Source organism: Muscardinus avellanarius (assembly GCF_963383645.1).
Source record: "Muscardinus avellanarius genome assembly, chromosome: 4".
Taxonomy (NCBI): Eukaryota; Metazoa; Chordata; class Mammalia; order Rodentia; family Gliridae; genus Muscardinus; species Muscardinus avellanarius.
The window spans coordinates 70,368,861-70,494,398 of NC_137789.1; the positions used below are offsets into that span (position 1 = coordinate 70,368,861).

The window sequence follows — 125,538 nt, forward strand, 5'->3', positions numbered from 1 at the left end:
ATAACAAGTGTGCTTAAATAACATTCTAATCAACACTTGGGAGATGCTTCACAATATCACCAACTGAAGACCAGGAGCCTCAAATGTCCTTAGAGTAGGTACTCCAATAAAATGTTTATTGAAATAGTGAATAATGAGATTCCTATGTAGGTACTGCTTAAAAATGATAATAAAAATTGTTTCATAAATCCAACCTAAAAAAAACTCAATTACATCATTTTCAGGGAAATGGATGGAACTGGAGGATACTATGCTAAGTGAGATTAGTCAGATAAGAAATCAGATGCTTTCCCTAATATGTGAGAGTTAGGGAGAAATGGGTCATAGGAGTAACTCTAGATGAAAAAGGAATTCCTATAGAGGAGCAAACAAGACAACCTAAAGGAGGAGAAAGGAGGTGGGGAAGAGGAAAATTTCTAAAACACACAATGTACTTAAACGTATCGAAGTCAACCACTAAGCCAAGCAAGGGAAAGATGGATGGGGAGGGAATGGGGTGGGAATTGGGTAGGGGTTAAATCAGTGATGTGTACATGTATGTACACACAAGTTTTTTTTTTTTACCCCAATATGATGTATGAATATAATACACCAATACAAAATTTTAAAAAATCCAACCTAAGTAACCAAAGATCATAGAAGCCAGGAGTGGTGGTGCATGTCTTTAATCCCAGTACATCGGAGCCTGAGACAGGGATATCAAAGGCTTAAGGACAGCCCTCAGCAATTTGGTGAGATTCTTAGCAACCTTGCAACACCATTTCAAAACAATGCAAACAAAAAAAAAGTTTTTAAATGGATGGGGTATAGCTCAGAAGTAAAATGCACTTGGGTTAAATCTCCAGTATCAAGATAAATAAATATTGGTTTTTTGTTTTTTGTTTTTTGTTTTTGTTGGTGGTGGTGGTATGGGGTTCCTGGAAGCCCTTCTACCTCCAGGCTATACTCCCAGACCTATTTTACACTTTTTTAAAAAAAATTTGGAAACAGGGTCTCTTAAGCCAGCACGGCTGGCTTCAAACCTGCGCCATCCTCCTATTTCCGCCTCCCAAGTGCAGGGATTACAAGCGTGTTCCACTACACCCGGCAATAAATAAATATTAATAGAATGAGTAATAACTTGGGAAGTCTGAGAAATAAGATTCTTAACCCAGCATTGGTTGTTATGGGAAAGTCATCTGACCTCTGTTGCTGAGTATCTTTATCTGTAGGATAATGAAGGGGTTGTATTAGATGATTAAGATCTTTCCCAGTTTTTTGTTTTGTTTTGTTTTTTGTTTTTTTTTTGTTTTTTTTTTTTGTTTTTGGTGGTACTGGGGTTCCTGGAAGCCCTTCTACCTCCAGGCTACACTCCCAGACCTATTTTTTATACTTTTTTTATTTGGAAACAGGGTCTCATAAGCCAGCGCGCGCGGCTAGCTTCGAACCTGTGCGATCCTCCTGTCTCTGCCTCCCAAGCGCGGGGATTACAAGCATGCGCCACCACGCCCGGCCAAGATCTTTCCCAGTTTTAAATCTCATGTCATCTGGGCGTGGTGGCACACAGCTTGTGATCCCAGTGTTTGGGAGGCTGAGACAGGAGGATCGAGGTTTGCGGACAGCCTCAGCTAGTGAGGCCCTCAGCAACTTAGTAAGACCCTGTTGCAAAATAAAGAATAAAAAATAGGGCAGGGGGTGTAGCTTGGAGGTCAAATGTCCCTGGGTTCCACCCTCAGACCTGCAAAAATAAATAAATAAATAAATAAATAAATAAATAAATAAATAAATAAGGCTGGGAATGTAGCTTGGAAGTAGAATGTCCCTGAGTTCCATCCCCAGTACCCCCACCCACCCCCACACACACAAGTATTAGGAATATAATGATTAAGATTGGATCCTGCTTTCAAGGAGCTACCAATTTAGAGAAATCAGAAATGACTAACATTTATTAATTTTTAATTTATTTGGCATTGACTTTTATTGGTTAACCTCACTGTCCTGAGCACTAGGAATTCAAAGATGAGGAAAATGTTCTTTCCTTCAGAAAGAGTACAATGAAGGGAGAGAAGTGGAAATAATAACAATGATTTAAGTGCTGTAACAGAAATATTCAGCACTTAAATTATATACTAGTGTGCATGGAAAGATAATTATGTATGGTCACAAAGTTTGGGATCATCTTTGTGCATGGGTTGTAATACTTTTCTATTGTTTTAGGACATTTTGATTGAAGACAGCGGGGTCACAGAGAAGCTATAAATACTACTTTAAAAGTGACATTTTGCCAGGCATGGTGGCGAACGCTTGAAATCTCCACGCTTGGGAGGCAGAGACAGAAGGATCACGCAGGTTCGAAGCCAGCCTTGCTGGTTTAAGAGACCCTGTTTCCAAATAAAATATAAAAAAATAAGTCTTGGAGTGTAGCCCGGAGGTAGAAAGGTTCCATCCCCAGTACCGCCCCCCCCCCAAAAAAAAAGTGACATTTGGTAGACAAATCACAGGTGAGGAGTTTTCAGAGATAGGAGTTGACACTCTCTATGAATCCTACACTATTGGATTCATACTCTGACTACCTGGAGTTCAGGCTACTTTCCAAAGTTTGTGTTGTGTTGTGGAAATCACATCTCTGCTCCATTAGAACATTGTTTTCTGAAGTTGAATGGAGAGTATTGATAATTAAAATGGCTGGATGAGGCCAGAATATGAACGTTTTTGAGGTCCACGATGATTATATTGGCAAAGGGAAGCCTACAAAAGAGTTTAAAATGGGAGGATTATCCTCAGATTGTTGCTTTGGAAATAAACTCCTGCTGTCAGTAAGGAAAATGGGTTGGAATAGTGAAGAGTTATCACTTTTTATCTACTGCAATATTTTTAAGTGTTGTATGGACCAATCTAGGGCATTAAGAACAAAATGGAAAAGAGATGAAGTCTAGAATTTTTTCCGTACTGGGGATGGAACCCTTGGGCATTCTACCTCCGAGTACATTCCCAGCCCTATTTATTTAAAATATATTTTTTATTTTTTTTATTTTTTGTGGGTCTGGGGATGGAACCCAGGGGCAATCGACTTCTGAGCTACACCCTCAGCCCTATTTTTTTATTTTTTATTTTGAAACAGGGTCTCACTGAGTTGCAAAGAACCTCACTAAATAGCTAAAGCTATCCGGGAAACTTGAGCCTCAGGCCTCAGCTTCCCTAATGCTGGGATTACAAGCATGAGCCACCACTCTCCACATTGAAGTCTAGAATTTTAAAGATTCTATGTAGTCAGGCATGGTAGTGCACTCCTGTAATTCCAGTACTTGTGAGGCTGAAACAGGTGCTCAGAAATTTAGAGAGGCTATTTCAAATACAATGGTAGAGGTGTAGTTTGGAGGTAGACTACTCCTGGATTCAATCTCCAGTACAAAGAAGAGAAAAATTGATTGCTGGTGAGCCAGGCCCATGCATGACTGTTATCGTAGTTAGTACTTGGGAGGCTGAAAGGAGGATCATAGGTTTGAGGCCAACCTCAGCAATTTAGTGAGAATGGGTGGGAGGTAACTCAGAGGCAGAATGCCCCGGGTTCAATTCCTAGTATCAAAAACCTGAAAACAAACAAAACAAAAAAAGATTCCGTGCTTAATGACCAGTCTGAACAACATAAGGAAGAAAATGTCAAAAGGTAAGTGGTGCCAGGCTTCGTGGCGTACTCCTGTAACCCCAGTATTTGGGAGGCTGAGACTGGAGGATTGCGGGTTCACAGACAGCCTCAGCAATTTAGTGATACCCTATTTCAATATAAAATATACATTAGGACTGGGGATGTGGCTCGGAGGGAGAATGCCTCTGGATTCAACCTTCAATACCAAAAAAAAAAAAAAAAAAGGAAGTGGGGTTTGAATTGGGGGTAAGCGAATGCATATGCTTTCATGGAAACAGCTGGGCATGGTGGTGTACGCTTGTAATCCCAGCATTTGGAAAGCTGAGGTGGGAGGATCACATTTTTGCAGACAGCCTCAGCTGCTTAGCGAGGCCCTTTGCAACTCAATGAGACTGTTTCGTAATAATGAATAAAAAATAGGGCTGAGGGTGTAGCTCAGAGGTAGAATGCCCCTGGGTTCTATTAAAAAAAAAATAGGAAACTAGGAAGAAGCGTAGATAAATGATAAGGTCACTTAAGATGTGACTGACAGGCTCCGGGGACGCCTGCGTAGAAGCAGGAGGGTGGCAGGAATCAAGGTCTGGAGTCCAGAAGCCTCAAGAGGGGAGCTCAGGCCTGGGTGTCCCGTGAGCCTGGGACCTGGGGTCCAAAGCCTTCCCGAGGAAGGGGTGGGGGAGGGAGGCCTGAAAACTAGCTGAAGCATTAGGTGGGCGGACAGGGACACAATTCCAACTGTGCTCTGAAAAGCTCTGATTCACTTGAATAGGCGCAGATCACGTATTCATTCCTGTCCAGTCAGCGCCATGGAGGAACAGCGAGAGGACAATGACAGGACGGAATGTCTCAAACAACCGAAGCAGAGGAAAGCAAACCTGGCTCACACGCACGCGGGTCTCCGGGACCCTCCGCCCACCGAGGAAACCTTTCCCACCCCGCCACCCACCGAGCGTGGCGCGTGGCGTCGAGCGCGGGCGGCGTCGGGCCGTTGGCGCGCGGCTCGGGCCTGGCGCGCACGTGCGCACTGCGTCGGCCGTTGGCGCGCGGGGGCTGCCGGGACCACGCCCTCCCGGTGTCTGAAGTAGTCCTCCCGGTGTCCACAGCTCGCTTTTCACTGCCCCAGCTCCCTCCCTGACCCGCAGAGGAGAGAGAGGGCTGCCTTTGTTTTTTGCTGGGAAGGAGGGGAAGGGGGTGCCTGTTAAAAAAAAGAAAAACTTAAATTCTGCTGTTGCGAATGCAAAACGGCAGTCACTTTAGAAAATATGAGCCGGGCGTGGTGGTGCACGCTTGTAATCCCCGCGCTTGGGAGGCGGAGACAGGAGGATCGCGCAGGCTGGCTTAAGAGACCCTGTTTCAAAAATATAAAATAGGTCTGGGAGTGGAGCCCGGAGGTAGAAGGGCTTCCAGGAACCCCAGTACCACCAAAAAAGAAAAAAGAAAAAAAGAAAATAGTCCAGTTGGCTGTCAAAGTTACCTTGTTACCTAGAAACTCCATTTCTAGGGATGTGTACGTAAACAGGTCCTGAAGAGAATAAAAAGACATGTTCACACAAAAACCTATACATGGATGCTCATAGTATATTAATTTAAACCCCAAAGTGGATAGCTGAATAAATGTTCGTCATATTATCAGTGGGTCAATATGGTGTGTAATAGCAATACAGTGGGATAATATTTGGATATGAAAGGGAAAGAAAGCTGGATGTGGTGGCGCACACCTGTAATCCCAGTAATTGAGAGACTGAGACAGGAGGATTGTAGGTTTGAGGTCAGCAGTTTATGATAATAAAACTGTTATGGTTTTGGTAGGTCCTTTTCCTCAGCTATTAGAGAAATAAAAAGCTGAGAAACTTACCAGTGCAAGCAGCAGAATTTTTTATGACAAAAGGAAAGAGGGAGAAGAAGAGGGAGAGGGAGAATGCAAAAGAGAAAGAAAGAAAGCAGCACCATGCCTCCAGGAGAAAGTGAGGGAGCGTGGGAGCAGAACGCCCCTCCCCATCTCCAATTTCAAATAGGGTCTTGACTATCTTATCTTTTTTTTTTTTTTTTTTTGGTACTGGGGGGTGAAACCCAGAGGTTTCTACCTTTGGGCTATACTCTCAGACCTATTTTATTTGGAAACAGAGTTTCACTAAGTTGCTGAGAGCCTCACTAAGTATCTGAGGCTGGCTTAGAAACTGTGCTGATCCTCCTGTCTCAGCCTCCCAAGTGCGGGGATTACAAGCCTGTGCCACCCCGTCGCACCTATCTTTTTAGCCCGGTTGTCATGCCAACAGATCTTGGCCCACTCTTATCTTTGTTCTGCCCACTGAATGCAGGTGCTGCTGGCCTGTGTCGTATGCCTGCTTTGTAATAGCATCTATGTGGAGGGACACATGATGCTTAAGTCCCCTTTTAGTCTTTTATCTTGACAAGGACAGCCAGTCTGGCCTGAAATCACCTAGCTTAGTAACTTTCTAAGTCTCAGTGTCTGGGTATCTTATCTAATTGCAATGGTGACCTAGCATGATTCTGCTTGTCTTCTTGCAGCAGAGCAAGTCATCATTTTTATCTTTGTAGTCATGGTAACAGCCTATCAGCAGCCCATCCTGCCTGTGTAGGAACAGTGCAAGAAATCACTTACCCTTAATCCGGGTCATCCCCACCCCTTTATCAACTTGCATACACCCATAGGGAAAGTAATGTAGCTTACTTCTGGATGGGGCTCTAACCTTAGGGTGCATGCAAGCGACTTGTCCTGGGGGAATTAGGTTGGCTGATGTCCCAAGTCAACACAGCCGTCCAAGGGGCTAGTAGATGTTTATCTGAGGTTCTGTTTGCAGCACCATCTGGAGCTTGATAGCTTCAAACCTGTTGGAGACAAATCTGATTACAGGGATTAGCAGGCATGATCCAAAGAGTAGGATGAAGAGAAAAATAATTAAAGGAGTCAGAAGGGGTAGGAGCCATGCTATCTAGGAGGAACCATATCCAAGTATTTCTTTAGATTGGTGAATATTGTCTATTTTTTTTTACATATCAGATATTAAACTAGTTATCTTTTTTGAATTATCATTAATATTAAAGCAACACATTCCGGGAAAGTCCTAACATCCCAAATGATGGAGTAAAAGTAGGTAATTAATTGTTGCTCTATTTTCAATAGTTGCCTGAAATACCTGACTTTTTTTTTGTGGTACTGGGGGTGGAACCCAGAGGCTTTTCTACCTCTGGGCTATACTTCCAGACCTATTTTATATTTTTTTATTTGGAAACAGTCTCACTAAGTTGCTGAGAGCCTCACTAAGTAGCTGAGGCTGGCTTCGAACCTGTGCGATCCTCCTGTCTCAGACTTCCGAGTGCTGGGATTGCAAGTGTGCGTCACCATGCCTGGCCTCCTCACTTAGTTCTTTATTGATTAGCTATCAAGGCTAAGGCTATGTCATTAACAATTTTGGTGATTAGGCTCACCTCCGTTATTGGGATTGGGTTATTTATAGTGTGATTATATTTAAGGTTACATGACATTGGTTCTATACTCAGTCTCCTGGAACAATCACTGAGGTTGGAATGGGATTTTCCTGAAACTTGTGTCTTAGTGTGAATATTATGAGTATAGCCATTGAAACCCAAAAGGGTTGTTAGATTAAAATTTGTCTGTTTTTGCATTCTTTATTCTGTTAGGCCTAGATCAATTAAATTTGAGGTTAGGACATGATTAACTGACTTGGGCTTGAGTATACAAAAGGAAGATGTGTTTAGTACATTTTCCTCAATATAAGCCCAGAAAATAATACCGTGAAGACAGAAATAGGCTTTGGGTGACTTTTTTTAAAATTAATTTATTTTTTAAATTGGTGCATTGTAGTCATATATCAATCACATTGGAGTACAAGACTTGAGAGGATATACAAGCACACATCATCCAATTAGCCCTCCTCCAGCCCCCATCCCATTCCCTCCCCCTCCCTCCATCCCACACTTCTTTGGTGATTTACTTTGATACATTTGTTTATGTACCTCCTGCGTTTTAAAGAGGCTCCGTCCTCCAGTATTACATACCCTCTGATTGGTCACATTAGTTGCTTCACTATAGGGCCCTTTCTATAGCGCAACCTCTTCCTGTTGCCCTTTTCCTCCTAGTTATTGCTGATTAAGAGAAGCGTCTGATTTATATTTTCTGCGATATTTCTCTGTGCATGCTGCGTTGCAAGTACCAATCCCACTCTTGATGGTCCCAGTAGTGGCCTGGCTACTCAGTGGACTGATCCAGACTTCGCTGGCTCAAGCAGCGGCCTTGCCTCATGGGAGGCCCCAGTTCTGGTCTCACTGGCCCCTGCACCCGTCTAACCCCTAAGCTGGCTTTGGTCCCGGCCTTGGAGGCCGCAGGAGTGAACTTGCCTCACGCCAGGCTCCGATGCTGGCCATTGGCCCCTGCACCGGTCTAACCCCTTGGCAGGATTCCAATCCCGGCCTCAGAGGCCCCAGCACTGGTCATGCCTCAAGGCAGGCTCCGATGCCGGCCTCGCTGGCTCCAGCACCGGCCTAACCCCTCGGCAGGCTCTTATCCTGGCCTCAAGGCCCCAGTACCGGCTTTGCCTCACGGCAGGCTCCTATGCCGGCCTCACTGGCCCCAGCACCGGCCTAACCCCTTGGCAGGCTCCGATCCCTGATTTGGAGGCCCCAGCACTGGTCATGCATCAAGGCAGGCTCCGATGCCGGCCTCGCTGGCCCCAGCACCGGCCTAACCCCTCGGCAGGCTCTTATCCTGGCCTCGGAGGCCCCAGTACCGGCCTTGCCTCACGGCAGGCTCCGATGCCGGCCTCACTGGCCCCAGCACCGGCCTAACCCCTTGGCAGGCTCCGATCCCGGCCTCGGAGGCCCCAGCACTGGTCATGCCTCAAGGCAGGCTCCGATGCCGGCCTCGCTGGCTCCAGCACCGGCCTAACCCCTCGGCAGGCTCTTATCCTGGCCTCAAGGCCCCAGTACCGGCTTTGCCTCACGGCAGGCTCCTATGCCGGCCTCACTGGCCCCAGCACCGGCCTAACCCCTCGGCAGGCTCTTATCCTGGCCTTGAGGCCCCAGTACCGGCCTAACCCCTCGGCAGGCTCTTATCCTGGCTTCAGAGGCCCCAGTACTGGCCTTGCCTCAAGGCAGGCTCCGATGCCGGCCTCACTGGCTCCAGCACCGGCCTAACCCCTCGGCAGGCTCCGATCCCGGCCTCGGAGGCCCCAGCACTGGTCATGCCTCAAGGCAGGCTCCGATGCCGGCCTCACCGGCCCCAGCACCGGCCTAACCCCTCGGCAGGCTCTTATCCTGGCTTCGGAGGCCCCAGTACCGGCCTTGCCTCATGGCAGGCTCTGATGCCAGCCTCACTGGCCCCAGCACCGGCCTAACCCCTCAGCAGGCTCCGGTCCCGTCCTCGGGGGCCCCAACACTGGCCTTGCCTCACGGCAGGCTCCGATGCCAGCCTCGCTGATCCCAGCACCGGCCTAACCCCTCAGCAAGTTCCAGACCCGACCTCGGAGGCCCTAGCACAAGCCTTGCCTCATGGCAGGCTCCAATGCCATCCTCGCTGGCCCCAGCATCGGTCTAACCCCTCTGCAGGTTCCAATCCCAGCCACAGAGGCCTCAGTAGTGGCCTTGCCTCACAGCAAGCTCCGATGTTGGCCACTGGCCCCGGCGCCCGCCTAACCCCTCAGCAGGTTCCGATCACTGTCTCTGTGGTTATTATTTCAAAGGTTCCAGTTGTAATGCATCAGATCTCTGCCTCCCCCGAATATTGGCCACTGGCATTGCCACTGCCTCCACCGTTTCAAATCCTTCCCAGGCTCTTTTTCCACTCTGAATGTTGTCCAGTGTTCCTAAGCATGTGTGATGGTAGCATTCGACATTTGATGTAATTTCTCCAAAAAAATAAAGCTGGTAAGATCCGGTTTCTGCTTCTCCTGAATACAAGTCTCCACCACCATCGTGGAGAACTCTTTTAACACCACATTTCTCCTTGGTCTCCGCTAAACTCTCTCCTTATATGTGATGTCTGAGATTCTTAACAATATAGAGAAATAGCAGTCCTCTTTCACGGCGAATTTTTCCATAAGTTCCAGTGCATTTAGATAAGTTTTGTCTGCATCTCCAGTGTCCTGGCATCCATAACGGCTTTCTTACCTCCTCTCCGATATTTTTCTTTATCTTTTTCTGTTCTGGGCCCGGTTTCTCCAGGGGTCTGGCGTGCTACTCGCAGTTCGGCCGGGACCCAGAGTCCCGCGACCCGGGCCCCAGATGGCGTGCCCTGCGCTCGACCCCCGCCCAGTACCCAGCGTCTTACTGGGCCTGGTTTCTCCAGGGGTCTGGCATGCTATGCGCAGTTCGGCCGGGGCCCAGAGTCCCGCAACCCGGGCCCCAGCTGGCGTGCCCCGCGCGCGACACCTGCCCAGAACCCAGCATCTTACTGGGCCTGGTTTCTCCAGGGGTCTGGCATGCTATGCGCAGTTCGGCCGGGCCCCAGAGTCCCGCGACCCGGGCCCCAGATGGCGTGCCCTGCACTCGACCCCCGCCCAGAACCCAGCGTCTTACTGGGCCTCAGGCTTTGGATGACTTTGACAAAGATCTTTGTTGATACTTTATATCATGCTTCTCATCTTAGGGGTCCTACATGGAATCTTGAAGTGGAACTATCTGTTCCCCCTGTTAGAACCTGTTGGTCCATCTTCAGGGAGGGCCTTTGGACAGCATAATAATTATCACCCACTGCCCTAGCTTTTTCATATACTCAATCTCTTTGTAGTGAAGTCAGGGTCTGATATAGGAGCAGCTTAATATTTTTCCACATGAGGTCATATGAAGAGTTGAATAACTCAAATTCCTACACATATTGGTCAGGGTCAGTGGTATAACTACCGACGTTCTTTTTTATTTCTTTAAGCTTGGTCAGTGAAAACAGCTTATGAACAATTTGGGGTCCAAACTCTCCTCCTATTGCCCCAGGGGGAAACATTCCTTCTTGTCCACTTTGTAGTAGCCCTGACTTTTTAACTTTGGGTGCCTCTTATGTCCACTTGTTGTGAGAGATAGTATCGTGACATGGAGGGGGCACATTTAAGCACAACATCATGGGTAGTAAGGGAGATGCTATATGTACTGTGAGAACATAATTAGATCTTTTCTGTCAAAGGACTAGCTTGATTTGTGCTCCATTTTGTAAAACTGCCATTGTGCAACTTTATATATGCTTGTATTTTGATAGAGCATTTCCTGGAAATTGTGCGTGCTAGCACCTCCCTCAGCATCTCCTATCGCGTCCCTAAGGCTCTGACCAGCAGAGCCTAGGGAAAGAAACAAACGAACGCCGACTCTGTTGATGAAGCTACTTCCTCTTTTAATGCTCCTTCTCAATAATAATGCTGCTGCCGCTGCTGCTGCTGCTGCTGCTGCCGCTGCCAATGCGCACAGCAGGCAAATATATATCAGTCTCATAACCCCTCCCTCATCACTCCACCAACCCCAAGCTTCCCACAGCTAGGGCATGCGCATTTCTAACCCTCTCATAGGCAGGCTGGTGGTAGCACGAGGCGCTGCGTCACTGATCATCCGTTGGACGCCTGATAGGGCTCACTGCGCAGGCTCAGGGCACCGCCAGCCTCCTGAGCCTCGTGACTTGGCTGCAAGCCTAGGCGCCATCTTGAGTCCACACTGGCAACAAGCCTGGGTGCCATCTCGGTCCAGCCATGTGGGCCCCGACAATCTCCTTCAGCCAATAGGGTAAATATTGTGATGCTATGTTCCCACCAATAGGAGCACACCATAGAAGCTCCCACTGAAAATAAAATGTTCAGCAAGTTTCTTCTATGTTGTTCTTGTATAACTGACTTTTCTGGTGGCAGGATCTTTTTGCAAAAATTAAAATTCATGTTGCTGAGCTGCTTAAAAAAAGTATTTTGTGTGTGTGTGCAGTACTGGGGATGGAACCTTGAGGCATTCTACCTCCGAGTTACACCCCTAGCCCTATTTTTTATTCTGTTTTTTTTCCAAGCTTAAGCAATTTTTATTATTACAAAGGTAGAAGGAAAGGACAGACCATCAAAGCATTTTGTTAGAGAGACAGTGCAGTGCCTTGAAAACAAGATACTAAAGTTTTTGAACATAGAACAGTTTTTATAAGGATTCATTATCTCCCATCCTGCTTAACCAATAGTCCATCTGCCCCTGACCTGATTATCTGCAGTGCAAGCCTTTGTTGTGCCCTCTTTGTACCATCTTCCCATATCCTTAGGAGTTTTGGCCTATCTGCTAGAAGTTATTTATTATGTAAACTTGTCTTTTTTTTTTTTTTTTTTTTGGTGGTACTGGGGTTCCTGGAAGCCCTTCTACCTCCGGGATACACTCCCACGGGATACACTCCCAGACCTATTTTTTAAACTTTTTTATGTGGAAACAGGGTCTCTTAAGCCAGCTTCGAACCAGCGCGATCCTCCTGTCTCCACCTCCCAAGAGCGGGGATTACAAGCCTGCGCCAACACGCCTGGCGTAAACTTGTCTTTAAAATATGAAGGCCCGTGGGGGTGGCGCACGCTTGTAATCCCTGTGCTTGGGAGGCAGAGACAGGAGGATCATGCAGGTTCGAAGCCAGCCGCGCTGGCTTAAGAGAACCTGTTTCCAAAAATAAAATAGGTCTGGGGGTGTAGCCCCGAAGTAGAAGGGCTTCCAGGAACCCCAGTACCACCACCAAAAAAAAAAAAAAAAAAAAAAGAAGGCCCTGGGCTACAACTTTTTTGTGTACTTGATAATCACTTTTGGTGAGGGGAACTCTGCATTGTAACAGCTGCCTCCCCTCCCTCCCTGAGTGCCTGCACAGCACCCAGGCCCTGACTACTTTTTACATCTTTGAAATTAATACCAAAGCAATTTTCCAATGCCGGCATATTCGCCCCTCTTTCTATTAACTTCCTGACACTTGTCAGGCCAAAGGGAATGGGGACAAAGAAAGTCAATTGCTGAGAGAGGATGTAGAGGGGCGCCCCACCCTTGAGGGTGTGAGGAAGTCACATAGATCAGCTGATGTTTGAGGTGTCCATGGCTTTCCAAGGGGCTCCAGCAGATGTTCATCTGGGATACTATCTGGAGTGTCATCTGGAGCTTGATGGCTTTAAGTCTGTTGAAGACAAACTTAACCGCACAATTTTGTAACCAAAGGCCAAATATAAGTATGAATAGAATGACCTCCAGAGGTCTCAAAAGAGGTAGACTTAATAGAAACTTACTGTAATTCTTTTAACTAAGTTTTATATAAACTATTTTTATCACATATATAATATTTTTTGTAAACTTTATTCCTTTACAAACATTTCACAAATGCTTTGTGACGTGCCTCAACCCTTTGACTTTTATCCTAGTCCTTTCTTTTTCCATTTGGGACAATCTTAGGATAAACTTTCCTTTATACAAAATGCTTTCTTAGTTTTACAAAATTTTCTTCCTTTCTATCTTTCTCCACCAAAAACTTTTTACACCCACACACTTTCCACATATGTTTCTTTCTTTCTTTCTTTTTTTTTTTTTACATACAGACTGATCCTAAAACAGCATCATTTTACAGTGTTGTTTTTACACCAACAATTCAGAAACCCATTTAATAGGCTCAAGTATTACTTTAGATGTTATGAAGTTAAGAGCATTTTAAAGCATTATTCACATTTTACATTTATTTAACTTAATTATTGAATTATAGATTACCACAGAAAATTAAGACGTCAGGTAAGCATTATTAGTGTCTTAAGACTTTTTTTTCTGCCAAAGGGGGGGGGGCCTTTAAAAGCAATGAATAGTGTATTTGATTTAACTTATATCTCCCCCCACCTTTTCTTTTTTTGCTGAACTGAGGATGGAAACCAGGATCCTTATATATCTGAGCTACACCCCCCATCCTATTTTTTAGTCTTTTTTATTTTTTGAAACAAGGTCTCACTGAGTTACGAAGGGCCTTGCTAAGTAGCTGAGGCTGTCCACAAACTGCAATCTTCTGGTCTCTGCCTCCTAAATGCTGGGATTACAAGCGCGCACCGCCATGCTCAGCTTATATCTCCCTTTTAACAAAGGAATCTCTGGCATAATTGAGAATGTGAGAAGTGGAGGTCACCCCAGGAGCAGGCTAGATCTTGAGTAAAGAAACATTCCAGGGGCTGGCCTGATATGCCCCTGACTATAGCTATATATCTGGACTTTGGGCCAGGAGAGAAGGATAACACCATAAACCTGGCCCTGGTCTCTACAAGCAACCAGACAGTCTGAGACCTCACTGTAAGAATTACCCAAGGCTCTTCGATCTTAACCCAGGTGGTGGGAGCCTGGAGGAATGGCCGTGGGATCCATCACTCAGATTTCCAGTGGTCTCCCTTTCACCGTTGCCAGGGCCCTGCAGGATGTCTCTGGCCTCTTGTTTGAGGGCATTTGCATTGGAGATGCCCTGGCTCTCCACACTTAAAATAGACTCAAACCCAGGCTTTTGTGGGATTAGTGCTCATATGCATGGTAGTCAGAATTTTTCTGTGGCATTGAACCTTCTGTTTTTCCCTTTCCAAGTTCCTATTATTATAAACTGAATTAACTGCCTGAAGTAGTGATTCCAGCTTAAATTTGTCTGACTCCAACACCAGTTTTTATAGTTTTATTTTTATATCAGGTACAGACTGAGCAATTTGTCTCTGAGGATGGCCTCCCCTTCTACTCAGTCTGGAGTCAGGTTGGTGAATTTTATCATGGCTTTCTTTAGACTCTCAAGGAAGGCCATTGGAGATTCCTCTGCATTTTGATGAGTGGCAGCCAATAAGCCATAGTTGAGGGGTTTGATCGTAGCTCTTTTTAGTCCCTCAATTATGCAGTATAAAAAATGGGTTCTTTCCCAATCATGTCTTGTATTGTTATGGTCCCATAGGGGATTGTCTGATGGGACAACCTGTTCTCTCATTGGGACCATTCGTTCTATTCTCACAGAGGGCTGTTGGGAATTACAATAATCATCACCTACTTCCCTAGCCAACTTATATACTTGTGTATGTGGACTTGATGAGAGTGGTCTCACTGCCCACCTGGGAGGGTCTCTATGGGCTTGAGGATTTACCACTCTTGTCCCTGCCCTGCCTCACCCCTCCCTGCCAGCTGCATGGCCCCTTTCTGGATGAGGTTCCCTATAGCCTTATTTGAACCATAGATATTGTTGATATTTTAAATTAGGAAAACACTACAGTTTCCAAAACACTCTCATTATCCACAGACAGATCGTGGCCATTAAAGCCAAAGTCTCGAGTGTGGGAGGATCCTGTCTCTCATTAATTTGCCTGTCTCTCATTAATTAATTTGCCTCCATGAGAATGTGCCACAACTTGGGTGGGGATAAAAGTCCAAAGCTGACAAGAGGTCTGAAATGGCCACCCACGGGTGCTCTTCCTTTCCAGTTTTTATCCTGAGGGTTTTTCTTTGCATACAGGGGCAGTGTCTAGTTAGATGACAGTGGAGGGGAGCCCACGAATCAGAGAACAGATGTCTCTATAATCTTTAATACAAAGTCTGTGTATAGTAGGGACATGGATTTTTCTAAGGATGTAGACTGCATATGAAAAGGTGAGTAGCCTCCCTAAATTCTATTTCCCAGAGGTCTTTTTTTTTGGTGGTACTGGGGTTCCTGGAAGCCCTTCTACTTCCGGGCTACACTCCCAGACTTATTTTATATTTTTATTTGGAAACAGGGTCTCCTAAGTCAGCGTGCGCGGCTGGCTTCGAACCTGCGCGATCCTCCTGTCTCTGCCTCCCAAGCGCGGGGATTAGAAGCGTGCGCCACCACGCCCGGCTTCCCAGAGGTCTTTTTTAACGATTGTTCCATCTTTGATGGGGGCAGAATGGATGGACACTCATTGGGCCTTACAAGACAGTAGTGGATTTCCCCAGAACCCCAATACAGATCTTGACACAGATCTAGCCTCACTTACGAGAACATAAGGCAACATGAGCCATTACCTCGAGAGGCATGAGGCTCCCAAGTCACTGATTGGTTGCCTATGAGTTCATATAGTAAGCTTAAGGCGGTCCTGGAGTCCCTTCTTGTCTCCTACTCTAATTAAAGGGGAATTTTCCCTCCCCTGGAGAGTCTGCTGTAGCTAAGTGGTGGCATGAGTTTCTCCACAATCACTGAAAGCCCATTGGTGCCTATTATCCAGTCATCTGCCAGGATCTGATCACATTTTGAGGAGGGTTACTAACCTTCAAGATGGTTAACACCACCATTGGCTGGAGCCCCACCATTGGGCGCCAAAACTGTAATGGTGTAAGATGTCAACATGGGTTCTTGTTATTAGCTGTTTAGAAAAAATAGCTAGAACTATATACTGCTGCAAGGTTAAGCAATTTTTATTATTACAAAGGTAAAAGGAAGGAACAGACCTTCAAAGCAGTGTGTTAGAGATGCAGCAGAGTGCTTTGAAAATAACACATTCTTATTTATTTTGAAGCAGGGTCTCACTGAGTTGCAAAGGGCCTTACTAAGTAGCTGAGGCTGTCTGTGAACCGCTATCCTGTCTCAGCTTCCCAAATGCTGGGATTACCATGCCTGGTTGTCTTTTTTAATAATCCCATAAAAATTTACTTCTGACAGTGCCATGGCTCCTATAATGCTAACATCCTGTGTCCCTCTGGCCCCAGAGGGCCAGGTGGTTTTTTATTTTCTTTAACTGGGGCTACCAAAATTGTCTCAACTCTGCAATCTTTGAATAAGTCTGGGTGGTTTCAGAGAGAAAAGAACAGCTGAATATATGCCACTTCCCCCCACCTTTTCTCCTTCCTACAAAACAGGTCTAGCTGTAGGATAGTGTTATAGTTTAAGCTTCCCTGCTGTGGTGAGTTCCTTCCATTCCACAGTGAATATTGAGTTCAGAAAAAAATAAAAAAGAGAGCATTCTTCTTTAGGCTCTGGGGGTTGAACTTATGCCAGTGTTAGAGAATGTACACAGGAAAGTTCAAGCTTCCACCTTGGACTGCGAGGCTCTCATCTAAGAGAGAGGGAGTATTGTGCTAGGAAGGTCATTGTCCTTTCTTGAACCCTATGAAAAGAAGATAGAAGCCCAGCTTGGGTTGAGTCTGGCTAGGCATCTTCTGTGGACTTCATGAGGGTGGTCTCACAGTCTACAGGGAAGACCTTTTATCAGTGTGAGGCTTTGAATCACCCTTTCTCTGCCTTGGTTCATCCTCCCCTGCCAAAATTGAGGCCTTCCTTCTCTTTGTCTAGACAAAGTCCTACATATCCTCTTTTTTTTTTTTTTTAAACCCCATCTATCACTAATGTTTCCAGTTAATAAAACACTACAGCCGGGCGTGGTGGCGCATGCTTGTAATCCCCGTGCTTGGGAGGCAAAGACAGGAGGATCACGCAGGTTCAAAGCCAGCCGCGCTGGCTTAAGAGACCCTGTTTCCAAAAAAAAAAAAAAAAAATAGGTCTGGGAGTATAGCCTGGATATAGAAGGGCTTCCAGGAACCCCAGTACCACCACCACCACCACTAATAATAATAATAATAATAATAATAATAATAATAAATAAGTAAAAATAATAAATAAAACACTACAATTCCCAAACCACTTTTATCTTCCAGGGATGGATGGTGGCTACTAAGGTTAAGATATCGAGCACAGGAGGTTCATTAGTCATCAGGGACTCATAAGAATTGGCTTCCCTGGAATCTCAATATAAATCATGATACCAATTTAGTCCCACTTATGTGGCAATTATGGGGCAATAGGCAGTGAGAATTTTACTCCCTAAGGGTGCAGATTCCAGGTCTCAATTGGCTGCCACTTAGCCTCTTAGTAAGCATGAGAGCTAGAGTCCTTCATTACCCTTCACTATTTATGGGGAATTCCTTCATGTATGGGATTCGACTGTAGATTATTTCCATGGTCAGAAGTCCCCACAACTCCTAATTGTCCCTTGGCACCAGAACTCACAGTCATCTACAGGGTTTCATCATCATTTACAGAAAGGAACTAACCTTGGAGCTGCAGTGGCATTAAAACACCCTTGGGTGCCATGTTGATCTCCCCACATTGGGCGCCAAAAATGATTACAAATTTGGTATGTCACTGTAGGTTCTTTTCCTCCTGTTATAGAAATAAAAAGCTGAGAAACTTCCAGGTATGAGTCCCAGAATTTCTTATTACAGAGAAGAGAAAGAGAGAAAGAGAGAAAGAGAAAGAGAGAGAGAGAGAGAGAGAGAGAGAGAGAGAGAGAGAGAGAGAATATATATGAGAGAGAGAAAATGAATATGAGAGAGAGAATATGAGAGAGATCAAGAGAGAACATAGCAGCACCATGATGCCTCTAGGAGAATGTGATGAAGTGTCCAAACTGAATGATCCCCTCACTTTTTTTGGTTTTAAATAGGGTCTTGGATACTATATCCTGTCCTTCTTAGCCCACTTGTCATGCTAACAAACCTTGGCCTACTTCTTAGTTTTGTCCCACTTACTGAATGCAGGTGCTGCTGGCCTGTGTTGTATGCCTGCTTTGTAACAGCATGAGGGGATGCATGATGTTTAACTCCCCATCCAGTCTCTAATCTTTACAAGGACAGCCAGTCTGGCCTCAAATCTAGATCTAGCTTAGTAACTTTCTTGTTAACTTTCTAAATCTCAGCATCTGGGTATCTTATCTAATTGCCATGGTGACCTAGCAGCACTCAGCTTGTCTTCTTGCAGCTGAGCAAGTCAGCATTTTTATCTTTGTAGTCATGGTAACAGTCTGTCAGCAGCCCACCCTGCCTGTGTAGGGATAGGACAAGAAATCACTTACCAAAACCCAGGTCAGAAATCTGGTTTTGAAATAAAAAAATAGGGTTGGGAGTACAGCTCAGAGGTAGAGCCTCCTGGGCCCAATTCCCAGGTATTGAAAAGCAAACAACCAAAGGACAGCAAAGGAATGAAGTACAACATGAATGAATCTTCACAACACTATGAAAAATGAAAAAAGACACAAAAGGCCACATATTATGATTTCATTTCTATGAAATGTCCAGAATAAGCAAACTTATTCACACAAAACAGCAATTAGTAGTTGCCTAGGGCTTGGGAGTGGAGAATAATGAATGATTCCTAATGAGTATGGGATTCTTTTTATCCACATTGTGGTGAAATACATATAAAACATGCCATTTTATTTTATTTTTTGTGTGACTGGGAATGGAACTCAGGGGCATTCTACCTGAGCTGTACCTCCAGTCACATTTTTCTCTGTATTTCAAATCAGAGTCTCATAAGTTGCTCAGGCTAGCAGCAAATCTGCGATCTTCTTGTCTCAGCCTTCCAAATACTAGGATTACAAGTGTGAGTCACCACACCTGGCAAAATGTACCATTGTTACCACTCTTAAGTGCATTTCAGTGGCATTAGTATATCCACAATGTTGCACATCTGTCATGAACAGGAGGGTAACTTCTGTCGGTTCTTGGATTCTGTGGCAAAAAGAATTTCAACACATGCCAGTCAGAGATAAAGTCAGAGATTTTAATTTAAGCAAAGTAAGGATACACATTCAGGGGAAACATGGGCCATCTCAAGAGAGCGTAAGAGTACCCATAGAGAGAGACCAAGAGCTCAAAACATCACCCAGAGTGTCCACAAGTTGTCCAAAATGGCCCAGAGCTCATCAGAGCTATACTAACTTATAGGGCTTACTAGAGAGGGGGGTGGCCAGGTCACATGGAATGGCAGGCTCCTTCTTTGAAGCTTTTCAGTGATTATTCCTTTTGGGCCAGGGCTGAGACAGAAAGTTGGGAGCAGAGATAGGCTTCTGAGGCATGGGGCTCTGTAACAAAAAGCATGACTTTTGGGAAATCTCCCTGGAAGAGAATGAAACTTTGACAAAGGGTGAAGCTCTCAGACTTTAATCTCCTCAGGAATTTCCCAAGCCATCCTTTTTTTTTTTTTTTTTTTGGTGGTACTGGGGTTTCTGGAAGCCCTTCTACCTCCAGGCTACACTCCCAGACCTATTTTATATTTTTATTTGGAAACAGGGTCTCTTAAGCCAGCAAGGCAGGCTTCGAACCAGCGTGATCCTCCTGTCTCTGCCTCCCAAGCGTGGGGATTACAAGAGTCAGCCACTATGCCAGGCTAAGCCATCCTTTTTTAATTTAAAAACATGGGCCTGCCTTCTTAAGAATAATCAAGCTCTTCTAACTGAAGATTTCAGATTTTAAAACTCATCTTTCTTCCCTTCCCAATAAATCTTTCTACCTAATATTTTATTTCTTCTATTCTGCCTTATCAACAGATTCTTCAGCAGCTTAGGCTCTGAGCAATTTATCAAGGCTATTTTCAAGTAAAAAATAAAATAGGACTGAGGTGTAGCCTAGAGGTAGAAGGCCCATGAGTTCCATCCCTAGTACTACATAATAATTACCTTACTATCCATATGGTAACACCTTGTTTTTCTGTAAAATATATAAAAATGTTACCTTGCATTAGTAAGATCCTTTAGCTACTTTACTACTATAAATCACTATCAATTTAGAAGTTTTTTTTTTTCTTCAGTACTGGGGACTGAACCCAGGGTCAATCTACCTCCAAGCTACAACCCCAGCCCTATTTTTTTTTTTTTTTTGGTGGTACTGGGGGTGGAACCCAGAGGCTTTCTACCTCCGGGCTATACTCCCAGACCCCTTTTTAAAAAAAAAATATTTTATTTGGGAACAGGGTCTCACTAAGTTGCTGAAAGCCTCACTACGTAGCTGAGGCTGGCTTCAAACATGTGCGATCTTCCTGTCTCAGCCTCCCAAGTGCGGGGATTACAAGCGTGCGCCACAACACCCGGCCCCAGCCCTATTTTTTATTTTTTATTTGGAAACAGGATCTCACTAAGTTTCAGAGGGTCTCACTAAGTAGCTGAGGCTGGCCATGAACTTGTGATCCTCCTGTCTCAGCCTCCCAAGTACTGGGATTACAAGTGTGCAACACCACGTCCAGCCAAATAATTCATTATATAGTGACTATTGTAACCTTTACCAATTTTAATTTCAAATAATGACAGGCATTAAATGATTACTAATTTTATTATACTAGGTAAATTTGTATTTATTATGATCTGAGAAACATCAAAATTTTATTTTAAATTTGTTAAAAATATATAATATTGCACTTTAATTTTTGGAAGCTTAATTAAGAATTATCTGAATAAAAAATCATACAAGAAACTACATTTTTTATTTTGGTTTATAACAAAGAGCTTTGTGAAAAAGTAGATCTTACAGTAGTGCCAAACAAACCAAATATTTACAGTGTAGATATTAAAGTCTAAACTCTAAATGAAGATTCAGTGTATCGGGTGTAAATACTATTAATTGAACAAAAGCATCCTTCTTTCCCCATTCTGCTGAACACTGAGTCAAGGGTATTGGTGAGAAATACTTTTGTGATTTCTGTCTCAAGAGAATACATGGAAGAAAAGTTTGTTCTTAAAACTGGGTCACTAAATTCTCACAATATTTTTTCCTATGTATTTTTTTTTTTTTTTTTTTTGGTGGTACTGGGGTTCCTGGAAGCCCTTCTGTCTCTGGGCTACACTCCCAGACCTATTTTATACTTTTTTATTTGGAAATAGGGTCTCTTAAGCCAGCACAGCTGGCTTCTAACCTGCGCGATCCTCCTGTCTCCGCCTCCCAGGCACAAGCGTGTGCCACCACGCCCGGCTCCTAGGTAATTTGAAAAACTGCCACTCTTAAGAATCAGAATTCCAAATTAAAGCATTTTTAGTTTTTCTGTAGCTATTCTCTGTCTTCTCTCACTTTTTTTTTTTTTTTTTTGGCAGTACTAAGGATTGAACTCAAGGGCTTTATTTCCAGCTCTGTTTTTGAAACAGGGTCTCACTAAATTGCGGAGGGCCTCACTGAAGTAGGTGAGGCTGGCTTCGAACCTGTGACCCTCCAGTCTCAGCGTTCCAAGTACTGGAATTACAAGCATGCACTACCACGCCCAGTTCTCATTCTCTTTAAAAATTTTTTTTTTTTTTTTAGTACTGGAAATTGAAACCAGGGGCAATTTACCTTTAAGCTGCAATCCCCAGGCCCATTTTATTTTTATTTTAAAACAGGGTCTCACTAAGTTACTAAGGGCTGGCCTGGAATTAGAGGTATGTGCCATCATGTCTGGCTTGTAGCTATTCTCTTTTACTATTACAAATGCACACGTTTTTGATATGTTATAATTTTAAAGTCAGTTTCCTGTACTTTTTCTAAGATACATAAAAATGTTGAGAGGGTTGGAGGCCAACCTCAGTGGTGTAGAGCATGTGCTTGACAGCACAAGGCCCTGGGCCTGATCCTCAGCACCACCACCGATAAACTAACAACCAACCAACCAACCAAAAATACAAGTTATACTGAATATGTATCTGCTTAAATTATTTTTAACTTTTGTTAGAGTATAGTAAAATTATATTCACTTACAATGACTTAGGTTTCCTAAATTTACTTTTTATTTCCCACTAAGGTAATATTCTAGAGAGCTCCACATTTTTTTTACTTCACCAATTAGGAAGGCAATTTTGAAGTAGCTATTTGCAAAAGCAAATACCAAGATTTAAACCTACTTAACAGTATTTGAGTATTCGAAAGACCAAAAGGAACATAAATAGAATAAATTTGTATTATAAATATATGACACAGGCCAGCCATGGTGGCGCAGGCTTGTAATCCCAGTACTTAGAAGGATGAGTAGGAAAACAGCAGGTTCACAGACCACCTCAGCCACTTAGGGAGGCTCTCTTCAACTTAGTGAGATGCTGTTTCAAAATAAAGAATAAAAAATAGGGTTGGGGTGTAGCTCAGAGGTAGAATTCCCCTGGATTTGATCCCCAGTATAGCAATATATATATATTTAAGAAATATATTACTAAACAATACAAATATATGTATATATATATTTGTGACACAGAGACATTCATTTTGGCACCACTTAAATTCTGGCAGTACTTTATTATCCTTCAGCTCTGTGGGAATCCTTAAAAATTCAAACCATTAAATTTTTATTTTCCTCCAGAGGAAAAATAATTCACAAATTTGGACTGATATTTTGAAAGCAAATGATTCCTTTTTGTTACTTGCTATATTATCTGCAAAATGAATGGTTATTCAATGTTAACTAACTAGCAGCCAATATGTTAACTATGCTTTTACATTTTAATCTACCATGAGCTGATTATTTCAAACAGTGATTTATCAAAGAAAGATAAGGTTTCTTAAATAGCCATGTACCAATTGCATAGTTCTGATTTGATAACAAAAGTCATAGCAGAGTTACAAAGGTATTAATATATATATTAACTGAAAAAGACTGTTAAGAAACAGTCTATCTTGGATGTGTTAATGTAAACTTAAGAGGGAAAAAGAACAGTCAATAGCAAAAAAGTTTTCTTTAAAAATAGGTTAATGCTAAGAATAATAGCTTTTAAAGTTTGTTTAAAAATAAGCTTAATAAACAATACAAATTTTAATTCAAAACTTAGCTCTGTGAAATGCCCTATTTTCTTGCATACAGCAGAAAATACATTTTTCATAGTTTTCAACATTACATGTAAAATGAGGCACTGTTATACATATTTGAATATATTCACACAAATAGGAGTTTCAGTCCACCCTCAGGCTTTTATTTGCATGATGGCTTCTGAATAGCAAACTGTTTACAAGAATAAGTCTTCTGAAGGAGGTGCATAAGAGAAACCAAGGAATGCATCGTCAGCCTCCAGCACACTGGCATTCACTATGGAATAGTCGGAAGACACACACACTGAATACGGAACAGTTTCCTCTGTAAAGGCTGTGTCAAAGTTCCTGATGTCATCTGGTCCAGCCTAAAACATCAAAAGCACAGTATATTCACCTTAGCTTTTCATTTACTAAGTCCTTCATCAAAATGTCTTTGTGAATTTGGGTATTTTTTCCTAACAAGTCTTTTCTCTGCTTCCCTCCCTTCCTCTCTTTTCCAGGGGCATTCTACCTCTAAGCTACACACACAGCCCTATTTTTTATTCTTTATTTTGAAAAAGGGTCTAAGTTACAGAGGCCTAAGTAGCTGAGGCTGGCCGTAAACCTGTGATCCTCCTATCTCAGCCTCCCAAGTACTGGGATTCTGGGATTATAGGTATGTGCCACCACACCTGGCTTCCCTTTTTATTTCCTTTTTGTTTGTTTGTTACAAAGTCTGGCTAAACTGCTGAGTTTCACACTAGGTTGCTGAGGCTAGCCTCAAACCTGCAATCCTTCTGTTTCAGCTTCCCAGATGCTGGGATTACAGGTGTGTATCATACTTCATTTATCTGCTTTTCCTTTCCTGACTTTTATTATCTAGGTGAGGTTATCTGTCCTAATAGTTAAGGTTACTGTGGGGTGAGGAACAGAGAGAGAAGGGTAAGGAAGGCTAGCATATCAGAGTCATTATACCTATACTAATCTGAACCTGAGATCCTGTATCAGACCCACCACACGGCTCATGCAGGTTTTCTAGACAGCATTTTGCATGTGAGTGTCCATAAATACCTGGCTCATCCAGTTACTTAATTCCGGATGGAGGAATGAAGGGGTTATAAGTAAAATTGTGAAAGGTGACTGACTGCTACAGAAGAGCTCATAAAGTACTTGGCTAGGGCATTCTTAGCTGTGGAGGCACAAGGGGACCAGAAACATGGAAAATGTGGCTGTTTAGGCACAAAAGCAGTGGTTCTCTCTCTCTCTTTTTTTCTTTTCTGTTATTGCAGGGATTAAACCCAGGGCAGACAGACCGACTGACTGACCTACCTACCTACCTACCTACCTACCTAATTATCTATCATCTATTTAGTGGTACTGGAAATTGAATCCAAGGGCATTTTACCTCTGAGCTATACTCCCAGCCCTATTTTACTTTTTTTTTTTTTTTTTTTTGGTGGTACTGGGGTTCCTGGAAGCCCTTCTACCTCCGGGCTACACTCCCAGACCTATTTTTACATTTTTATTTGGAAACAGGGTCTCCTAAGCCAGCACCGATCCTCCTGTCTCTGCCTCCCAAGCACGGGGATTACAAGCATGAGCCACCATGCCCGGCTCATATTTTGTTTTTGAAACAGGGTCTTACTAAGTTGCAGAGGGACTCATTAAGTTGCTGGTGCTGATTTTGAACCTGCGATCCTCCTGTCTCAGCCTCCCAAGTACTAGGATTACAGGCATGCACCACCATGCCTGGCTATTTAATTATTTTTTATTTTGAATCAAGGTCTTATTAAGTTGATGTGAGTTTCACTAAGTTGCTGAGGTTAGCCTCAAACCTGCAATCCTCTTGTCTCAGCCTTCCAAGGACTGGATTTCAGACATGTGCTACCATGCCCAGATAAGGCAATGGTTTTTATTCTTCCTTTATGAGTCAGATGGAAGTTAATGGACCCTATATTTACAGATAAAAATTGAGATACAAATTCAGGTGATTAATTTTGTTTTTTTGTGGTCCTGGGGATGGAACCCAGGGGCCTCCTACCTCTGAGCTACATTCCCAGCCCTATTTTTTATTCTTTATTTTGAAATAGAGTCTCACTGAGTTGCAAAGGGCCTCACTAAGTAGCTGAGGCTGTCGGTGAACCGCGATCCTCCTGTCTCAGCCTCCTGAATGCTGGGATTACAAGTGTGCATCACCACACCCAGCTTGTGGAGTGATTAATTTATAAAGTCTACCTATGAACATTTGGGTTATTTCTGCTTTACAGTGAAGGGAATCATTGCAATGTCTAAGTCATGAAGTCTGAGGTGAATGAACAGACAGGGATTCAGAGCAGAGCTTATAAACTAAAGATGCTGGAAGCTGGGCATGGTGGCACATGCTTGTAATTCCAACAATTTGGGAGGCCAAGATAGGTCGTCAGTGGTTTGCAGACAGCCTCAGCTACTTAGTGAGGCCCTTTGCAACTCAGTGAGACCCTGTTTCAAAATAATAAAAATAGGGCTGGCTGTGGTAGTGCATGCTTGTAATCCCCGCATTTGGAAGGCTGAGACAAGAGAACCAGGTTCTCTGCCAGCCTCAGCTACTTAGGCCCTTTGCAACTCAGTGAGACTTGGTTTCAAAATAAAGAATAAAAAAAATAGGGTTGGGGGTGTAGCTCGGAGGTAGAATGCCCTTCAGTTCCATTCCCAGTACTGAAAAAAAAAAGGAATAAAAATAGGGCTAGGGTTGTAGCTCAGAGGTAGAATGTCCCTGGGTTTCATCCCCAATACTGCAAAATAAATAAACAAATGAAATTAGTTTCATATGTCAACAAATTAAAGAAACCAGGGAAATTGCTAGTGCTTGATTCTTCCAAATAGAATAATTCCCACAGAGGACAAAGAATTCTAGAAATTATAGAATTAAATAATGTAAGCATTAAAATAAATTCAATTTTAAAAAATTTCCTTCTCACCAAATTCTTACCTATTTCTGGCCATGACCATTTTTAGCTTTAATTATATAAGTTGCCTTATATCTATAAGCTTGTTTCTTCTGTAAAATAAGAATACAGGCTGAGCATCTCTAATACAAAACCCAAATCTGAAATGCATTAAAATCTGAAACTTAGCTGGGTGTGGTGGTGCATGCCTGTAATCCCAGTACTTGGGAGGCTGAGACAGGAGGATTGTGGGTTTGAAACCAGCCCTTACAATTTAGAAAGTCCTTCAGCAACTTAGTGAGAACCTGTTTCAACCTAAAAAAATATTAAATAAGACTGGTGGTATAGCTCAGAGGTAGAAAAACCCTAGGTTCACTCCCCAGTAACCCAACACACATAAAATAAAATCATCTGAAAATTTTTGAGAATCAATATGATGCCACCTGTGGGAAATTCCTCTCCTGCCCTCACAGAATAATGACACTGAAATCGCACATAGATTTGAATCTTGGCTTTGCTACTTTTAATCCAGGTATGTGGCATCTCTCTGCCAGCTTTCATTTCCTCGTTTATAAAACAAATATACTAAAAAGAGCATTAATCACAATAGGTTGGTAGCTCATTTGAGGAGTAAATCATGTAGAAATATTTAAAGTGTATATGCCTTAACAAACAAACCTATCAGTAGTTTCTGATATTATTGGCATACTAATGATTATTAATGATTTCGCTATTCTTACATATTTACTTCCCAAAATTTTCAATACTGTTAAGTTTGTATCTTTAGCCAGGCGTGGTGGCACATGCTTGTAATCCCAGCATTTGGGAGGCTGAGACTGGAGGATTGCGGTTTGCGGACAGCCTCAGCTACTTAGTGAGACCGGTTTCAAAATAAAGAATAAAAAAAAATAGGGCAGGGGGTGTGGCTCGGAGGTCGAATGCCCCTGGGTTCCATCCCCAGACCCGAAAAAAAAAAAAAAAAAAAAAAAAAAGTTTGTATCTATGACACAGAGTTTTGCTTTAAAAAATTATGTTTTAGCTGGGTGTGGTGGTGCACACTTGTAATCCCAGTGCTTTGGAGGCTGAGACAGGAGGATCACAGGTTTTAGGACAGCCTCAGCAACTTAGTGAGACCCTTTGCAACTTATTGAGATCCTGTTTAAAAATTAAATTAACAAAACAGGGTTAGGGGTATAGTTCAGAGGTAGACTGCCCCTGCGTTCCATACCCAGTAACACACACACACACACACACACAAATTTATCTTTAGGTGAAATGTTTCCATTAGTAGATTTAACAAGTCTAACATGAACATTTTTATAATACTCTTACTGTTTTCCAGAAAGGATATGACAACATTACCATTAATATGTTTTTTCTGTATCTGATTTTACATTAGTCTAGGGAAAAACAAACATCATTTGTGTTACTTAAAGTATTTACTGCTGGGCGTGGTGGTGCACGCTTGTAATCCCCGCGCTTGGGAGGTGGAGACAGGAGGATCGCATAGGTTTGAAGCCAGCCTTGCTGGCTTAAGAGACCCTGTTTCCAAATAAAATATAAAATAGGTCTGGGAGTGTAGCCCAAAGGTAGAAGGGTTCAATCCCCAGTACCATACAAAAAAAAATTATTGACTAGGTATCATGTAAAAAAATACCTAATAATAAATTTGTATATCTTTACTTATTGAGGTCATCCCTTTCTTATTATGCATGCTCCAAATAAACACTTCATGGCTACTGTGTGCTGGAAAATATTTTCATCCAGGGCTATTCTACCTTGGAGCTACACCCCAGCCCTATTTTATTTTTTATTTTGAAACAGGGTCTCAGAAGTATCTTCCTGTCTCAGTCTCCCACGTATTAGAGTTACAGCCATGCGCCACCAGGCCCAGCTCTAGTTGAAATCTTATTGGTCATCTTGAAATGATTAGTTATACTAGACAACCCTGTTTGGCATGTGTCACAAATGTTTAAATACTGACTCCATTTCATTTAAGTTAGGTTTTGAGATCTACTTCCGAAACTATAATGAAATATAGTTCTGTTTTATTATTTTAGAAAAAGGATTTGGGGATATACCTACCACATTTGGATTAAATGGTGGTGGAATCTTTTTTTGTACAAGGTCAGTCCAGCTGAGTGATTCAAAAAAGGGATGATTCTGAATTTCAAGCTAGAATATTAAGAAAAAATGCTAATTAATGATGAAGAATATATTATGTACTGGCAAAAGAATTTTATAAGCTCAAACCATTACCATTTTGCCCTTTAATACTAGTTTTAGGCACATGTTTATGTTACTAGTGTCAAAATGGTGAACGACTATTGGAACAGACTTGTGAAAGACAGTTACTTAGAATGACCTACTTAAACTTTAGTCATATCTTCTTTATGGGTACAATTTCTTCACAGGTACAATTGGGTTAACATTTCCGTCCTAAATACTTCAAAGGCTGTTTTAAGGATGAGCATAAAAATATGGAAATAAACTGCTACAAAAAGAATAAAGCACCCACATGTTGTAAGAATTATTATTACCTGAGAAGGGGATACAAAGAAGTCAAACAAAGAGTTCTATCTCGGGAGCAGAAGTAACATCAAAGTGATAAGCTCTACCACCAGATAAAATATTCCATTCTGGGCTAGTATTATCAAATGTTGGCACAGTACTAATTCTGTTTTTTTTTTTCTTTTTCCTTGCAATGTGCTATGGTGGTATATAAAGTAGGATCTAACATGGTGTGCTGAGTTAAAAAGACTTCTTAAAGAAAGTAATGTCTGGTCGGAGGTCTGAAAGATGAGTAAGAATTAACCTGACAAAAGAATAAAGGGAAAATGATCCAGGCAGAGTAGGAAGGCTCTGTGGTAGTGAAGAGGTTAGTTTGGTAAAGAAAATGAGTCCAGTATGGTTCCAGTATTATAGAGGACAGGACTGTCAAATAAGATGAAGACAGCCAGGCGTAGTGGTGCACCCTTGTAATCCCCGCGCTTGGGAGGCGGAGACAGGGGGATTGTGCAGGTTCAAAGCCAGCTGTGCTGGCTTAAGAGACCCTGTTTCCAAATTAAAAAATGTAAAAATAGGTCTGGGAGTGCAGCCCAGAGGTAGAAGGGCTTCCAGGAACCCCAGAACAAAAAAAAAAAAAAAAAGTTGAAGATAGCTGGGCGTGGTGGCACACACTTGTAATCAGTGCACTTGGTAGGCTGAGACAGGAGGATTGCACAGGTTCGAAGCCAGCCTCAGCTACTTAGTGAGGCTCTCAGCAACTTAGTGAGACCCTGTTTCCAAATAAAATATAAAATAGGTCTGGGAGTATAGCCCAGAGGTAGAAAGGATCTGGGTTCCACCTCTAGTACCACCAAAAAGAAAAAAAAAAAAAAGGTGAAGATAAATAGGCTGTATTATATTGAGTCTACATTAAGAATTATGAATTTTACTCCAAGGTTATAAGAATCCATCAATAGTTTTAGGTATGGGAATGCCACAACTGCTTATTTATTATTTATTTTTTACAAAATTTCCCTGGCTATCAAGGGGAAATGGTTTGGATAGTCAAGATCAGATAGAAATAAATGTCTGCTTATGGGAAAGATTTAGGTGGCAAATGCAATAGGACCTGTTTGTTAAATACAGAAGAGAGAAAATAAAAAATGCCTCTCAGATTTCTGACTGAAATAACCAGATGGACAGTGATGTGTGTGTGTGTGTGGGGGGGGGTACTGGGGACGGAACCCAGTGGCATTCTATCTCTGAGCTACACCCCTAGCACTATTTTTTATTCTTTATTTTGAAACAGGGTCTCACTGAGTTGCAGAGTGCCTCACTAAGTAGCTGAGGCTGGCTGCAAACTATGACCCTCCTGTCTCAGCCTCCCAAATTCTGGGATTATAAGGGTGTGCCACACTACGCCCAGCTGACAGTGATGTTCTTTAATATGAAAGGGAGCATAGGAAGATGATCAGGATTGAATTTAGGGTCCTGCACATTCCAGCAAAGCACTCTATCACTGAGCCATTCCAGTCCAAAGATTCTAATTTTGTTTTTTGTTGTTACTGGGAACTGAATCCAGGAGTATCTACTTCTCAGCTATACCCCCATCCATATATATATGACAAAAGAATAAAGAATAAAAATATATATAATATACAAACGGCTGTGGCATGCCTATATCATTCATATATATAAATAAGTATATTTATTTATGGCACTGAGGATTGGACCCAGGGGAATTCTACCTCTGAGCTATATCTCCAGCTTCATATTATGTATATTTTTTTGAAACAGGGTCTTGCTAGGTTAGAGAATCTCACTATTTGTTGAGGCTGTCCTCAAACCTGCAATCCTCCTGTCTTAGCCTCCAAGTACCAGAATTACAAGCATGTACCACCATGCCTGGCTTACTTTTTATTTTGAAATAGGGTCTTGATTAGTAACCCTATCCTGGCCTCAAACTTGTGATCTTTCTGACTCTGCTTCCAAGGATTGCAGGTGTGCATAACCATACTTGGCAAGGATTTCCATTTTGAACATGCTATGACTGAGGTACTCAAGAAAACCAAGTGAGCCGGGCGTGGTGGCGCACCCTTGTAATCCCCGCGCTTGGGAGGCAGAGACAGGAGGATTGCTCAGGTTCGAAGCCAGCTGCGTGCGCTGGTTTAGGAGACCCTGTTTCCAAATAAAAATGTAAAAATAGGTCTGGGAGTGTAGCCCGGAGGTAGAAGGGCTTCCAGGAACCCCAGTACCACAAAAAAAAAAAAGAAAGAAAGAAAGAAAGAAAGAAAGAAAGAAAGAAAGAAAGAAAGAAAGAAAACCAAGTGATGGTGGTGGGTGGACAGATAGTAAGGCTAGATAGAAGAGTCTGGGATGAAGATAGGAATGTATGAGATAAAGTCAGAGAGATCGCTTGAAGCCTTGAGACAGACCAAGAAGGTCTAGAGAGAGAGCACAGGAGCTGGGGTGGGGGCGGGTCTAGAGGGAGATGAAGGGGTTCCAGTGGGAGCCTTGGAAACTGCAAAATGTTGCAAACTTAAAAGTTGCTGGGAGAACAAGCTGAGGAATTGAAGTATCCAGTGATCCTAGTTGCTATTTATGATAGACTGGGAAATGAGAAGAGACCTGGAAAAGGAGACTTAATATAGAAAGCTTTCAACAAGTTTAGCAACAAAGAGAAGCTAAGAGTAGACTCTCACAGGACAGCAAGGGTGAAGGCCTTTTGGTTTAAAAAGCAGGAGACTTGATTGTGTTTAGTTACTAACTGGAAGGAACCAGAACAAGACTGAGCAGTGATGGTGCAGATACAGGTGTGTACAGGGGAATGGGGTCCAGGGTGCAAGTGGAAATGGACCTTTCACTTACAGGAAGAAGGAAGGGCAGATGCAGGTGCTGTATGCAAGTCTGATAGCAGCAAGCTGGGTTAGTTCTGTTCTGATGGTTCTATTTTCGCTATAAAACAGAAGGCAAGCTCATCTGCTATAAGAGATGGGGGGCTACTCCAAATATTTCAAAAAACCTAAAGAAACATGAATTTACTTTGGGTTTCTTTTGGGGGGGGGGGTGCTGGGAACTGAATCCAAGAACTTAAATGCTAAGCATGCACTCTTCCACTGAGCTACACACCCCCAACACACATGCCTCTTATAAAGATATGTAAGCTAATTAAAATACCCACATTGTTTGCTTTGAGTTGGGGCAGTATTAACTCAATGCAGTAACTGGTGTAACTTTCCTCAGTTAATCAGGCTCCTGCTGGCCCTGTGTGTCTTTAGTAAAAACTGGAGAATCAACTGCATAGTAAACATTTTTTCCCTCATGGACTCTTAAGACATGGTATTTTCTAGAAAGGGAACAGAGGGTGATCTCCAGGGATGAGAAAAGCTGAGCACCAGGGTAAATCCTATAAAATAAATCCTATAAGAACAAAATAAAAGGCAAAACCCAAAAGGAATCTGGAAGTTTGGGGAGGATGTTTTGAAACAGTTAACAGAGTAGGAGAGAACAGTCACGGAAAAACACAGGGACAGCAGTGGGCACAGGGAGGGCTTATGACTACGATGCTGCAGTGCTTCTGACATGCCTTGTTGTGTTGCTTTATTCAGCACTGTTCAGCAGCCCAGAATATGTCTGATTTATCCAGGGTCGCAATTTCTGTATTCAATAAAGGACCAAAGGAAGAGGTGTGAATATCAGCATGACTGAGGAAGACAGTGACTGTGCACAGCATTGTCAGATGAATGGAGAGAGACTGAGAAGGGGAAAGAAGCAGCAGAGGCGCCTGCTGCTCAGAGCGCAAGTTCAAGACTGATGTAATAGCCTCTCAGAATTTCTGAGAAAGGACGGAAAAGCTCATGTTCCTCAACAATTTGTAAATTGACTGACACATGAACACTGGCAACTACAATAGCAAATTAACTGTCCTGACTTGTAACAAACCAGCAGATTCCATAACTATCTCTAAGAGGTGCCATCAAAATTTCAAAAGAGAAAAAAAGTGATTTAATAGTAATCCAAGGCAAAAGGCATTATTTTATATACATAGGCTGCAGTTAAAAAATTCTTATTAGAAGCTGGGTGTGGTGGCGCATGCTTGTAATCCCAGTACTTGGGAGGCTGAGACAGGAGGATCACACAGGTTCAAAGCCAGCCTCAGCCACTTAGTGAGGCTCTCAGCAACTTAGTGAGACCCTGTTTCCAAATAAAATATAAAATAGGTTGGGGTTGTAGCCTGGAGGTAGAAGGCCTCTGGGTTTCATACCAGTACCACAAAAAAAAAAAAAAAAAAAAAAAAAATCTTAGAGCTGGGTATGGTGAAGCATGCTTGTAATCCAGCATTTGGTAGGCTGAGACACGAGGATTGCGATTCACAGACAGCCTCAGCTACTTAGTGAGGCCCTTTGCAACTCAGTGAGACCCTGTTTCAAAATAAAGAATAAAAAAGAGGGCTTGAGGTGTAGCCTGGAGGTAGAATTCCCCTGGGTTCCATCCCCAGTACCGCAAAAAAAAAAAAAAAAAAAAAAAAAAAATCTTATTAAAGAAAATGATTTAGCCAGAAGTGGTAGCATACACCTGTAATCCTAGTACTTGACACACGAACAGGAGACAGGAGGACTGTAGTTTCAAAGCCAACCTCAGACACTTAGTGAGGGCCTCAAGCAACTTAGTGAGACCATGTTTCAAAAATTTTTAAAAAATAGGGCTGGAGGTGTAGATCAGAGGTAGAACACCCCTGAAATCAATTGTCAATACTACAAAAAAAAAGAATGACTAAAAAGTTTTATGTAGCCGGGCATGGTGGCGCACGCTTGTAATCCCCGCGCTTGGGAGGCAGAGACAGGAGGATCGCGCAGGTTCGAAGCCAGCCGCGCGCGCTGGCTTAGGAGACCCTGTTTCCAAATAAAAATGTAAAAATAGGTCTGAGAGTGTAGCCCGGAGGTAGAAGGGCTTCCAGGAACCCCAGTACCAGAAAGAAAAAAAAAAGTTTTATGTATCTCTGAACCCTAATAAAAAGCTGGTTTTGCTGGGTGTGGTGGCACATGCTTATAATCCCAGCATTTGGGAGGCCGAGACAGGAGGATTGTGCAAGTTCGAAGCCAGCCTCGGCTACTTAGTAAGGGCCTCTGCAACTCAGTGCGACCCTGTTTTAAAATAAACAATAAAAAATAGGTCTGAGGGTGTTGCTCAGAGGCAGAATGCCCCTGGGTTCCATCCCCAGTACAAAGAAAAAAAAGCTGGTCTTTCTGTTATAGTACATAGAAATGATTGTTTGTTTGGTTGTTTTTTTTGGTGGTACTGGGGTTCCTGGAAACCCTTCTACCTCTGGGCTACACACTCCCAGACCTATTTTTATACTTTTTTATTTGGAAACAGGGTCTCTTTTTTTTAAAATTTTTTTTAAATTTATTTTTTATTGGTGCAATGTATTCATACATCATAGTGGTATAAAGAAAATACTTTTGTAGACATACATGCACATCTCGCCCAGTTAGCCCCAACCATGATCCCCACCCCATTCCCTCCCCATCCCTCCTTCCCACGCTTGGCTTACTGGTTGACATCTAGTATTATAGCAATTTATACAATATTAACATTGATAATCTCACATAACAGTTTCATTTGTCTGGTACCAAACTTCTTTTGATGACTTAAAGATAACATTTCAATATTTCTTTTTGCTTTCTTTCTTACCAGAGAATATTTTTTTCTTTTTTTTTTTTAGGTGAAACTATCATACATTTATTTATTTATTTTTCAGAAAAAATCTATCCTGATATGGAATATGGACTCTAGATACCCAAAACAGTCTCAAAGAAGAACAAAGCTAGAAGATGTATATTTTCTGATTTCAAACCATATAAAGCTACAATAATTGAAACAGTGTATTACTATTCTAAAGGCAGATATATAAACCATTGGAGCTAAATAAAAGCCTAGAGATAAATTCTTCCATACATTGTCAAGTTATTTTTGACAAGGTTTCCATGAACTTTTGGTGGAGGAAATACTAGCCTTTTAACTAAATATTGTTGAAAAATAATAATAAATGAAAAAGAATAAAATTGGACCCTTACCTAACACCTATACAAATATTAACTCAAAATAGATAAAAGACCTAAATATAAATCTTAATACTATAAGCTTTTAGAAGAAAATCTGGGTCATAAAACCTCACAACATTGAAATTGGAAGTGATTTCTTGGATATGATTTCAATGGCACAGGCAACAAAAGAGTAAATAAACTCCCTAAAAAATAAAAAAATATTGTATATCCAAAGACAATGTAAACAGAGTTAAAAGTTACTGATCCTCTTCCAAGAGTTCCTCCTATGACCCATTTCTCCCTAACTCTCACATATTAGGGAAAGCATCTGGAAACAGGGTCTCTTAAGCCAGCACGGCTGGCTTCAAACCTGCACTATCCTCTTGTCTCTGCCTCCCAAGTGCGGGGATTACAAGTGTGCGCCACCATGCCCGGCTTAGAAATGATAGTATTACTTAGCAATAAAAATTTATAATGATAAAATCATTAGGAAGTTAAAAACATGCTTGTTATATATAACATTTTTAACAAAGGAAGGGGTGAAGAAATTGTTATAAATAAAAGTCAAATAAATAACTGGCTGTGAAAGCTGGATGTGAAATACAAAAAGAAGATCAAATTAGAGATGGGTATGGTGTCACACACATGTAATCCCAGCATTTGGGAGGCTGAAACAGGAGTGTGGTTTGTGGACAGTCTCAGCTACATAGTGAGGTCCTTTGCAACTCAGTGAGACCTTGTTTCAAAATAAAAGAATAAAAAGTAGGACTGGGGGTATAGCTTGAAGGTAGACTGTCCCTTGGTTCCATCCCCAGTACTGCAAAAAAAGATCAAATTATTATGAATATCAAATGAAAAAAAATCGAAGTGAAAGTGCTATAAACATTATAGGTCTATAAAATTAAATAATGAACATTTTAGAGACAAGGATGCTTTGTTTCAGTGTGATATTCTTTTTAAATTTTTATTGCTACTGGGGATTGAAGGAGCATTCTACCTCTGAGAGCTACACTCCCAGCTCTATTTTATTTTTTGAAACAGGGTGTGTGTGTGTGTGTGTGTGTGTGTGTGTGTGTGTGTGTGTACTCGAGATTGAACTCAAAGGCATTCTACCTCTGAGCTATGCCCCCAGCCCTATGTATTTATATATTTACTTGTTTTTATTTTTGAATAGGGTCTATGTTGTGAAGAGCCTTGCTAACTGGCTGAGGCTGGCCATGAACCTGCAAACCTCCTGTTTCAGCCTCCCAAAATACTAGGATTACAGGTATGCACCAATTGTGCTTGGCTATCCCCTGAAATTTTAATTTTTATTCTAAAACAGAGTCTCACTAAGTTGTGGAGGGTCTCACTAAATTGCTGAAGCTGGCCTTGAACCTGCAATCTTCCTGTCTCTGCCTCACAAGTACTGAGATTACGGGTGTGTGACAGCATGCCCAGCCAGTTATGATATTCTTTAAAAGCTATATTCACTTCCTTAGATATCACATAAAAGAAGGATCTATCTCCAAATTTTAAATAAGCTTAAATAAAGATGATGCAGGAAAACATGTTACATACAAAGTCTTCTTTGGCCCCAAGTCGATTTTGCCTGTCTTTTTCTAGGAGTTCTTCTAGAATGGACCATGCTGTGAGGCTCACTCCTGGTCTCAAACTTAGGGGCTTGTGAAGAATGTTATCATACATTTCAGCAACATCTCGGCAATAAAAAGGAGGCTGAAAAACAGAAATAAAAAATAAACTTAGTGGTTACTGAATTATCTCACGATGGTTTTAAAATAGTTGGATTTGGCTTTGAGCTGCAGGCACAGCTGAGTGTTGACAGTGGCAGAAATGCAGAGCAGTCTTAGTGGGCTGTGTGTGGTGTGGCCTCCTGATGCAGAGATTCTAAAGCCTAGTATATGGTAAAGTTCTCTGAGTGAATCAGGGTCAGCTTGTTCAATAGCACCTTGTAGACAGTTGTTAAATTGTACACAGCTCATAACTGTGTGTTTTAGAGAAGATTGTGTGTTTTAGATAAAAACACTGGAAATAAGAGTTCAAGAAAGATGAAACATTAGTTTCTTGAAACCTGCGAATAAATGCATCATAACACAGATTTCTAGGAGACTAAGACCTGAATATAAAGCTCTTAAGTATTTGTGACACTGAAGATAAAGCACATATTTGTGACATGACAATTATGAGCAGACTTTGCTGAATTAAAGACGCCAGTGTCCATCAGGGAGATGCAAATCAAAACAACACTGAGATTCCATCTAACTCCAGTCAGAGTAGCAAGCATAAAGAAATCAAACAACAACAAATGCTGGTAAGGATGTGGGGAAAGAGGAACTCTTACACTGTTGGTGGGAATGCAAACTAGTTCAACCACTATGGAGATCTGTGTGGAGATTCCTAAGAAAGGTGGGAATAGATCCACCTTATGACCCAGCTCTACCACTCCTGGGTATCTTTCCAAAGGGGTTGAATTCAGAGAAATACAGCAACATATGCATACCTATGTTCATAGCAGCACAATTCCTAATAGCCAAAATATGGAACCAACCCAGATCACCATCAACAGATGAATGGATAGCAAAACTGTGGGAAATACACACAATGGAATTCTATTCAGCCATAAAGAAGAACAAAATTATATCATTTGCAAGAAGATGGAAAGCCCTGGAGAACATGTTAAGTGAGATCAGCCAAGCACAGAAGGAGAAGGTACATATGTTTCCTCTAATATGCCCAAACTAGGAAACACAAAGGATACCAGTGGGACTCCAGATAATGGAGGGGAAATACCAGCAAAGTTTGAATGGAAAGATAGGAGAGGAGGAAGGCTGATCTTGATTAATGAGGGTCTACATCTGAACATGTGTAAAATTATGAATAAGACATGGTTACCCTGGACAACCATTGGTGGGAGGGGGGAAGGGAAAATGGGGGCGGGGGGGAGAGGGCACCAAATATAGTTTAAATGTATACTATTTATGTTCAATAAAAAAACTGTTAAAAGAAAAAAAAAATAAAGACGCCAGTGTCATAGCCTCTAGTGACAGATTGAAAGGTGTGGCCTCAACCTGGGCATTAGCTAATTAATCATCTAGTGAAACGTTTTAAAGTAAAAATAATTTTTAAGTTAAGTTAAATTTTTAGGCCATCACTTTTCCTTTCTTTTTTATAGGAAATGAAATACTTTATTTTTTACCTTCAAAATACAACTATATTTTAAACTTCCAAAGTCATTTAAAGAAATACAAAGAGTTCAGAAATATCATTTGTCAATATCCAGTGCCTGACGAAAGTAAGATAGAAAGTGACATTCCAAGTCACTAGTATTACCATAAAGTAGTTCTTTAACAAGTCCATTATAGTCCAAAGCAAGACACAGTCCTGGTTTTTCTAAGAATCTATCATTCAAGAGTAGTGATATAAAGCCAGGTGCTGTGGTGCATGCCTGTAATCCCAGTACTTGGAAGGCTCAGACAGGAGGATTGAAAGGTCAAGTTCAGCATCAGCAACTTAGCGAGACTCAGTTTAAAAGTAAAAAGCAAAACAACAACAACAACAAAAACAAAAAGAGCTGATGGTGTAGCTCAGAATGTCCCTAGGCCCAGTTTAAGAAAAGAGTGATATGAAACAAATACTCTAAGATGTTTCTCACTGTGCTAAACTCCATGAGAGCTTCACAGTTTACAGAAAAAGAAAGAAACAAACAAACACATACAAGCTCAGGTCTCAGCTGATGGTAGCATTTATAATCTGGGACTAGTGCATGGTTACCAGCAGGAAGCTTATGAAGGGTATCTCTAGAAACACCCTTCTAAATTCTAGAATATTTAAATATTCTAAATATTAGAATATCTAGAACATCTAAATATTCTAATATAACTAAATTTCTAAATATTTCAAAAAGCCTAAAGCAGTAACTTACTCACATAAAGGTATGTAAACTGCCTAAATTGTTTGCTTTGGGTTGAAGCAATACTCTTTCAATTTAGAAATATAATGTTGCTCATTTTTTTAATTTTTTATTTTTTTGCAGGTCTGGGGATGGGACCCAGAGGCATTTGACCTCCGAGCTATATCCCCTACCCAATTTTTTATTGTTTATTTTGAAACAGGGTCTCACTGAGTTACAGAGAGCCTCACTAAGTAGCTGAGGCTGTCCACGAACTGCGATCCTCCAGTCTCAGCCTCCCAAATGCTGGGATTGCAAGCGTGCGCCACCAAACCCGGCTTAATGTTGCTTATTTTAATCAGAAGTTCTGACTGTCTTTATTGTGTTTTTACTTACTAAAAATAGAGCAAATTAAGATGAGTGTGGTAGCACATGCTTGTAATCTCAGTACTTCAGAGACTGAGACAGGAGGATCCGGGTTCCTGGCCAGCCTCAGCTACTTAGTCTCAGCTACTTAGTCTCACAAATGAGTGAGACCCTGTTTCAAAATAAAAAATAAGCCGGGCATGGTGGCGCACACCTGTAATCCCAGCATTTGGGAGGCGGAGACAGGAGGATTGCAGTTCAGTTTGCTGTTAAACAGCCTTAGCTACTTAGTGAGGCCCTTTGCAACTCAGTGAGACCCTGTTTCAAAATAAAGAATAAAGACTAGGGCTGGGGCTGTAGCTCGGAGGTAGAATGCCCCTGAGTTCCATCTCCAGTACTGCCAGAAATAAAAAGTAAATAAATAAAAGATCAGGCTGGGGGTGTAGCTTGGAGGTAGAATGTTCCTAGGTTCAATCCCTAGCACCACAATAAAAAAAAGAGCAAATTAGTTATATAGTAATATTCCTTTTTTTCTTTTCTTTTGGTACTAGGAATTGATTACACACTGTGTGTGTGTGTGTGTGTGTGTGTGTGTGTGTGTGTGTGTGTGTGTGTGTGTACACTGGGGATGGAACCCAGGGGCATTCTACCTCTGAGCTATACCCCCAGCCCTATTTTTTATTCTTTATTTTGAAGCAGGGTCTCACTAAGTTGTAGAAGGCCTCACTTAAATAGCTGAGGCTGGTCATGAACCTGTGATCCTCCTGTCTCAGCCTGCCAAGTACTGGAATTACAAGTGTGCATTTGTATACCCAGCTCATACTTTTATTATTTATGTTGAAACAGAGTCTCATAAGTTGATGAGGGTCTCCCTAAATTGCCGAGACTTGTCTCAAACCTGTGATCCTCTTGTTTCAGCCTCCCAAGTACTGAGATTATAGTTGTGTGCTAAACATTCCTTTTTTTCAGTAAAATCTTCAAGACATGAGATCTTCAGGGAAACGAACAGAGGGTAACCTCCAGTGATGAAAAACCTGAGAACCAGTGTATTAATTAAATTCCATAAAAAATAAAAGGCATTATCTTTTAAAATACAAAAATATATGGTGATAAATGCAAAAATCTTTCTTTCCATTGTTTTGACCCTAGGCAAATGATACTTAGAATACCATGAATGAAAGCAGGTAATTTTGTTACAACCAGGTGTCTTTCTAAAAGTGTCAGTGGAATGAGAACACCTCTAAAGGAGTGATCACATATGACAGAGAAATAATTATATTAATTTTTTAAACTAGTAACTACACAAGATGTTGTTCCTTTTCTGCATATTTCTAATATGGTTTTGGGTTCATAGTTAGATAATACTGTTAGTATTATCTAACAGTGTCTGTGAGATTATTAAACAAGAAAAGTACCAAATAAACAATGATACATTAGACAAAAAAAATCAAAGAAGAAAAATACATACCAACCCATACAGCATTTCATACAGAACAGCACCAAGGCACCACCAATCCACAGTGTTGTCATAGGGCTGCTTCCTTATTACTTCAGGTGCAAGGTACTGTAGAAAAGAATGAAATATTAAAACAACTAAATAAAGCTTACAATGAAATTCAGGAATAACTGACAAACAACAAATTTTAGGTGATGATATCACACTAAAAACATATCAAGATTTTCAGTGGGTTGGGTGTTCTCATTCTATAACAGTGGTTCTCAGGCAGTGTCCACTGGAACACTTTACAAAATATAATAAAGCATATCCTCTTAGAAACTGATACAGTTAAGACAGAAGACAGTTAACACTAGAGCTATACTACTATACTACTGAGTAAGCAGAGTAAGTATTTGGGGTAGTCTATCATCAAATAAATTTTTCCCTTTTTTTGTGGTGATACTAAGGATTGAACCCAGAGGCATTCTGCCTCTAAGTTACACCGTTAGCCCTATTTTATTTTGAAATGGAGTCTCACTAAGTTGCTGAGTACCTTGCTAAGTTGCTGAGGCTGGCTTTGAACATGCAATCCTGTCTCAGCCTCTCAAGTGCTGGGATTATAGGTATGCCTTACCACAAGTGGCTAGATTAGTTTATTTTAGAAGTTGATCTTATCATAATCTATATTTTTCCTTGGAAGAAATAATTTTTTTTTCAGTATGGGACTTTTCTTTTTTGTGGTACTGGGGATTGAACCCAGGGGCATTCTGCCTCTGAGCTACACCCCCAGCCCTATTTTCTATTCTTTATTTTGAAAACAGGGTCTCACTAAGTTGTGGAGGGCCTAAGTAGCTGAGGTGGCTACCAACTCACAATCCTCTTGTCTCAGCCTCCCAAGTACTGGGATTGCAAGAGTGCTCTGCCACACCCGGCTCTGAACTGCACCCCCAGCCCTATTTTTTATTATTTAGTTTGAAAAAGGGTCTCACTGGGTTGCAAAAGGCTGCCTTACTGAATAGCTGAGGCTGTCCGCGAACTGTGATCCTCCTGTTTTAAACTCCCAAATGCTAGCATTACAAACATGCGCCACCATGCCTGGCTTTTTATTTCTATTTTGACACAGGATCTCCCTAAGTTGCTGAAGATCTCACTAAATTGCTGAGGCTAGTCTTGAATCTGTGGTCTTGTCTTAGCCTCTCAAGGAGTGGGATTATATGAATGTGCCCCCATGTCTAACCAGAAAGAAATCTTAATGTGGAAATTAGAATCCATTTTTTATTTTTTTCAGTGAAAGAAAAAAAAACAATTGAATTACATTTCTATTAGAGAATTACAGTAGGAATTCTCAAACATATTTGAAAAAGTTGTCAGGTGTCTAATAAACTGTCAGGTGTCTAATAAACTCATCTCAGTTTCACACACAGAAGGTGGAGAATTTAAATTTTAGATTTCAAAATGGGGACTGGACTCAGCACCTCCTTCTTCTCACATAAAATATATATAAGAAAATAATTTCTTCATAAGTTTTTTTATGTGACCCAAAGAAGTGGTTACACAAATGAAAAGGGTTAATAATTTCTGATTATTTATAAAATTAAATGTCTGAGTAGAGTGCCATACACCTATAATCGCAGCACTTGGAAGGCTGAGATAGGAAGATTGTAGGTTCCAGGCCAGCCTCAGCAACTTAAAAAGACCTTGTTTCAAAATAAAAAATAAGAAGTTAGGGGTACAGCTCAGAGGTAGAATGCCCTGGGTCCAATCTTTAGTACCAAACAAACTCCATATGTTTCCTTTCTAAAAACTACAGAACTTCAGAAAAGATTTTGTTAACTGAATTCACTCTATATTCACAAAAATTTCTTCATATCTTCACCCAAATAGAATGGCTACAAATATATATAAGAGCTAGAGTTAGTGAGTAAAGGGAAAAATACACTTTAAGTTAAATAATTATTACTTATAGATACTTTAAACTACATATCTGATCTTGATTAGATGATTAATGTAAGTTATTTTATCATGTATTTATTTTTTCTTTTTTTTGAGGTGCTAGGATAAAACTTAGGTTACATTTTCAACACTGCATTTGCAATTATCCTATAATCATGAAAAATATTACACAGCCCCTCAAGATTGCTATATAAAGATAATGACATTAGGATTGTTTGAAATAAACAAAATATATATGTGAAGTGAGAACAAGGCTTTTAAATAAGTCAAAAGAATTATTGTCACAAATAAAAATATGTATTTCCTTCTGGCTAAAATGATTAGAGAATGGGATGTCCTGGTTAATAAATTCTGATTTGTGGATTTTTAAAAATTTGTTTTGTTTTATATCCATTACTTTATTTTCCTCCATTTAATAAACACTTTATCACAAAATTCCCACCTTATACAAAAAATATAATAAAATTCAATAAAACTACCAGATATAGGCAATGATCATGTTTTGCTATATTTGCTTTAGCTTTAAAAAATTAGCTTTATTAAGATAATCACAAACCAATCTATTCACCCTTTAAAGTATATAATTCAAGGGCTATCAACATATTCATAGCATTGTACAGTCATCACCATAATAAATTTTAGGACATTTTCACCACTTAGTGATTTTTTTTTTTTTTGTGGTATTGGGGATTGAATTCAGAGACATTCTACCTCTGAGCTGAACCTCCAGCGCTATTGTGAAGCAAGGCCTAAGTTGCTGAGGGGTTCAGTAAGTTGCTGAGGCTATCCTTGATCTATGGGCCTCCTGTCTCAGTCTCATAAATACTGGTTTGTGATTTTTTTTTAAAAAAAGGACTATAAATATAATGAAGTGCTAAAAGTGGTCTAAGGTAAACTTTTAACTCTAAAAACAAATAAGCATAACCTTGTTGGATTTTCAAAAGAACCTTGTGGTATATCTTATAATACCAGTGAAAAAGACCAATTATCAATAAACTCTAAATGTCCAGAGGGATGATTATCAAATATTTCCAGCTGAACTAAAAGGTAAAAATGACAGTTTTTATTCTACTTATTTCAATTTTGCATATGAAATGTGATTCATATTTACATTTTATAAATGATTATATCAATGACAAGACCTGTTCTTACCTCTGGTGTCCCACAAAATGTTGTAGTGGTATCAGAAATAGCAATCCCTTCTTTACAGAGTCCAAAGTCTGTTAAGACAACATGTCCCTGACAAATATAGGGGCAGTAAGATAAAACAATGCATGAACAGAAGTAGACAATTTTATTTCTACAGACAAATTTAAGGCCTTTTTTATTTTGAAGTAATTATAGGCCCAGAGAAAATTGCAAAAATAGCACATAGAGCTTGTATATCTTCACCCAGCTTCCCCAGTGCTGATTGCTTCTGTCACTGCAGCACAATATCAAACAGGAAATTGATAAACTGGTACAGCACTGTTAGACTTTTGACTTTATTCAGTTTCACTATTTTGAACATTATTTAGTTTTACTAATTTGAAGATGCATGCTCATGATTGTGTGTGCAGTTCTATGCAATGTACATGTAGATTCATATAACACCCAGCACAATCAAAACAGCTATTCCATCACGAAGAACTACCTCATACCTCTGTATTTTGAGCTCCCTCCCCTTAACTTTCCCTCTTACAACCACTAATCTGTTCTCTGTCTCTGTTAATTTTTTCATTTTGAGAGTATATATAAATGCAATAATAAGATACAGAACCTTTTATGACATTTTCCCCATTATGCATATCAAAAAATTGAGAACTAGTAAATTTTAAAATGAAAATACTTACCATTGAATCTAAAAGAATATTTTCTGGTTTCAAGTCTCTAATAAAAGGAAAGAAAAAATTTGAGTATCACCTGAAAGAAAATAATAAAACAATATTTTTATATGCAATTGTTGAACAATTTACCTGTACACTATTTTGATGGAGTGCAAGTAACCCAATGCACTGGCAATTTCAGCAGCATAAAACCTCGCTCTGTGCTCAGGAAAGGACCGTTCTCTTTGTAAGTGAAAAAACAGCTGCAAGATTGGGAAGGGAGGAATGTTAAGATCACTCACACACAGCATTAGATGTATTCTCTAAATGCAATAGTAAACACTGTTTTTGGTACTTTGAACATGAGATAAAAATGTACTAAAGCACAGAGCTATGACCCTCTTTTCTCCATGTCTCTGACCCAACAATCATTTCATTCTGTCTCCCATCTTGCATCTTTGTTTATTCTAGCTAACTTCAGTCATCTTTCATGCACCCCTCAATCCTCAGTCTTGCAATGTTCTCAACTCTCCAGACAATCACTTTAGAAAAGATTATTAATGAAGACCAACAACCTTGATATTGCCATGTAATTAACTCACTGGGCCTTTGTGGACTGCTTTTTCATTGAAGTACAAACAAAAAGTACTAGTGGCTAGGAGAACATATATTAATAATCCATGTTTACTTCAAACAGTTTTTAGAAGATTCTGAATTAGTTGATAACAGTTTTTCATTATTTTAGCCAAGTGCCTCTTTTAGACGACAAGCTACCTTTTCCCACTTCCAACGATCAGTTTATGAGCAGCCACTGTGTAAAAAGGGCTCTGAAGCAAAGTCCAAAAACAGCATGAAGAAACCACAGATAAAGCAGAAAGCTTGCAGTAGGACTCTTCTGCAGTTAGGTGTCTCACATGAACATTTCCAAGGCACAAGACAGTACTTAAAAGTGGGCTCGAAGGGGGGCATGGTGGCAGAGGCCTGTAATCCTAGTACTGGGGAGGCTGAGACAGGAGGACTGCAGGTTTGAGAATAGCCTCAGCAAGTAGTTAGATTCTTATCAACCTAGTGAGACCCTGTTTCAAAATAAAAGAGGGCTGGGAGTATAATTCAGAGGTAGAATGTTCCTGGGTTTAACTAAATACCTAGTTACACACATACACACAGAGAGAGAGAGAGAAAGAGAGAGAGGAGAGAGAGTCTTAATTTCCTTTGTATACACAAAGGTTAAATGAGTATTATCTGAAGAGTTGTAAGGAATGACTAAAATGATGAATGTAAAATAAACTACAAAGTGCAAAGCCCTCAGTAAATTCTCATTATAGGTTAGTATTTGGTACACAACATAAAATAACCTTCAAGCTGGCAACAATGTGACCTCATCCACATCCCTCAATCAGGGTGCCTAGGGGACTAAAAATTTTGCCTGTATGCTGAGTCTTAAGGTACTTTCATCACAGATGTAAGGAGTTGAAAAATTCTTTTTTTATAACCTTGCCTTGAAGTCATAATAGGTATGTCTGAGCATCTTTCAGCTTTGCTGAGTTGATACAGGTCTTCCTCCAAGTTCCTTTATTCCACAGTTTAGTGAACTAAACTACTGACTACTAGTCAGTAGTACTAAAATTTGTTTTGCCCTTTCTTCTCTGAGATGGGAGGGGGATAGAAGATTCCTTTATAAAGATATGACAGTAACTATTAATTTTTTTCCCCTTCGGTACCAGGGATGGAACTCAGGGGCATTTTACCTCCGAGCTACACTCCCAGCCCTATTTTTTAATCCTTTTATTTATTTTTCTTTATTTTTCTTTCTTTTTTCTTTTTTTTTAATTGGTGCATTATATTCATACAACTTATTGGGGTAAAAAACTTGTGTGTACAAACATGTACTCATCGCTGATTTAACCCCTACCCAAATCCCACCCCATTTCCTCCCCGTCCCTCCCTCCCTTGCTTGGCTTAGTGATTGACTTCGATATGTTTGAGTACATTGTGTGCTTTAGAGATTTTCCTCTTCTCCCCTCCTTTCTCCTCCTTTAGGTTGTCTTGTTTGCTCCTCTTTTCTCCCTAATCCTTTTATTTTTGAAACAGGGTCTCAATGAGCTGCTAAGGGCCTCATTAAGTAGCTGAAGCTGTCCAGGAACCACAATCCTCTGGTCTCTGCCTCTCAAATGCTGAGATTACAAGCGTGTCCCCGCCTGGCCAGTTGAATTTTTTTTTAAGAGACATTCACAGGTCAAAGATCAAACAAACTGAAGAAACATAAGGATTGAGAAGTGGAGAAACAGAAACAGTCAGCTGCTTAGTACCTGGAATCAGAAGCCCTAGTTCAACCCCTGCCTCCACCACCTACTAACAACAGGACTTCCACAAGGCACCTGGCTCCTCTGTACCTGGGTTTGTTTTATCTAATAAGATTGTTATAAAGAAATTATACAAAAGGCCAAAGTGCTGGGCAATAAGTAATACTTGACACATAGTAGCTATTACTATTATATTCTCACAATAGTAATATTTCCCAAAGTATATTTCAATATCCTTTTGAATCAGAGTTTGGGGGAGTACTATTAATCAATACAAACAAGGAGACTGAGAAAAAAATAATTTTTAAGAAATCCTTTAGCTGGGCATGGTGGTGCACGCTTGTAATCTCAGCATTCGGGAGGCTGAGATGGGAGGATAGCAATTCACAGACAGCCTCAGCTACTTAGTGAAGCCCTCTGCAACTTACTGAAACCCTATTTCAAAATAAAGAATGAAAAATAGGGCAGGGGTTGTAGCTCAGAGGTTGAATGCCCCTGGGTTCCATCCCCAGACCCGCCCCCCCCCCAAAAAAAACCCTTTGTTTAGGTAGATCTCAAGTTTTTACAATATTGAAGCATACTGTGAATGGCAAAGAAGGTGACACAACAAGAGGCATCATGAACTTTTCATCACAAGGCTCTATGATCCCACTGGTTTTTTTAATTTTGAGAAGGATAGGCTGAGCTGGGTGTGGTGGTGCAGGCCTGTAATCCCACCACTGGGGAGGCTGAGACAGGAGATCTCTCAGGAGCCTCAGCAACATACTGAGACTCTCAGCAACTTACTGAGATCCTGTTTTTTTTTTTTTTTTAAAGGCTGGGGGTGTGGCTTGAAGGTAGAATGCCCTTGGGTTCAATCCCCACTACAACAAGCAAACTGAAACAAATGAAAATGACAAAGTGGAGTGATACTGAAATGATGAAACAATCACTACCTATATTACATGCTATGTTTTATTCTAATATTTCAGTAGAACATACTTGAATACAGCTTAGTGATGAATTTATCCATGAAGTCTGTAACTTCATATCAAGGTTCTTTTATGAATCATCATCATAACACATGCTTAAGAGCCCTGTGTTAATGCTTTTTTGTGTTGTAATTAGTCACTAAAATAGGTTTTACTAAACAAATAGCCACTGAAAGTCAATTTAAACTTACAAGGATTTTTTTTTATCTCTTACTATTCTTTTAAACATTAGCAGTATTAGAAAACTAATTGTAAAATTTACCTCCCCTCCATTGACAAAATCCAAAACAAAATAAAGTTTCTCAGTTGTTTGGAAAGAATAATGTAATCCAACCAAAAACGGATGCTTCACATTTTTCAAAAGTACATTACGTTCGGCCATAATATGTTTTTGCTGGAAAAAAGGCAAAGGATAAACTTGTATTATACACCAGAAAAACAATCCTGTTAATTAAGAGAATAGGCCCAGGAGAAACATGGATTATTTTATTTTACCTCTTTTCTGTTAAGAACTATTTTTTTTTGTAACACTTTGACAGCATAAAACTTTCCATCCAGTTTCCGTTTTGCAAGAAGAACCTGTTAAAAAGATTATGCAAAATATTAGAAGTTTCAGTGTTTTAATGAAAATAATTCCTTTATCAAAAAACCAATTTTTCTTAAATTTTGTAAAAAGTAAGTATATGGTGGTGCAGACCTATAAACCATGGCGGCTAAGATAGGAGGACCACAGGTTCAAAGATAGCATCAGCAACCTAGAGAGACTCTCAAGAACCTGGTGAGACTGTTTCAAAACAAACACATAAAGGGCTGCGGGTGAGGGTGTACAGCTCAGAGGTAGACTGCTCTTGTGTTCAATTCCCAGTATCATCCCTGCCCCCCAAAATTAAGTACACAAGGGACCTACGTAATGTTTTTGTTCAGTAGTGCTAAATTAATTTCTATCATTCCATTTTTTTTCTAATTTTTTCAATAAAACAAAAAGCATATTGATTATCCAAGTACCATTTGGTACTGGGGGTGGAACCCAGGGGCATTCTACCTCTGAGCCACACCCTCAGCCCCATTTTCTATTCTTTTGAAACAGGGTCTCACTGAGATGCAAAGGGCCTCACTAAGTAGCTGAGGCTGTCTGCCAACCATGATCTTCCTGTCTCGGCTTCCCAAATGTTGTGATTACAAGTGTGCGCCATCACGCCCAGCTTGATAATGAGATTTTTACTAAATTTAAGTGCCGGAATCTAACTTGCTGAGGAGTGTGTGTGTGTGTGTGTGTGTGTGTGTGTGTGTGTGTGTGTTTGTGTGTGTCCAGAGTGCCCTTAGAAAATACGCAAGCTATAACTTTGTGACTATAAAAAAAGGTAGCAGAAAATGATTTTAGGTGATCAAAAATGTATTGTTTTAGCTGGGCATGATGGTGCATGTTTGTAATCCCAGTACTTGAGAGGCTGAGATAGGAGGATCGCAAGTTTGCGGCTAGCCTCAGCTACTTAGTGAGGCCCCCACAACTTAGTGAGACCCTGTTTCAAATAAAGAATAAAAAATAGGGCTGGGTGTGAAACTCAGAGGTAGAATGCCCCTGGGTTCAATCCCTACTATCACAAAGAAAAAAATGTATTGTTTTATATTTTTGTTCCTCTTGTGGTTTTTTTTTTTAATTCAGAAGAGGTCAGAGAAAGAAGCATCAAGTACAGCTGAGTTTCCAACAGGCTAGGTTGCATGCAGACACTTAGGAATCTGAAGATTCCTAGAGGTTCATACTCCAGAAAAAAGAAAGACATACTCAAACTTTTGAAAATGTAGTCATGCACTGCATAATTATGTTTTAGTCAATGATAGACCACATATACAACAGTATATTAAAGATATAGCCTAGGTATATTGCAGGCTATACCATCTAGGTTTATATGATGAACACTGTGATGTTCACACAATAACAAAATTGCTTAAGAATATAATGGAACATGTTCTCATTCTTAGGTGAGATATGACTATAATTATAAAGGATTTGAGACCACTTGCAAGTTAAATTATGTAACTAGTGTGCATGTGTGTGTGCACGTGCATGCTGGAGATAGAACCTAGGGCTCTGCACATGCTAGACAAGTGCTCTACAACTGAGTTATTCCCCAGCGCGATGATAGCTATTAAATAACACGTCCAAAGTTTTTTGAGATGATCTGACATAGCAACTAGTGACACTGCTGCAATTCATTTCTAGTACCTTTGTGGTCTTCCTGCCCAAACCTATAACCTCAATCTTAACAACTGAAAAACAGGAAGCCTAATAGATGGGTATCCTATAATATACTTGCCCAGTACTATTCAAGATGTCAAGGCCATCAAAAACAAGAAAAATCTGAGAAATTGTCACAACCCAGACAAGCCTGTAGAGACATGACAACTAAATGTAATGTGGTGTTCTGGATGGGATCCTGGAACAGAAGGCCACAGGATAAGAACCAAGGAAATCTCAATCAACTATGAACTTCTATAATATATAAATATATATATTTGGTGGTACTGGGGTTCCTGGAAACCCTTCTACCTCCGGGCTACACTTCCAGACCTATTTTATATTTTTATTTGGAAACAGGGTCTCTTAAGCCAGCGGGGCTGGCTTTGAACCTGCGCGATCCTCCTGTCTCCGCCTCCCAAGCGCGAGGATTACAAGCATGCGCCACCACAGCTATAAATATTGTGACAAATGTACCACACTAATGTAAAATATAAGGCAAACTGTGTGTGTGTGTGTGTGTGTGTGTGTGTGTGTGTGTGTTTGTGTGTGTGTGGGGGGGGTCCTGGAGTTTTCTGCCTAATTTTTCTGTAAGTCTAAAACTGTTCTATGAAATAATCTGTTAAATATCCTCTCTGCTCACTGCATGTCTCTCATTTCTCATTCTTTTGTTCTCTATGGCATTTGACTTTGTTGAATGTTCCTTATTTCTTATATGTTTTTCCTTTTCTTAACAACTCCCTCCTGCCTGACCTTTCCTTCTCCTATTCTTTGGTTCTTCTTCAAGTATATTCTTAAAAATACTTCAGTGACTGTGGCAACGAGAAGGTGCTGATTCACTTCAGGCCATTTTCAGTAGACTGGACAATTTACAGGACAGACAAAGGCTCAGGAAGCAGGCAGGTAAACCCAAAGGGGAACCAAGATTGAGAGAGGTTGGAGTAAATGTTAGGCCACCATTTTAAATTTATTATCTTTTTCTGTTTTTCAGCCAGACTATGAATTTTCACTTGTTTTTCCTCCTTTTTGTGTCATGTTTTTCTTTGTTTTGTTGCATTTTGTTGATTTCTCATCATTTTACAAGATATTTCATTTTTTAATTAACCACAGTATACATATGGAAAAACTCATGAATCACTGCAACTCAATAAATTACTACAAACTGAACATACCTATTTAGGTCCATTCTAGTAACTACTATCTAGGTCAAATAAAAACATGCCAGTAATCTGAAGCCTCCTTTTTGTCCCATCTCAGTCATGAGGTATTTCTCTCCTCCTCAAAGTTAATTACCACTGTCTCAATTTGCAATGTTCTGCCCTTCTTCTGATTTTATGTAATTGGAATCAGGTAGATTAAGCTGCCTCTCACTTCTTTCACTCTAATTTATGTAATATTTATTCATGGTGTGGCATGAAGCATAGTTTTCATTGCTGTGCATAAAATCTACTACTACATCTGGGCATGATGGCGCAAGCTTGTAATCCTAGTACTTGGGAGGCTGAGACAGGAGGACCAATGGTTCTCAGCCAGTCTCAGCAACTTAGTGAGACTCTGTTTCAAAATAAAGAATAAAAGCTGGGCATGGTGGCGCACGCTTGTAATCCCAGCATTTAGGAGGCTGAGACAGGAGGATCGTAGTTCGCAGACAGCCTCAGCTACTTAGTGAGGCCCTCTGCAACTCAGTGAGACCCTTTTATCAAAATAAAGAATAAAAAATTGGGCAGGGGGTGTAGCTCAGAGATAGAATGCTTCTGGGTTCAATACCCAGTACTGCAAAAACCAAAAAAAAAAAAAAAAAAAGAAAAAGAAAAAACACAAACAAACAAAAACCAAAAAACCCCACAAAAGAATATCAACTACTATAATGTTTTCACTTCTCATTGATATTAGCCTATGAATAATGATTCTATGAACATCCTGTATAAACATTTCCTAGGGTATATATATGCATTTCTGCTGAATAGCTAGCTAAGAGAAAAACCAATGTTTCATAGATAATGCATACATTCAGCTTCATTAATCAACACTGGTTTTCAACTGCACAATAAAGAAATACCTATATGTAAATCTAGGTAAAATCTAGATGTGAACTATATGTACAAAAATTCTATACAGGATACTCTAAAATACTGATAAAAATAAAAAATCAGCTAAAATTAACAAAAGGTTATACCACGGTCATAGACTAGAAGACTCAGTATTATAAAAATGCTAGTTCTTGAAAGATTAATCCATAGATTCAATGTAATCCCAATCAAATTTCAACAGAATTTTTGCATACATTGACAAAGAATTCATATAGATAGGCAAATGTTTAAGACCAGTCAGTCCAGTCAGTCTCCTTCCCTCCCTCCCTCCCTCCCTCCCTCCCTCCCTCCCTCCCTCCCTCCCTCTCTCTCCCTCCCTCTCCCTCTCCCTCTCTCTTCCTCTCTCCCTCTCTCTGCCCGGCTAAGACCAGTCATTTGAAGAAGGAGTAAAGACTTGTTCTGCTGTATACCAGCTACAGTTGCTAAGATAATATTTGGCATTGGTGCCAGCATAAACGAATAGAACAAAATATAAAATCCAGACAAAGAAACAGAAACCATAAAGCTGGGCATGGCAGCGCATGCTTATAATCCTAGTACTTGGGAGGCTGAGACAGGGGATCGCAGATTGATGGTCAGCCTCAGCAACTTAGTGAGGCTCTCAGCAACTTAGTGAGACCCTGTTTCAAAAATAAAGAATAGCTGTGTGTGGTGGCACATGCTTGTGACCCCAGCATTCAGGAGGCTGAAACTGTGGTTTGCAGACAGCCTAGTTACTTAGTGAGGCCCTCCGCAACTTAATGAAACGCTGTTTCAAAAACAAAGAATAAAAAATAGGGCAGGGGATGTAGCTCAGAGGTTGAATGCCCTGGGTTCCATTCCCAGACCTGCAAAATAAATAAATAAAAATAGGGCTGGGGGTGTAGCTAGGAGGTAGAATGCCCCTGGCTTTCATTCCCATTACTGCAGAAAAAAAATTAAAGAAAAGAAATATAAACCATAAAATCTAAAACCATATCTGTACATGTAAATCTTTCTATAAATTCCATAGGATAAATATGCACATGTAATGAAATGAACCTACACTTCACATTATGTACAAGAACAAATTCCTGTTGGACTCTAGATCTAAGCATGAAGTTCCCAAAAGACAATGCTTTTGTGCTGTTGAGATGGGGTCTCACTATGTTGCCCAGGCTGGCCTCGGACTAGTGATCCTCCCATTTATCCTCCCAAGTACCTAGGATTACAGATGTGTGCTATATCTGGCTAATGCTTGTGGGGGGGGGGTGGAGGGGAAGGTTACTGGGGATGAAACCCAGGGATGTTCTGCATCTGAGCTACACCTCCAGCCTTCTTTCTTTTCTTTTTTTATTTTGAAACAGGGTCTCACTAAATTGCTGAGGCTGGCCTTGAACTGGCCAAATACTGGGATTATAGTTATGTAACACCAAGCCAGGTAAATGATTTGTTTTTAATGACAGACTATCTTTAGCATTCTAATAGACTATAAACATTTTGAAAGTAGGATCCATCTAACTTTGTTGCTTTATATATTAACAAAATACCCATCAGATAGCAGGTGTGTCAATATGCATTTGGTGAATACATAAACATATGTGGGTTTAATTGTATGGTCAGAATTTCTTCCTCCATCCCTCCTTCCTTCCCTCCTTCCTTGTGCTGGGGACTGAGCCCAGGGGCATTCTCCCTCTGAGTTATACCTGAAGACCTTTTTATATTTTGTTTTGAAAGAGGGTCTTGCTAGGTTGCTGAGTCTTGCTAGGATGCTGAGGCTGGCCCTGAACCTGTGATCCTCCTGGCTCAGCCTCTAAAGTACTGGGATTACAGGTACCACCATGCCTAGCTTGGGAACAAATTCTAGCTTCATATTCTGTATTTATTTTTTATTTTATTATTTATTTATTTATTTTGGTGGTACTGGGGATGGAACCCAGAGGCTTTCTACATCCGGACTATACTCCCAAACCTATTTTATACTTTATTTGGAAACAGGGTCTCACTAAGTTTCTGAGAGTCCCACTAAGTAGCTGAGGCTGGCTTCGAACCTCTGCGATCCTCCTATCTCAGCCTCCCAAGTGATGGGATTACAAGCATGCGCCACTATGCCCGGCTCTGCATTTTTTTAAAAAAAGTCCTATGGGGCTGCAGCCGCCCAAGATGCCGAAAGGAAAGAAGGCCAAGGGGAAGAAGGTGGCCCCGGCCCCTGCGGTCGTGAAGAAGCAGGAGGCCAAGAAGGTGGTGAACCCGCTGTTCGAGAAAAGGCCCAAGAACTTCGGCATTGGACAGGACATCCAGCCCAAGAGGGACCTCACCCGCTTTGTCAAATGGCCCCGCTACATCCGGCTGCAGCGACAGAGGGCTATACTCTACAAGCGGCTCAAGGTGCCTCCGGCAATCAACCAGTTCACCCAGGCCTTGGACCGCCAAACAGCTACCCAGCTGCTCAAGCTTGCCCATAAGTACAGACCCGAGACCAAGCAGGAGAAGAAGCAGCGGCTGTTGGCTCGGGCTGAGAAGAAAGCTGCCGGCAAAGGGGACGTCCCCACCAAGAGGCCACCAGTCCTCCGAGCAGGTGTCAACACTGTCACCACCTTGGTGGAGAACAAGAAGGCGCAGCTGGTGGTGATCGCACATGACGTGGACCCCATCGAGCTGGTTGTCTTCCTGCCTGCCCTGTGCCGCAAGATGGGGGTCCCCTACTGCATCATCAAGGGGAAGGCGAGGCTGGGGCGCCTGGTCCACAGGAAGACGTGCACCACTGTTGCCTTCACACAGGTTAACTCGGAAGATAAAGGAGCCCTGGCCAAGCTGGTGGAAGCTATCAGGACCAACTATAACGACAGATACGATGAGATCCGCCGTCACTGGGGAGGCAACGTCCTGGGTCCGAAATCTGTGGCTCGCATTGCCAAGCTGGAAAAGGCAAAGGCTAAAGAGCTTGCCACCAAACTGGGCTAAATGTACACTATCGTTTTCTGTACATAAAAATAATTAAAAAACATTGTACTTCAAAAAAAAAAAAAAAAAAAGTCCTATGGTCATACATATAAAGCTTGAATTCCTTAAGTATTTATTCACTGAAAGAGAAAATACACTCTTACCTTGCCAAAGCTGCCTTTTCCAATAACTTTTAAAAAATCAAAGTCAGTTGGTTTAGCACTGAAATAAGTAAGAATGACAAGAATTAGCCTCATAGAAATTGGGAAGATGTTAGCTCTTATTAATTAATTAATTAATTAATTTGTTTGGGTCTGGGGATGGAACCCAGGGGCATTCTACCTCTGAGCCTATAACCCCTGCCCTTATTATTTTTTTCTTTTTTGGTGGTACTGGGATGGAACCCAGGGGCTTTCTACCTCCAGGCTACATCCCCAGACCTATTTTTATATTTTATTTGGAAACAGGGTCTCACTAAGTTGCTGAGAGCCTCACTAAATAGTTGAAGCTGGCTTCGAATCAGCGCAATCCTCCTGTCTCAGACTCCCAAGTGCTGAGATTTTAAGTGTGTACCACCATGCCCGGCCTCCCCTGCCCTACTTTTTATTCTTTATTTATTTTGAAGCAGGGTCTCACTAAGTAGCTGAGGCTGTCTGCAAACCACAATCCTCTAGTCTCAGCCTCCCGAATGCTTGGATTACAAGTGTGTGCCACCATGCCTGGTTAATTTATTTTTTTTTATTTTTTTATTTTTTGGTGGTACAGGGGTTCCTGGAAACCCTTCTACCTCCGGGCTACACTCCCAGACCTATTTTCTATTTTTATTTGGAAACAGGGTCCCTTAAAGCCAGTGTGACTGGCTTCGAACCTGCACGATCCTCCTGTCTTCAACTCCCAAGTGCAGGGATTTCAAGCGTGTGCCACCACGCCTGGCTCCTAATTTATTTTTGAAACTGGGGATTGAACCCAGAGGTATTCTACCTCTGAGCTATACCCCAAGTTCTTTTTATTTTTAAACAGGGTCTCAATAAGTTGCTAAAGCTGGCCTTGAACCTGTGATCCTGCTGTCTCAGCTTCCCAAATACTGGGATCACAGGTGTGCACCACTATAGCTGGCAGATGTTAACTTTTAAGCATTTCCTAGCACTTCATTATTTAATAAGCAAATATTAGGTACAGAATACTTAAACATGATTTCAGCTTTCACAATGATAGTATCTCATTTTTTATTTTATCAGAGTAATAATATCTAATTTCTGGTTATGTAAAGTATTTTATAACTAAGTCTCATTAAGTTCTGCTCAAGTGATACTTCAATATTATTCTCTTTCAGAAAAAAGATGGAGACATATATATCTAAGCAGATATTTATCTGTATATACAGTTTTGAACTCAAAGTAGCTTCTATGATTTTACTAATCATAAACAATACCAATACTGTTAGTGAGAAACTGAATAACTGTAAATCAGTGATACATCCCAATAACTATTGAGTATCTTGTAATTCCTCTCAAAAGATAAATTACTAGTTGCAACACCAAGACTCAGCAAAGATAATAAAACTTTCTGGTGGAGAAAAAAGTATTGTGGTTTTATACACATAAATCACTTATTCTACATAAAAGGTAAATATATTGGCTTATTCTCATGGAATGGCAAGCTAGGAAAGTTAGGAACTGAAAAGACAGAAAGAATAATAAGATTGTACTTTGATTTATTTTAACCTATCATCAGATAGAAACAGCAATGGCTATATGTGGATGAACACAGAGAATAGCAGAAGGTTGAGCTTAGATTTGTTTTCTTCAAGACAGTCTGAATTTTTAAGTTGTACTAGACAGAGAGGAATGACTCCATTTAAATCTGACATTTCCACAAACTGATTATAAAAAAAAAAATCAATTTAGCTGGGCGTGGTGGTGCACGCTTGTAATCCCTGCGCTTGGGAGGTGAAGACAAAAGGATCACTCAGGTTCGATGCCAGCTTTGCTGGTTTAAGGGACCTTGTTTCCAAATAAAATATAAAACAGGTCTGGGAGTGTAGCCTGGAGGTAGAAGGGTTCCATCCCCAGTACCACCAAAAAAAAAAAAATCAATTTGCATATAAGAGTAAGGCTAAGACTAGGTTAAATAATAACAGGTAAGATTTAGTGAGACAAATACTTAACTAAATTTAGATGTTTTTCTTCTTTAGAAACCTGCTCTTTGGACTACTTTGTTCTTTAATGATATGCTGAGATACTGAAATACTTATTTAAACAAAAGCAACAGTGAAAAAACATGCAAATCCTTCCAACAGCAAATATGTTAAGGCCACAAGGTTAGTTGTTGGTGATGAACTCTAACTGAAAGCAAATTTCCATTTTGTGGCACAAGTGTTGAGTTCAATGTTATGAAATGACAGAAAAGAATGCTCAAAACCAAATTTCCTCTTCTATCCCAATTTGTTGCTTTCCTTTGCAGCAAAATTACCCCAGTAAGTGTTCTAAAGTCACAATTTGTATTGCTGCCCTCTCCAGTTCTCTTGTAAACCCTTTCCTATCAAGGTCTTACACCCATACCATAGAAACTGCTCACAGAGGTCACCAATGACATATCAAATTCAGTGACCAATTTTCAATCTTCCTCTTCACTGTCCTATCAGCAATGTTAACAGAGTTAATTACTCCCTTTTCTTTTTTCTTTCTTTCTTTCTTCCTTTCTTTTTTTTTTTTTTTTGTGGTACTGGGATGGGACCCAGGGGCTTTCTATCTCTGGGCTACATTTCCAGATCTATTTTATATTTTATTTGGAAACAGGGTCTCACTAAGATGCTGAGAGCCTCGCTAAATAGCTGAGGCTGTCTTCCAACCTGCGTGATCCTCCTATCTCAGCCACCAAGTACTGGGATTAAAAGCATGTGCCACCATGCCTGGCAATTACTCCTTTTTTATGAGATACTTTCTTCTCCTGATGTTAGGATATCATATATCTGATTTTTCTCTTATCTTACTGACTGTTCTCTCTCTGTCTCAGTTACCAGTTCTCCCCTGACCTCAAGCTCTGAAATGTTCCAGGACACAATCCCTGGAGCACTTCTCCCATCTCTGTATTCAGTCTCAGGTAGAACAAAAGGGTAGGGAAAGCATGTGTCCTGGGATAAAAGAATATTTTAGAATTAATCCAGTAAGCCTGTAAGCTAATTACAAGTAAGGATGGCAACACTATATTCTTCCTTCAATCCAGAGCAGATGTCACTAATTATCTGGATACCCCTTAACCTGAGTCAAGCAGCAGCCTTGGATCCTTTGTACTGAATATTCTAGGCATTCACTTTCACTGAACTGCTAGAGTTGACACTCAAGTGAAGTCTATATTGCCACCTTTAGTCTTGTTCATCATCAGACTGGATTCCTCAAAACGTTATTCTTGTGCTCAAATAAGGAAATACAGGGAAACTAGATAAACAAAGCTTAACACCCTTTAGTATGCTAATGTCCACCTTGACTCTTCTGAAGCAAGCTGGCCAACAACTAGGGTGCCTCAACAACACTGAGGACCAGGCAAATAGCAATTAGGCCTAGAAAGATGCTTTACTATTTCCTTAATATTCCACAAAACTGTGGTCCCTTGGGAAATGTGGTCAGCTGATTTTCCACACACACACAAAAATAAAACCATAAAAGTGACGATGGCAAGACACCATAAACCAATTAACAATCTGTGAGTTTAAAAAAAAAGTCTTTTAGAAGGGCTCTATTAAAGCAAGGGAAAGATAGAAGAGTAAGTTAGTCAAGATACAACACTATATTCACTCTATGGTTCTATTTTATAGCCTCCCGGTTAAACTGTTAAGATTACATATACATTTATACCCTTATAAGATTTTCCTAAAACTTCACTAGAGAATTACTTGAAATAAATTAAACCTACTGAGGATTTCCAGTTGGTCCCAGGTTGATGTTCTGTGAGGTAGAATGTAGCTGTTTGGAGGAAAGAAAAACAACAGCATTCTTATTGTAGCTTCAAAGATTACCAGTAAATGAATGTTTTTAAATTAAAACACGTAACTATACCATAGATATCGGTACATATTAAAGAAACCTAAAGTATGAATTCTTAATAACTGTAGAGACTTATTTAGAAACAAAATAAACAATCATGTCTATCATGATAACCTTCAAGAGCAGTTATAAGAAAATAGGCAAGCCAAAAACTAAGCTCAAAGTTGGTAAATGGAAGAGATGAACATGAAAGCCATAATTTAATAAGGATCACTTTTACATTTTAAAAATTGGCTAAAAATAGCTACTTTTCAAATAGCTCAATAAAGGCAGAAAATAACAGGATGATGGTAACAATGATTGCAAATACTGGATTTTGTTTTAATTTGATGATAGGACAATTTGTTTCGAAAACAAATACAGACAACAGTATATTTTTATTCCAGCATTATAGCTAGCAGTACCAATGTTTTAGACAGGCTTTTCCTTTTATACTAACCTTAACACAGTAAACTTAATTCCTGGTAGTAGCTTAAAGAAAAATCTATGCTCACCTAGATGCTATAGGAAATTTAACTAAAAGATTTTAGCTCACTAGTAGTTGGCTAGAAATTTAACTCAAAATCTCAAAAGATAAATCTAGTGATCCTATTTGTGTGAATATTTTGTTTCATTTTTCTGGTGCCAGGGACCAAACCCAGGACTTTTGAGCACGTGTTCTATCAACAAGCTACATATCCAGCCCAGAGTAGGCATATTTTATAAAAGCCAACTATAAGTGAATTCTGTTTCACATAAATTCCCTTTGAAGTTCTTTATACTTCATAAATAATAGTCTTTTACAGTTATTAATAATTCACTTTGAAGATCTTTATACTTTAATTCAGAGAATTAAATGGGCTATAATAGCTTCAAGTAAATATACTTTTACAAGAATCCTACATAATTATATCTCATATAAGCTATAAATAGGAAAAAGCTTTTAAAAACTTGTCTTTAATCAGAACCAAGAAAATTTTCTCTTAATAAATTTCTTATTGGAGACATGTAATACATTATTTATATTCATTTCAAACTTATAATCTCCGGGAGATAAATTATTTTAACATAAATGGCAAGTACTCTCATCCTTCAAAAGTTCTGAAGTAAAACTGAATGTGGTGGCACATGCTTGTAATCTCAATAGTTGTGAGGCTGAGACAGGAGGATCGCAGGTTCAGGGATAGCTTCAGCAAGAAGTGAAACTCTCATCAACCTAGTGAAACCCTGTTTCAAAATAAAAATAAAACAGGGCTGGGGGTGTAGCTCAAGGGTAGAATTCCCCTGGGTTCAAACCTCAGCACCACACACAATAATAATACAACAATAATAATACTATAATGTTCTGATTTAGATTATTGTGATTTACCCATCCTTACAGCTTTCAAAGGTAAGTGTTAAAAGTATCTTTATAAGACACAAAATTATTTTATTTGCTATTGCAATTGAGTTTAAAAATTAAGAACAGCCTCTTTTTATTAGGACTCCATGCTGATTATGTAGGTATACAACAAAAAATAAAAGTCAGTTGATGCCATCTGGCACATGTATAGTGATGGTTTTGCATATAAAAACCTGATGATTGAAAGGACACGGTATGAGCCCGGCGCTTGGGAGGCTGAGACAGGATTGCACCAGTTTGAAGCCAGCCTCAGCTACTTAGTGAGGCTCTCAGCAACTTAGTGAGACCCTGTTTCCAAATAAAATATAAAATAGGTCTGGGAGTATAGCCTGGAGGTAGAAAGTCTCTGGGTTCCACCTCCAGTACCACCACCAAAAAAAAAAAAAAAAAGGAAGAGAGCTGGGAGTGGTGGCGCACGCTTGTAATCCCTGCACTTGGGAGGTGGAGACAGGAGGATTGCGCAGGTTCGAAGCTGTGCTGGCTTAAGAGACCCTGTTTCCAAATAAAAATATAAAAAATAGAGGTGTCTGGGAGTGTAGTCTGGAGGTAGAAGGGTTTCCAGGAACCCCAGTACCACCAAAAAAAAAAAAAAAAAGGAAGAGGTATGTAGTATCTTAGCCAGAGAAGGCCTCTTCTGGCCAAAACTGAGAACAGTAGTTTCAAGTATCAAGTATGATGATGATAAAGATATATAATGGTTAAAAAAATAAGATGTAAATTAAAGAAAGCTCATACACAATTGTACCCACTCTATAATTTAGATGATATAAACCTTACAAGCCAGGTGTACATGCCTATAATCTCAGTATTTGGGAAGCTGAGACAGAAGGATTACAGGTTCAGTGGCGAGTCCCTCTGCAACTTGGTGAGACCCTATTTCAAAATAAAAAATAAAATAGGGCTTGGGGTGTAACTCAGAGATAAATAACTCTGAATTCAATCACCAGTACCACAAACAAACACAAACTCTTAAAATCCAGGTGGTGGTGCATGCTTGTAATCCCAGTACTTGGGAGGCTGAGACAGGATGATCACAAGTTTATGACCATCTCAGCTACCTAGTGAGGCTCTCTGCCATGTAGTGAGACCCTGTTTCAAAATAAAAAATAGAAAATAGGGTTTGGAGTGTAGCTTGGAGGTAGAATGTCCCTGGGTTCAAACCTCAGTACCTCAAAAACAAAACAAAACAAAAAAACCTAAAATATTAAGACAACATTAGACAGCTGCATATAATGGTGCATGCCTGTAACCTCAGTATTTGGGAGGCTTTGACAGGAAGATTGCAGGTTCGAGGACATCCTCAGCAACAAAATGAGACTCTCAGCAACCTAGCAAGACCCTGTTTTAAAACAAAAAATTAAAAAGGGCTGCAGATGTAGCCTGGAGTTCGAATGCCTCTGGTTCATAACCACAATAAATTAAATAAATATAAAAGTACAACAATGGAAATAAAATCACTAAAGTTTTAACAATTACTAGGTCTGAGTGGCTATAATATGGGTAACTCTTCTTACCAACTATTTCTCTTTAGATTGCACTATACATTTTATTATAAATGTACTAATTTTATGAATTTTACATAAATAGTAATCAGTTTGGTATTTTGGTTTTCATTGTTTTTGGTAGATACCCAGAGGTGGTACTGCTGGATCATATGGTAAGTTCATTTTCCTTCTTCTGAGGATCTTCTAAGTGGTTGAACCAACTTGCAATCCCACCAGCAATATACTAGAGCTTCTATTTCTCTATACTTATTCCCACTTACTGAAAATCTGAGAGCTAGAAGGTGAGTAACTTTGACAGGATGATCCACTCACAACCAATTTTTTTTTTTGGGCGGGTCTAGGAATGAAACCCAGGGGCACAGGGGCATTCGACCTCCAAGCTACATCCCCTGCCCTATTTTTTATTCTTTATTTTGAAACCGGGTCTCAGTGAGTTGCAGAGGGCCTCACTAAGTAGCTGAGGCTGTCCACGAACTGCGATCCTCAGGTCTCAGCCTCCCAAATGCTGGGATTACAAGCGTGCGCCACCACGCCCAGCCTACCAATTTTTTTTCAATAGAGGTCACTTGGATCTGGTAATCTGCACTGAGAGATTAGGTGAGGCACCTGCAGCTTCTAGTGCTTCCTGGCCACACAGTTGAAGAAACCCACTGGCCCTCTGCTCTGGAGCAGGCCCCAGTTCTAGGCCTGCCGTGCAATAGGCTCCAGGCCCGGCCTTGCTGGCTCCAAACTAATGTATGAACAACCATGTTCATAGCTGCACAGTTCATCATTGCCAAACTGTGGAACAAGCCAAGATGTCCTTCAACAAATGAGCGGATTTCAAAACTATGGGATATGTACACATGGAATTTTGCCCAGCCATAGGGAGAATAAAATTATGACATTTATAGTGAAATGTCACCAAAAAAACAAGAAATCAGATGCTTTTCTTAATGTGCAAAATATTAGGGAGAAATGGGTAACAGGAGGAACTCTAGATGAAGAAGGGACCCTATAGAGGAGCAATGAAGGTGACATATCTGAAGGGATAAGAGGGAGGATAAGGGAAACTCTTTAAAGCACATGCTGTACTTAAACATATCAAAGTCAATCAGGAAGCCAAGCATGGGTAGGAGGGAGAGGGAGGGAAGGGGTTAGAGATTGGGTAGGGGCTAATTGGGTGATACGTGCATGTATATCTCCACAAGTTTTTTATCCCACTGAGATGTATGACTACAATGCACCAATAAAAATTTATTAAAAAAAGAAACAGTAATCAGTAAATGGTGTACACATTTGTTTTTAGGTATTTTCAAGAGCAGAAAATCTACTGATGATACAGTTAACTTCATTTTGAGTAAGTGTCCTAAAGTAATTAAATTCATGTTTAGGAAATGGTATTTTTTTCATTTAACAACACGATTCTTCTCACTACCTTCTGAGTGCTTCTTTCATCTTCGTCTTCAGATGGGTCTGACTGGTGTTTTGGGCTGTCCATCTGAAGGAATGCTCTGACATCTGGACTAAAGACAAAAAGAAAATTTATTAAATGATTCTGAAAGCATGGCTATGGCTTTTCTCTTCTTTAAATAAAAATCAGAATTGAAGCCGTTATATTAGCATTTACAGCCAGAAAGCTAAACAAAATCTATTAATATTTGTTGTTATAAAATAAGCAATCAAATTAATATTTTAAAGAACAGGGAACCCAAAAGAGGTATAAACAAGGGCAAGTTATAAACAGGAAGTTCAGAGGAGGGGAAACTCCATCAGCGAGCAAATTTGTGAAGATGCTGCTTCACTAACAATCAGAGAAATATAAACTAGACCAATAATGAAATATCACTTTATGTCCATTAGCTGGCAAAAGTTATAATGCCAAAAGGCAGTGAGGATATAGGGGAAGAGACATTTCTGGTAAGAAATCTTCATTTCTGGACAACTTTTCTGAACAGCAGTCTGGGAATACTTGGAGAAACTGTGTATGCATTTTCCAGTTAGGGATAAACTACAGAAAAAAATTATGTGCAGATCCAGCGAAAGGCATGTAACCAAAATTCTCACTGTGGCATTCTCTACAGTAGCAAACTGGAAGCAAAGTGGGCATTTACCACCAGGGAAAGGAGAAAGTCAACTCTGGTAACTGCTTACAGAGAATACCAGTCAGCAGCAGAAACAAGAAATGATAGCATAGTACCATTTTTCTATATATATTAAATACAGATACTAAGTGACAGTCAGTCTGAATTTCCTAAAGATATCCAAAGGTATCTATCAAACATATTAAAGTGGATATTCAGCCAGGCATGGTGGCATGCCTGTAATACTAGTACTTGGGAGGCTGAAACAGGAGGATTGCAGGTTCAAGGATAACCTCAGCAAGGAGTGAGACCCTGTTTCAAAATAAAAATAAAGAATAGGGCTGGGGGTGTAGTTCTGAGGTAGAATATCTCTGGGTTCAATTCTCAGTAAAGTGCAAACACGCGTGCGCGCGCACACACACAGACACACACACACAGTAGGCATATATAAGAGATGAATAAATGGATACAAAGAAACAAGATGAAGAGAAATACAAGGACAAAAATTTAAGAGGACTACTAGGGACAAATGACACTCCTAAAGAATGGCTAAACTGCTATTCCTGGTACCTTTACCCCAAAGTGTTCTTAATAATGAATACAAATAATATATCTGTATTACTAGAAATCTGAAAGATAAAAATTACTTTTTTGTGTGTGGTACTGGGATTCCTGGAACCCCTTCTATCTCCGGGCTACACTCCCAGACCTATTTTATATTTTTTATTTGGAAACAGGGTCTCTTAAGCCAGCAAGGCTGGCTTTGAAACAGTGCGATCCTCCTGTCTCTGCCTCCCAAGTGTGGGGATTACAAGCGTGTGCCACCACACCCGGCTAAAAATTACTTTTAAAAAGAGAAGAGCTAGCTGGGTGTGGTGGCGCATGCTTTTAATCCCAGCATTCGGGAGGCTGAGACAAGAGAATCATGGTTCGCGGACAGCCTCAGCTACTTAGTGAGGCTCTTTGCAACTCAGTGAGACCCTGTTTCAAAATAAAGAATAAAAAATAGGGCTCAGAGGTAGAATGCCCCTGAGTTCCATCCCCATTAGTGAAAAAAAAAAAAGAAAAAAAAGAGCTTTTAAGCATTTTAAGGCTTAAAATGGTACAGCCATTGTAGAAAATAGTTTGGTGTTCCTCAAAAAGTTAAACATAGAGTTACTGTATAAGCTCCAGCCATTCCACTCTTAGATATAAAAGAAATAAAAATATATATTGACACAAAAACTCATATATGAATACTCACAGTAGCATTATTCATAACAGCCAAAAAGTAGAAACACCCTTAATGTCCATCAATTGATAAACGGATAAACAGAATGTAGCAAATCTGTACAATGGAGTATTATTCAGCCATAAAAAGGAGTAAAGCACTGATACATGTTACAACATGGATGAATACAAAAACATACTAGATAAACAAAGGGAGAAAAAAAACAGGTCATATATTCTATGACTTCCTTTTATTTATTTACTTTTTTGTGGTTCTGGGATTGAACCCAGAGTCATTCTACCTTCAAGCTACACCCTCAGTCCAATTTTATTTATTTGGAAATAAGGTCTCACTAGGTTGATGAGTCTCAGTATTGGCGGAGGCTGTCCTTGAACCTGTGATTCTGTCTCAGCCTTCCAAGTACTTGGATTACAAAAGTGGGCCACCACTCTCAGCAATGGCTTCATTTTAAATAAAATGTTCAGAATGGGCAAATTCTTAGAGATAGAAAGTATAGATTACTGGTTGCCAAGAGTTGGAGTAAGAGAATTTGGAGGTGCTATTTTCTGGGGTGACAGAAATGTTAGACTTGAAGGTGATAGACTTAGTTATGATGGCTGTACTGCATTGTGAATATACTAAAAATCATCTGAAATGTACATTTAAAATAGTGAAACTGTGAATTTTATCTCAAATTTTTTAAAGTGAGGGAAGAGATCTCAGTCTTTTTCTCTACAAAATTAAAAAATATATATATTGGTACCGGGGATGGAACCCAGGGGCATTCTACCTCTGAACTACACCCCCAGTCTGTTTTTTTATTCTTTATTTGGAAACAGGGTCTCAGTAAGTTGTGGAAGGCCTCACTAAGTAGCTGAGGCTGTCCATGACCCGCGATCCTCCTGTCTCAGCCTCTCAAATGCTGGGATTACAAGCATGCACCACCATGCTCGGCTTACATTTATATTTTTATCTTACTGTTTTTCACTTAAAAATTATAGTATAGCTGGGTGTGGTGGCGCACACTTGTAATCCCCGTGCTTGGGAGGCGGAGACAGGAGGATAGCGCAGGTTCGAAGTCACCTGCGCTGGCTTAAGAGACCCTGTTTCCAAAATAAAAATACAAAATAGGTCTGGGAGTGTAGCTCAGAGAAGGGTTTCCAGGAACCCCAGTACCATCAAAAAAAAAAAAAAGGAGCCGGGCGCTTGTAATCTTAGTACTTGGGAGGCTGAGACAGGAGGATCACCATTCGTGGACAACCTCAGCTACTTAGTGAGGCCCTTTGCAACTCAGTAAGACCCTGTTTCAAAATAAAGAACAAAAATGGGGCTGGGGGTGTAGCTTGGGGGTAGAGTGCCCCTGGGCTCCATTCTCAGTACTGAAAAAAAGTGAAATAGGCATGGTGGCACATGCCTGCAATCCCAGTCAGTATTTAGGAGGCCGAGGCAGGAGAACTGTAGGTTTGAAGCTAGCTTCAGCAATCTAACAAGACCCTGTTTCAAAATAAAAACAAAATAGGACTAGAGGTAAAATTAAATAGCTCTCTGAGTTCAATCCCCAGTATCAAAAACCAAACCAAACAACCTGACAATTTAAAGTAATGAAATTGCTTTCAGATGAATTTTAATGCTAAATGCAACATGTTTATAATACAACATTTCAAAATCCAATATGAATGTTTAGTATTCACTATCGTGTACTAGAGGTTTTTAACTAACATTTAAAACACCAGGGGAAATAATAACCCCCACCAGTTACTGTATTCTTTTTCTGTGCCAAGATCTGTCAAAACCAAGAGACAAATTGAAGCTCTGAATGTATTAATTATATTTCAAACAAGTAATGATAGTCTAATTTAAAATAATCCCAAGCTGGGCACAGTGGTGCATACCTATAAAGCTCTGAATGTATTAATTATACCTCAAACAAGTAGTAATAAGGTAATTTAAAATAATCCCCAGCTGGGCACAGTGGTGCATGCCTATAATTTCAGAATTTAGGTGGCTTAGACAAGAGGATCACAGGTTCTAGGCCAGCCTCAGTAATTTAGCAAGCCCCTGTCTCAAAACAAAAATAAAAAGAGCTAGGGTTGTAGCTCAGAAGTAGGGTGTCTTGGGTTCAATTCCTAATAAGTTCCCCCCAAAAAGTATTATCCAGTGAATATAGCAAAAATTAGAGGTTAGAAGAGTAGATATAAGGTAAAGACAACATAAAACTTGTCCTGAGGAACAGGCATAATGTTAAAAAAATTATACAAAGAACCAATTAATAAAAGGCTCTTTGCCGAGAACAAACCAGGCATAGAAACTGATTTCAAGGATCCCCTTCAATGTTGTAACATAAAGACGCAGCTCTTACTGCACTAGTAATCTTGATATTACAGGTGCGGGGCCTCCCTGGCTCTTGCTCAACCTGTGAGCATCAGGGAGACTCACAGCTCTGGGAAGAAGACCGTGTCAGAGAGATCCAGTTATAGTATTGCAGTTAATTTAGCAAATTAGGTAAATTTAAAAAACAGGTCAGAGAAGCTGTTCAGAAGGGTAGAAGCACTCTGAAGGGAGTGCTACAACATTGAAAGGGATCCTTGAAATCAGAGTTTCTATGCCAGGTCTGTTTTCAGCAAAGTGCTATACAAATGACAATTATTTTCAGAAAAAATTACTCAGGGCTGGGAATGTGGTTTAGTGGTACAGCACTTGTCTAGCATGTGCAAGACCCTAGGTTTGATCTCCAGCACTGCATGCATACACAATAAACAATTAAAATTGCTCAAGCCAAAGTCCTTCAGTGTTGTGATTCTGAAAAATACTTAATACATGTGTCATCATCACCCATAAAGCAATCTTTACATTTACAGATAGGTGAACTACAGAAAAGCCCCCCAAATATTTTACTCTATCTTCTTTTTCTTCTTAGACTATAACACCTAATATATACAAGACAAGTAAGAAAATAAATATAATGAATTCCTCCAAGAACTGGGTATGGTGATGTATAGCTGTAGTCCCAGTACTTAAGAAGCTGAGACAGGCCGGGCGTGGTGGCGCACGCTTGTAATCCCCCTGCTTGGGAGGCGGAGACAGGAGGATCGCGCAGGTTTGAAGCCAGCCACGCTGGCGTAAGAGACCCTGTTTCAAAAATATAAAATAGGTCTGGGAGTGTAGCCCAGAGGTAGATGGGCTTCCAGGAACCCCAGTACCACCAAAAAAAAAAAAAAAAAAAAAAAAGCTGAGACAGGAAGATCACAGGTTTCAGGCCAGCCTCAATAACTCAGAGAGATCCTGCTTCAAAATTAAAAATTAAAAAAAGGGCTAGGGGTATAGCTTGGAAGTACGGTGCCCCTGGGATCCATCCCCAGTACCCTCCTTTACCAAATTCCCAAGGCACAAACCAAATCACAGTTCTAAATATGTTTTCCTAAGTATTTCTGCTATGACCCATCTTCTCCCCTAATCTGGAACTGCTGGGCCCACAGAAGGAAGGTTAAGCTCCTCCTATCCCAGGGCAGCACAAGATGTACAGGGACAGCAAAGGGCCTTTCTCTTAAGGAAGGCTGTGTGGAGGACTGGAAGCCTGTGTGGCTGTGCAGGGGAAACACTACCTGTGCTGGGTGGCAGGGGACATGGCCACGTGTATGCTCAACACTGCCCATCCTTAAGCCTCCTCTTCATTCAGAATACCTATTCTGCTCTAGTCATCACACTGTGATAATATTTATATATCCTGAAATGCCAAGCTTTTTGCAGTCTCTGTTAATACACACTACTCCACTTGTCTCAAATGCTTTCCACTTTTTTTCTTGAACAATCACACACTCTTTATGTCCCAGGAAGCCTTCTTTGACCTCCCTGAGCAGGGCTTGACACATTTTCCTATCATCTTTTGGCATTTCTACCATGAGAATTACCTGGCTTCAAGTGTGTGTGTGTGTGTGTGTGTGTGTGTGTGTGTGTGTGTGTGTGTAATATATATAATCTGTATATATCTAATACATGTATGTGTATGTGTGTATGTATGTAAATATGTGATCTGTCTTTCCTGCTAGTCTGGGAGTTTCTGAAAGGTATAGACAATGCTCATTTAGCTTTATACTCCCAAAGCACACAAGAGGTACTTAAGTGTTTTTGTTTTGTTCTGTGTGTGGGAGGTGCTGGGGATTGAACCCAGAGGCATTCTATCTCTGCAATATATCCCATCCCTATTTTATTTTTATTTTGAAACAGAAACTTGCTAAGCTGCTGAGAGCCTAAGTTGCTGAGGCTATTTGTGAACTTGCAGTCCTTCTGTCTGTCTCCCAAGTACTGGGATAACAAGCATGTGCTACCAAGCCTATTTAAGTGCTTTTTGAAGGCATGGATAAATATTAAGCAATTAGCAAAATGTTTTAACTATATTAAAAAAAACTTCTTTCAAGTTTAACCTGTAAAATTAATACAAGTACAAAAGGAAGAAAGACCAACTGATAAAGAGAAAAAAGCATACAGAATATTGGGGGGAAATGCTCCAGAAAGATTTTACAAACATATATAGCATAATAACATTTCATAGAAAGGAAAAATTAACATGAGGCTTATTCAATATTCTTAGGGTTAGTTTCACTGTTCCTTTAGAGCACAATGAAAATTACTTACTGGTTGTAAAGCTCTGGATACCTAACTAAGTTCTGAATGAATTCATTCAGTCCTGCTCTCCTTTGTTTAATAAAATCTGTAAGAGAGATATAAGCTATTAGGGTTATTTATGTTAGCCTATGTAATTATCATCAAAATGTAAGCATACAGAAGCAAAAGATAGAAAGCTGATTAAGAAGCTATTTCTTAATTCATGCTACTTGGTATTCAATGATAAATATATATCTATATCATCTATAAATACAATGATTAAAAGATTAAAGCAAATAGATGCCTATTTTGGATCAAATCAGCCTCACTACAAAACTAAGAGAGGTACTGTGCTTTGTACAATTTCTTATGTACCACCAGGCAATTAATGAAAATTAACACTATGACACTGACTAAAAATCATATTTTAAAAACCAAATGAGAAAAATAAGAATTACTAGAAATACTTTAAAATTGAGGAATGATGATTAATTGGTTAACCAATACCAAACCTCTGGGTTTCATTCCTACTTTTAAAAAAGCCCTTGACCGGGCATGCTGAGATAGGAAGATTGCACAGGTTCCAAGCCCAGCCACAGCTACTTAGTGAGGCTCTCAGCAATTTAGTGAGACCCTGTTTCCAAATAAAATATTTAAAAAAAATATAGGTCTGGGAGTATAGCCTAGAGGTAAGAAAGCCCCTGGGTTCCACCCCAAATACCACACAAAAAATAAATAAATAATAAAAAAGAAAAAAGCCCTTGAAAAAAGCATTGGTACACATTCCTAACAAATAATTGTCTAGTATTCTCAAACTATTTTGTTGGTAACTGAGGCTTATACAACAACCAGTATGCAGTTTAGCAATAAATGTTAAGCAGAGCTGGGGAAGGTAGCGCATGACTACAATTCAAGTATACATGGGAGGCTGAGAAAGGAAGATCACAGGTTCCAGGCCAGCTTCAGCAACCCAGCCAGCCCCTCAGCAACTCAAAATAAAAATTAAAAAATGGCTAGAGGGCTGGGTGTAGTGCCGCATGCTTGTAATCCCTGTGCTTAAGAGGCTGAGACACGAGAATTACAGTTTCAAAGCCGGCCTTAGCTAGTGAGGCACTCAGCAACTTAGTGAGACCATTTCCAAATAAAATATTAAATAAAAGAAAATAGGTCTGGGAGTATAGCTTGGAGGTAGAAAGCCCCTGGGTTACACCCCCAGTACCACCACCACCACCACAAAAAAAAAAAAAAAAAAAAAAAAGCTAGAGGTATAGTTAAGAGTGCCTCTGAGGTTTTTTTAGGTTTCAACATAGTATCTTGGAAGGTACTTAACTGGTGCTTGTGAATATGCAAAATATTGCTAAAGACTTTTTTGTTTTTTTTTTTTTTAATTTTTATTTTTGGTGGTACTGATGATGGAACCCTTCTACCTCCGGGCTACACTCCCAGACCTATTTTAGATTTTTATTTGGAAACAGGGTCTCTTAAGCCAGAGAGGGGCTTCAAACCTGCCCGATCCTCCTGTCTCAGCCTCCCCAAGTGCGGGGATTACAAGCGTGCACCATCACGCCCAGCTTATTTTGTTTTTAAATTGCTTAAAATGTAAACTGGGATCCTCCTGTCTCAGCTTCCCAAATGCTAGGATTACAAGCCTGCGGCCATTTGTAACTCAGTGAAACCCTGTTTCAAAATAAAGAATAAAGGCCAGGCGTGGTGGCGCACGCTTGTAATCCCCCGGCTTGGGAGGCAGAGACAGGAGGATCGCGCAGGTTCAAAGCCAGCTGCGTGTGCTGGCTTAGGAGACCCTGTTTCTAAATAAAAATATAAAATAGGTCTGGGAGTGTAGCCCGGAGGGAGAAGGGCTTCCAGGAACCCCTGTACCACCAAAAAATAAATAAATAAATAAATAAACAAACAAACAAACAAACAAACAAACAAAGTAGCTGGGGGTGTAACTCGGAGGTAGAATGCCCCTGGGTTCCACACAGGAATGAAAAAAAAAAAAAAAAAAAGGCAAACTGGCATGGTGGCACAAGTCTATAAACCCAGTACTTGGGAGGCTAAGACTCACAGGAGAATCGCGGGTTTGAGACCAGTGTATGGTAAGACACTATTTCAAAATAAAAATAAAATAGGGCTGGAAGTGTAGCTCAGTGCCCTAGGTTCATTCCTCACTAACACACACACACACAATTGTTTAAAATGTGTACATAGTTCCAAGGTCAAAGATATAAGCAAAATTCATTCAGTGACATAGACCTGACTCCTTCCATTTCCTTCCTGGGCCTTTTCCCTCCTTGAAATCACTAGTTTTATTAGTTTTTGATTGATTCTTTCATTATTTCTTTTGACTTCCCACACCCTTTCCTATACAAAAAGTATATAGTATATAAACACATCTGCATCTTGTTTTTTCCATTTATATATTCTGGGTATCACTTCATAGAAAGTCATGAAAATCTTTCATTCTATTTTTTTTAAGAGCTACACTGTATTCCAACCTTGGAAGAGTATTTCAGCTTTTGCTGTTAAAAATCATGTCACAACACAGTCTTGTAAAAATATTCCTGAAGCATTTCCCCCCAATATTCATAAATATGTGATTTCTTGCTCAAAGTGATAGTTACACACATTTTTTATAAACATTACCAAATTCTCCTCTATATAAAGACTACCCACCAGAAAGATATGAGAATGCTTGTTTCCCCAAAGCTTAACCAAACAACATCTTATCTTTTGAGTTTTTAGTACAATTTAGATTTGATTTCCCCAATGCAGGGCTTTCCAAGATCTCTCTGACACAGAATCTGTTTATCTGTTGCCAAGTCACATACACTATGCTTAAGATAGATTTTGAATTGATTATTCAACAAAAAACAATTTTAGCATCAAACAGTTAATTCATGAAAACATAAGTATCACAGGGTATTCAGTTTGGCATCTTACTTTAACAATGCAACAGTGATCTTGCAGGTCTTTTATTTCTTTTCCTTTTTCCTTTGATGAAATGATTCAGCCTCAAGTATTCCTTCCCCAGAGGGTTCTATAGAACTCTGGTCCAGTCCCGGTCTTATATTGTCACTGACATGCAGTTTGATTCTTAATGTCTTTCTGCCACTTCCAATGAATTAATTCTTTTAATCACCCAGGACTTACAGTTATCTTTGGTTTCTTTCTCTATGTCTCCTTTACTTATGCAATTAACAAGATTTCTTACAGATCTTTTATTAAAGGAGTGAGCTTGGACAGGGATCATTTCATCAGTATTTCTACCCTAATCCTCATGCTCATTATTGTCAGGACTATTGGAATATTCCCTTAACCAGTGCTTCTGTCTCTATTTAGTCTCTTCCCTCTGTTGTGTCTACTATACATTATACACTGTTAGCTATACAATGTGCCATCACCTTGCTAAAGTATCTCTAAGGCCCAAATGCTGCTCATACAATGCTTTCTAATTTGTACTCCAGAGAGATACTTCACTGCTACACCAAAAAAGCAGCTCCATCATACTTAATTCACATTTTATATTTTTTGCGTAAGAGGTGCATTGGAAAAAGAAGAGTTCTGTTGCTAAAAACAAAAGTAAAAAAGCCCCTGGTCCGCAGAATCAATCTCATAGAATCTATAATTTGGCTTTTTTTGTGCCAACTCAGTTCTTCCTTGCTTATCTTTATTAATGCATTCGTGTGTGTGTGTGTGTGTGTGTGTGTGTGTGTGTGTGTGTGTGTTGTGTTACTAGGGATTCAACCCAGGGGCATTCTACCTCCGAATTAAACCCCAAGCCCTATTTTACTTTGAAACAGGGTCTTGCTAGGTTGCTGAGAGTCTCATTAAGTTGCTGAGGCTGGTCTTGAACCTGTGATTCTACTGTCTCAGCCTCTTAAGTACTAGGATTACAGGTATATGCCACCACTCCTGTCTAAAGTTATATTTCAAAACCTACTATTCACCAGATACTATAAATAAACAAAAAAGTCATAGTCCACACTTTCATAAAATCTGCAGCCTAAACAAGACAGATTAGCAAATACAATGAAGTGTACTATAAATCTCTCAAGAAAAAAATGTCAATATGTAACAGAACATTTTCCAATCTTGAGGTCCATAAAGTATAAAGAATATAGAGCCCCCAATTGAAGAGATGATCCAGTAGCCTTGGGAAGAACAAGGTTTTAATTAAAGTAAGAATATAAAAGAAATAGTTAAAAGAGGATAAAGAAGAGTTTGTCAGCCGGGCATGGTGGCACACACTAGTAATCCCAGCATTCAGGAGGCAGAGACCAGAGGATCACAGTTCGCGGACAGTCTCAGCTACTTAGTGAGGCCCTTCGCAACTCAGTGAGACCCTGTTTCAAAAAATAAAAGACTAAAAAATAGGGCTGGGGGTGTAGCTCGGAGGTAGAATACCCCTGGGCCCCCCCCATGGTGGGGGAGGAGTTTGTCAATCAAGGACAGATTTCTACAAAACAGTGAAAAGTAGGTTGACGAGTGAAGGTCAATTGATTTGTGAGTATTTATCTTAAGTGACCAAGAAAGTAAATGTGTACGGTATCAAAGATTTAATGGTTACAAGGATATCAGCAAATTAGTTTGAGAAGAAAGGCTATCCATTCAGGATTCTTCTGCAGAATAGAGATGAATTCCATCTTCTGATGCAATTCCTGTTGGGTAAGGAGACTAAGGAGACTTCTGCTTTTTTTTTTTTTTTTTTTTTTTTTTTTGGTGCTGGGGTTGGGACCCAGAGGCTTTCTACCTCCGGGCTATACTCCCAGACCTTTTTATTTAGAAACAGGATCTCACTAAGTTGCTGAAAACCTCACTAAGTAGCTGAGGCTGGCTTCGAACCCGTGCGATCCTCCTGTCTCAGCAGGGATTACAAGCGTGTGCCACCACGCCTGGCCGGGTAAGGAGACTTCTGTTTTCCATTATGTAGCCACCTGTGACCTAGATTGAGTACTTGGATTCTAAGGAAAAGTTCTAGGTTTGAGTATTCAAACATACAGCCTCAAGATTCCTGAGACTCTGTGGATCACTAGGGCCCCCAAAGGTGAGTACTAGGAAATCTTTTTGGTAGCCCATTCAGAGGCCTGTGGGATGCTATGTACAACATATATTTAATAAGCTTTTCCAAATGAAAGAATGAATATCCTTCCTAGTAACAATTTAAAACTAGAAAAGCACCCCAAATTCTTCTTAATGATCAATATATTTATCTGAAGCTAGACTGCTTGAATCTAACTTCCAAATCTGCCATTTACTACATGCATGTGACCCTGGGCAAAATAATAAGCCCAGTGTTTTTTGGTTTCCTTACTGAAAAATAATGATGATAACAGTAATGATACCTCATAGGGTTGTTGTGAGAATGGAATGAATGAAAGAAAACTTATGGAGTTCCTAAAACAATGACATATATAGAGTAAGTACCTTCTTGGGACATTATTTTCATAAAATATGGGATGAGTTCGCTTTTTAAAATTTTTATTTATTTATTTATTTATTTAGGTACTGGGGTTCCTGGAAACCCTTCTACTTCCGGGCTACACTCCCAGACCAATTTTTTTTTTTTTTTTGAAAACAGGGTCTCTTAAGCCAGCACAGCTGGCTTCAAACCTGTCTCCGCCTCCCAAGCACGGGAATTACAAGCATGTGCCACCACGCCCAGCGCTGAATTAGCTTTTTATTATTTATTTATTTATTTATTTATTTATTTATTTATTATTTATTTTGGTGGTACAGGGGTTCCTGGAAGCCCTTCTACCTCCGGGCTACACTCCCAGACCTATTTTTACATTTTTATTTGGAAACAGGGTCTCCTAAGCCAGCGCGCACAGCGCGGCTGGCTTCGAACCTGCGCGATCCTGTCTCTGCCTCCCAAGCCTGGGGATTACAAGCGTGTGCCACCACGCCCGGCTGAATTAGCTTTTTAAATTCCTATACTACCCACATAGTGGAATGAGTAAGCTATCTACTATTTCAAACTTCAACTATCACTTTATTTATTTATTTAGGTGGTACTGGAGTTCCTGGATACCCTTCTACCTCTGGGCTACACTCCCAGAACTATTTCATCCATCCATCTATCTATCTATCTATCTATCTATCTATCTATCTATCTATATCTATCTATCTAGATTTTTTTTTTAAATTTGGAAACAGGGTCTCTTAAGCCAGCGCGGCTGACTTCAAACCTGCGTGATCCTTCTGTCTCTGCCTCCCAAGCGCGAGGATTACAAGTGTGCGCCACCATGCCCAGCCTCAACTATCACTTTAATAGTTGGTCTATGAAGTATTGCTTACCTGGGTCAAAATTATCACCAAATATTCTCTTGGCAGGAATCTTCAGAGCCATAGCAGGAAACTGTTTCTTTAACTAGAATTTTAAAAATATTACACGAACTAGTAAGTCTTATAAAATTAAGAACCAAATCTACTAAAAACAAATACAATCTAATTTTAAAGAAAATTCATCATAAGACATACTTTTAAATTTATGATCATGTAACATAAAATATTAAATTATACCAACAAAATACCAAGGACTAATTTTCTATTTTGCCCCAATAAAATATTTAGTATTTGTATGACATTGGATAAGTTACTAACACCTCTGTGCCTGTTTTCTTGCCTGTGAAATGATCTTCCAAGAACAATTATCTTACAGAGTTGTGGGACTCAAAGGTGATCATATATGACAAGTGCTTAGACTAGAATGAATCATGGAAGTTCTGATTACCTACCACTTATTACCTCAAGAAAAGATGTGCTTTTTGTGTTCTCTCTACATGAATAGACTGACTATAGTTTTCTGAGGAAGCTAATACATTTTGCTTTCAGTACCCCCTGTCCTAGCCTTTTTCCTTATTTATACTCTAATATACTTCTTTATCAGATTTGCTTGTTCTCAGAGAAATAACATGGCCTAAAGAAATTAAATTTGGGGCAGTAAAGCCATAAAAATAGGCCATTTTTTATTATAAGCTTGATGTCAAAAGTTCATGTCCACATAAAAACTCTAGATTTAACTAGCAACTGACAGGAAATACAAAGAATAGAAGAATGTATTACTTGCTCTACACCATGGCATACCATCAGCAAATCCAGACCCTTACCCCCATGTAAGGGAATGACTGTTTCTTTTTCTTTTCTGTATGTGAGGGGAGGGAAGGAGGAAGCGAGGAGGAGGAAGAGAGAGACAGACAGACAGACAGACAGAGAGAGAGAGAGAGAGAGAGAGAGAGAGAGAGAGAGAGAGAGAGAGAAAGAGACAGAGATATCTGTATCTATTATCTATCTATGTTGGGGATTGAATCTAGAGGCAGTCTACCTCCAACCTACATCCCCAGCCCTATTTTATTTTGCAGTACTGGGGACGAAACCCAGGGACATTCTATCTCTGAGCTGTACCCCCAGCCCTATTTTTTATCCTTTATTTCAAAACAGGGTCTCACTGAGTTGCAAAGGGCCTCACTAAGTAGCTGAGCTGTCAACGAACCGTGATCCTCCTGTCTCAGCCTCCCAAATGCTGGGATTACAACCGTGTGCCACCACAACCAGCTTTATTTTTTATTTTGAAACATGATCTCACTAGGTTGCTAAGAGCCTCGCAAAGTTGCTGAGGCTAGCTTTGAACTATGCTCCTCCTGTCTCAGCCTCCCAAGTACTGAGATTACAGGTGTAATCCCAGGCCAGGCTTTGTTTCTTTAAACACACACACGCACGCACGCGCTTAAAAAAAAGAGTGGTGGAGGGGAACTACTGCTTAAAAAAAACATTTAGTAGTCTTATCAACTAGTCACAAACATTAACTGGATATTTTATATTAAGACGTTATCATTAATTTACTTTTAAATGTAAGTGATATTGTGTATAATTTGTTTTTAACAATCATTATCTTTGAGAGGAGTATAATAACATTTTTACAAATAAAATGACAATGTCTTAAGATTTCTGCCAAAATAGTGTTGGGCTGGGTAGGTTAGAGATGAAGCAAATCAACACTGTTGAAGATGATGATATCAACAATGTTGATGTTGGATGGTAGCACTGTATTATTTTCCATATTTGTACTAGCTTGTCTATTTTTGTGTTGGAAAATTTCTACTAATAAAAAGTTTAGAAATACAAACTATAGTCATCAAAACTGTTGACAAATTGCTTAAAAATTGAAAACTTTACTTTTCATCTTTCTAAAAAAAGGGCTGAGAATGAATTTCTGGTTTTGAATTTAGAAAAATCAAGGGCAGTTTGGATTTATTTCAATTTTTTGGTGCTGGGGATTGAACCCAGGGCATTGGCATGCAAAACACGTGCGTACCTACATTCCCATGGAGCTATACACCCAACCTATGCCAAGTTTAACCTGATTTCTATAGTTTCAAAGAACACAACTGACACCATTCTTCTAGTTTTTCCTTTGCCCTTCACTACAGAGGCAGAATTAAAAGCAGTTATATAAAAAGGAAACAGACACAGAAAATGATGAAACAAGAAAAAGACAAAAAGGAAAAAAACTGAAAATACAAGAGAAATGAGGAAGATAGCTGATAAAAACTGAGCTACATATATAAGGAAAATTTTCTGTCCATTTAAAAATGAGGTGTGTCATGAAGGGGAGAAAGTGATCCTGGGGTAGGCCCTAAAATAAGCTTCCCTGCTATCTATCTATCTATCTATCTATCTATCTATCTATCTATCTATCGCAGTATTGGGTATAGGGGGCATTCTACCTCTAAGCTACATCCCCAGTCTTATTTTTTTTTTTAATTCTTTATTTTGAAACAGGGTCTCACTAAGTTGCAGAAGGATTCACTAAATAGCTGAGGCTGTCTGTGAACCACAATCCTCCTGTCTCAGCCTCCCAAATGTTGGGATTACAAGCGTGCACCACCACACCCGGCTTCCTGCTTTATTTTTATTTTTAAAGATCTTTATATATTGTTGGGCGTAGTGGTGCACACTTGTAATCCCCGCGCTTGGGAGGCAGAGACAGGAGGATCGTGCAGGTTCGAAGCCAGCCGCGCTGGCTTAAGATACCCTATTTCCAAATAAAAAAGTATAAAATAGGTCTGGGAGTGTAGCCCGGAGGTAGAAGGGTTTCCAGGAAAAAAAAAAAAAAGATCTTTATATATTAACACTCCAATTAATTAATTACCAGCCAATTAAGTCATGAAGCCATAATGAAGACCCATCCTCAGTGTGGAGTTCCACATTGCTTGAGTTTTTAGATGTTCTGCATATCCCTCCCTCCTATGAATAGTTCCGCGCACACACACACAGAAAAAAAAAACACCACAAGATGTTCAAAAGGGTAAATCAGCCTACAAAATCTTTTAAACCAAATACATAAAGTTTCAAAGTTCAGTTATTAGTACATATTTGAACATATTTTGCTCTTAACTCCCTAAGAAGTTCATATAAAGTGTGTGTGTGAGAGAGAGAGACAGACAGACGGATAGACAGATGACAATCATCATGTTATTTTTACCTAAGCATATCCTAGATAACCTGATAGGTACTGAGTCAGATCTGTACAATCATCAAATAAATGTTGAACATCTAGATAATGGGTATCCAAGAGTTTTAAGTAGAGAAAATAGTTCAACCTTCACCTAGGCTCCAATATCAATCATTCTTTTAAAAAGTCACTACAAAATTATATATTCCTATGTACAAACACAAAGAATTTAAATTAGGAATTTAAGGTACAACTGCTTTTATTCTAAACTGACGCAAAGCTTGGAACCCAGAGCTGCCCTAATGGGTTTCTGTAACAGCTTATTAGTATGCATTCTTTGACCTCCATTTGAGACGTTTAAGGCAACACCTCCATCAACATCAGTGCTTGGTGAGATCTGGCCTGATGAGCTACAATGACCTTGGTGTCTTGCTGCTGACTTTAGAAAGTATGTGCAACTTCAAATACTAGATTATGAATACTATTCAGTATCTGAACTAGGTGTATTTAAAAACCATTTTCAGCTATTTAGAGAGTTAATGGTCTCTTAGATCTCACCCTCCGGGCAACTGTCAGAAAGTCAATACTCATTTCAGTTGTGCTAACCACTCAAAACCTAGAACCGAAGATATCTCAAAGAAAGGAAGGAAGGAAGGAAGGAAGGAAAGAAGGGAGGAGGAGAGTGGGCTCACAAGAGACCTTCGCATCTAAAGCTTATAGTTGGGCAATTTAAACAGAAATACGACAATGATTAATGATTATATTGGGCCTAAAGGATTTATTTTTAATATTCTATGACATCTAGTCTTCATACTTTCAGTTGTTTATTTGGAACTGTTCAGCAGTCCTTTCTCTACCTTTTTTGTTAAGAATTTCAAAATCAGAATACTTCTGAAGAATTCTTTACCTTTTTCTGCCTGTCTGATGCATGGCTAATTTAATTATTCAAAAAATATTCTTTTGAGGTTTTCTCAGGTGTTTTTTTTTTTGTGTGTGTGGTACTGGGGGTGGAACCCAGGGGCTTTCAACCTCCAGACTATATACTCCCAGACCTATTTTTATATTTTATTTGGAAACAGGGTCTCACTAAGTTGCTTAGAGCCTCAGTAAGTAGCTGAGGCTGGCTTCAAACCTGTGCAATCCTCTTGTCTCAGCCTCCCAAGTGCCAGGATTACAAGTGTGCGCCACCATGCTCGGCTCTCAGGTGTTTTAAACAGCTATCTTGTAGGCTTTTACTTACAGTGTTGTAGAGTTTGTCGAACTCTGCATATCTCCTAAAGACAAACCACTCACTCCTGCCCACAGAGACCAGAACTTTATAAACCTGTAGAAATGAAAAAATGGCATAATATTTGAACTGCCAAAACTGTTAAATAAAAACTGTCTTCGTACTCATGAAACTAATATTAAGATCAATATATGTATGGTTCTCAAGTTCAAGCATATAAACTGAAACACTTCTTTTATTGTTCAAAATGTAGTATTTTATTTTTAGATGCTATGAAGTATTTCCTAATTTCCAGAGATAACATAATAAACACACAAATATTCATTATTTAGATATACTGTGCCAGTCTTGCTTCAGATATCTTTTCCAAGAATAAAACATTATAGATTCAACTGATGACACTTTCACTATTCTTTCCCAGCAGTGACTATTACCTTGAAATCCTAAAATATTTTCAACAGTGATGCCTACCACAGAGTAAATAACCAACTAATAGCTTTCTTCCTTCCAAATTATCTTGTTTTGTTTTGTTTCTCTGGTGCTATGGATTGAACCCGGGCATTCTACCACTGAGCTATAACCCACAGCCCTATTTTATTATGTATTTGGAAGCAGGATCTGGCGAAGTTGTTGAAGCTGGCTTTCAATCTGTGATCCTTCTGTCTCAGTCTCCCAAGTACTAGGATTAAAGACATGCACCACCACATCTGGCCCAAATAATCTTTTACGTGGTGTTTTTCAAACTAAAAATTTATCCTTGCCAAGCATGGAGGTGCATGCCCATAATCTTGGTACCTGGGAGGTTGAGACAGGATGAGCACAGGTTCAAAGCCAGTCTCCGCAACTTAGCAAGACTCTCAGCAAGTTAGTAAGAACCTGTTTCCAAATGAAAAATAAAATAGAGCTAAGGGTGTAGTTCAGAGGTAAAATGCTCCTGGGTTCAAACCACCAGAAAAAAAAAAAGAGAGAGAATTTATTCTCAGCTGGATACATACCTGTAATCCCAACTATTATGGAGGTGAAATTAAGAGGAGAACAAGTTGGAGGCCAACCTGGGCAACTTGGCAAGACCCTGTCTCAAAACCAAAAGGGCAGGTGTAGCTCAGTGGTAGAATACTTGCCTAGCATTCACAAGGTCTTGGGTTTAATCCCTTTACCACAAAATTTTTTTTTTTTTTTTGGAGGTACTGGGAATGAAACCCAGGGGCCTTCGACCTCCAGGTTACACTCCCAGACCTATTTTTTAATATTTTATTTGGAAACATGGTCTCAAGAAGTTGCTGAGAGCCTCATTAAGTAGCTGAGGCTGGCTTCAAACCTGTGAGATCCTCCAGTCTCAGCCTCCCAAGTACTGGGATTACAAGCATGCACCATAACACCTGGCTACTGCAAAAACTTTAAAAAAGAATTTATCAAGCCGGGCGTGGTGGCGCATGCTTGTAATCCCCGCGCTTGGGAGGCTGAGACAGGAGGATCGCACAGGTTCAAAGCCAGCCTCAGCCTACTTAGTAAGGCTCTCAGCAACTTAGTGAGACCCTGTTTCCAAATAAAATATAAAAAAGGTCTGGGAGTATAGCCCGGAGGTAGAAAGCCTCTGGGTTCTACCCCCAGTACCACAAAAAAATAAATAAATAAATAAAAATAAATAAATAAAATAAAAAAGAATTTATCCTCAGATTTTTTTAATATCATCTTTTCCACTTTTAATATTTATATGTATGTTATGATAAGATTAATATACACAATATATTATATGTAAAACAATGCAAAACAATCCTATATAATCATAATCAACCCTATGAAGTAAGCAAAACAACTATAACCCCCATATATATGAGGAAATGATAACCAAAAAGTTAAGTAATTTGCCCAAGTTCATAGACAATAAGAAATAAGATTCCTTCCTGTAGGCCTGCCCTGTCTCCAGTACAGACCCCAAACCTTTTGTTAGCCCCAAAATGTGTTAAATGATTATTAGAGTCCGAGATCTCTTGAAGGCTATGGCATCTCCTGCATCCTTGGGGAATTTTTGCTTGTCTGCTAGAAGTTACTTGCCTTTAAAATGCAAAGGTCCTGGGCTCCCTCTATTGTCTTGCTAACCACCCTTGGTGCCAGGAACAGAGAACAGAGTACCCGATATTTATCTAGCTATAGCTATTCTGATCTTAACCAAGAGGTACCAAAAAAAAAAAAAAAAAAAAAAGGCACTGAAATATCTTGGAAATAGTGGGTGCAACATGTCAGAATTAGTTGTAAACTAAAACTCCCTAAAGAGAGAGTGTAGAAGTAAAGGGTAGAAGATCTAGTCAAGATGCCAGCAATGCTAAGACTAGACTACAGATTTACCAGATAAAGCATTCAAGATCAGACAGGCCTGGAAGCAGCACTGTTAAAATGTACAAAAAACTTAGGTGTATACAATTGTAAGCTTCTTAAATTCTTTGTACTGACTTCCTAATGAGGAGAGCGGCCCCTAGGAAGGTCAGGTGGCCTCCCCTAGCTCCCAGCTAGACTAGAACCAAGCCTAGGTTCTAGTCTAGCTGGGAGCTAGACTAGATCTAGGTTCTAGATCTGCAATAAGTACATTTACAGGAATTAAGGCCTTTATGACATTACTAACAGTATGATTACAAACAAGTGCTGATTAAGTATCTTCTAATAAACCAATGGACAAAACAAAAACTATTCAAATTTTAAAAAACACACTTCCATCGGCAACAAAGTAGGATTTCATAAAGCAGTACATTATTATGATATCCTGTCTATTTTTAAGTATTTCCTTAGTGTCTGTCTTGCCCCACCAGAATGTAAGTTCTTTGAGAGCTAAAGCTGTGTTACTCTTGCTACCCACTCAAGCCCTGGTGCCTTGAACAGAACCTGGCATAGTAATGCTCACAATTAGTCTAGTGGATAAATGAAGACATGATGTAGGCCTGGCTTAAGACAAGACTTGGTAGAGTGTGACCCATGAATCTATGAGAGCTACAAAGGAGACAAATGAGAGCAAGTGTTTAAAAACGTATCGAATACTCAGTAAAACAGGATCTTTTTTTGTTCCTAAGTATAACCTAGGCATACAGGCTTGTTGAAGCTGGACAGTCTGTGCTGGGCAAGGTGGGGTCTATCTGTACTGACTAGAACTGCTGTTCCTAAGAACTGAGGGCTGCACTGTAGTGACCCAGCAGTGAACACATGAACTTAGTACTATCTTCATTCAGTTCAACAAATACTGAATACCTACTATCTGTTTTCAGGGCTGGTGAAACAATGCTGAGGAAAGTTCTTGCTTCAAAAGACCTTGACTTTGAGCGGGCACGACAGATATAAACAAACACAAAATATGTCAGGTGGTGATAACAGCTATTAAAAAGTTAAGTGATCTGGACAGAGTGAAAGGGGTAGAGTGGGGTGTGAAGGTGCTATTTTCTATTTTAAGTGGCCAGAAAAAGCCTCTCCAGTGAGTCAACATTTAGCAATCTGAAGAAAGTAAATGAGCAAAGTGATATGGACAGGCCTCTGAGAATTCAGGGCAAGTGTAGGAATAGCTGGGTAAAAGAACTAAAGGCCTTTCCAACCCTTTCCTGGAAGACATGGAAAGACTTGAAAATTCAAGAAACGGCTATTCAAAATGGCGACTGAGGGACACAGCATTTCTCAGTAGCTGAAATAAATAAAGTTCAACTACTTAGAAGGCAGTGTCTTATCCAACAAAATAAATATAACCCAGGAACCAAAACAGATCCAGGTACCTCGGCAAAAGGAATCCGGAAACCCTGAACTCGAGATTCACTGCAAAAAAAAAAAAAAAAGAAAAAGAAGAAGAAGAAGAAAGTTTGGGCATCAGACCTGCTGCAGACACAACCGGGCCACCCGCCGGCCCAAACTGCATTCCCTAGTCCTTACTGATACCACCGTGGCAAAATAACCCAAGAGACTGAAACCGGTCATAAAGCCTCATCTTAAGCAGCGAGCGGCACCCACGCCAGAATCCTGTGGGCTCACCAAAGACTGGATCACAGTGGCATAGTGAGTCCTGCGCAGACGCCTGGATCAAGGAAGCCAGGTATCTGAGTGAGTCCAGGGAAGCTACGGGTCTTAGCATGCGCCCCAGGTCAGGCACTGGCCCTGGGCATCTGTCCTCCACCCCAGAACCCAGCACTGTCCTCGTGCACCCTGTCTGTGCCCCAGGATCCCCGCTAGTTGCCTGTGCCTGTGCCACCCCCACCCCTAAACTCAGCGCTCACCTTGTGTGCCTAGACCCCGCACCCCGCTGGAGACCGGGCACTTACCTCGCCGGCTTGGCCTGCTTCCCGGGCGGCCAAAGCTCTGTGCGCCTGTGAGATTTCCTTGGGCCCCCAGCCCACACACCGGGCCCAGCACCAGCGTGTATGCCCACCGCACGCCCTAGACCCTAGTGCTTCTGTCGTGCACCCCGCTGGAACCAGAGACCATTGCTGGACCCTGTGCTGCGCCTGTGCCCCCTGACCCGTGTGCGCTCACCCCGTGCCCCTGGCCCACCGCAGGGTGTCTGTGCCCGTCCCACAGCTGGAGACTCAGTTCTAGGCTAGAGCACAGCCCTGTGCACCCTGGTGGACCCCAGGACCAGTCACTAGGCGTCTGTGCCCACTCACGCCAAGGTTCAGTAATAGCAGTGCACCCAGCCTGCACTCTGGGAACTGGTAGTGCTCTGGCAGTAAGTGTGTGTGTCCAGGGACCAGCAACCCTTTGCCCAGGGTGCATCTTGGGACCACATGGGCAAGCCCAGTTAGAATTTCCAGAGACACAGGAAAATTCATCGAGACATAGACACAATACCTGCACAGGGCCTCAGGGGGAGGTTCTAAGTCTACTTTGGACATCCTCCACCCCTGCTGTAGGGAAGCACGGGCCTGAGTTTAGGGTAGTGAATGCAGAGGCACTGACTATAGGTTGAGAATAAACAGAACCTGGGAATTGTACAGAATTTATTAACAGTGACACCAGACATCCTGACACCTAAACCCAAAGCAGTCAAAGGAAAGAAAGGTGTCCAAACACCCAAAGAGTGACTTAAAAAGATGAAAATAGAGTACAGAGAAAATTAAGAGACATTGGATTATATTCTGAAAGCTACCACAGCAATCAGACATTCAAATATTATATGGGCCTGACCCCATATTCGTAAATAAGTAGGACTGTTTTTTTCTTTTTTCTTTTTTTCTTTTTTTTGCAGGTCTGGGGATGAAACCCAGGAGCATTCTACCTCTGAGCTACACCCCCTGCCCTATTTTTTATTCTTTATTTTGAAACCGGGTCTCACTGAGTTGCAGAGGGCCTCGCTAAGTAGCTGAGGCTGTCCGCGAACCGCGATCCTCCTGTCTCAGCCTCCCGAATGCTGAGATTACAAGCGTGCGTCACCATGCCTGGCTTGTTTTTTTCTTTTGCTGTTAATGTTTTGCTTTGTTCTTATATTGCTTTTTTATTTGTTATGGTTGTTGCTGTTTTGTTTTTTTCCCCATCCTTCTTTACTTTTACTTTTTTTAAAAATATATTTGATAGTTTGCTTTGTTTTCTGGTTTCACACAGTCACTAGTTCCTTTTATTTTATTCTTGTCCTTTTTTCCTCTTTCTTCCTCTTTCTTTTTTCTCTTTTGGTTGGTTTTTTTCTTTGATTATATAATAGTTAGTCTTGATATCTTGTGTTGATATTTTATTTATGTTTGTTTGCTCCTTCCCCCACTCCTCTTACAAACTTCCCCACACTAACCTATCTACTCTTTTCCCCCAAAACTTTTTCCCGTAATATGCCTCCTTGTTTAATACACAAAGTATTTCATATCTCCATACTTACTCTACTAACTACAAGAGTCCTACTAATTAACTCTCTCTTATTCTCAGCAAGATATTACCTCATCATACTTAAAGTCTTTCTCAACCTAAACATATCCTCTACCTAATCCGACTCCTATACCCATCACCCCAGCTCCTCCCCCATCACCTAACCCTCAACATTGGAAAAGCACTGCTGACCTGCTGATACCTCTAAACTCCTAATACTAAGATTGGACTAAACATAATACTCAAATGATGGGTAGAAATCAGAAAAACAGGACGGAGAACGCTGAAAATACAAGAACCAGGAATAATGAAGAGACAACAGAAATCACGAATACTGACCTACAAGAAATGCAAGAAGGGGAGTTCAGAATCTTGATCTACAATATGATGAAAGGCTTTAAAACAAGTCTACAGGAAATGAAAGAGGAACTTGAAACACTAAGAAAGAATCAAAAAGAGGTCTGGAATGAAATGAAAGAGTCAATAAATGAAATGAAGACAGCATTAGAAAGAAATTATGGAAGATTAGATGAAATGGAAAGTAGAATATCACTGTTAGAAGACAGTTCATTCAAAACCGAAAACACAGTCAAGAGCATACAGAAGTCAGTACAGCAACAAAACCTAAGCATCTAGCAACTATGGGACAATATAAGCATCTTAACGTACGGATAAAAGGCACTGAAGAAGGGATAGAATTACAGACCAAGGGCATCCGTAATCTCTTCAAAGAAATAATTTCAGAGAATTTTCCAAACATAGAAAGAGACTTGAATCTTCATGTTCAGGAGACATACAGAACACCACTAAGACAAGATCAAAGAAGAACATCCCCACGTCATATAATTATCAAAATGACCAACACAGACGTCAAGGAAAGAATCTTAAAAGCAGTGAGAACAAAAGGACGAGTAACATATAGAGGCAAAACAGTAAGAATCACTCCAGACTATACAGCCCAGGTCATGAATGCCAGGAGAGACTGGTATGATGTGATTCAGACTCTGGAAGAAAACAACTTCCAACCAAAACTGCTATATCCAGCAAAACTATTATTCAACATTGATGGAGAAACAAAAGTATTTCAGGACAAGCAAAACCTCAGAAAATTCATGAATTCTAAGCCAACACTAGGGAAAATACTTAAAGAAATAAACCATAAAGAAGAAAAAAGAAGCAGACTCCAGAACCAGAGAAGAGATGAAGTTGATCAGCAGGGCATCTAAATACAAAGAAACAATACTATATCCAACAGAAGATAGAATACAAAATGACAGGAAATAAACAACACATTTCAATAATAACACTGAATGTCAAAGGACTTAACTCTCCAATCAAAAGGCACAGACTGGCAATGTGGATTAAAAAAATATAATACAAATATATGCTGTTTGCAAGAAACACACCTTACAGCAAAAGACATTCACAGACTGAAAGTGAAAGGATGGAAAAAGATATATCATGCCAATGGAAACCAAAAACGGGCAGGAGTAGCAACACTGATATCCAACAAAACAGACTTTAAGCTAAAACACATCAGAAGAGACAAAGAAGGGCACTTCCTTTTATTAAAAGGAACAATCCAACCCTGGCCAACCTAATCAAAAGAAAGAGAGAATCAACTCAAATTATTAAAATCAGAAATGAAAAGGAGACAGCAACACAGAGAGAGGGGAAATTCAAAAGATATAATGATAGTAAATGTTTATGCCCCGAATGTGGGTGCAGCCACATTTGTAAAACAAACCCTCTTGGACATAAGATCTCAAATAGACCCAAATACAATAATAGTGGGAGACTTCAATACAGCTCTCACGCCACTAGATAGACCTTCAAGGCAAAAGATGAGTAAAGACTCTGCAGAACTGATGAAAACTATAAATCAAATGGACTTAATAGACATATACAGAATATGTCAACCAGGAAAAACAGAATACACATTCTTCTCAGCAGCCCATGGCACCTTCTCCAAAATAGATCACATTCTAGGGCACAAAAAAAGCACCACGAAATTCAAAAGATGTAATATAATTCCCTGCATCTTTTCAGACCATAATGGAATGAAAGCAGAAATCAACAACAGGAAACCCAAAATAAACTTTTTTTTTTTCGGGTCTAGGGATGGAACCCAGAGGCATTTAACCTCCAAGCTATACCCCCTGCCCATTTTTTTTATCCTTTATTTTGAAACAGGGTCTCTCTGAGTTGCGGAGGGCCTCACTAAGTAGCTGAGGTTGTCTGTGAACCGCGATCCTCCTGTCTCAGCCTCCTGAATGCTGGGATTACAAGCATGCGTCACCATGCCCGGCTAAAATAAACTATTTAAATACATGGAGATTGAATGGTACACTCTTGAACGACGAGTGGGTAAGAGTGGAAATTATGGGAGAAATAAAGAAATTTATGGAATTAAATGAAAATAGAGAAACAACTTACCAAAATCTATGGGACATTTTGAAGGCAGTGTTGAGAGGAAAGTTCATAGCATTGAGTGCCCACATTAGAAGAACAGAAAGCCACCAAGCAAACAACCTAATGACACAACTCAAGGACCTAGAAAGACTGCAACAGTCTAATCCCAGAGCCAGCAGAAGGCAAGAAATTATTAAAATCAGAGCAGAAATAAATGAAATAGAGAAGAAAAAAACAATTCAAAGAATCAACAAAACAAAAAGCTGGTTCTTTGAGAAGATTAATAGAATTGACAAACCCCTGGCCAACCTAATCAAAAGAAAGAGAGAATCAACTCAAATTATTAAAATCAGAAATGAAAAGGAGACATCAATACAGACAGAGGGGAAATTCAAAAGATTATTAGAAACTATTTTGAGAATTTATACTCCAACAGACTGGAAAACATGGAAGAAATCGATAAGATTTCTAAGCACATATAACCTACCTAAACTGAAACAAGAGGACATAGCAAACCTAAACCAACCAACAGCAAACAAAGAAATAGAAACAGCAATCAAAATTCTGCCAACAAAGAAAAGCCCAGGCCCCGACAGGTTCCCAGCTGAATTCTACAAAACCTTCAGTGAAGAACTAATACCAATACTTCACAACTTGTTCTGGGAATTTGAAAGAGATGGAATTCTTCCTAATTCCTTCTATGAGGCCAGTATCACATTAATCCCCAAACCAAATAAAGATACTTCAAGAAAGGAAAATTACAGACCAATATCCTTAATGAACAGAGATGCAAAAATTCTAAACAAAATACTAGCTATACACATTCAAAACCATATCAAGAGAATTGTACACCATGTCCAAGTTGGTTTCATCCCAGAAAAGCAAGGCTGGTTCAACATACGCAAATCAATACATGTTATTCACCACATAAATAGAACTAAGAACAAAAACCACATGATCATTTCAACAGATGCTGAAAAAGCATTTGACAAAATCCAACACACATTTATGTTAAAAACACTGCAGAAAATTGGAATAGAAGGAACATATTTCAACATCATTAAGGCTATATACAATAAACCCAAAGCCAACATCATATTGAATGGAGAAAAACAGCAATAATTCCCTTTAAAATCAGGCACAAGACAAGGATGCCCATTATCACCTCTCCTTTTCAATATAGTCCTTGAGAATCTTGTCACAGCAATAAGACAAGAAAAGAAAATCAAAGGAATTCAAATAGGAAGAGAGGAGCTAAAGCTATCCTTTGCAGATGATATGATTCTTTATTTATTTATTTATTTATTTATTTATTTATTTATTTTTGGTGGTACTGGGGTTCCTGGAAGCCCTTCTACCTCCGGGCTACACTCCCAGACCTATTTTTTACATTTTTTTTATTTGTAAACAGGGTCTCCTAAGCCAGCGCGGGCAGCTGGCTTCGAACCTGCGCGATCCTCCTGTCTCTGCCTCCCAAGCGCGGGGATTACAAGCGTGCGCCACCATGCCCGGCAAGAGATGATATGATTCTTTATCTAGAAGATCCAATGTACTCAACCAAAAGACTTCTGGAGCTGATTAACCAATTAAGCAAGGTTGCAGGATAAAAAAATCAACCTAAAGAAATCAGTTGCTTTTTTATGCCAACAATGAACCCACAACAAAAGAAATAAAGAAAACTACTCCATTTACTATAACCTCTAAACCAATTAAATACCTAGGAATAAACCTAACCAAAGATGTAAAAAACCTCTACAGAGAAAACTACAAAACATTAAAGAAAGAAATTGAAAAAGACCTTGGAAGATGGAAAGATCTCCCTTGCTTATGGATAGGCAGAATTAATATAATCAAAATGGCCATTCTGCCAAAAGTGATCTATAGATTCAATGCAATCCCCATTAAAATACCAACAACATTTCTCATAGACCTGGAAAAATCAGTTACGAATTTTGTATGGAGGAAGAAAAGACCCAGAATAGCCAAAGCAATTCTCAGCAATAAGAACCAGAAGGAGGCATCACAATCCCGCACTTCAAATTATACTTAGAGCAATCGTAGTAAAAACAGCATGGTATTGGCACAACAATAGGCAGACTGACCAATGGAACAGAAGACACAGAAACAAACCCACACATCTAAAGTCAAACTGATCTTTGACAAAGGGGCCAAACTCATACGCTGGAGAAAAGACAGCCTTTTCAACAAATGGTGCTGGGAGAACTGGCTATCCATTTGTAGAAAGTTGGATCTGAATCCTTACTTCTTTTTTTTTTTTCTTTTCTTTTCTTTTTTTTTTTTTTTTGGTGGTACTGGGGTTCCTGGAAGCCCTCCTTCCTCCGGGCTACACTCCCAGACCTATTTTATATTTTTGAAACAGGGTCTCTTATGCCAGCACGGCTGGCTTCGAACCTGCGCGATCCTCCTGTCTCCGCCTCCCAAGGGCGGGGATTACAAGCGTGCGCCACCACGCCCGGCTGAATCCTTACTTCTCACCATGCACAGGAATCAACTCGAAATGGATCAAAGACTTAGAAATTAGACCAGAGACTGTGAAGTTATTAGAGAAAGGCATAGGATCTACACTTCAACATACAGGTACAGGGACTAACTTTCTCAATAAGACTTCCAAAGCGCAGGAAATTAAAGCAAGAATTAATAAGTGGGATCTCTTCAAACTAAAAAGTTTCTTCTCATCAAAGGAAACCATCAAGAACCTAAAGAGGAAGCCTACAGAATGGGAGCCACCACTCTGATAGGGGGCTAATATCCAGAATATACAAAGAGCTCAAAAGACTCTACACTAGCAAAACAAAAAACTCAATCAAGAAATGGGCAACTGAAATGAATAGACATATCAGAAAAGAAGAGATATAAATGGCCAATAGATACATGAAAAGATGTTCAACATCACTAGCCATCAGGGAGATGCAAATCAAAACTACGCTGAGATTCCATCTAACCCCAGAGTGGCAAACATAAAGAAATCAAACAACAATTGCTGGCAAAGATGTGGGGAGTGAGGAACATTTTACACTTTTGGTGGGAATGCAAAGTAGTTCAGCCACTATGGAGATCAGTATGGAGATTCCTTAGAAAACTGGGAAGAGATCCACCATTTGATCCAGCTATACCACTCCTGGGTATCTTTCCAAAGGGGTTGAAATCAGAGAACTACATTAACATATGCATACCCATATTCATAGCAGCACAGTTTGTAATAGCCAAAATATGGAACCAACCTAGATCTCCATCAACAGATGAGTGGATTGCAAAATTATGGGAAATATACACAATGGAATTCTATTCAGCTATAAAGGAAAATAAAATATTAGCATTTGCAAGAAGATGGAAGGAACTAGAGAACATTATGTTAAGTGAGATTAGTCAAGCACAGAAAGAGAAGGGACATATGTTTTCTCTAATATGTTGAAGCTAGGGAGTAGTGGTAATACCAGAGGGACTCCAGATGATGGAGGGGAAATCTCAGCACAGCTTGAAGGGAAGGATAGGAGAGGAAGAAAGCTGAGGTTGTTCAATGGAGGAGCTATATACGAATATGTGTAATAGCATAAATACAACACAATTAACCTGGACACTCTCTATTGGGGGGGAGGGAAAGAAAGGGGTAGGGCATGAAGCACAATGTAAATGCACACCACTGTCAATATGTTCCACTTATAAAAAAAAATTAGCTTTTTTTGTTAAATAAATAAATATACTCCACCAAAAAATAAAATAAAATAATAAAAAAGAAAATTCAAGAAACACTTGTAATAACTCCCTGCCCACACATGCAGTGTAATGAGTTTCTGTCAAACACAGCAGAAGTCTGAAGGAAAGACTGGCCCAATGATAAATATAAGCAAAGGGGAAGAGAAATTGGCTCTTTTTCCACTTTTTTCTTTTTTTTCTTTTTATGGTACTAGGGATTGAACTCAGGAGCATTCTACCTCTGGGCTACAGCCCCAGCTGTTTTTATTTTTTACTTTTAAATAGGGTCTCACTAAGCCAGGCGTAGTGGTACACGCTTGTAATCCCAGCATTTGGGAGGCTGAGACAGGAGGATTGCAGTTTGTGGATAGCCTCAACTACTTATGCCCTGGGGTGTCACTGGGAGGTAGAATCTCCAGTACTGCCAAAAAAAGGGGGGGGGGACAGGGTCTTACTAAGTTGCTAAGGCTATCCTCCAACCTGCAATGCTCTTGTCTTAGCCTCCCAAGTACTGGGATTACAGGTGTGTTCCACTAGGCCCACCTCACACTCCACATTTTAATCTAAGATATAATAACCCGTTTCTTTCTTTCTTTTCTTTTTTCTTTTTTTTTCTTTTTTTTTTTTTTTTAGTACTTGGGATGGAACCCAGAGGTATTCTACCTCCGAACTACACTCCCAGCCCTATTTTTTATTCTTTATTTTGAAACAGGGTCTCACTGAATTTTTATTAAAGGGCCTCACTAAGTAGTGGCTGATGCTGTCTGGAACCATGATCCCCTCTGATTATTTTCAATGTGCTTTTCCAAAAAATAAATGCACACTGTTTACAGCATCCCTGCAACAGAGGCTGAGTGCCCACACAAAAGAGATACATTTCAATCTCTCAGCCTAGTGCAGGATGTGGGAGGTATGTTTGCTTAGGAAGGGAGAACAGAAGGCATAGGGGCCTTTCTGTGTTCATTCTTGGGAAAATGCTACCATTTGGGAGCACCAAGTCCATAGTTAAGAAAGCACAGGGTGGTGGGCCAAGAGCTTAGTGTGGCTTTTGAGCTTTCCTTAGCTCCCATGTGGCATGAACTCTGAGTGGATAGTCACTTGTCATGAAGCTCAACAGGCAGGGGTCACATGACCCCTCATTAGAGGCGTGGGGTGAACCAAGAGCAGGAAAGGACTTGTCAAAGCCTCAGGGGGCTCCTCAGAGATCTGAGCCAAGGCACTGAGTCAGCAGCAGGCCGCTATAAAACCCTGGCCAAGCCAACAAAGGAGAGATCCCTCATTAGTTCATCCACTGCCGATGCCAGCAACGGATGCTGGTAAAATGCCCAGGGCTACATCATGTCAACCATAGCTGGCAACCTGCCAGACCAGTCACTCTTCAGCTGGAACAGCAAACTCTACAGGGATGACAAGAACACAAGGGCCTTCACTAGGCTCCTATGAGGCCAGTCATCGACTCAACAAACACAGTAAAAGGGGGCACCCTCCTGCCATAAACAAGATGCTAACCTGGAGGTTATTCCTGGAGGAGGAATTAAGACAGCCTGGCCATTTCTAGTTAGATGAAACTAAGTGTTACATAGAATTTGGTTATGAACTTCTTCATGCTACTTAGTAGAGGAAGATTTAAAAGAAAGACCAAATTGGTTATGGATAAAATAAATGACATTTTTGGGGAAAGAAGAGCCTAAGATCTCTGTATATACTACCTGTACTACTGGAACTAAATACAATATTGTATGTTTCATTACACTAATTTAAAAAGTAACTATTTCTCCACTAATAGTTACTGATAACACCAATTCAGCCAACATTTATTGTGTTTACTCTTTATAAAGCTTTATAGTAGATTCCATGTCCACCAAAAATAAATAAAATAAAATAAAATAAAATAAGAAGCTGAACATGGTGGTGCATGCTTGTAATTCCAGTACTTGGGAGGGTGAGACAGGAAGATCACAGGTTTAAGGCCAACCTCAGCAACTTAGTGAGGCTATCCACAACTTACTGAGGCCCTGTTTTAAAAAAAGAAAAAAAAAATTGGGCTGGATTGTAGCTCAGAGGTAGAATGCCTCTGGGGTTCAATCTCCAGTACCACAAAAACAAACAAAATACCTAGAAATGAGCTTTGCCTTTAAGGTGAAAAGAGAGATTAAAACAGGAAATATTTTTAAATGAGGTAGAAAATAATAATAGCCATAAAATACTATGGAAATTTCAAAGCAGTTTTAACATGGGATCAGTGACTTCAGGAGTCCACAGTACCTGACAATGCACACAGAATTGTCAGCGTGTAGTTTGTGATGTATGCACATGTACATTTCCTGGAAAGAAGATTTGAGGTTTCATAACATTCTCCAAGGGGATAGGTAAACAAACAAACAAAAAAATTCTGCACTAAGAAAGAAAAATTTATTCCAATTCAGTAGTTAGGGAAGGTTCTGTGGAGGACAGAACAATCATTTACAAGAAATAAAATCCAGATATGCAGAAATAGTGAAGGGGAGGCATTCCAGATTAGGAAAAAATGAAAACATAAATAGAAATATTCTCTATAGCCAGTTTTCCCCATATACTTTATGTTACATACTTACAGTAAACCTCTTCTTTTTTTCTCTGTGTTCATCAGAGCTGGGGATGCTTACACTTGGGCAGCTTTCCTTGTAGTCCATGATATAATCTCTTTTTTAATCCCTCAACAGGTCACACACACAAAAAAAAGAGTCCAAAGAAATAATCAACTAATCCAAAATATGAAACTTCTTGAAGTAATGTTCAAATTCCATCATGTAACCTTTACCAACAGAAAAAAAAAGAGAATTGATTAGCAGAACAATTTTAAGATTGTATTATGATTTGTCATTCCTTGTAAACGGGACCCATTTGATGTGTATTATAGAATGTATTTTTCCTGGTAAGATTCAGCCCAAGTTAGAGATTTAGTTCGGGTTATATTCCTATTACTAAACCACAATCAAACATTTGCATCCCTTCCATCTTCCTTACAACTTGGAAATCCCAGGTGTTTATACACAGTGGCTCCTGTGGATTAACTGTAGTAGGATGACCAGAACCTTGCCCTCCTCGTCACAGTGGTCTGCTGCTTAAGTACTGGAGCTGGTGAAGCCCATGGCTCTTTGAAAGCAGATCAGCTTTATCTGGGATCTTCAATACCATCTTAGCCCACCCTTGGAGAGATACCTCCACCTGCGGCAGGGACAATAAGAGGAGAAAGGCTATGAGCTTTACTACCACTCAGAATGTAGTTTTCACCTGGGCGTGGTGGCGCACACTTGTAATCCCAGTGCTTGGGAGGCTGAGGATCACTCAGGTTTGAAGCCAGCTGCAGCTACTTAGTGAGGTCTAGGTAACTTAGTGAGACTTTGTTTCCAAATAAAATATAAGATGGGTCTGGGCTGTAGCCTGGAGGTAGAAGGCCCCTGGGTTCCATCCCCAGTACTACACACACACACACAAAAAAAAAAAAAAAAGGAATGTGGTTTTTGGACTTCTTGCATCAGGTCAAACCAGTGGAGGCTGCTGAACAATTCAAATTAGAATTTTGTATAGTAAGTAATTATTTATTCCTACTTTACAAATGAGGCAACTGAGGCACAGAGAGGGTAAATTATTTACACATATGGGATTTAAACACAGCCTTTCTGGCACAAGGGTCCCAACTTTTAACCACTGTACTGGTTTATTTATTTATTTACTTATTTTTGGTGGTACTGGGTTCCTGGAAACCCTTCTACCTCCGGGCTACACTCCCAGATCTATTTTATACTTTTTTTTTTAAATCTAGAAACAGGGTCTCTGAAGCCAGCACAGCTGGCTTCGAACCTGAGCTATACTCCTGTCTCCGCCTCCCAAGCAAGGGGATTACAAGTGTGCACCACCAACACCCCGCTGTAACCACTGTACTGTTTTTTTTTTTAATTGGTGCACTGTATTCATACATCATAGTAGGATACATAATTTTGTAGACATACATGCACACTTTTCCCAGTCAGCCCCCACCCAATCCCCACCCCATTCTCTCCCTATCCCTCCCTCCCATGCTTGGCTTAGTAGTTGACATCTAGTATTATGGCAATTTATCTAAAATTAAAAATGATAATCTCACATAACAGTTTCATTTGTCTGATACCAAGCTTTTGATGACTTAAAGATAACATTTCAATATTTCTTTTTGCTTTCTTTCTTACCAGAGAATATTTTTTTCTATTTTTTAGGTGAAACTATCATATATTTATATATTTATTTTTCAGAAAAAAATCTATCCTAATATGGAATATGGACTCTAGGTACCCAAAGCGATCTTGAAAAAGAACAAAGCTAGAAGATATATATTTTCTGATTTCAAACCATATAAAGCTACAATAATTGAAACAGTGTAGTACTATTCTAAAGGCAGATATATAAACCATTGGAGTTAAATAAAAGCCTAGAGCTAAATTCTTCCCTATATTGTCAAGTTATTTTTGACAAAGTTTCCACAAACATTTGGTGGTGGAAATGATAATCTTTTAACTAAATATTGTTAAAAAAATAATAATTACATGGAAAAGAATAAAATTGGACCCTTACCTAATCCCATATACAAATATTAACTCAAAATAGATAATAGACCTAAATATAAATCTTAAGACTATAAACTTTTAGGAGAAAATCTGGGTCATAAAACCTCACAACACTGAAATTGGCAGTGATTTCTTGGTTATGATTTCAATGGCACAGGCAACAGAGGAGTATACAGACTCCCTAAAAAATAAAAATAAAAAATTGTATATCCAAAGACAATGTAAACAGAGTTAACAGTTACTAATAGAATGGGATAAAATATTTCCAATTGCTATATCTGAAGGTATATTAATATTCCAACTAGAAATCCTAAAAATTAACAACAATAAAGGCAAACAATACCATTTAGAGATAGGTAAAAGACTAACATAAATAATGAATCTCCACAGATAACCAATCTTAATTGTCTGTTGGATGGAAACTCTTGTTTCTCTGGTTCTGGTGTGTGTTACCTATTTCTTCTTTGTAGTTAATCTCTTTGAGTATTTTCTCTAGTGCTGGTTTTGAAGACATAAATTCCTTCAGTTTCTGTTTGTCATGGAAGCTTCTTATTTTTCCATCTAATTTGATAGAAAGTTTTGCTGGGTAGGAAATTTTTGGCTGGAAGTTGTTTTCTTTCAGAGTTTGGAATATGTTACTCCAAGCCCTTCTGGCTCTCATGACTTGGTTTGGGAAGTCTGGAGTGATTCTAATTGGTTTGCCTCTGAATGTCACTTGGCCCTTTGTTTTTGTTGCCTTTAAGATTCTCTGCTTGGCTTCCACATTGGTCATTTTGACAATTATGTGGCGTGGGGATCCTCTTCTCCAATCCTGTCTAAAGGGAGTTCTATAAGTTTCCTGGACCTTTGTATCAACCTCTTGCTCTATGTTTGGAAAATTTTCTGCTATTACTTCTTTGAAGAGATTGTTGATCCCTTTGGTTTCACTTTCTTTTCCCTCCTCTATTCCAATTATTCTTAGGTTAGCTCTCTTAAAATGGGCCCATATTTCTTCAATATCAGATTCCTGTTGTCGGCTATGAGTTCATTTTTGGATTGCTCATCTTCTAAGAGCGAGATTCTGTTCTCCATGTGGTCTAATTGGTTGTTTGTGCTTTGAATTGAGGCCTTTACTTCATTAATTGCATCCTTTATCTCTTTTTGGCTCTCTCTGAGTTCTTTTCGAAGCACCTCTATTATTTCTACAGTTATTTTCCTGATTTGATCTTCTAGAAATCTCTGATTTTCAGTTTTATCAGGTTCTGATGTTGTGGGGTTGTGGGCATTAATTGCTCCAGTATTATTCCTCTTTCCCATGATTTCCGATGTTTGTGCCTTCTCTGGGTTCTTCCCTTGGGTCACTATGACTTACCTTAAGGTGTTCTAGATCTCGAGTCAGTAGTATCTCGGACCCCACTACTCCTTTACTGGGTTTTATCACAGAGTCTCCGACCCAGAGAGTCGATAGAGGCTGCTTTAGACTGTGGGGGGTGCCAGGTTGCACGTTCTCCTATGGTGTGATATCTCTGCCACTGCCCCTCCCCCACTGGGTCAAGTCCCAGGGAGTACAGTACTGGGATTTCTCCTCTGTGGCCCGCAATTTGACTCATTGTTCTTGAGTACGCAGATGTAGCTGTACTGGCCTCGCTGAATTCGCTGCTGCTGCCGCCGGTGGCAATATGGCGCCGCTGCTATGCCCTCGGCTATGGGGCTGGTGTTTTTCTTCTTGATTTTGATTTCTACTCTGAATCCCTGCAGCGTGTGCTGAGCTGGGCCACTGGGAGCTTTAGATGCTCTCTGCGCGGAGAAATCCCGCCTAGCTGTTCCGCAGTGGCTCACCTCGGCTTGCTGTAGCCGTCCCGTGAATTCGCCGGTGCCGCCGGCAGTATGGTGCTGCTGCCGCGTCTGCCGCGTCCTCGGGCGCAAGGCCGGTTATCTCCTCTGTGGCTCTGTTCTCAGTCCGCTTTCTCTCTGGAGCCTGGTGATTTTTTGTTTCACTGGTGATGGTGTTTTCTGGCTATGAAAGGCGCTGATTTTGTGGTAATGGAGATTTGTTGTTAGCGGGGCTCTTAAGCCCCGCTTTTCTCGGTCGCCATCTTTCACTGTACTGTTTTAAATAAGACTGTGGATAGCTGGGCGTGGTGGTGCAGGTTTGTAATCCCAGTACTTGGGAGGCTGAGACAAGAGGATCGCACAGGTTCGAAGCCAGCCTCATCTACGTAGTGAAGTTCTCAGCAACTTAGTGAGACCCTATTTCTAATAAAATATTTTTAAAAGTAGGTCTGGGAATGTATCCCAGAGGTAGAAAGCCCCTGGATTCCATTCCCAGTGTCACACACACACACACACACAAAAAGGCAAATGCAATGTTCATTGTTAATCATTTCACCCATGAACACCACCACTCTCAGCTTAAAATAATACCTTTTAAAGAGACTCTCTGCCTGGATAATTTCCCTGGATGATTAATTTCAAGAAGTCATTCAAAGCCAGGCATGGTAGCACATGCTTATAATTTCCAGTACTGAGGAGGCTAAGACGGGGCAATAACAGGTTTGAGGCCAGCCTCAGCAATTTAGTAAAACCCTGTTTCAAAACAAAAATTAAATGGATCTGGGGCTATAGCTCAGAGTTCTAGAATGCCTCTGGTTCAATCCCCAGGATAAAAAAAAAAATCACTCTAAAAGACCTGATCATTGTAAATAAATTATATTAAGGTAATGATACAGTTAATTATTTCACTGTAAATAATCATATTCAGGTAATGATTATTAATTGAAATGATTATAATCAAATAACCATTCAGCAGCATTGGACTATTCAGATATAATGAGTTTAAATTGGTTATAAGGACATTTCTTTTGAGATTATTTGAAACAGCTGGCTGGATTTGCTGCTGGAAATGTAGTCAGTAAACATGTATATGTGACTGATTTGGTTGTCAGAAAATATGCCAATGTCACTGCTCCTTCCTAACTGCAGACTGCAGAACCTGTGAGCTTTAGCATCCTAAAGCCCCACGAAAGCAGTTGCTTTGGCCCTTAATGAGACCAAAGCAGAACCTGACCAGAGCCCACCTGCAGCAGACACAAGAGGGGTAAGACTATGAGCAACGCTAGCCACATCTCTCCACTGAGAATATGGAATTCAGGAATGAAAGAGAAAAGAGCTGGATAGCTGCTCATACAATGTACCCAAGAACATCTAGGAGTACAGGCAGGACAGGCAACTAAGTGTAGGAGTCTATATTTAAGGTGCACACTCCAACTGGAGCCAGAGATTCCACTCTGGCTATCGTGTTAGATAGTCTCCATTCGCCTTTCTAGATCCAATGGTCACTTTCTCCACCCTGCCACATCATAGAAGGATGATCTCTATGGAACCACCCACCTCCTGCCCTTGTCCTTTGGTTAGATTCAACCAATGCAAGAAACTAGCAGAATAAGAGGGTAGGAGGAATAAGATGCTAGGGTATCCTTGGCACACGTGCATGTGTGCATGTGTGTGCGTGCGTGCTTTATATTTTATACTGGAATTTGAGCCCAGGGGCAGAAGGGCATTCTACCTCCAAGTTATGCCCCTAACCCTTTTTAATTGTTTTTGTTTGTTTTAAAACAGGGTCTTACTAGGTTGCTGATGCTTAGTGTCTCACTAAGTTGCTGAGGCTGGTCTCGAACCTGCAATCCTCCTATCTCAGCCTCCCAAGAAGTGGAATTACAGGTGTGTGCCACTAAGCCCTGCTCCCCTGGTCCCTTTCTGATAGCAGTGACTTCTCCACCTAAGGTCACAGCTTCTGCCAGGCAGCCTCTTCTCTCACAGCTACATTGAAGGCCTAGTAATAATGATTTCCTCACCTCATTAGTAAAGAGGGTGCTGCACCATACTTTTCTTGGTTCCTTTAACCCTGCCCACAACACCTTCATAAACAATCCTTTTGTTATAGACTCCCTTCATTGCTTGAGTAAGCCATGTGACTGATGCAGTTAACTGGTAATGCAGAAAACAGCCTAGGAAATAGAATGCATATTTGCCAAGTGCCCTGGTGACTGCCTAAGGTGAGAGGGGATGGCACAGGGTGACATCATGATCACTCAAACTTCCTCCTGTGTACGGTGTCACAGTAGGGCGTGCAGGTGGGGGGAATGTGCTGGAAATCCAAATGGCTTATGAAAATGCTGACTTATTAGATTGTAACATGGACTGGGGCTGCTTCTGGCTGTCCATGGGACTACGTACAAATCAAATGACAAGTTGAAAGCTGTGAATTCCCGAACAGATGGTTGGAAAATCTATGGCTGTTTTAAAGAGTCTTTTATCTATCTGAGTTGAAAGCTGTAAGGACTGCCAAACTGATAGGACTAAGGATAAAGAGCCAGTTAAACATGAAACCCTGAGAAGTTTCATGTGCTAACATAAGAGTAGCACTAGCTGGAAAGCAGAATGATTCTGAAAAACACACCCAGGCATCTGGGCAGGCAGAGATAGCTAAGGACAAGGAACTTCCCTGCTTAAGCAAAGAGCTGTACCCTCAGAGGATACCAGGACTCCCAGTGCCTCCCAAATCCCTGAGGTTGTTTCACAAGGGGACACCAACTGTCCTCACTATATATTCCTGACATTCCTCATAGCTCCTAACTCAAAGAGCCCAAAAAGTTCAAAGTCTACTCTAAGAGATCACCTTTATACCAAAAAAATCTGTAGAATCTCAAAAATTTTTACCAGCAGGAATCTGGAGAGCACATATGGGAACACATCTGAATTATGTCAAACCAAGTTAAACCTAAGATTTTTAAAACTCTTCCAAGGTCTTTTATGGTTCACATATTACAGGTATATTATGGATACAACATTAGTTTAAAAAAAAAAAAACAAGAAGCTTTCTACTTAGAGCTTACTGATTGTCTTTTTGCCTGCCCCTTCCTTCCCATGGCGTTCCCTAACTCTGTAAACCAATAGTTACAGAGGAGGACAGCTTTACTGGTTACAGAGATCTTAGTCTAGAGAGCAGGGCCAGAACAAGCAAGTCTTTTGACTCTTCAATATCAGACTGCTAGGGGCAACCTGGACTCAGGTGCAGGCTTCCAGCCCAGTCCCTGTGCTGACCTGGGCTGTCAAAGTCTCTCCAGGCTGCTCTCACATGCAGTTGGATCCCAAAACATAAGATTACTGAGACCATTACAAGGCCAAAATCATATGCTGTTGATCTTTCCCCAAGGTGACTATCTACTTCACAAAGGGAAATATACAATCCTTCCAAATGTTACAGGATGGGATACTAGCTCTGAGCTGACCCTAATTCCTGGAGAACCAAAATGTGGTCCCCAGTCAGAGTGGGATGCTTGAAGATAAGTTAAGAGGTGAGGATGGTGCTGATACTCACACGGGGTGCAGTGGAACCATAGTCCTGTCTTGTGCTTATTTTCCTAGTCCTATAATTTTAGTAAAAATAGATAGATATATTAGTAACTGGCCAAATCCCCTACATTGGCTCCCTGTTCTGTGTCATAAAAGCTACTACAGGAACCGAGCATGGTGTGCAGACTTGCAATCCCCGTGCTTGGGAGGCTAAAACAGGAGGATCGCACAGGTTTGAAACCAGCCTCGGTTACTTACTGAGGCTCTCAGCAACTTAGTGAGACCCTGTTTCCAAATAAAAAAAAATAAACAAAAAATAGGTCTGAGAGTATAGCCTGGAGGTAGAAAGCCCCTGGGTTCCACCTCCAGTACCACCAAAAAAAAAAAAAAAAAAAGCTATTAAAGGAAAAAGGACCATGTAGAAGCCTCTAGCAAGCACTAAGAAAACTTTTAGGGTTTCTCTAAAAGAGCTGCAGACCCCTTAGGGTTTAATAACAATCACTGTCCATTCAGTTCCTGGCTGACAGCCCTTAGAACTATTTCCCCTGTTCCCACTAAGAAAGCAACAAAATACTATACCATATCCCTGTGAGCTCAGAAATAAGTACCACTAAAACCAGGAATGATGGTGCACACTTGTAATCCCAGTATTTGGGAGACTGAGACAGGAGGATCACAGTTTCGCAGATAGCTTCAGCTACTTAGTGAAGTGCTCCACAACTTAGTGAGACCCTGTTTCAAAATAAAGAATAAAATAGAGCTGGGGGTATAGCTCAGAGATAGAAGGCCCCTGAGTTGCATCCTCAGTACTAAAAAAAGAAGAAAGAAGAAAGAAGAAGAAAAAGAAAGTAAGGAAGAAGTACCACTACTAAAAAATGGAACGATGTGGGCGGTGCTCAATACTGTCATATCTCCATTTAACTTGCCTGTTTTCCTAAACAGGAGTCATCAACTGGACATGGAGGATCATAGGTTTGAGACCTGCCTCTGCAACTTAGTAAGACTCTCAGCAACCTAGCAAGACCCTGTTTCAAAAAAAATTAAAAGGGCTGGGGGTATAGCTTAGAGGTAGCCTCTCCCTTGGTTCAATACCCAGCACCACCAAAAAAAAAAAAAAAAAAAAGAAGAAGAAATAAAAGAAAGACAGAAAAAGAAATGAAATTCTTTGGTTTGCCAACAACTGTTGATTTGGTTCCTAGCTTGCTACTAGGCCCAGTTAGAGATTATCTCCCTATCTGTGGGAAATCAAGAAATAAAGTACCAAGAACATACCATCATGAATACAGCATTATTTGATAAATAATATCTAGTCATAAAACTAGACAAGGAGCATTCTGCTCGTCACAGTAGAGGCAAAACTTGGTCTGGGTAAGTCTGAAAGACACAAGAAAAGTGGCTGAGAAAACTGGCACAGACTCCCCTGGCAGCAGAGTTAGGATTTGAACCTAGACAGTCTGATTTTGGGGCTTTTATCCATTATACCACACTGCTACCACAACACATATATGTTCTGCAAACTCCTTTAGGAACCAATGAAGGTTCATAAATTTACTTTTTTAAATTAATTACTGCAGTACTGAGACTCAAGCCTCGGGGCTCATACATGATAGGAAAGTATCCTACTACTGAGCTACATCCCCAGCCTTGGTTTTGGGTTTTTCTTTGAGACAGGTCTTGCTATACTGCCCAGGATAGTATCAAACATCAAACACCTGGGCTCAAGTGATCCTACCACCTCAGCCTTCTGAGTAGCTGGGAATACAGGTATGTGATACCACACATGACTTTTATAAACTTATTTTTTAAATAAGTAAAAGTAGAACTATGAAGAAGTCACTCTGATATTACTGTGAATTTAATGCATATTTATTCTATAAAACAGAAGCAATTAAAAGCTTTTAAAATTAGCTTCTGACCAGACTGACAAATAGAAAAGAATAAAAGTGGGATTGACACAAAATCCCCACAACTGAAAAAGAATAGAACAAAAAGCTATGTTGTTCAAGTAGAAATAAAAGTTGGAGCTTTCTCAAAGGTTTGTAGGTATGTAGGGCTTTTCAAAAGAGGGATACAAAAAGGATCTGCCTTTACTTTGCTGGAAAGGCACAAGATACTCTTGTACAGTGGTTCTCAGGGGCAGCTGGCAGGCCCAGGGGTAGGTCACATGGCCCCAATGAGACTAAGTTCATTAGATGTTAACCCAGAATGGAAGAACTAACCTTACTATCCACCTCATGAATCAATTCAGGCAAATCTAACAAAGCAGAAAGAAATGGGTCAGATGAGAGAAGCACTTTCAGAGGCCAGCCAGATCTTAGAAGGAACAGTGAATTTTCAAGGTTAATGTAATATCTAGTAAATATTATGTAATGGTTCCTATTTGAGGGTGATTTTTGCCCCACCCCCAAGGGGGTGGGTAATTTGGCACTGTCTGGAGACAGTGTCCAAACTTGGGGAAGTCAGAAGTGATCTACAATGCACAGGACTGCCCCTACAATAAGAAATTATCTGACCCAAAATGTCAACAGTATTGAGGTATTTATTAAGCACTAATGCCAAGACTATTTTGTTCTGTTGTGGTACTGCAGGATTAAAGCCAGGACAGTTCTACCTCTAAGCTACCACCCCAGCCCTATTTTATTTTTATTTTGAAATAGGGTCTCACTAAGTCATTCAAAGCCTCGTGCAGATGCTGAGGCTAGCCTCAAATCTACGATCCTCCTGTCTCAGCATTCCAGGTACTGGGATTACAGGTGTGTAATCCATGCCTGGCTACTGGACTATTCATATCTAACATATTACTCAATCCTCACAGCGACCTTTGAGGCAGCTATCATTATTCCTATATTATAGATGAAAAAGAAACAGGCTACAAGCACACAGCTGTGGGTGGTAGCATCCTGACACAAGAGCCCAGTTCACACACCATGTCCCTCAATTCCTGCTGCTACTGTTGCATGCACCCTCTTCAGAAGAAAGGCAGACTTCTGATTCTGCCACCAAGAGAGGCCACAATGTGGGCAGCATTGTCAGGAGCTGGCCCCTGCCTCTCCCTTCTTGAAACGTCCCAAGTAAACATCTAATCAAAAGCTTGGTATAGAGCAGGATCTGAGTCATGCCCAACACAAGGACAACCAAGGGCTAAATTATGATAAAGAGATACAAAAAAGGATTCTATCAAAGATATGGTATTTATTTATTTATTATTGTAGTACTGGGTTTTGAACCCAGGGACATTCTATTAGCTATACCTCCCGGTTATATATAGTTATTCCTGACTTTGAAACAGGGTCTCTCTAAGTTGCAGAGGGCCTCACAAGTTGCTGAGACTTGAACCTGCAATCCTCCTGTCTCAGCCTTCCAAGTACTGAGATTACAAGCATGTACCACCACACCCAGCTAAGAATATGGTTTTTAGTAAAGGAAGAGGGAATTGGGCGTGGTGGCGCATGCTTAGAATCCCAGCATTTGGGAGGCTGAGACTGGAGGGTCGAGATTCTCAGACAGCCTTAGCTATTTAGTAAGACCCTCTGCAACTTAGTGAGATCCCGTTTCAAATTTAAAAAATTAAAAAAAAAAATAGGGCAGGGGGTGTAGCTTGAAGGTAGAATGCCTCTGGGTTCCATCCCCAGACCCGCAAAAAAAAAAAAAAAAAAAAAAAAAGGAAGAGGGAAGGGCCGGGCGTGGTGGCGCACACTTGCACACTTGTAATCCCACGCTTGGGAGGCGGAGATAGGAGGATCGTGCAGGTTCAAAGCCAGCCTCGCTGGCTTAAGAGACCCTGTTTCCAAATAAAAATATAAAAAATAGGTGTCTGGGAGTATAGCCCAGAGGTAGAAGGGTTTCCAGGAACCCCAGTACCACCAAAAAAAGAAAAAAAGGGAGAGGGAGTTTATCTTTTAAAATAATTTCGTAAATTTAAATTTCTTTTTAAAACTTGGAGCTATAAAAAGTAGCAATATAGGTGACACTCAATGGTAAAGAACTACCCAAATTCTTCTGTTAAAATTTTACTTATACAAATACTGGTTAAAAGTAAACAGTCGTTCGTTAAGGCTGTGTGTGTGGGAGGAGATACTGAGGATAGAACACATGGTTGTTCTACCTGAGATATGCTGCCCCAGATGTATTTTATTTTTTACTTTGAAATAGGGCCTAAGTTTCCACAGTCTTCCTGTCTCAGTTCCCAAATATTGGAATAGGCCTGTGCTGCCACACCTGGGAATTTAGGCTTTTTTTTTGGTACTGGGGTTTGAACTCAGGGGCATTCTACCTCTGAGCTATAGCCCTAGCCCTTTTTATTTTGAGACAGGACCTCACTAGCTTGCTGAAGATATCCTGGAACCTGTGATCATCCTGCTTCAGCCTCCCACGTACTAAGATTACAGGCACCACCAAGCCTGGCTAGTTAAGGCTTTTTTTTAAGGCTTTTTTTTGGTGGTGGTACTGGGGTTCCTGGAAGCCCTTCTACCTCCCGGCTACACTCCCAGACCTATTTTTACACTTTTATTTGGAAACAGGGTCTCCTAAGCCAGTGCGCACGGCTGGCTTCGAACCTGTGCTATCCTCCTGTCTCCACCTCCCAAGCACGGGGATTACAAGCATGCACCACCACGCCCGGCTTTTTTAAGGCATTTTTTTCTTTACCTTTGTCTCCATTATTTCTGTCTGCATGCTAAATACTGTCCTGAATATTATCCATTTTTGTTTGAGGGCGGCCAAAAAAATTATTAAAAGGTTAAAAGATTCTTCCACTTTTACTTCTAAAACAACAAAAAGTTTCTGAATCCCATTTCCTTCACATATCACAATGACTGATCACATATCACAATGACTATTCAATACTAACTAGTAGACCCCACCAAGATTAGGAGGGTTTTTTTTTTTTTTTTCAGAAGTGGGGATTGAATCCAGGTGCATTCTACTTCTGATCAACACCCCAAGCCTGATTTTTTATTCTTAATTTCAAACAGGGTCTCACTAAGTTGCTGAGGGCCTCATTAAGTATCTGAGGCTGGCTCTGCAATCCTGTCTCAGCCTCCCAAGTACTGGGATTACAAGCATGCACCACCATGTGTACCACCACAAGAATGCCCCACTAGTATCGTGTGTGTGTGTGTGTGTGTGTGTGTGTGTGTGTGTGTGCGCGCGCGCATGTGTGTGTGTGTGTTTTACTGGGATTGAACGTAGGGGCATTCTACCTCTGAGCTATACCTCCAGCCCTACATCTTATTTCAAAACAGGGTCTTGCCAAGTTGTGGAGGGTCTTGCTAAATTGCTGAGGCTGGCCTCAACCCTGATCTCCCATCACAGCCTTTCAAATACTGGGGTTACAAATATGAATGACTATAGCTGGCTAGTTAATATACACTCTTAATTAATACAGCAGAAAGAGAGTCAGTGATTCTCACCAGGCATTAAGGGAAGTAAGAATAAGCTTGTTCCAAAAGTAAGGAAGGCCTGAAAGAACTGCAAGTTTTTTTCAGCAGGGGCAGGATGAAGCACCGGTATTTAAGAACAATGGAACTTCTAAAAGAGGGAGCTGACAGAGCTAGGAACATAGAAAAGAAACCCCATACATACAGAATTCAAAACTGTAACTCTTAGGCATACAAGAAAACCTAGATGACTAAGGTTATGGTGATGACCTTGTAGATACACCAAAGGGACAGTCCATCAAAAAATACCAAGAGAATAAAAAGATAAGCCACAGACTGAAAGTATCTGCAAGACATTCAGCAAAGGATTGTTACCTAAAATATACAAACAACAATAAAAACAATTAAAATGGGCCAAAGACCTTAGTAGATACCTCACAAAAGAAAATATATCAGTGGCAAATAAGAATACGAAAATATGCTTCACATATGTCATCAGGGAAATGAGAATTAAAACAAGATACCACTACAGACCTATTAGAATGGCCAATATCCAAAAAACCGATAATACCAAATGCTGGTGAGGAGACAGAGCAATAGAAACTCACATTAATTGCTGATGAGAATGCAAAATGGTATAGTCACCTTGAAAACAATTTGGCATAACTAAAATATACACTTACCATATTATCCATCAATTGTGTTCCTTGGTGTTTACCCCAAAGAGTTAATAATCTATGTCTACACTAAAACTTGCATATGGATGTTTATAGCAGCTTTATTTATAATTGCCTAAACCTGAAACCAACTGAGATGTCCTTCAGGCTGAGGATGTAGCTCAATAGTACAGCATGGCCCAGAGTTCAATCCCCAGCACTGCAAAACAAAACAGACAAAAACACCAAGAAGTACTTCAGAAGAGAATGCATTAATAAACTGTGGTGCAACCACACAGTGGAATATTTTTCAATATTAAAAAAAGAATGAACCGGGTATGGTGGTGTATGTTTGTAATTCCAGTACTTTGGAGGCTGAGACAAGAGGATTGCAGGTTTGGATCCAGCCTCAGCTACTTACTGAGGCCCTCCCCAAAGCAGAGCTGGGGGTGTAAGCTCAGAGGTAGAATGCCCAATCCCCAGTACTGAAAAAAAAAGCTATCAAGCCAGAAAAAAACATAGAGAAAACCTTAAATACTCCACGCTGTAAATGTCCAACTACCTGACATTTTAGAAGAGGCAAAATTATGGAGACAGTAAAATGATCAATGGTTGCTAGGGTTTGGGAGGACAGCAGAGTAAAAGGATAAATAGAAAGAGCACAGAAAGGGCATGGTGGCACACACTTGTAATCCCAGTACTTGGAAGGCTGAGACATGAGGATCCAGGTTCCCAGCCAGCCTCAGCTACTTAGTGAGGCCCTCTGCAACTTAGTGAGACCCTATTTCAAAGTAAAAGATAAAAAGAGCATGTAAAAGATAAAAATAAAAATAAAAAAAATAAAAATAAAAAAATAAAAAAATAAAAATAAAAAAGATAAAAATAAAAATAAAAAAAAGTAAAAGATAAAAATAGCACCTTTGGGAGGCGGAGACAGGAGGATGGGGCAGGCTTGAAGCCAGCCGCACACTGGCTTAGGAGACCCTGTTTCCAAATTTAAAAAAGCATAAAAAATAGGTCTGGGAGTGTAACCTGGAGGTAGAGGGGTTTCCAGGAGCCCCAGTACCACAAATAAATAAATAAATAAATAAGGCTAGGGGTGTAGCTTGGTACAAGTAGAATGCTCCTGGATTCAATCCCCAGTATCGCAAAAAAAAAAAAAAAAAAAAAAAAAGCACACAGAGGATTTTTAAGGTATATATACATTTGTGCATACTTAGAATATATACCACTAAGAATAAACTACACAGTTTAAGTGATTATGTTACTGTGGGTTCATCAATTTTAACAAATGAACCACTCTGGTAGAAAATTATGATAATGGGGAAGGCTATGTAAGTTGGAGGAGGAGATGAAGTATAAGGGAAATTTTCTCTCTCCATCTCTCTCTCTCTCCATCTCTCCCTCCATCCATCTCTCTCTCTCTCTTTTTCTCTCTCTCAGTACTGGGGATGGAACATGGAACCCAGGGGCATTCTACCTCTGAGCTACACCTCCAGCCCTATTTTTTTACTCTTTTATTTTGATTTTTTTTTTTTTTTTTTTTTTTTTTTGCAGATCTGGGGATGGAACTCAGGGGATTTGACCTCTGAGCTACACCCCCTGCCTTAATTTTTATTCTTTATTTTGAAACACGGTCTCACCTCAATCCTCCTGTCTCAGCTTCCCAAATGCAGGGATTTTAAACGTGGGCCACCATGCCTGGCTCTTTCCTCTTAATTTTAATGTGACACTAAAACTGCTCTAAAAAAATGAATAAAGTAAAAGAAATGCACAATTGGGCGCAACATAGAAATTAGATAGGAACTAGTTTGGGAACTGGAGACTGACCCAGGAAATAAAAGAGAATGGAGATGGGATCAGGAATTATTCCTGAGAAAGGAAGAAGTAGTGAGTAGGTTTCATTTTATTTTGCTTTTAACAAAAAAAAGTACCTTCCCTGGAAATTTCTAGCCCAAACTAGTTACTCAAAGTCTACTGTAATAGCACATAATCTATATCTGTTTATTTCTGCCTCTCAGGACACTAGCTCCAAACATCCTAAATGTTTCAACAGAAACAAAGCACATCTTTGTCACATCTGTAAATGAGGTTCACTTCAGAATAGATTAAAAATCTAACAGGATCTGCCAATGAAAGATACATAGTAACCTTTTCCCTCCCTCACACACATCACATGATGAATCAGTTACAACTTTTCCTGTTTTCCTTCCTTACTAATACATCCTTCCTGTAATTCCCACTCCACCCCCCTTTGATTTTTCCCTCATTCTGTAATCACAAAGTAGTCCAGTTTTTGCAAGGTTTATCACACCTAGTATTTAAATTATCTTTTATTTATCCTGATTCTTGATAAAGTGATCCAGGAGTTAAAATATGTGCCTACTTTTCAACTAATAAAACAGAGAGCAGTGTGTATCTGAGTTTCTTAGTAGTGTCCAAGAACCGCAACAAAGGTCACATGAGCCTACTGATTCCCTGAAACCAGCTCTATTTTATTACATTTAGGAAAGAGAATGAGTGAGGAGGTCAAAGTAACCACTGACAAACCTTTTGTTTTCCATCATAGAATTAAAACTGCCAGGATAAGGAGGAAACCCTAACCTTACTGCAGTGGCAAACATGTCCCTCCACTTGGTCCAGAACCTACAAGGTAGGTAAGGCAGCCATAGCAGCAAGGCTCATCCTTCCCAGCCTCCCAAGGTCAGGTCTTGGGGTCTCTATCACAAGGACAGCCACACTGTCTCCAGCTTCCCCAACTTTTCCATTCAGATGTCCACTCCTCTGAGCACATCTTTAGGCAGATATGAGCACTGAGCACCCCGAGGACAATTCCTGGAGGACTGTGATCAGTGGCAGGGTGAGGGAACCTGGAATAAAGCTGGCTGTAACTGTGAAGATTGTGCAAAGAATTCAGATTAAAGAGAAACAAAACCTACAAAGTCACTGATCACCTCATGTCTCAGTGTCAGGGAAACTTCCAACCTGCTATGTCTGCTTCCACTCATACGTACTCTAATCTTCTCACAGTAGCCAGGATGACTGTAAATCTGATTGTTCAGCTCTTGTTTATACCCTGTCCCTGGCTTCCCACTGTGCTCAGAATAAAATCCATACTCTGAAATGTTGCTGACAGCCTGCAATCTGCACATGGCCTCACTTCCAGTCACCTCTCCAAAGGTGCCCTCCAGGCCAGCCTCCTCTCTGGTTCACATGCGCACCAAAACCTTTTCCACCTCGTCTGCCTTGTACCAATGGTCTCTCTCTCTGGGATGACCCCCGCAGGTCTTCAGAGAGGACCTGGTTCACAGGTCACTGATTCCCACAAGCCTTCAGGAACACTCTAACTAAAGTGCCCCCTCTTCCAGTTGGCTTCCATTATTATCCTGTTTATTTCCACTTATGGACTGCATCTAGGATTGTGTGTGCTTGCTTATTGAAAGCTTCCCCACCTAGGATGCAGGAAGTATTATTTACATATTGCAATGTATCTAACTGACCCTAGTAAAACATTTGTTTTATCTATTCATTCAACAGGCAGAAAAATTCCACCTTGTCAAAGTAACTAGTGCCTCATCAGTCTCCTGAATGTCACTTTCTGCCTATTACTGGATCATCCCCATCATTATTCATACTAATATGCTACAATCATAATAAACCCCTCTCTAAAAATACAGATTTACAAGCCAGGCGTGGTGAAGCATGCTTGTAATCCTAGTATTTGGGAGGCTGACACAGGAGGATCCAGGTTTGAGCTACTTTTGTGAGGCCGTCTGCAACTTAGTGAGACCCTGTTTCAAAATAAAAGGAATAAAAAGTAGGGCTGGGAGTGTAGCTCAGAGGTAGAATGCCCTTGGGTTCAATTCCTAGTACCACACACGTTAAAAACAAAAAACGAAAATAGATTTACTTATTTAATAGTTACCTATGTAGTGCTTACCATGCGCTGGGATCAAATCACTAGTCTGTGCCCCAAATTTTATTATTTGTAATACCCTTAACATTTCAAAAATAAGGCAAACTCAGCATAAACAAAGATGTATGTATGATAAAGGAAACTTTATTCCCAAGCAGGTATTTGCTTTCAAAATCCTTCTGACAGTAAAACTTTATTGGTTAGCACATTAGAAGATAATTCACAGAGCACACAAATTACCAGTTACGTATTTAAATTATCATATTTACTGACATTGTTCACATTTATTTCGAATCCTGACCTTACATTGGCTATGTTATAAGTAAAGATAATATGCAGAATTTTACCTTAAGTTTTAAAACTTCAAAAATTAGGGTGTTATGTATAATTTCCCTGCTAACTCTTGTCTATCTGTAGAAACTGCAGCCTCACCCTAGGAATGGTAAAATAAACTTAGAAGTATACCTATAAGTATTCAAAATCAAAAACAAGAGCTGGGTATGGTAGTGCACACCTATAATCTCAGTACCTGGGAGGGTGAGACAGGAAGGTAGCAGGCTTGAAGCTAGCCTCAGCAACTTAGGTCCTTAGCAATTTAGAGGAGACCCTGCTCCCAAATAAAAATAAAAAAGAGCTAGGGATATAGCTCAGAAGTAGAATGCCTCTAGGTTCAATCCCCAGCACCACAAGAAAGAAAAGAAAAAGGTAAGCTAATGCATAACCCATAATGAAAAAAAAAAAAAAAACAGTAAAAACCCAGTGGAAGTTTGGGAGGCAATTGAAGAAAAGATAAACTAAATGACAAACATCTACATAAATTCTTAAGTTTTTTTGTGCCTTTATTGGTGCATTATAGTCTCACATAATGTAAATTCTTAAGTTTTAATCTGAAAGAGTCACAAATGAAACAAAAACACTAACTCAAATGAAATATGTATAAGATGATCATAATGTAAAATTAAGTGAAAAGGGTTAAATGCTGATATCAAACTTAAAACTAAGCTTCAACAATAGAAAAACTCAAGTCTTACATTTAACACCTCTCTCTGAATAAAAAGCTTTTAGTATATATCTTCTTCGTGTAACCAGGAAAATAAATTGAGAAAAAGGTACAGGTATTTTTTGTAAAACAATAAAAGGAGTTAAATTACTTTCTGTGAGACCAGATAATGTTCAGTCCTACCCATTTCACAAAACAAAGCACAGAAACAGTATTATGTGTGCCTTAAAATATAATTTAGGAATACTTCACAAGAAAATTCAAAGCTGCAGATGTCCCTCCATAAAGTCTATATTGTCCTGAAGGCTTCCTGAGTGAGGTTACTGTGTATTTTTTAAAACATCTCCCAATCTTTGTGAGTGTCAAGTATGTTGCTCTTCCAACACCCACTCCTTTCAATGAATCTAGCCCTATAAAAAGATATATTGTATCTTTTTTACTTTGTCCTGAAATTTTCCCTGCCTTCTTTCTAGTATGTACATTGTAGCAATAATTGTTGAATTTCAATCTTTAATTATTGAAAGGCCTATTAAATAGAACTTTAAGTTCACTTTTATTTAAAAAGTAGAAAAGTGGGTTTGATTCTTATATATCCTTTACAAATAATTGGAAAGAAAAAACTTTGATGGAAAGGTAACGTGTGTGTGTGTGTGTGTGTGTGTGTGTGTGTTTCTTGTCCTTCAGTTTATATGCAGAAAAAAAATGAAAAATGCTCAAAGAATTACAATTCAAAATAGAGTGTGATAAACTCTTAAGAAAGTCACCAGAACCCAGGAAGGAAAAATCACTTCCAATGGGAGTGGAGGCATGTGAGGGAGGTTTGAGGGATGAGCACTCAAAACAAAAAGGGCAGCAGTTTGAATAACTATTACATTGGGGGAGGGAAAAAGACCAAATTGTTATTAAAAACAGAAAAAGGAACTGCTATGAAGCAATACTCATCTTGGGTTTTTATAATGCATCACATTAAAGCCTTACCTTATTTTCTTATTTACAAGCCTAAGTTGGAAATCACTGTTTTTATCTATATTAGATACAGGCTGAAAAAATGGATTTTAGATCACACTGGAGGGAACTCTGAATGCCAGGCAATTAGATGAAGATGTGAAAGCATTTGAAAAGGGAACTGGCAGGGCTGTAGGTGTAGATATAGAATGAAATGTAGAGGCACAATGAAATAGGGGCTTGGAAACAAAAAAGAATGGCAAGTTTGCAAAAAAAAAAAAAAGGTGAAGTATGTGCGTGTGGGGTGCAAGGTAGGAGGAAGATTTAACACTGTTTTAAGGTTTTATTCCTGAGTAACTAGGAGAAATAACTGGGGGAGAGGGAGGGTAGAGAACAGGGCAGAATGACAATGAATTAGCTTAAGTAATCACCAGTCTTGCTGGAAATGTCTGCATCAGATCCACTCATTTGATACCTTGCATGTGCCAGATATTGTTTCCGGGCACTCGGGATATAGCAGTGAACACAAATGGGAAGCACCCTTAGCCACATGGAACTTACTCTCTAGTGTCAGACAACAGATAATTATATAAAAAGATAACTACATATTATAGGAGAAGTGTGGGGTTGTATGCAATTTAAAACAGGAAGGTAACATCTGAACAAATACCCAGAGGTGAGGGAGTGAGCTATGCAAATAGCTGGGGAAGAGTCAGCAACTAACACACCAATTTTTCAAAATAATTTCACTCCAAAATGCTTTTGAAGTTGGCAGCAATATTGCAAAATATTTCTCTAAGACCCAGTCCCATATCCTTGGGCTAACATTCAGGGTTCCACTTGCTGACTCTATCCTACCCAATCAAGAAAACCTCACCAATAACAGGGTGATAACAAACTGCCACCTGGGTCAATTTGTTTATACTGGCTATTTACATTGTGCACATGAGAGAAAAGGGCCTGCATTTTAAACAACAAAACCAAAGTACTGTTAGAACATGTTTGCACAAAGCTTAAGAAGACAATCATCTTGTTCTTAAAGCAATAATTGATGTAGCAACTTTGAGACTTGTGATTTAAATCAAGGGTGTTGAAGAATGATTATGAATCATGCAATTAAACTACCAAGCAGGATGTTGCTGAGAGAAAAACCATTCATGGCACCATACAACTGTCAAAAATAAAAATAGTAACTATCAGCAAAACTAGAAGCGGTATCTTCTGGTTTTATAATTTGTTGATTGGCATAGCTGAATACTAGTCTAAGCTCTGCCATTTATTGGTTCTGGGTCTTTGGCCTCATTCTTATCTATGAAGACCAGCTGATCTGATTTTTTCAGATCTCTTTGATTTTTTTGCAGAGAGCTATGCTTCCCTTGATGTTTGTTCATGCATTTTGGATGCTCTGGTTCACCTAGTCTTGCAATAATAGTACAAGTGAGCGCCTACTCCAAATACTACAATTTACGAGTTCTGTATAACATGATAGGAACTGCTTTTAAACAAATCTACCTCAACTTGGTGCTTAAAATGAGACTCCAACCACTTTAAAAGTGATGCTTTTTTAAATCTCTTTCAGAACAGCCTTCGAAACTGAAGTATTTGAGAACTCTGTAGTCCTGTGGTAAAGCACATGCCTACATGTGCCTGGGTTTCATCCCAACACTGCAAAAATAAGTAAATAAACATATTAATAAAAGTGAGGTGTCTGTAGCATTTGAGAGGGGATATGATTTGGAACAAGGTGAATGATCACATCAGGGTAATATCCCTCGGAAATAAGAGTACAGAGTATCTTCTTTTCTAGGACTCAGTTTACAAAAACTGTTCTGAAGCAATCCCAAGCATTTCTACCAACAGCTCTAAGGAAAACGCTTAGGTTTTCTGGTGATGACAACTTTGGAGATTAATACGGATCTAAATGCACAATAAAGAAAATCGCCTACATTTATTGTTGCTAGGCATTAGGTATTAACTCATTTAATCTTTACAACAATCCTTTAAGGTTGGCACATACGCGCGAACTACGGCATGCAAAAGTTAGGCAAATTGCCCAAGTTTTTACAGCTAATAATCAGATTTGAACCAGGCATCCAGCTTCAAAGCCGGCGCCCGTACCTGATATACTCCCGCATAAACTTTGGTGTCCTTGTTTAAATAACAGTCCCATTGCTGGTCGCACCCTCCTTGCAAGCTGAACACTTAGTCAATGTAAAGCCGCCCACAAGCTCCTTCAGAGTTTCTCTTCCAGTCAGGAACCACCAACTCTAAATATACCTTAAAGAATATCAGAACTTTCAGGTACCTGAGGGTCCTGCAGATCTGGGGAGGGGCGTGTGAGGACGACTCCGGCGCCGGGTCCCGAGGCCGGGCGGGCGGGGCCGAGGTCCGGGCGTCCCGCGCCCGCGCCGCCGCGAGGAAGCCTCGGCCGGCGCCGCACACCTGCCTGGCGCGCCCGCCCGCCCGCGGAGGCCGCGCCCCTCCGCCGGCCGCGCGCTTACCTTCGGGGACCCACCCCTGGCGCGTGGCGAGCGGGAAGCGCCACCACAGCTGCGCCACTCGGCCGAGCTCCGCGCCGCGACACCCGCCCCCAGCGGCGCCCGCCGCGCTCCCTGCGCGGCCCCGCCCACCTCCGCGGCCCGCCCCGCCCCCGCCAATCACTGCGCCCTGCCCACCTCCGCGCCCCGCCCCCGCCAATCACCGTGCTCCGCCCATATTAGCGCCCCGCCCCCGCCAATCTCCGCGCCCCGCCCACCTCAGCGCCCCGCCCCCGCCAATCACTGCGCCCCGCCCACCTTCGCGCCGCGCCCCCGCCAATCACCGCGCTCCGCCCACCAGGGCGTGTTCCCTATGGCCCCGCGCCCGTGGGCTAGAGACGCGGCCCCGGAGGCGCTCAGTGGAGGCGGGGACGTGGGGAAACTGAGGCTGCGTGCCCGCGGGAGAGAAGAACAGGACCTCGGCAAACTGGAGAGGGAAAAGGGGAGAGTCCTGCGGGCGGAAGGCGAGGGAAGAGGCTGAACAAGGGAAAGAGAAAGCGCTGTCCCTAGGTTCCAGCCACAGTGTAGGACTGAGTGAGCCCTTAAAACAGGGAAGTCCACTCATTCAGGGCAGAGGCATAATCTCATTCTCTGCAGGCAGGGGAAGCGTCTCACACGGGTCCACGCGCGAGAAGTTATTGGGAATGGTATTCACAGGGGCTTCCACAGGGAAAGGAAGTTACGCCTTTGCAACCTCAACCGCAGGTCTTCTACCTCCCTTTAAAAACTGGACACTGGATTCCCAGTAAGAATCCTCACTCCAGGCTTAAGCTAATGTTAATCATTCCCTCAAACAGCTCTCAGGCAATTTGGGAGAGAGCAGATTCATTACATCCAAACCGGATTTGGTACTTTAAAAAAATGTAGAAGGCCATTGTTTTGAACAAAACTCTTGCAGTAGGCCCCAACAGACTAGACTAACTGTAGTCAGCAACACTAAAGTTCCATGCCACCAAACGCAAAGTAAGTTTTACTCAAACGGAAAAATGAGAGTCAGCTTTCCCAAACAGGCCAATCGTCCTGACAGTAAAGTTCCTTCTGATTTAATCCCTACATCTTTTAATCATTACAAAAAGCAACCCGAAGTAATCTGCTGTTAACCTATCAATTAAGCGTTTTTCTCTTGATCTGTTTTCCTGTCCCCGCTTTACAAGGAAAGCAACTTTCTAAAAGGCCACTCTGCTTTTTCTTTTCTTTTTTTTTTTTTTTTTTTTTTGTGGTACTGGGGATTAAACCCTTCCACCTGCAGGCTACACTCCCAGACCTGTTTTTTAATATTTTTTATTTGGAAACAGGCTCTCTTAAGCCAGAGAGGCTGGCTGGCTTCGAACCTGCGCTATCTTCCTGTCTCCACCTCCCAAGCGCAGGGATTACCACCCCGGCTGCTCTTTGTTCTTTGATTCTGCTTTCTTCAGCCCTTCTGTCTATAAGACCAGCCTCCTTTGCTCTGCTCACTGGAATGCACACTCCCATTACATGGAATTGAAGCACCACTCAATTCTAGAATAACAAAATGAAGCTAATTAAGACCTTTAAGTCGCAGTAATTTGGGGTTTTCTGACATCATGAATGTCCATAGTGTATTTAGAAAGTGTGTGACTGGGTGTGTGGATAAAGGAAAACTAGACTAACTGAAAGGCATTCTTTTAACTATTAATGCATTGGGGATTGAAAAATGACTGGAATGAAGTCAATAACTGGCTTGACTGATAATAATTGAATTAAGAATGAAACCCAGGCCTTACTTAGTAACAAACAGAATCGACATACACTAATCTCCAGTAAAATAAATTTGGAAAGTAATGTCAAGAGGCTAGCCTAGCTACATGGACTTAAGGGAAGCCAAAATATGAGGCCCTTAATTTGCATATCAGTAAGATGATGGGGGTCAGCCAGGTGACTTCTAACCTCTAAATGCCTTTCCACATGCTAGAATTTATCTTGCCAACCTCAAATGAAATTCAAGAAATGGCCTGTCAGGGATGTTCCGTTCAGGAGCTGTACAGAGAAAGCAGGAATGTTTAGCTTTCCTGAGGGATTTCTGGTATCACTTCATTCAAGTTCTACTTTCTGGCTTTCCTGTTTGTGATAATATAATGTCACTCTCGTCCCAGCTAAAGAACTTGACTTCTGTTTCTCAATCCTCATATTTGGTCACCAGGTCCTAGCTATCTCTTTTACAGTCTCTTCAATTACTCTTCCTATTTTCTCTGTTATCTCTATATAACGTACAGATTCAAAGAACTCATGATCTTTGATCTGACCCTAACCTACTGTTTCTACCTAATCTCCAACTACTTTGCTGTGTATACATTAGACAGACTATTTCCTCACTGAACAGTATCCACACCCACGGCTGACATTCCTGCCACTGTGAACATGTCCCACTGCTTCACAGCTCAGAATAACCTTTTCCCAGCTACCTGTCTTTTTTTTTTTTTAAGTCTGGGGATGAAACCCAGGGGCTTTCGACCTCCAAGCTACACCCCCTGCCGTATTTTGCTATACTCCCCACCCTATTTTTTAGTCTTTATTTTGAAACGGTCTAACTAAGTTGTGGAGGGGCTCACTGCGATCCTCCAGTCTCAGCCTCCCGAATGCTGGGATTACAAGCGTGCGCCACCATGCCCAGCTGCTACTTATCTTGATACAAATGCTTAAGATATAATACTTAAGATCTGCAGCACTATACCTAACAAGAAGGACTGGCTCGTTATTGTTGGTGTTTTCTTTTATTTAGAATATCTCCAGCCAGGGATAGTGGCGCACACTTGTAATCCCCACACTTGGGAGGCTGAGACAGGAGGATCACACAGGTTCAAAGCCAGCCTCAGCTACTTAGTGAGGCTCTCAGCAACTTAGTGAGACCCTGTTTCCAAATATATATATAAAAAAATTGGTCTGAGAATATAAACTGGACGTAGGAAAGCCCCTGGGTTCCACCCCCAGTATCACACACACACACACACACACACACACACACACATAGAATAGCTTCAAAACTACTGTAAACTCCTTACTAGATGTTCCCAAGCCCCAGATGACCCAAGCAGAAAAACCTACTTAAATATCTCAAGAATCCTGAATTAAGCTGTGCATGGTAGCATGCACCTGTAATCCCAGTACTTCCTGAAACAGGAAGATCTCAGGTTCAAGACCAGCCTCAATAATTTAGCAAGACCCTCAGCAACTTAGATCCTGTTTCAAAAGGCTTGGGATGTAACTTAGATGTAGACTGCCGTGGGTCCAATCCCCAGGATCCCCCCCTCAAAATTAAATATGACTTGTTTGTAGACAAAAATCTTTGCAATTCATGGGGAAAGTTATTTTTCACTCTGTCATCCATTTCCCAAACAAGTGATAAACTCTAGTAAATGCTTTAAACTATATCACTCAGTGTATGATTATTTTTAACTCTCCTTAATCTTTCTCTCCTTTGCTGTAACTAAAACACTGGTCTTTTTTTTATTTTTTAATGTAAATAGTATAGTGAGAGCTTCTCCTACTTTCAAAGAAATCCTTCAGAATAGGATAAACAAGAATCACGTAGCACTTCTTGGAGTTGCACTAGAAAGGATTTCAATGTTCCAGAAATGAACCCTCAAATCACATTTACCCTATGTGGGGGAGTTCTACAGACTACTAAGATCTTTAGAGAGTAAATTTTCCTGAACTGCAACCTTGCCTGGATAGCACAAATAGAAAAAAAACCAAGTTTGCAGAATGACTACCAAGCAAGAGGGAAAACAAGCCTGGTGTGGTGGCGCACGCTTGTAATCCCAGCATTTGGGAGGCTGATACAGGAGGATGTTGGTTCGAGAACAGCCTCAGCTACTTAGTCAGGCCCTTTGCAACTCAGTGAGACCCTATTTCAAAATAAAGAATAAAAAATAGGACTGGGGTATAGCTCAGAGGTAGACTGCCCCTGGGTTTTATCCTCAGTACCTCATAAAAAAAAAAAAAGAGTGAAGACAGATTTGCAATCTATCAATGGCCCCTTGTGTTTTAAAAATGTCACTGGTAGCCGGGCGTGGTGGTGCACGCTTGTCATCCCCGCGCTTGGGAGGCGGAGACAGGAGGATCGCGCAGGTTCGAAGCCAGCCACGCGCGCTGGCTTAGGAAACCCTGTTTCAAAAATATAAAAATAAGTCTGGGAGTGTAGCTTGGAGGTAGAAGGGCTTCCAGGAACCCCAGTCCCACCAAAAAAAATGTCACTGGTATGCTTCAAGGAGGACCCAGAGCTCTGAAGAGTGGCCCAAACAATTATAAATCACTACTCACTACAAACTTTCATAATGTTTTGGAGGTTTAAGAAGTATTAAACAGGCAGACTAAACAACAGTCATACTTCATTTTATAGACCTGATGTACCAAAGGCTATTGGTTATAGACTGTTGGAACTTTTCTTTTCCTCTCTTCAAAATACAAGGTGACCATTAACAGTAGTGCTCTGGGGCTTCTAAATCTATCCAAGATGGAGTAATCAGACTGGCACTCCTACCTGAACCAACAGAAAGAAAGAAGAAAGAAGAAAGAAGAAAGAAGAAAGAAAGAAAGAAAGAAAGAAAGAAAGAAAGAAAGAAAGAAAGAAAGAAAGAGAAAAGAGAGAAACAAAAGAAAAGAAGGAAGGAAGGAAGCCGGGCCTGGTGGCACACACTTGTAATCCCAGTACTTGGAAGGCTGAGACAGGAGGATAGCAGTTCACAGACAGCCTCAGCTATTTAAGGCCCTTGGTAACCTAGTGAGACTTTGTTTCAAAATAAAGAATAAAAAATAGGGCTGGGGATGTAGCTCTGAGATAGAATGCCCCTGGGATCTATCCCCAGTATCAAATTAAAGAAAGAAAAGAAAAAGAAAAAAGAGCGAGCACACCAGACAAAGTACATAAAACTACAGTTTTCAAGATGCTGGATATCAGGCAATAAAGGAAAGTGATCCCTCAGAGATGGAAAATAAGCAAGGCTTACCCCAGCTTACTATATCCAGAGAGGTCACAAAGCATGGCACAGGGAGGAAGAAGGCAGGGGAGCTCAGGCAGACCTCCTAGATTGAGAAAATGGAACTATGAATCTAGGGGACATGAGGTTGCTAGAGTCCACAAGACAGAGTGTAAGAGAGATGTTAACTGCCCAGAGAACTCCAGAGATCTGCAGAGGGTCCTGCTGATCAGTGCATGCATGTGAGGAAACGTTAAAAGGTTCAGGACAGAAAAAAACACCTGAAAGTACTAGAAGGAACAATAGTGGGTACTCACAGAGGCCCAGGAAGAGTGGCCGTTCCCACCAGGCTGACCAGAAAAACCTCCCAGTTCAATGAGGCAGGGTACTCAGAAGGGTCTTGCCTTAGTATGAGGGAATAATTAGCTCTATACTAAATGCTGTTTGGGTGCTGCCAATAAAAATCATAGAAGCAAGGTCCAAAAAGATCAAACTATTTCCAAGTAGTTCGACTCCTTCCCCATTAAAATTCAAGCGCCTTGTGAGAAAACAAAAATATCCAGCACCAACAGAGTAAAATTCACAGTATAATAATCTATAGTCAATATTTAGCATCTGGCATTTGGTCTTATAAGACATGCAAAGAAACAGAAAAATACAGTCCATATTACAAAGAAAAATCAATTGTTCAAACTGAGCCAAAATGGACATAAAAGTTAGAGTCAGCATACTAGGTCATCAAAGCAGTTCTATTATGCTAATATACTAAAAATAGTTGGGGCAGGAAGCTATAACATTTCTAATCCAACATCTAGAAATGAAAAAAATCTAAGGTAAAAATCACACTGGATGAGATTAAGAGATGATTAGACATTGCAGAAGAAAAGATCAGTGAACTTGAAAACAGCAAAGAAACTTTCTAAATGGAACCCAGGGGCATTCTACCTCCGAGCTACACCCCCAGCCCATTTTTTTTTCTTTTTTTTTTTGAAACAGGGTCTAACTAAGTTGTGGAGGGCCTCACTAAGTAGCTGAAGCTGGCCTCAAGTCTGTGATCCATCACACACAGCTCTAAAATGAACTAAAGGAAGAAAAAGAAGAAAACAAATGAGTTGCGGGTAACTTTAAGCAGCTTAACTATTTATAATTGGAGTCCCTGAAAGAGAAGATAAAGTTGGTTTTGGGAGAGGGGGGTCAGAAAAGATATTTGAAGCTGGGTGTGGTGGCCCACGCCTGTAATCCCAGTACTTGGGAAGCTGAGACAGGAGGATCGCAGGTTTGAGACCAGCCTCAGCAACTTAGTGAGATTCTTAACAATCTAGTGAGAGACCCTGTTCCAAAACAAAAAAGGGCTGGAGGTGTAGCTTGGAGTTAGAATGTCTAATAAAAGACAGACACATGTAGACACACACAAACACACATTTGAAGAAAAAATAACGGGCCACATTTTCCCTAATTTGATGGACACTAAACTCACAGACCCTACAAGTTCAATGAATTGAAATACTAAGAACACGAAGAAAACGACACCATGGCACATAATAATGAAATTACTAAAGACCAATGATAAAGAGAAAAACTCAGTAGCAGCCTGAAAAGTACATGTTATATGTGAACAAAGGTAGAGGTTTTAGCAGATTTCCCATCAGAAATATTTGCTGACAAGGAGACAATGAAATAACATCTTTAAAGTACTTTTTAGAAAGAAATCTAGAATTCTATACCCAGAAAAATTATCTTCTAAAACTGAATGCAATATACAGATTTTATTTTTTTCAGACATTCAGAAGCTGAAAGAAAACCCGGGCTTGGTGGCAGACTCTTGTAATCCCAGTACTGGGGAGGGTGAGACAGAGGGTTACAGGTTCAAAGCCAGGCTCAGCAACTTAGTGAAAGACCCTGTTTCCAAATGAAAAATAAAATAGGTCTGGGGTGTAGCTCAGAGGTAGGAAATCCCTGGGTTCCATCCCTAAATTAAAAAAAAAAAAAAAGCCAAAAGAAGAGCTGGGCATGATGCTATGCATTTGTAATCCCAGTGCTTGAGAGGCGAAGACAGGAAGACCTCAGGTTTGCCAAAAGCCTCAGCTCCTTAGTGAGGCCCTCTGCAAGTTAGTGAGAACTTGTTTCAAAATAAAGAATAAAATAGCCGGGCGTGGTGGCGCACGCTTGAAATCCCTGCGCTTGGGAGGCAGAGACAGGAGGATCGCACAGGTTCGAAACCAGCCGTGCTGGCTTAAGAGACCCTGTTTCCAAATTTAAAAAGTATAAAAAGTAAGTCTGGGAGTGTAGCCCAGAGGTAGAAGGGTTTCCAGGAACCCCAGTACCACCAAAAAAATAAAAAATTAAAAATAAAGAAAGAATAAAAAATAAGGCTGGGGGTGTAGCTCAGAGGTAGAATGCCCTTGGGTTCAATTTCCAGTGCTGAAAAAAAAAAGTAAAAGAATTTATAACGAAGGACTCACACAAGAATGTTCAAGAAAATCCTTTAGACCAAAAAAAAAAAAATTCCATATTTCTAGGAATACAGAACTACACAAGAATGAAGAGGATAGGAATGGTAAATTTGGGATAAACATATACGTTGATTTTAAAAATAATTTAAATCCCCTTAAAAATAACAACTTTTACAGTGATCCATGCCTGTGATCCCAGTACTTGGGAGGCTGAGATAGGAGGATTGCAGGCGTGAGGCCTGCAACTTAGTAAAACCTTCAACAAGTTAGCAAGGTCCTGTTTCAAAACTTTTTTAAAAAGTGATTTTAAAGGGCTAGCGGTGTAGCTCAGATGTAGAATGCTCCTATGTTCAATCCCCAGTACTAAAAACAAAACAATACTTTAAAAAATAATTTATCTTGAATTGTGTAGCCCATGTATAAATAAAATGCATGACATTAATAGAATAAAATCTGGGTGAAGAGACATGCAAGAAAACATTACTATAAGAACTGTGGTATGATTCAATTGAAAAAAAGAAAAAGGAAATGTATTTTATTTTATTTTATTTTATTTTATTTTATTTTATTTGGTGGCACTGGGGTTCCTGGAAGTCCTTCTACCTTCGGGCTACACTCCCAGACCTATTTTATATATTTTTTTTATTTGGAAACAGGGTCTCTTAAGCCAGCAAGGCTGGCTCTGAACCAGCACAATCCTCCTGTCTCCGCCTCCTAAGCACGGGGATTACAAGCGTGCACCACCACACCCGGCTGGAAATGTATTTTTGCTTTCATAACTTTTTTTTTTTTTTGGTGGTACTGGGGTTCCTGGAAGCCCTTCTACCTCCGGGCTACACTCCCAGACCTCTTTTTACATTTTATATTTGGAAACAGGGTCTCCTAAGCCAGCGCGCGCGGCTGGCTTCGAACCTGCGCGATCCTCCTGTCTCTGCCTCCCAAGCGCGGGGATTACAAGCGTGCGCCACCACGCCCGGCTGCTTTCATAACTTTTAAGGCAGAAGTTGAACTGTACTAATATTTAACTAAGGGATATTCTACCTCTGAGCTATACCCCCAGTCCTATTTTTTATTCTTTTTATTTTGAAACAGGGTATCACTGAATTGCAAAGGGCCTCACTAAGTAGCTGAGGCTGTCTGCAAACCACGATCCTCCTGTCTCAGCCTCCTAAATGCTGAGATTACAAGCATGTGCCACCGTACCCGGATTATTTATTTATTTTTAATTTTATGTGTCTGGGGCGGGGATTACTGGGGATTGAACAGGGGGATTCTACCTCTAAGTTATACACCCTCAGCCCTATTTTTTATTTCATATTTTGAAATACGATCTCACTAAATTGCAGATGACCTAACTAGCTGAAGTTGGCCTCAAACCTGTGATCCTCCTGTCTCAGCCTCCCCAGTACTGGGTATTCTTTATTTTGAAACAGTGTCTCAGTAAATTGGGGAGGGTATCACTAAATTGCTGAGGCTGGCCATGAACATGCAATTCTCTTGTCTCAGCCTTCCAGGTACTGGGATTACATGTATATGCTACCACACTTGGCTGAAATTTTAATTTTAAAGACTTCTGATAATATAATCCTTTTAGTAGTGATTTCCCTGCAGCGCATGCCTATACTCCCAATATTTGGGAGGCTGAGATAGGAAGATCTTGGGTTCAAGACCAGCAACAGAGTGAGACTCTCGGTAATTTAGCAAGACCCTCTTTCAAAATAAAACATAAAAAGGGTTGATGGTGCATTTTGGAGATAGAATGCTCCTGGATTCAATACCTGGTACCAAAAAATATTTTTAAATAAAAAACAGTGATTTCCTATAATTCCAATATAATTTCTATACAGAACATTGCATACTCG

The 125,538-nt window shown here is 40.4% G+C and overlaps 2 protein-coding genes across 3 annotated transcripts; one reads left to right on the forward strand and one right to left on the reverse strand.

Annotated features, from left to right (window-relative positions):
• Positions 1–23,310: 23,310 nt before the first annotated feature.
• LOC308261678 (serine/threonine-protein kinase Sgk3) lies at positions 23,311–94,615 on the reverse strand (the record flags this gene model as incomplete). 2 transcript variants are annotated; one of them, XM_080693751.1, is made up of 16 exons in its annotated part: positions 23,311–23,481; positions 28,105–28,194; positions 36,114–36,269; positions 40,277–40,372; positions 43,352–43,438; positions 44,032–44,068; positions 44,155–44,267; positions 47,541–47,672; positions 47,774–47,857; positions 54,670–54,727; positions 58,418–58,467; positions 62,852–62,939; positions 69,340–69,415; positions 75,610–75,682; positions 80,007–80,090; positions 94,532–94,615. In XM_080693751.1, 16 exons carry the CDS (start codon positions 94,607–94,609, stop codon positions 23,311–23,313), a joined length of 1,473 nt encoding a protein of 490 aa, XP_080549877.1. The 2 variants fall into 2 exon arrangements, with proteins under 2 accessions (XP_080549877.1, XP_080549876.1); XM_080693750.1 differs by lacking the exon at positions 40,277–40,372 and having other exon boundaries at positions 94,532–94,609.
• LOC308262093 (large ribosomal subunit protein eL8) lies at positions 53,721–54,526 on the forward strand (the record flags this gene model as incomplete). The annotated part of the gene is made up of 1 exon (XM_080694465.1): positions 53,721–54,526. Exon 1 carries the CDS (start codon positions 53,726–53,728, stop codon positions 54,524–54,526), a length of 801 nt encoding a protein of 266 aa, XP_080550591.1. The 5' UTR covers positions 53,721–53,725.
• Positions 94,616–125,538: the final 30,923 nt, after the last annotated feature.